Below are 135,506 nucleotides of genomic sequence, written 5' to 3' on the forward strand. Positions count from 1 at the left end.
TTTCACAGGCCATAAGATTATTAAACACCTGAACTTTTTAAAGAACATCCATACACATTAATCTGTTTGCATCTTGCAAATTATTTATTTATATAATATTCCATTTACTAGAGACTTCTTGCACTATTTCAATTGTATTTGTATATACTTCCACATCTCAAAACATTCTCTTGCACTATTTTATCTGTTTATTTGTTCTATGTCGTATTCATTGCACTGTTGGAGGAGTCGGACCAACAAAAAACTCCTGCACACAAGAATGTTTTGCATGCTCATGTCTTACTAGTGAGCACAGCACAGGAGAGCACCAGTTCTTTACAGACCGTTAAAATTATGTGTGGAAATGATAGTACAGGAATTTCTTCAGTTATATTTCACATTTGGACATATAAGTTATCTTTTAACTATTTGTTTTAGTTTAAATCTGCAACTGGTTTTCATGTATCACATTCTGGTGTCTTTTTTTTATTAGGAATTACACCTCCCTCATCTTGACTGGGAGGACAGTTGCCTGCCTGATGATCCACACCATGGGGTCACTGTTCCTGAGACAGGCCTCTTGTTGAGCCATCAACAAGAGGCAGCACTGGGGGCAGCCATAAATCCCCTGGCACAGTCCCAATCACATGGCTCAGACATTTATCTAGCTACTGTCCAGTATGTCCAACACCTTCTAGGCTTACAGTAAAAGCACAATACACTTGCAACAGACATGTTGAGTAAGGTAAACTTATCTGAACTTTATTTTGAAATCTTGTATAATAAACCTAGGCTGGAAATTTGCACAAAATTAACAGATTATTACTTCCATAACTAAGAGCAAAACAAGAACATTGAACAGTTGACTATAGCTTTAGGTACAAGCTGTGGTATAACAGTCACACATTTTGCTGCCAACATTTACACCAGCCCAAATCCAGTATCATTTTTGCTAAGACATCAACTCTTTCTTGAATGTTGGGTAGTCTTGGTAGTGGGCAGGAATACGGAGTGTTTCAAAGCATGTGGATGACTTTGGTAGGCCACCGTTAATCACCTCCACTGTGAGGGTACTGGAAGGAGCCTCCCATCCAACCCAGAACTTTACAAGTTCCTTCAACTCATCACTGGATGCTGCAGAAAAAAACAATATATAAATACATAAATGTTTGCAGTAAAGGAGAATGCTGCACTTGATACACATTTCGCACAAGAACAAAACCAACTAAAATTCTTGTGTCAGGTACTGGGAAGAAGGGTGGCTGAAATCTAATACATTTGGATTTGCATTAAATACACTGCACAAATCAATATTAAGGTGCTCTGACTCTTTAATCTGTTTGATAAGGCTAGAAAGATAAGACTCAGATCTGGTGTTGAACGTGAACCTTAAGTACTACATTGTAACTAATATGACACGTTTGTTCTTTGACTAGGATAGGGATAATGAGAACACATGTGAATGCATTACACTTAAAACATACAGTACATGCATCAATCATTGCATGAAGGAAATATACCATCTTGAATGAAGCGACTGTGACTTAAGTTTCATTGCCATACACTGTAGCTAATGTACACATGACAATAAAGCCTTGAATCTTGAATCAAACAGAAAACTTTCTCAAAACACAAACGACGTCTTTTAACATCTGTAGTAAGGTAGACAACGAGCTGCAACCTTATTTCTCTCAAAACTAGCAGATGCCCAGGGACCGTCTACAAATTGCAACTCCAACCTATTCCACAAAATACTTCGCAGTCATAAAGATCTACCAAAATCATTTCCCCTGTTGTGCAGTTCAGTGCTACCAAACTTCACACATTAATGTTCTCTCTTTGGTTAAAATACTCAAATAGGTCTAAAAAATATTAATTTGCTCAATTTGGTTAATATTTTAGGCAGAAAATAAATAACTTCTCCGTGATACAGTAACGTGCTACCAAAATCACTTTAAACATCAATGGTCTACTGCTATTCCATAACGCTTTTTTAAATTAATATTATATTCTTAGCTTTTTATCTTAAAGGTGGGGTAGGTAATTTTGAAGAAACCAGCTCGAGTGCGCTAGAATTTGAAAATACACAACCGGAAAAAATCTGACACTTCCTAATAAGCCCCTCCTCCAATACACACGAACCCGCACATGACCAATGAGGGCACGAGATAAATGTGTGCACAGATGGAAGGCTGACAGGCAGGTAGGCCATCCAGTTATTTTAGCCGGGCCGGTTAAAATGATTGGACGTGCTTTTTACAGTGCTACGGCTTCCACAGATGACTTTTTTAATGTATTTATTGTCCAAGTATTTAATATATTCATTGCTATCGGGATGTGAAGAGCATTCCATGGAATATAACAAAAAGTGTTTCTGAAATAAATTACATACCCCACTTTTAATGAATTGATTGTGGGGCGACAGGCAGGGAGGAGTCTCAGAAGTTAGTTCAAGAACTAATCTTTGGCAAACTTCACCAGATATCTCATGGAAATAACGAGGTTGCTTTTTATGGCGTTTACTATTTTTAGAAAATGTGCTCTTTCATATGTAGGCTACATTTGTTTTGCTGGTAGCCAGAGGTCAAAGCATTGGTTTTAAATGTGGAAGTTAAACACCCAAGGATAACATATTTTGTATTTGGCTATGCTCAAAGTAATTTTTTATTTGACCTTACATCTATGTAAAATCACTTGAAATATGCTTCATTAATGCTGTAGTTCATTTAGGCTCCTGTGCCCACAGTTTCCCACCAGTAATGCAATCACCATGCCATTCAGCGGAAGCGGTTTGACTTACCCCAATGGTTTACTTATAACAATGACCTAACGAAGATATAATGTTAAATTCAAAATGACTTTGAGCACTTTTAACAAAAGATGTTGAACCTCAGCCTCAGGCCCCCTCATGTATTTCCAAAGCTTGGACCTTGAGTCTAGGCCACTTCGAAGGTGAAATCCGAAACCATAGCTGTTGGATAAAACAACATAACGACATGTACTTTCAATTCTTCTGACAAGATACACGTCTACGTGTCTTTAACAATATCTATTAGTTGCTATAATATATTCTCTCTTTAAGAGGATCATCACATGCTAAATAAATATTTTAAAAGTTTACAACACTGGGAATTCCCAGCTGGTTCCCCATCCAATATATGACCTTTATATATACACTCTATGCAGGGGTGCCCAACCAGTCGATCGCGATCGACCGGTCGATCGCGGGGAGATTCCCAGTCGATCGCGAGATGTGTCAACAACAATATTCTGTTTTATCGTTAATGTCCTATAACATAATCTTCCCGTGCCAGAATAATGCACTTGAACGCATCAAAGCTTTGTGATTGGCCGGCGTGACCCCATGTGTCGGGGCGTGGCTGGTGGGCAGTTGGCACTATTTCGCTGACGTTGTCCGTGTCAACAGGAGTGCCAGTCCGCACCAAGCGGCAAACTCTGGGGAACAGCCGGGAAGCCAATACGGAAGTGCCACACACTGCAGTTCATACATGGGCCGCTAGGGACTGGCTGCAGAAAGGAGCAATTTCCATAGACCCCCATGTTAAAATGCCCAACTTTACAGCAGAAAAAAACATGTTTCTACCCATGCATGCAATACATATTATTATCGATATAGTTAGATTCCACCTTCATGATTATGAATCTGTGAGTGAATTGTTTTCTAACACGACCCTTTTATTTATATTAGGTCTTAAAGTGTTTGCATAAATTAGGGCGTGGTCACGTTGATGGACACGTACATGCCTCACTGTCAGCTAACAGCAACTTGTCCACTCTGGCTACAACCATAGAGGCTACAACGTTAGTTAGTCATAGTACTGTACTTGACTCTTTAGCCGTGTTCGTGGTGATTGTGCCTTTTAGGGAATATTGTTACAAATACCAGACAATTAAAATGTCGTGCTGTGCGCTTGAATGTACTAACAGAACTTCCAAGAAGTCTAAAATGATAATATTATACATGTTAACCCCGTTCGCAGGTGTTTGTGTGCTTGGTAGCTTAGCTTGTTACTTATTAGCAAGCTAAGGACGTAACCCTTTATGCATACATATACATTTTAGTTTATGATTCAGCCTTGGGTAAGACTTTTATAGTCTATGGCTATGACGCCCATAATGCTAAACGGGAGCAAATGTTAATAGGGGACCCAATTATCCCAGTGGTGGCCACCGGAGCTAACGGAGCCGCAGGGGGCTAGCTCCAGCCGGCGTCCCGGAGCTAGCCATTAGGTCCGGGCGGTGGAGTCCGTCTTTTCTCAACGTGTGAATGACAAGCATTAAGAATAACAAAATATAGCTAATTCTCTTGCAGATTGTCTCATTTGATTATGAATGTAACGTTTATATAGGGGAACTACACTGTTTGCAGTAACTTGGTATGCATGTATTTCATGTTAGCTTAGCTTCTTAGCCTGAGCTAGCTCTGTTTACTTCCAGTTCGGAGGCAGCAGGTCCCGCCTCGGCTCCGCCTCTTTGCCCTTATTTGGAGCAGGCGAGATTAGACTCTGACGTCACAGTCGAGCCGTTAGTGGCCGACTCCGCCTACACGGCAACTCTGCAGAATTCTATGGGTGACGTGACGACGTCACGGACACTACGTCCATTTATATATACAGTCTATGGTCTGTCTCATCTGCAATGCGAGCGTGACTTTATTGAAGAAGGGTAATTTAGGAGCGGCATTTCAAAACAGTGCACAAACGCTACGAGACGGAATTCCCTCCTAATTCTGCCCTACGCTCCAAAAGGGGAGGGGCCTGAAAGGACAGCTAAATGCACAGCAGTCCATTTTCACCAGGCCCAACAACAAGAGCAAGGCTGCTACCAGAGCATTTTATCGCGTCAGTCACGTTTTTGCGAAAACACATGAAGTCTTTCAAAGACGGCGAAGTTGTGAAAGAAGCATTCCTGGAGGCTGCCGACGCGCTTTTTGGGGACAGTAAAAATAACAGTAGCATTTCAACAGGTTTTTGATATAATAAAAACTCAAGTTAGATACCGTTATTAATCAGCTGTAAGTTTTAGTTTGTTTGAACGTATTCATTATAATTATTGTACAAAATGGTATAAGAATGCAAACTTAAATTGATTATAGTCTATTATCAATTCAGGTTAAGAAACCAGTGTTGCTTGCATCCTATTTTAAAGCCATTTCTTTTTATACTCTACTAAAATGCAACAAAAAAAGGGTTCTATTAATTTAGTCTTTTTTATTGCACTTCGGCAGCAGATTCCTGTGTAGCTTCAGATCTGAGTTGTCTTATTAGCAAGCCTCATTTATACTTTTGTAGCAACACTATTTTTATATAATGGCAAAGAAAGGGTTCAGAGTATTTTATTTTTTCCTGTGTCATATGTGGCAGCACTGTTCAATGTTTCTTGAAAACATTACCCACTGTAGTATGTGACGTGTGAATAAACTCCTGTATCAACAACACTGTTGTGGAACTTCAGTTAAATACTTGTATGTGTGTAGATTAGAAAGAGGTAAGATAAAGGATCTGCAGTATTTTATGAAGTATTAATTGTACAAAGGTCAGTTTTATACAAGTAGAAGTGTGTATTTTCCTGGTAGTAGGCTGTCAGTAATGGATACGCCTCTCTATTTGGACTGGTAGATCTCGGCAGACTGGCAACTTTAAAAGTAGCTCTCGGTTAAAAAAAGGTTGGGCACCCCTGCTCTATGGTAATGACCCAGCCCAATACTGCTTAGCTTCCAAAATCAGCTAAACTCAGGCTTTGACGCAAGGAGTAAATGAATGTCTACTAATCTGAAGGTCAGTGATTTGATTCCCAGTATGTGACAGTGTTCTTTTGGTCAGAGGCAAAATGTCACAAAGGCATGACAAGATGGAAATGCAAATGTCCACCTCCCAGCGCTCCCATCAGTGGAGCTTCCCTGCTGACCAGCCTTTTATTTATTTTTCTATTTCATTTTTCTATTTGTATTTGTATTCTATTATTTTCTAGTTTATTTATTGTTATTATTCACCCACCATGCCATGTGGTCGAGTAACTCCACATAAATGCCATAGACTGTATACAACCAAAGACTCCGTAGTAGTGTAAAACAGTATATCCCGTTTTTCCTGTGTAACTTTAATGCAGCAGAAAAACGCCCTCTCCCCTGTGAAAAACAGTTAAGTGGAAGCCTATTGGTCAGTGCATGTGTCAATCAAACGCCTGGTTCGCTCTATTCCAGTAATCGCAACCTTCTCTGGATCCATAGGGATTGGTCCAAATACACAGCACGGGGCAGGTTTTATTGAAGAAACTGGATTATTGGATTACTTAAACCGATACATATTACAACACCGAAAGTAATAGCGTTCTACATAAAAGGTAATTTTGGTGTTATTTCTAAATGTATAACAGTTTACTGGTACTGTAGATATCGTTGTTTTAACGAACATTAGTGGCCTCTTCTGCGTGTGGGTTGTGTTGTAATGTGTGCGGTGCTGGCGGCTAAATGGGTTCAAAATTACATTTAACTCAATTTATACACTGTGGCCCCTGGTAAAATGTTGTTATGAAATGATTGCTAACTAAATGTCTCAGTGTAATCACCGTCTGTTCGTTGTTTATGGTAGTAATTGCATGAGAAAGGTACCCATGTTGCTGCCCAGTTGCTAATGCTAATATTGTGCTGTGATGATGCAGTTCGGGATATACACTTTTTCGGGAGGAGCACAATCCAATCCCAAAATAGCTAATACACTTGAACACTTACTGTTTAAAAAGTTTAAAGTGCTTAAAGCATGCACCTAACTATAATATGTGTTTGTGTTTGGGACCCTAAAGGTTGGATATGACAGTACAGTAATGTGCAGTTCTCATCATGGTAGTTTTGTTCACAGATTAAAGCAAATCATACTATCTAACCATTTTCTCATGTATTGATAACAATCCAATTTGTAACAGTATGGATCATAGGCTATTTGTTCTCTCTCTTGGTTTTTAAATGATAAGAACCATAAAAGCCGCCCTGTTCGAGTGTTTCCTTTATTACCAGTAACTTTGTATTGTCTCTACTTAAAATAATATCAAAATAGTCTGTATACTTCTCTCAGGGTTGGACTGGCATACCTCTAGTGTGTGTCTTTCATTTCCTAAAAATAATTATCAAGAAATATATAAAAGCAATTAGTGTGTCTCTCAAGATACTTTTTTACTCCCTTCCTGTTGCTTCAGTGATTTACATTTACATTCATCAGAGTTTACAGGGAAACGGAAGGAAGGAAACAGTGTTTGGTTGACGTCCAAAAGCTACACACACAGGACTGAATGTTCTCCACTGAGGTCAGAGCACCGACATTTCACACACAGACACTCATCTGTTAAATCACTCTGGGTTTCACTTATTCTCTCACTTACATCTGGCTTCCTCTGGTCCCATTTGGAGGTCAAACATAATTTGCACCAACTTTAGCTCATGTTTCAAAATGTCCCCACACTTATATAATACACTACAGGCCCTGTGTGCTTAAGTCTTTGGTCCTGATGGTCATCATATGACAGCGTAATGACAGCGTGGCTCAGTGAAGGCCCAGTGAAGGCCCAGAATAGACACAGAGGTTTTTCCTGACTCCATTTCAGCCGCCTTCCCACACAATTGAGAAAAAGAAAGTAGTAGCATTTAGTTTTTCTTCATGCGCCTGCCAACCCACACAGCTTCTCACTCAAAGCAAACAAAGATCATTTTTCACATGCCTGAACATTTTCTTACTTGCAAAACAAATAATCATTGATAATACAGAAAACGAGGGGCGGTGTCCTGACTGAGTTTTTAAAGTATTTTACTGACATTTGATGTCAGCTACTGTGGAGACAAATAAGGCAACTTTCAGTGTAATGTGGGTTTCCAAGAAATGATTGCCTCACTGTTTGATCACTCCTGCGCTGTATATTTTGGGTGTGAGTATACTTGGACATTTTCCATGGCATACTCCGAAGTGGCTGCTTTGCCCTGCAAAAACAGAACAGTGGCAAAGTCCAGTGTGGATAAGGGCCATTTTCTCAAGGTGAATCTGTTCTTTCCTATAAAAGGAGTACTGCAGGCCAAGAGATTGTGGTTTTGTTTGTTTTTAAGTATCAGAAACATCCTTGTGGTTTTCGTAGATTGCGGCCATGTTTATAAGGGCTGCTAGGACAAGAGCCGCAGAGCCCAGCAGAGAGGTATTGATTTATGTGCATTTGTAGCTATCAGTTTTCTTGGTAAGATTTCCCAGAATCTGTTGCTGTTTTACCACTTACCATCAGTGCAAGTTTTTTTCCAGGTGTTAGATGGTGGTATATGTACATAGATACTTTTTCTGAAGGAACTGTGACCCTTTAAACATATAACTGCTCTTTTTCAAGCGCTGACCTTTGTGGTTCAGGCACAGAAGAGCACTGTGTGTAGTACACAGACTACACACAGCTGTATTTATGTTGAGCTATGCCTCTGAATTTCATCTGGAGGTGATGTTTTTAGAGCCAGGAACACACTGAAATACTTAAAAAAACTCCTGCCAAGAGTAGAAAACTCAAGAGTGATTGTGTTTAGTTTCTTTTTTGGCTGCAGAAGTAGTTGCTGCATTTGTGCGGCTCTACTTTATTCACGTCGTAAAACATTAGCAGCACCACGCCTCTACCCGATACATTTCTGTAAAAAATGCAAATTGGAACCAGTTATTATGTATTTAAAAAGAAAACTGAATGGACGGGACTTGAAAGTTCCTCCATGGTATAGGAGCCAGAATACAAAGAAAACACATCTCTTACTCCTGCTGCTGAAAAATCATCTTAAGGAACGCAAATGTAATCTCGTACCACATGAATTATTGTCAAGACATTTTTGGTGTATTTTTAGTATCCTCTTTTTATATCATTGCATTTATCAATTAATTGCATCGGTCACCAGGATCTAGATAAAAATGAAAATATACTTGATGATTTGGAATAAAACGTGGAGATGTTGAATAAGCAGGCTCAAACAGTCTTGCTTCTTTCTCATAATGTTAGTTATCTCTTCCCTGGAAGTGTTTGTGTAACCTCCTGCTGTAGAATTATTTAGCACCTGCAGCAGCTTGTTTCTCTCACTGCACCAAGAAAGGAAAACAACAGTATTTCATCCACCATGATTTCGAAAAAGAATTGGAAGAATGGAAGAAAGCAGTTTGTATTTTATTCTACCATCATTATTTGATACTACTTTTAGAAGGAATAAATAGCTGTTGGCATAGATGTCTTTCTTTTTTTTTTTTATCAATGTCAGATGCACTATATGACTTGCACACTACTTCGTGGTAGTTTTTCCTTTAAAACAAAAAGAAGATGCGGTATAAGGTTAGGGTTATACCATTTTGTTTAGTTATTCAAAATGCGCATTGCTTGTATGTTTTTATTTGGTGGTCAGCTCATGTTGTTGCAGTAATGGGCTTGGCAGTGCTTTAGGATTTATTTTTTATTAAGCTATCACACAGTTTGAGGCCTGTCCCAGCCTGTCTCAAGAGAAACCAAACCAACTGAACGGCAGCTTTTGGGTGACAGTTACACACACAATGACTGAGAATTACATACACCTCCCTGCAGGTTCAACAAGGCCAAGGCTCATAACAAAATGATTGCAACATCTCCTCCAATGCTTAAATCAGACGGGTTGATCCTGTCTTTCTATTTGAAGAGAGAGAACATTAATCACACGCATTGCAGGCTGGGCCTTGACCTTGCATTCCCAAACTAGTTAGTTCTGCAGATAACTTCTTTTTTTTGGTTTTCCAACTGTGTGGTCATATGAAATGCATTGTATCTTTTTGTAGTCCCTTTTGTATCCTCAAAAGCAGTGGCGAACCGTGGCTATCACAACTGGACCTTCTGTAGACACACCCAGCCCCCCCCCTCCGCGGCATTATAATGTCCGTCTTTTCACTGAATTGTCGTCTTGAAAAGGGTACTCACAACAATTCCGCAACAATTTAATCTTCAGCTGTTGCACTTGTCATTTCAACGTTAAAAACAATAAAACGGCATGAATTGCTTCGTCGCATTCGTTCTAGATCCTCTGTCTCGAGCCAGTTAACTAGCGGGCCTTCTAGAGCACCCTGGAACCGAGGGAAACTCTGAAAGAATACGCCCATTGGCTACAAATCAATATATGATTGGTTGATCAAACTGTACGCTCTCATTCAGTGCAACGGCCAGGGCCTTCGATCAAGGATGTAGAATACCTTGGTTGAAGGATATTCTACCCAGAGACCCAGAACAAGATCTGATTGGTTGCTTTCTTTTCTAACACAAAACCACTGAAATGCGTAGTGCATGGTCCGAGAAGGACAAACAAATCAACGTAACACTGTAATATTACAGATCATCAACACAGATACGATTCTCATTTATTCATTTTATATACATTTTATTTATATAATTAAATCGATTTTTTGTTTGTTTTATCTGAGTGTTCCAGGGTATTCTCTGAATACCTTGAAGGCCCTGACGGTTCGCCACTGCTCAAAAGTGAAAACACTTTAACCAGTGGATTTCTGCTTGAAAACAATTAAGTATGGGGATGGCAGTTGACAGATAGCTACAGCCTATCAACAGATTGTGGCAGTGCACCTATCTAGGAAGGTGGAAGGAGGCGGAACCAAGGTAGGAATCAATACATGAGGAGCTTCCATTGAAAATAAACCTTGTTATGCGGGTGGATGAATATTTCCCTGGAAAATAGTTGTAATGACTTCATGAGCAGTTTATGCATGTACAGGCAGGAACATACAGGAAGAAAGCACACAGATACACCTGCGAGCAGAGATGTGGATCATTCCAATTTACACGATAAATAGTTCATAGCATCACAATAATAAATAATCAAGTTAAAAAGCCTTTCAAGAATTTAAAAGTTTAAGTGCAGAGGGGATGAATGATTTTGAAGAGCAATTTGTCTTAAGAGCAGGTAGAGCATATCTATGCCCTGATGGCAACAGATGACATTAATCTGCAAGAACATGACCTGGAGAGTTCAGAATGCTCTCTGCTTTCCGCAGAATCTGTTGGTTGAAAAAGGAGTTTAAGTTTCACTCCGATGACCTTAGAGCAGGTTTTAACAATGTTGTTCAGGCTGTTCCTGTCTTTCAGTGTAAGGCTATGGAACCAGCAGATAAAAGAAAAACAAATAAGGCTCTCAATGAATGCTTGGTAAAAACGACAAAGAATGAAAGGCCTGACAGAGAAAGAGTTCAGTTTGCGAAGAAGGTGCATTCTCTGTTGACCCCGCTTCACAATACACTCAGTATTCACATCAAATTTGAGGTGGTCATCGAAAATGGTGCCCAAGTATTTATATGATGTGGCAATTTCAACCTTGTCATTGTGTATGATGCACTCCTTAGGAACATGCTTGTGACGTCTAAAGTCAATTATCAATTCCTGGGTTTTAGAGACATTTAAATCCAGAAAACTGTCATCATCACACCAGGAAATAAAGTCAGTAAGAGCACACTCGTGGCCTGATTCTGAACCGCTAAGGACAGACAAGAGGGCGGCATCATCAGAGAATTTAACCAAGTAGCTGTTGTCTTGCATGCTTGTTCCTCTTTAAAATAGCAGCCTTCAATAGTTGTGTGTAGGGTCAGTGACGTGACGCCTAGATATCTGTTTGCACAAGCAGTTGATTTTATATTGTTGTATACAAATGGTTAAATATTGTATGAAAGCATTAATCTCACATCACTTGATTGACCACTATTCGTAAATAGTGTAAATAATACTAAATTGGGTGATTTTTCTAGTATTAAAGTGGTAAGATGTAATTCGGTAAAACGGTTCTCACTTAAAGTCAATGAAGATAATTGTTTGTAAAATGATGAAAATAATTAAAAATCATGAACTATTCTATGCGGCATATTTGTTCAAGTCTCTTGATAAACATTTTAAAGTTTTGATAAGATGCACCTTTAAAAACATAAAGAAATATCTAAAAAACTTTGTTCCGCAAAGAAACATTTTCCTGAATGTCATTCGGTAAAACAAAGATCAGAGGCCATTTTGAACTATAGTCACATGACTTTAGTCAGGCCACATGTGATGACATCACTCAGAGGACCCCTGAAGACCGCCCAAGTTGAAAGTAAGTTTACATTTTGCTCCTAAATTTGAGATAATTACACCTTTCCATGTGTGGTACCATGTGTCACAGATTAGAGTGTCATTCGGTGAAACGTCAAAAAAGTGTTTATAACGTTTTTAATTTTAAAAACATTAAGTTATAGGTGAAATTTGAAGTTAACAAATTGAAGTCAAGGTCATTGTTGCTAATAGGCGACCAAGTAACTGCCTGTTAGGAATGAATTTCTATGAAATTTGTCATTCAGCAAAACAGAATTTGTCATTCAGCAAAACAGAATTTGTCATTCAGCAAAACAGAATTTGTCATTCAGTAAAACAGAATTTGTCATTCAGCAAAACAGAATTTGTCATTCAGTAAAACCGTTTGTCTGGATGACATCTCTTATACCGAATGACAGGGTGGATTTAACTGATTTCTTTCTTTCAAAATAAAACATTTTAACAGATGCCTGTGTCCAACAAGGAGAGGGGTGCATGCTTCCGTGCAAGGATAAGGACAGATCCTGCTGCTAGGGAGGAGAGACTAGCAAAGAGAAGGGACAGGTATAACTGTGAAGGTGTATGAGAGCAGTAATGGCAGTAAACAGTGTAGGATGGATGCATTGTCTATAAGTAGGGATGATCCAATCGATCGGTCACCGATCGAGATCGGCCGATACTCACTCTCTACCGATCGATCGGTGCTCTCTAAACATGCCGATCACGAGAGCCGATCGCATGACGTAAAAGGATGACGTAAAATGGCTTCAACAGTCTGGCAATATTTCAAGGTGTCCGAAACAGACATTAAAATAGCGGTATGCAACGTGTGTAAAGCAGAAATCCCCCGTGGTGGAACGCAACAACGACAATTTAATACCAGCTCTCCCGGATCTCCGCCCGCGGTGACTGACCGGTGACACACACTTCAAGTTAAACCTAACACACTTAGCTATTTTATCTGCCTCTGGAACAACCTAAACTAATTATAAATATATGTATTCTTCACTGTCGGGTCACTCATTACTGGATCAGTGAGCTGCATGAGATACTGACAGGCTGTCGGGAGAGAGGGAGAGAGAGAGCTTCCGCTAATTTCTCCCGTGTTCTCCCATGTTATTATTATATTTATATATACAGTCTATGGTTATTATTCAAAGTTAATGTAAACTTGAATAATGTACTTAATCTGAATGTAATAATTATGTTGGTTGTTGTTTGTGGAAGCGCCAGTGAATGAGCCCCATTAACTGAGATTTAAACATCACTTTAAATGGAAGATCCCATAGGCCCCGCCCTCGATCGGATCGGCTATCGGATCGGCCGATACTGATTCTGCCGATCGGCCCCAAAATTGGCGATCGGAGCATCACTATCTATAAGCCTGAATTTGTTTTCCATATCTACAGTACAGTACCACTACAAAGTGCATTTGGCAGTTAACTTGGCTTAAATCTTCATTAAAAAGAATAAACAAATGAATATCTAATAAATAAATACATGACTAAATAAATAAATTCATAAATACTTTGTAGGTATAAACAGAGGACGCAAGCTGGACAGCATGATCATCCGTCCGTCACAGAACTGACAGCATCTGCTGCTGAAAAGAAGAGGGAACAGTGGAGGCTCAATCAGAGGCGACGTAGGGAAAGAAAGAGGCAGGAAGCTGTGATGAACCTCACACCTCTGTCTGAGGACTCTTTTGATGAGCCTCCACAAGTTGCCCCTCCTGAATCATCTCAGCCATCCTCACCTTGGGAGGGACCACTCTCAGACCCCGGCCACACGAGGACGAAAACGGCTAAAACGCATAGGATTAACGCAAACGCAATCGCAAACAAGCTTCCGTCCACACGCAATAGTTATCTGGATAGTGTCTGCCCACACGAGACCGCTCCGTTTAGCTCCAACCGCTGGAGAAGCTGCAGTAGGCCTACATATGCAGGAGCCTGTACGTGGCGCTGTAACATCCTCCACAAAAGCAGCGAAGAAGCATGGTTGTCATGGTTGCCCTTCTGTTTATTCTCCGCGGTGGGGGCCGAGGGAACCGGGCAGAGTTTCTCGCCAGTCAACGTGTATTAAAGTTTTAAATCTTCCGACAAAATTATAAAAGTGCCGGTCAAAGGTCTTCTTTGTTATTTATTGAGCTTTAAAACAAATGAATAACGACTCTATATAGCCTAATATAATAATAAAATACACGGAGCCTCTCTTTTTCCTCCCTCTCTTCGGACAGCCCAGTGTCTGTTTCATGCAGCAGCTGATCCAGTAATGAGTGACCCGGCCGACAGTAAAAATAAACATATTTATAACTAGGTAGTTTGAGAGGTGTCTCCGTCCTGTCAGATTAGACTTCACTCGCGTTTATGTCCATATCGAGAGAAAGATAAATAATCTGAATTCAGTGTGCAGTTTACTTTGACGCGGGGGTGAGCAGCAGAGGTGGAGAGAGGCGGGGCTATTGCGCAATCATTATTAGAAAATGATCGTATAGGGCGCACACACGGAGCTGTTTGACCCCCCAGAGCGTTGCGTATGCCGTTCTATCCACCTTGGGACCCGTTATCGTTTCCTCAGTCGTTTAGTGCCGTATGCGGTCGTCCTCGTATGGCCGAATGGTCTATATGACACTAAACAGTAACGCAAACGGCCGTTTTTGTCCTCGTGTGGCTGCAGCCTCATCCTCAACACCTGATAAGGCTTCACGTGGAAGCAAGAAAAAAAACTGTGAAAACCGTACACGGAAACTGAGGGAGGAAATAGAAGAGTTAAGAAAGCAAATTTTAAGAGAAAATGTGAAGTACATCTCAAGCCTATGCCACCAATTCCGACTCCCTCCGACATGACGAACGGGCAGTATGGGGACATCTGAAACATGTTATGAGACTGAGTCTGTTTTTTTATGTCAATAAATGTAAAGTTAAATTATAAAGTCTTTGGTATCCTTTTTTAAATGTAGGACTACATCCAGTTATTCGATCTATGTGCAATGGCATATTGCAGTTGCAGTATGTCATTCAGTACAACGAAAGACGTCATACAGTAAAACAATGCATTTTACAACAAATATATAAAATAGTGTGTTACTTGACATAAACAATTAAATGAATGAAGGGAATTTAATTATAATAAGAGGTTTCATATGATTTGAAAGCATTTGTACCTGTACTGGAATAATGGATGAAAAGTTATTGCCTTAAAAGACAAAATATTTAATATTTGTAGTTTTGGTGTGAAAATGTTATACCTGGATATAGATTCCTTATAGATCAATAATTACATTTTTCACTATCTGTGACTGTGTCATTGTCATTGATTTTAATATCATATGGAAAATAGCCTTGTTTTGCCGAATGACATTTTCAAGGGGTGTATACACTGAAATGCATAAAAATGCCTTATAGTGTTACCCTTTTTCAGTGGGCACATGCAAAATGAAAAATACATATTTGAATTCACTCAGAAAATGTTGAAACAGACTTGCTGTTTCATTTTTATTTTTTTGCCATTTTGAAAATATAAAATGTCACTGACCCTGTGTATGGGTCTGTTATGCATGTGGAATAAATAAAGCTCCCGTGTACTTGCATGTACAGTAGCTGGTGATAGTTTAACTTGTAGAGTTGGTTGGGTGTATTATCTATTCCTGTAGAACATTTTCCCACACTCTAAGGTTCTGCAGCACTGTGTACTTTGACTGAAATACCACATAAATGTTACTGAAAGTGGAATGTGCTGGAATGTAAGTATGTAATATATATTACCTCTAAAATACAGAGGCATTTCCTTGTGCTTAAAATGTGGCATCACATAAGGGAACATAACAACTAGATGGTATCATTGTTAGTAGATAAACAGCGATAAAAGCCTTGTGTCTTTGGTCCTGTTGGTCATCGTATGACAGCGTAATGACAGCCTTGCTCAGTGTAGGCTGAGAGCAAACAGAGGTTTTTCCTGACTCCGGTTCAGCTGCCATCCCACACAATTAAGGAAGGGAAAATAGTAGCTCAGATTTTAAATTGTATTTTCTAAATGTCGTTGTGATCGTAAGATACTTTAAGGTTTGTCGTTGTGTATTCTGTTCAGATGGATAAATATAAAGAACTTAGAATATATCAAGTACTGCAGGGGGTTAAATACATTTGGAAAACAATGTATATAAGATAGTTTTCATCACAATTTCACAATACGACAAGCTTGTGGTGGTGATCTGGAGTAATTATGGCTGTGTGTATCCAATCCAGTTTTTATTTTTGTCCTTGGTTTGGCTCCAGCTGGGATAAAATTCCACTTTATACTCTAGGATATCTTTGAGACTATTCTGTAGGTTGACGTAAAGTCCAATGATGACGTTCCCAAAAAATGTCATTACAATTAATAATAATGAATCAGTAATTCCAATTTGCTAACACAATGTAGTTTTTACGCATAGGGAAAAAAGTGTGCCAGCTACCACACATACCTTCTCATTTAAAGCAAACACAGATCATTTTTCACATGTTATTCAGCTACTGTGGGGACAAGTAAGGCTTTTTTTTTTCTCTGGTCCCCTCCCCAATCTGATCAATGACGACATGAGCCTCATGTCATAATTTCAGCGCTGGTTGTCTTGGTGGTGCCCAGCAAACAATGTGGGCTTCGTAAATAATTGGACAGCCTTCTGGGGAAAACCTGGTCTGATTAAGAGAGACGGCATTCATCCTACTTTGGAAGGTGCAGATCTCATTTCGGCAAACGTTTCAGGGCTTTGTGGACTTAATCCATGACAAACTGGAGTTGAGACCAGGAGGAGGAGTCGCAGTCTTACACGCTTCTCTGCGCTCTCTCCAATACAATACCCAATATTAACGGTGTGTGCGTCTGCCCAAGGACAATTTAAAGTAAAACCTAATAGGTGTCATACATAATAAACTAATATAAGTAAATGTAACAACTACTACAGTGCAACAAAACAGGAAGATTAAATGTGGACTCTTAAACATAAGATCTCTAGCATCTAAAGCAATATTGGTAAATGATTTAATATCAGATTATAATATTGATATATGCTGTCTCACTGAAACTTGGTTGAGACATCAAGAATATGTCAGCATAAATGAGGTCACTCCACCCAGCCATATCAATACTCATATTGCCCGAGGCACGGGCCGAGGAGGTGGAGTTGCAGCAATCTTTGACTCAAGTTTACTTATTAATACTAAACCAAAATTAAATTATACCTCAAATAACAAATAGACTTGTTTTTAGTCTTACGCATCCGACCTGGAAAACTTTGCAGCCAATCTTATTTGTTACAGTGTACCGTGCACCAGGTCCTTATTCAGAATTGTTATCAAAATTCTCTGAGTTTTGATCAACTTTGGTACTTAAACAGATAAAGTAATTATCGTAGGTGACTTTAATATCATGTTGACGACGATAAAAATAGTCCTGAGTCCTGGATCCTTAGTCCTGAGTCCTAGATCCTGTGTCTTGGATTCTCTATCTGAGTTCTGGATCTGAGTCCTGGACTTCGAGTTGTGGCTGAACCTGTCTCTGCGGTCCTGCCTGACTCTCACCATAGTTTCACCTGATGGCTCCCACAGGATTGTTGACATCCTCGTGGATTCATCTTCTTATTATAGACACATGCATTTCCAAACATTTGGTCTACCTACCTACGCTGTAAAATGTATTATCTCTTCGATTTACACACGGCATCTATTGCACGTCTGTCCGTCCTGGGAGAGGGATCCCTCCTCTGTTGCTCTCCCTGAGGTTTCTCCCATTGTCCCCTTTAAACCGTGGGTTTTTCTCTGGAAGTGTTTCCTGTACGATGTGAGGGTCTAAGGACAGAGGGTGTCGTATTGTCATACTGATATTTGTGAAGTTCACTGAGACAAATGTAACATTTGTGATATTGGGCTATATAAACAAACATACATTGATTGATTGATTGATGACTGAGCAAATGTGGGTTTCCAAGAAATTATTGCAGAGGTTGATCCGTCCTGCACAGTATATTTTGTGTGCGAGTAATAGTATACTTGGACATTTTCCTCGGCATAACCCAAAATGGCTGCTTTGCCCTGCTGATTAGTCAAACAGAATAGTGGCAAAGTCCAGTGTGAGAGAGGCAGTGTTCTTTGGGTGAGATTATGTTTCTCAGTATCCTTGTTGTCATTGTAGTTTGTGGCTACATTTATAAGGAGTGTCAGAGCCCAGCAGAGAAATATTGATTTGTGTGCATTTGTAGCTATCCGTTTCTTGGTTAGATTTCCCAGAATCATAACAACATTTGATGTTTTTGCAGATAACCTCTTTTTAGTATGGAAATCTGAAACACATTTTCTATCTTGTTTTAGTCCCCTTTGTATCCTCAATATAAGTTAACTGTTGCAGTATAACAATGTGATAATACTTTAACACACGAAAAACTACACAACCAGAACCAGTGACGAGCATACTCACCTAACCTCTGAACCTTTCAAATAAAAACGACTTTGTGCCTCAGTCTGAATGTACACAGGGCATTTGGTTTGCATTTAAAAAAAACAGTTCACAGGTGTCCTCTTCTCAGCACCACCTTCACAGTATTAAACACCACTTGACTTGACTGTCTTCAGGAATTCAGTATTATTTAGACAAAATAGGTTTCCAAATGAGGGACGTTCTCATTTGAATATGTTGTTTTACCAGATCTGTATTATTTATTCATTGTACATTTGACCTTGTTATCTCTCTCTTCTGCTGTCTGCTCCCCCAGACCCACCTTGCCTCTCAGGATGTGTAGCATGGTGTTGCTGTAGTGGACCTCAGGATCAGCAGACAGTGACTCCGCTCGTTGGACACCATGCCTCACTTAAGTGTCAATCCCAGCTCAAAGCCTAACTGTAGCACGGTATGGCTCATCTCTGTCCTCCTAGGCCTATTGGCTGTGCACACTAATGCCAATGATGGTAAGAAGCAAACTCCACTCTGATTCTTATACATTAATCATCTACTAAGCTCAATGCACACAAAGTGAAAAGTCTTGAATATTGATGAAAGATTGCAGGTCCATATGGAAAGCTGTCCTCTTTGGTTCTATCTGGCTGATACTAAGAAACATTTTGCAGCTATTAACTTAATTTGATTGAATTTACTCATTGAAATCACTTAATCATGGTCTTTTTTCCAGTCCTTACTGTACCACAGCAGGTGAGCCTGTCAACCAACATGGACTCACAACAACTATCCATATCATGGCTGGCAGGAGCAGCCACGACCTTTGACCTCATGATCCTAAGAACTGAACTCAATGAAAGTGTCTTCTACGTAAGAGCATTTCTTTTTTAGTTATCATCTTCTCTTATTGTACAGTTATGCTACAAGTTGGGTACATCCTTATGCGAAAATAGGCATTAGGGATGTCCTGATCACCTTTTTTTGCTCCTGATCCGATTCATTTGATTTTGACAATCTGCCGATACCGATTTTTCCCGATTCGATCTTTATGCAATGCATTAAGGAAAAAAGCTGAACGTAGCCTCTCGTTAGCTTACTGCTACTATTAGACACTGCGCCCACGCTGTTGCCAGATTTAAGAGAAATAAGCAACCAGTTCTATGAAAACAAGCCCAAAAGAAGCAACACATACATGATGTTGTGTAATTTTAAACCAAAACTAAGGCCTCAGGATGACTTTAAGACGTGAACATGGTCATTTTTGTTTTGCAACATTAAATAAAATAATTAAAAAAATTAAAAAAATTCCCGATCCCCGATATTTTTCTCCCGATTCCGATCTTTTGAAAATCACGTGATCGGCTCCGATCACGTGATCGGATCGCGACATCTGTAATAGGCATAGCCCGACCTACAATTTACATCCGACGCATTTGTTGACAACTAAATATATTTTTGTCTTGGCAATACACTTTGCAATCATAGCTTATTTGATATAATCATTGAGTGTAATAATACAAGTGTATTTTCCTGTTTGATCGATGAGTGTCATCTAGCGCAGTGGTTCCCAACCTGGGGGGCTTTTTTTTTTTTTTTTTTACATATAATTGTAAAGCAATACATGATTGTCACTAAAAGCCTTGTCTCTACATTACAATAACAAATACAAAATAATTGATTCATTAATTTGAATAACAATTCAAGTTAGTATTAAAGGCATAAAAAGACAGAAATGTATAATTCTTTCTTTAATAGAAATGTTTCTTCTGCACATAAATTGTCCAAACCGGGCTTTTCTGGATAAGCGCATTTTTAAAACATAGTCATTGTCCATGCCGGTTTCAGTTGGATTATTTGTCACAGTTGCTCCGATCAGATCGGTCTCCTCCATTTTGTAGATTATTTACGACTTTTGAATCCACATAAACACATGGCACACACGGCTTACTTTGAGCATGTGTTTTAAACAGTTTAATCCCTTTGTGAATTGTTTCCATTTCCGCGCCGCCCTTTAATTTCTTCATACAGCGGGAATCCAAATGAATTAATCCTGAGTCCAATAACCATCAAAGTCACTCCAATAGTGCTCCTTCATTACGCTTTCATCCTCTTAACAAAATACTTCACATTCATCCAGTTTGTGACAGTAGTTGTAGCATTTGAGACTTTTAAACTTTAATTACCGCTGTTGCCCCCCCTTGTGTGTGTGTGTGGGGGGGGGCGGCGCAACTTCCAACAGGAGTTATTTGGGGGGGCTCTTGGGAAAAAAGGTTGGGAACCACTGATCTAGCATATTCATGTTCTTTCCCTCACTGGGTTTTCTGTGTGTTATCTGTAGGAGACGGTGTCTGTGATGGTGAGTCAGCTGAGCGGTCGGCATGAGTGGAACTGGACCTCAGTTGAACCGCTGCAGTGTACCTCACTGTCCATCAAAGTCCGCTCAAGAGAAGGACAGTCAACAAGTGAATGGAGCAACACTGAGATACTACAAGGTCAGAGGGGCCACAACTCACATAAACATAAATGCTGCTTTGCTTGACCTTCAATTTCTAGGGGCTATTTCTGATTAATGTTTTTCTCTGAAAGCTTCTACAAAAAATAGCTTTCCCTAATTATTAAAGATCACTATTTATATCTCTAGCTACCCTTTCGTCTGTCATTTCAACATTGTAAACACTACGTTATTTTCTTTCTCCTTATTTAGGTAGCGACCTCCCCAGTGAAGAGGAATGGCAGATGTTCCCCCTCGACAGAGTCGTACCCGTGGGGGCCAATACCACCTTCTGTTGTATTGTGAAAGAGGGGGAGCAGTTTGGTACCATCAACTACGGCAATACAGTCATGAACACAACCCGACTGAGTAGGCGAAGTTACGCCACTACAGTGGTTAATCAGGGTCTGTCCGGCTCATCGGGAACCAACGTCATCTGTTACAATAGCTTCAAAGAACTTAAAATTGGAGCGGTGGTGTTTGTTGGATGTAAGATAATAAAGAACTGAACTGTTAATCTTATTTTGTTATGTTTACATAGTCTTTATCATTACATGTACTGTATATCAGTGGTTCTCAACTGGTCAGGCCTCGGGACCCACTTTTTACTTGGTCAATACATCGCGACCCAACATTTTGAAGCACTCTATTCAACAAAAAAACGTGCTGTAATATATACGCTTCTCAGCATACAATATTAATAAAAGTGAAGTACAGTGCATATATCCCTTATATCCCTTCACAGAACTAAAGTATGCTTTTAAAAAAGGTTTAATGAGATGATGGAATCAAAGCTGAACTATATAAAAAGGCACACATGCTGAAAACCCAACCCCAGCAGGGGGGTCTGGGGGGATTCTCCCCCAGGAGATTTTTAGAAATACTAACAAACTATGCATTCTGGTACACTCTGAGAAGAAAATAAATAAATCTATTACTACCCGACATGTTAATAATATTTTATGCCATTGTTTGTTTTTCACTTTGTTCTGACATCTTGCAGAAGAGTAAAAAGAAGATAGTCTGTGTGACTTACTTTAAATTGTGGGTAAGGGTAGATAGCTCGCATTGTTCATCATCAAACCGGGGGTCATATTTCATTATGTGTTCATTTTATCTGAAGTTGTACCCATGGATGTATAAAGAAGAGTTCTACCGCAAAGTTATTCTCCGTGGGGACTTCCGGCAACAATCTTGATTCTGATTGGCCAGAAGACTCGAAAAAACATCAGCAAAGATATTTTATTGAGAAGATTATCACTACGTGACAGAAGTTTTCAAAACCGTTTATGGTCTCCGGTACTTCCAGTCCAACGCCGACTGCATGCACAGCGTTAGAAAATTGGGCCTTCAAAATAAAAGTTTGACTTCCCCCCCCCCCCCCAAAAAAAAGAAAAAAAGAATTCCAATTTTTTTTTTTTCTTCACTCACACATCCGCGACCCACTCGAAACGGGTCCGCGACCCACTTTTGGGTCGCGACCCACCAGTTGAGAACCACTGCTGTATATTATTAAACAAAAAAGTTACTTACTAATTATTCTCCTCTTCCCCAGATCCTCCACTGCTCAGTGATTTTGTGTGCGAGACTCATGACCTAACCTCGGCTGTGTGCTTGTGGAACGAAAGAGACACAAAATTGTACGGCCCGACACGAGGAACACGCTACACGATGAACAATAGGTAACACAGTCACTCGTATATGCAAAACGTTACCTTTAAAAACTGCTGAACCTCATCTGGGCTCACACATGTACCCGGCAAAATGGCTTTAACCCAACATTAAACCTTATGATACTGTAGGGCTCAGGTTGGGTAGCAGAACATCATCATTCTGTCATTCACAACAAGCTAATAGTTATTGTGTGAAAGCACCCAAAGCCTATTTAATTAAATAATACTATATGTAGCTGACTAAGATATTAAAATGCTTTTAATTCAATGGAAATTTGAAAGTCATAAAGGTTCGGGATAGCAGTGGCAATGATGGATATTTACCTGAGTCAGATTCTCAGCGATTTATGGACAAGACCGACTGGTACAACGCCACTTTCTGAGAAATGACCCCTGCATTATTTATAGTTGTTATGACTGCCTTCCGGAAAAAAAAAAACGTCAACCAACAGAAAGATAATAATAAGAAAAAAAAGGCACTTAGTCAAAGTAACCACTTGCTGCTTCTGTGTATCCATTAAAACATGTTGGTGTATATAGTGTAGGCTCTCTGCCAGGCCTTTTACAGGAATAGTCTGAAGGCTGGCTTGAAGAGAAGTTACATTATGAATGTGTTCAGGCCTTTGTCTGTAGGTCAGATTGACTGTCTAAAGTGATTATATTTGATGTCATTAGGTTGCTTTGATATTTGTGTTCTTAGAGTTCCCCGTTTATTTTACATCTATTATATTTTCTCTGTAGGACATTTACTTTGAACCTGAAGAAAGAGTGTCGTGTGGACCACTGGGAGGGTAACTGGACCCTGGTGGTTGTGAATCCTCTCGGCCAGTACAGCCTCACTGACTCCGCTGAGCTCGGTCACAGAGGTAGGTGTATCAACCTAACCCTATCAAAATCAACGGACAGTCTTTTTTTCAAAGTAAAGGTAATGTACACATAAAAAGCACAGCCCCACATCCCTCAGTTCACTGATTGTTTTCCCTCTTCAGTGACTGCAGTAGCACCAGAGAACCTGATCTCTGTTGCCCATGCCACGAATGCCACTGTGCTGTGGCAGTGGAAGTACGACGGCTACAGTTCCCTGGCTCTTGTCTGCCAGGTGGAGCTCACCTCCCAAGGGTACAAAACAAATGTGAGTTGTTTGCTTATTTGTGTGTATGTTGAAGATAAGGACCATTTTGTCAATTTGCGGGTGTTTTTTTTCTACTCTGCCTGTCTTAATGTACAGAACAATCTTTCTCTTCCTTTTTTTGGTCCATCTTAATTGGTTTGTGTATATTTAATATGTCAGTCACTTGGATAACTTCCATCGTTCACCTACATTTCCTTTACAACATTCTCTACATAATGGCCTTCCATTACTTTTTACAAATGCGAGCTTGTGTAAGCATACTCTCTCCGTTTGTGTGACCTTTAATAAACCACATAATAATGCTGTCTAATGTGTGTGTGTGCAGCATACCTTCTCTGGTGTGGGTCTACGGGCGGTAGTCCTACCCGACCTGTATCCTTACGAGGACTACAATGTTCAAGTCCGCTGCGGGGCCCAGCAGAATTTCTGGAAGTGGGGGAGCTGGAGCGAAACAATGTCCTTCAAAAGCAGCAGCATTGGTAAAAGTTTTATCTTTTGTAAAGTGTCTTTAGTTCATAAGAGATTTCAGTTTTTTCTATTAAATCATTTATTTCTATTAAAGGGTTAGAAACAGTGAAACTGCACATATTGTCAGAGCCCAAAGTGATTTCTCTCAGATTGCTTGTTTGATCTCCAACAGTCCAAAATACCAAATTGATTTAAACAGCTATTTCGTTTTCAGACACTCATTTCAATATTCTGGGCGTTACCAGGATGTATTGAGCCGTTTATGTGTAATGGTTTGTAACAAATAATTTTGGTTGCTACATGCTGACTCATCTAAAATGATAACAAATACTCTGAGGAACAGCTTTTTATATAATCAAAAGATTTTCCTTTTTTGCCTTTCCTGCGCTGTGTTTATAGTAGAAGTGTTTTTGCGATTACGAAGTAGAAGCTGTGATCATTTTTATTCAGTTGTATTTTTTGTGTTCTTTCAGTTCCAGAAGCTCCCGATATGTGGGTGTGGATGAACAAAGACTACACCGGGCAGGTCATTTGGAAGGTATTTCTTCCTTTTTGTGTCTTGCTATTTGTTACGTCCCCACTAAGGTCTAGGGCAGTGGTTCTCAAATGGGGGTACGTTGGAGTACTGCAGGGGGTACGTGAGATGTATTTTATGTTGATGGAAAAAACATAATTAATGCATTTAAACAAACTACTAATAGTAGATTAACTACTTTATTCAACTCAACGGTCCGTCACAGCGGGGGAGCTGTGATCATGCAGAGCTGATCTCTCTCTCTCGCATCCGGTTAGACTTCACTCCCGTTTATGTCCAAATCTATCAGATCTAGCTAGTTCTAGTTAATGATATGACTGCCTGCTTATCAAAGGACCTAAAACAATAAGCGTTGCTTGGCAATGGCATGTGGCCGCAAAGTATAGCATTATGCATAATGTTTTTATGAAGGGTCAAAATCCCATGCTCATATATCTTTTTCTCTTCATTCCCCACGCCCCAAAATAAATAAATATACACATTTTAGGAAAAGTAAGGAAGTTTGAGCAGTGTGGGTTTTGTATTAACAGAGTTACACATATTTCAAAACGCAAAGTGTAATAACTGTAGTTGCCTGCCTGTCAGAATGACAAAGATCCTCAGTGAAGCTCAAGCCCATGTTTCACTACATTGTAAGTACAACTTATTAAAAAGATCAGTTCAATGCAACTAATGTCGTCTTAGTGTTATTGCATGATCTTAAAATTGGTTTGCCATGAATTTAGTGATGGATTGTAAACATTTAAAATGTAGCATTTAAGTGTTTCTCAGTTTACAAGGTTGTTGTTTTAATAAATCCGACACTGATGGTGCAGTACTGTACCTCTTTATATAGGCATTTTTTCTTTTTGCGCTGATCAGGGGGTACTTGGCTCAATTTTTTTTTCAAAGGGGGTACATTATTGAAAAACCACTGGTCTAGGGGACCTGGAGACAATAACACACACCAACCAATAAAAATGAGGGAGTCAGCGTAAAGGTTGACAAAAGGTTTATTCCTTGTAAACCTAACTGAACAGAAATACTCTGTGTGAGGAGGAGACAAAGGAGATTGTGCCAAACAAAATAAATAAGCATAACAAAACCAGGCCTATCTCTACGTCCATCCTTTGAAACCAAAACTCAACAAAAACCCTCACTAACTAAACTACTCAGAACTGGATAAAACAGAATACAGGGGTTGCAACAATCCGCTAACGTAGTGTGTCTTAACATTAGTTATCTACGTGATGAAAAATGTACAGGGTACCCCAGACTTACCTAACTCCTCCACCTCTCAACACACACACATTTACAAAGGTCAGAACAAACAAAGTAGAATGACTTTCTTAACAAGGCAGTCAATTGCAGGCTCCTCAATCAGCAACAGGCCCAGGGTGAGAGAGAGCGAGAAGACTTCCTGGGGGCCTCCTTTATGGTCGGCCCTGGCTGCTGATAGGCCAGCTGAGGGTGAGAGGAACCAATCAGCCATCAGACTCAGGTGCACAGGCAGATACCAATCAGCTGCTGATTAGCTGTGCAGAAGACAGGAGAGGCTTCTCAATTCTTAAATGTTCCCTCCTCGACTCCCCTCCTCGACTCCCCTCCTCGAGACTTAGTCCCGCCCACAGGAGATGCGAGCAGAGGACTGAGGAGGGGAACCGAGGAGAGAGGAGGGGAAGCAGCAGACGTTTAAAGAAATGAGAACTCCTCTCCTCTGAGCGGTCATATTAAAGCGACGTCCGTTCATTATTACGTGGCAACAGCTGCATCAGCTGTCGAGTGTTTTGTCATAGCGCTGTATTTTATAATCTCTGTTAGATCAGCTGAACATTGTTCCCCCACATATTTACTTTGAATTCATTGAGAGTGCGGTATAATGAGATGCGGGGACACACACACAAATATATTTATATAAATATATACAATTTAAAGTATGAGAGCTCAGCACTCTCATAATAACGTAACACAATCAGAGACTGGATATATATCCCCCCCCCCCCTCTCTCTGGTCGCTGAAATGGGGAATTGAAATTATGGGCCAAAAGTTGTATTTACAAGTATTAAAAGTAAGCAGAGGACACCAAACCAACTGAGACCCGTCTGTCCGCCGCATCTACGCACAGTACTACACACACACCTACACACTGTACCACACACACCTAGGCCTACAGCTCCTAAAGCATATCAGGCTACAGCCGTTGTGTATTTTATTATGTGAAGCACTAAATGGTCTTAGAAAAATATCGACTCTTTGTTTGTAGATATCTACTAAACTAAAGCAAATAAAGAGAGTAGGCCTGTTAAACTCAGTGATATATATTATACACACTCAGGGTCGGCTCTAGAACAAATCGAATGGGGGGGCAATCATTTACCAAGGGGGGGCACACACTGCCGTCAACAACCAAAACACAAACACCAACGCAACTTCAATTTAAAAAAAACATGCTGTAAAGTCTATTGTCTTTCACACACATTGAGGGGTGTATGTGCTATTTCCTAGCGCACCTATGACTTGTGCATACATGCACGGTTGTGGCACAACCACCAAAACAGAAACATATGGACATCGGCCACCATATAAAAAGTGTGCAAATGTATTTTGTATCCTATCCATGTGAACATGTTTTAGGTGGGGGTGGACCTAACGTCCTCTAGGAGGGTCTGGGGGCATGCTCCCCCGGGAAGATTATTTTTAAAATATTGAAGTTAAATGCATCAATCTGGTGCACTTTGAGAGCAAAATGAAGAGATCTATGGATAGCCTACATCTCTCAGCATTCATATGAAACAGAACTGTACACAGATTTACTTTTTCTTTATGGATATTTTACTAATCACTCCCCTTTTAAACTGTATTCGTGTGTTACTGTCCTATAGTATTTCATACCCGTTTTTCATTTATTCTCTTTTAATAACTAGGCTATAGGCTAATGATCATATACATGTGTTCCTCGCAAATACTTGTTTACATAAATGGTGACCAACCCGTTTGAGACCCACTGAGATAACTTACACTAAAGTGAACTATCTAAACACTGAGAGTCCTTACCTCACTGAGCTGAGGTTATACGATCCTCTCAGTCTGACAGGAGAGGACTCTCCTCCACCTTGGTGTAGAAACAGCTCTTTATATCCGTTAGCATAGCTAGCTAACCAGATGCTAACAACAACATTCCACGTTACCGCTCGCGCACTCACAAAATGCGATCGTGCCACACACACACAGAGCCGAGCTTGAATGAAACACAGAGACCCAGAAGTAGGCTTCTTGTGCTGTACTGTATATCATATTATTTTCGATGGCTTTACTGTATAATCAGTGTAACAGATGAACAGATTGCCACCGGCTTTCATCTAAAACACACAGCCACGTAATGATAACAAAACAAAAGTCGGGGGTCATTGGTCAAGCAACACACCAATCAGAGAGCAGCAGTGAGCACACCTCAGGCTGTGTTTTATATTTGTATTCTTTATTTCTGATATATTTCACACAAAAAACCTTTAGTGGAAACGTTTTCACTTCTATGATTAAAAAAAAAAAAAAAAACGGCAAAGTGGCAAGGCTTGCCCACCCTGCGTTGGGGGGGCACAGGGACTCATTTGGGGGGGCATGGCCCTCGAATGACCCCCCATGACGCCGACCCTGTACACACTGCTCTGCTTTCTGCACAGACCTCACAGCTGTTCTCTCTGGAAACATCGCAACGCGATGAGAGCAGTTTCTAAAATAATATCCAGGGGATGCATGCAGAGCTGTCATTGGCTGAGATAAGTCCGGCCGTGCGTCACGCCTCCAGCGTTCCCGGAAATGCATCCGCGGAGGAACCATCAGTGTATCCTCGGTTATAGCTCCTCCAGAGAGCCTCCTCGATGCTCGGTCCTCGGTGTGCATTTAGAGAAATGAGATGTCCTTCAAAATGGCGCGCTGAAATTCATTTCCGGGTCACTACCGGAGGACCGAGGAGTCGAGGAGTCGAGGAGGGGAAATTTGAGTATTGAGAAGCCTCTACTGAGAAGAGAGAAACACAGGAGGGAAGGAAAAACACACAAGTACAGCCTGCCTGGCACGTAACACTATTGAACTAGTTTAGACTTTAATCATGGATTTACAAATGATAATTTGCTATTTTTACTGCAGTAAACACAGACTGATCGCAACATCACATAAGTGCATTGTTCTATTTCAATGTGTATATACCTCGTCTCTGTCTAGCGTCCTTCCTTCTTTTACTCTCTTTCTCTATTTTGACATGAATAAACTTTACATGAAGTGAATAAATAAATATCATGCATGCCTGAAATTTAAAAGGGGATTTAAAATGTCTCTGTCTTCTCTCCTCCCATCCTTCTCTTTGCTTGATTTCTTCTAGCCTCTGACTCGAAGACAGAGTCGTGGTCTGATGACAGGATATGAAGTTACTCTCTGGAGCCCGGGGGAAAGTTTACAGCACACAGACATCTTACCACCGGATACATTTGCTGTACCAGTCAACCTGACACAGATGGCTACCGCCAGCAGTGACAACATGGTTATGGCAACTGTAACAGCAAAGAACACTGAAGGGGTTTCTCTACCTGCAAGTGTACTTATACCTCTACGTTTGACAGGTATGTGGAAATGTGTTAACTATGTAAGAAGCAAGGCAGAAGGCAAAAGTGATTAGTTTAATTATTCTTAGAGGTTAAGTAAGTTATTATGACATACTGAGTTAAGTGTTTAGGTACTGAGAGCATCTGTGTAATTAATTTTGGTTCCACTGTCTGGAAACACTTGTCTGTATTTTCTGTCTTTCTAGACGCTGATCCCTGTGCTGTGTCCCAGGCAGTTTATACAGACAGCGGCTTCTCTCTGTTCTGGCAGAGCGATGTCAACACCACCTGTGCTTATGTGGTAGAATGGCATAATGCTTCCTGCAAGTGGAACTGCCCTGTGGACTGGATCAAGGTTGCTCCTGGAAACACTAATGTCTCCATTGAGTCAGGTATGCATGGCTTGATGTCTCCTTTAAAAAGATATTCCCTTTCAAAGTATTTAAAAATGTGTTTTCAAAACATTTTGAATGTACAGCACAGGCAGAAAAAACTCCACCATCATTGTCACCCCTGGTCATTCCTTACTTTGGACAGTTTTTAGTGATTTAAAAATAAAACATCTTTCTTTGCCATCAGCCAACTTCCAGCCGGGTGTGAGGTACAACTTCTCCCTGTACAGCAGCTCCTCTGAGGCCACAGAGCTACTGCAGCGCTGGCAGGGATACATGCAGGAGCTTGGTAAGGATAGCACTGCATGTGAAGTAACCTATACTTCCAGGAAGCAATTACTTCATAAATCGTACTTTTACATTGTAATTGCTGAGTCTTTGTTCTAATTTCCTTTGTTTTGCCTCTCACCCATCCCCTCTGTTTTCATTTTCCCTTCCACAGTCCCTTCCAGTCCTGTCCTGTCTCTGTTAACCACCCAGGAGGACTCTGATATTCTCCTGACCTGGGGACACATCCCGCTGATCAGCAGAAGAGGCTTCCTTCTGGGCTACAACATATACATTAGCAGTGGCTCACAGCTCACACTTCTAGGTAAATGTATACAAATGCATTAATTACAACAATCATCAAAATATGAATGTGCATTCTGTATCCTGTTAAACTTACACAATTTCCTTCTAATTTCTCCCTCCATTTTCCTTCTTCTTTTATTTGTATCCAATGCCACTTTCTTGCTTGCACATGTGCTTTACACAGCCAACCTGTCAGACCCAGGAAGCAGGAGCTACACAGTCAAAGGTCTTTCTGAAGGCTCCTATAAATTTACTGTCAAGGCCTACACCTCAGCAGGAGAGGACACGGGTGCCACTGCCTCCATAATGCTGGAGCCATTCAGTAAGTTCATGTATTAATTGAATAACTTTAACTGGTAATTTACATTTGTGTTTATTCCACAACTATTACAAAAGTTGCATGTACAAACAGATTTTGTACAAATAAATATTAACAAGTGAGATTAACACTGTGAGTTATATTCCAAAGTAGGAAGAATGTAATCTTGCTTTAGTTCTAATATCTCAAATAACTACTGTCTTGTCCTGACAGCTGATTGGCTGATTCTGGAAATCTTGGCTTCCTTGGGAGTCACAGCCTTATTCCTGGTTATTGTCACCTTTTTATGCTACAAGAAACGGAAATGGTGAGAATGTTAAGCTATATCCTGTGTCTCTTTCATGTGTGATTTATAAATATTGTTGCAAATATTCAGCAGCAATAACCTTTAGAACTGTTTTGAAAATTCTCTATGAGGAGGTACTATTTTAATTTGTAAAAATGTAATGAAAATGTTTTTTAAAGTGAAAATATTTGCTTGTCACCAGGGTGAAAAAGGCCTTCTATCCAGACATACCTGAGCCCAAGCTGCCTGGTGATTGGTCCAGGTCACAGGTACATTATCAGTCTAACTCATCTGACCCTTACCACTAAAATAATTCTATATATATAACTATTGACCATTTTTGTATGTTCCAGTTTTCTCCTGTGTAACTAATGAAGTGTTTAAAATAATGATTATTGTCTCACAGGCACCGTTGGATGTGAAGCCTCCTCACCACAGTTTGGTCCATATGGTAGAAAGGCCTGAGTGGGATTCTAGTAAAGAAGCGCTCGTCGTCATTCCTGAAGAAGATGAGGATGAAGATGGTCAGGGGATAGGAGACGAGCTAGTTGACACAGATGAGCCAACGTCATTACGCTACTACAACCAAGTAGTAGATGAGCGGCCCATAAGACCACGTTACCCAGACTCCTCTGATTCTTCCGCCTCCTCTTTAGATTCAGCACGCACCGATGTGACATACACGGGGATCCAGACATCAGGGTCTTCTTTTGTCTTCCAGCTAGATCCTCAGGGCTCTTCTGAGGGCCACCAACCCCAGGCTGACCCATCCTTCTGTGCAGGAGGAGGGGGAGGTTACCGGCCCCAGATGCAATCTAGAGTCCCTAGTGATGACACAGGCTCAGCGTCACCCAATTCTTTTCCAGAGCCCCAGGCTGCTAGTGGCTACAAACCCCAGAGCTCCTGGCAAATGGACTCCCCGGTGGACGATCGGGAAGGTCGCAGCCGTGCATCCTCTCTTGGTTCCCCCACCTCAATTGCTTCCACTCAGTTCCTCCTCCCTGATGGAGAGGATCATACAGAGGAGAAACGACAGCCCTCATCATCAGCAGCAACATGGTTAACCAACTTGCTGTCATCCACAAAACCATAAATCATCTCTCTCTCAATACTAGCCGCCAGGCCAGGGGGGTTACATAACACGTTTGAATTCAGTGCTTTTACCAGTGTCATTTATAAAACAAGCCTAATCCATATGGTCTACATCAGTCTACATGTCCCCTCTGATGTAGTACTACATTACAGTTGCACTTAAACAGCAAGTTTATAATGCCATTCAAGTGGTTTATTCCAAAGATACAGAAAAGTGTATATAGTTAATTTTATGTCAAGCAAATATCATAGATACAAATCTGTATATTTATATATCAAAACATTTCTATTCTAGCAAACCGCTTAAAAGAATATTTCTTTATGATTCTTTTAAACCATATTTATAGCACCCCCTGGCAACCTGGTGGTGCTAACGTCCCCTCAATGCCTTTCCAGTGACTCCCTCTGAAGGCCAGTTAGCAATGGCATATCCTGTTACAATTGAGTACATCCAGTTTATCTTCCGTTTCAGATATTTTTATTTGACTGTGATATGAACTTCACTACACTACAGAAGAACCATTAAAATATGAATGTTTTAAACCAAATGACACCACAAAAAAGGTAAAGGATATTTGTTGGACAACACTACAAAAGAACAGTTTCTATAGAAAGTATCCATGTCTTCTGCTGGTCTGCCATTGGGATAATCTCGCCTGTTTTGTGACAGTTAATGAGCTCCTGAAAGAAAAAGAGGCATTAAGCTGTAAATAAAAGTGATACCATTTTAAATGCATGTTAAGATGGCACTCTCCTGGATCAATAACAAGGTGGTTCCTCTCCTCATAGATGTGATCTATTTTTCACAAATTACTGTCTGAACGGTGGGATGTTGAAAGATGAACTTTTAAATAAGAAAAGTTAATATTTTACACAGATACACAAGTGGTGCTGTCAGTAATGGTCTGGAATTGTAAGGGTGATGAGTCCTGTGGATATATACACTGATATAAGCTAGAACATTAATACAAACAGATTAATTTACTAACACACTGATATGTTACTTTCTTTTTGCAGTATTTCTTTTGTTGAAAATGTATTTATTTTAGAGTAAGGTCGGTATCCTTTTTTATGTAGCTATGTGATTTGCTTTATCCTCAAGTTGATAATTGGTATTAGACAGGTAATGTTAATTAACTTGGATGGTTATTTGCAGTGTTTTAATTGCCTTGATAAATATAATGCTTCCAGTCTTGTGCATCAACTTAATGTTCACACAATGCCTTGCTCCTAAATGTTATGTATAAGGGAAAAAAAAGTTTTACAATAAAAGCTTTATTTTATTGGACAACCAGAATCCTCTGGCACTGTGCGTAACATCTACAAAGTAGTCCCTTTTAATCAACTTCAGTAAGCGCTGATTTAAAAAAAAACTTTGGTTAAAATAAAATTACCACATTGTTGTGAGTGAAAGCTTGTTTATTTTTTGGAAGATTTAAGTCTACAAAACATGTTTGTTTTCAAATGTAAAATGTTTTTATTCCCTTTATTTATCTCAACGCCTCTTGGAAAAAGGAATCTTGAAATGCTTCTATACAAAAATGTGTTGAAATGGCCTTATGAATATTCTTAAATTGAAAGCAATTCGTCATCTCCATTATGGGTCAAACAGCCCTAGGATTCCCAAAAGTATGATTTTTCAAATAATATTTTATATTCTAATCCAGCGGTAAACAGGTTGTTTATTTTACCATATCTCTCAGGCCCATGTGGCAGCCCTTGGTTACTGTTTCTTAGTGCCTCCAGCCAACAAGCTTTAAGTAAACCTACTGTGATATGAATGAGGACTTTGACTATAGTATGGAAGGATGGCTTCACTGATGATGAATTAATGACAGGCAGCGCAGGCAGTCCTCTTTGACTACTGAGAAAAATGTCTCCTTGTACTTTGTCTTGTAACACTGATGTTAATTTTAACTGGGGAAAATGGTTAAAAATAAAAGATAAAAGCTACAGCTTTCACTATCATATTGAATAAGGGGTAAAACAACCAGTTTGAGATCAGTGAACTCCAAGGCAGTGCTAAAGTGTGTTTTAAGTATTTAAACATGACTGCTTTCTCAGACAAACTCTGCATTGCAGACTAATATGAATGCTATGTGTTACATGCTTTTGGGTTGATTTGTATTAACAAAAATGGCATCTTTTTATTTTTTTCTCTAAATCTTTGTTTTTACACAACTAATTGTACATATTTGTGAATTTCTTTCATTTATTTTCTCTTACGAAAATCAAATTGATATTACCTATTCTACAAAAAGCAGAGTTAATGTTGACTTACCAGCTCTCTTGTGAGAAGAAGAGCAAATGTTTGTTTTGGCGACACCAGATATGTAAAGTCCTCTGATATATAAAAGCATCACACTTGTCTGTATATTTGTTGTGTACTTATATACATAGAAGCTTTTTGTCGATACAATCATGTAAACGGATGTAGAATTGTGATCCTGGCTGCTTATAAAATGTATTCTACTACCTTATCACAGCAGTATCACTTGCCAGACAAATTGTAATTATTGGTAACACTATGCAGACTCTTACATGCTGACATGCACATTTTCGTTTAGTCCGCTACCTGTTTTCTTTGGTCCGCCTACATTTTTTATTTGAACCGATGCTTACACTGTGGAAAGTTACACTTCTGTTCGGTTTACAGCAGGGTAAACTTGCTGCCTAACAAGTATTCATCTCTGGTCTTGGATGTTTTTTGTGAAATTATGCATGTTGTATAAACTATTACTACAAAAAAGTGGCTGGTAAATCCTTTAAACACCATGTTTATGTTACCTTATAGCTTAAAACAAATTGCATTGACTTATGTTGTGCACAACAACATGACTAAAAATAGGTGTTCCTGAGAAAGATTTTCATTTCATTTGAATTGTCATGATATGTTGCAGAACATTTAACTATGGATAAAAAACAATGTGCTTCTGAGTTAATAAATACATGTTAACACTTATAACACAAATCGAAATGCTGCTTGTTTAAATGCAATAAAGTCATTTGTCTGGCAACTTGTCAGTTTGTCAATATGTTTTATTTTCCACTTCTATACAGATATTAAAAGTCTGTTGCCATTTACCATAACCAATGGGTTATAGGTTTTAGTAGTACAATACACATACACTACACACAAGTGATTATTTTCTTCTCTAATTTGCAAAAGGATGGCTGCAGTGAAGTGCTGCTAAAAATACAAACGCCCCTGATGGCCCTCTTAAGTGTGGAGTTGTACAGGTTCTGGATCAGTTTGCAGTCATTGCATCCCACCATTATTTTAAGCGTAGAGAAGAAAACTGATTCAGGGCCAGCTTGATCCTCCCCCCGCGTGCTGGGCAACTCTGTTGACGCGTCACCATGGCAACAATGCCCCCTTGCCTTGGGATATCCTCGGCTGTTTTTCAACAGTTATTATCGAGCTCCTACGATTAACTTCAACCATGTCCAATGCAGTAGTATATAGTCTGGGTTTTAATTAAAAGACATAAGATGACGGATATTTTGTGCAGGTGGCTGAACGAGGAACTCAAGCTGTCAAAAGCGATTGGTAAGTGTAAACAAAGTTATCGCTATCTAGCTAGCTACCTGCGAGCCTAATTAACTCTAACTTTAAATTTGAAAACTCTGACAGCGCCATTTTGGAAGCTAAACGTCGAATTAGAAAGACAGTTGATGACTTATCAACACAGTCAAGTGATATTGATTGGTAGGCTATGATGTCATTAGCAACGATAACAAAGGACCAATAAAACATTTGGGGAAACCATGAAAACCCATAGTTACTTGCTAGGTAGTGAACATGTCATTTTAAACATTTTCGATAACTTAATGGTTTTTCAACATGTTTTCAGTTTGAAGCATAAAAGAATATCACATGTTGAAATTGTCACTGTTTGAGTCCATTAACGCAAGTTAACCTTCACAGAGCCAAAGACCTTTGCCAAGGATTTCTCCAGTGGCTACCTAATTGGGGAAGTTCTTCATAAATATCAGATGCAAAATGATTTCAGTATGTTTATGAAAAAAGAGTAAGTTGCCCTCTTTCTTCCTCTTGCTATCTATCATTTTATTTGTAATTGTTAATTCTCTATTCCACTTTTTAAGTATTTATATTTGAATGTCTGAACACACTGCTGCTTCTGTAATGAAAGAATTTACCAAATTGGGATCATTCAAGTATCTATCTATCTATCTATTGTTTTTTTGTTGAAAAACAAGCAGACGGTTACTTATTTTTCCAGCTCATTTAAAGTTTTCTCATAGTAATAATTAAATAATGAAAGTTATCTTATTTCATAGCACCCCCATCTCCAGAATGAATAATTTCACCCGCCTTGAGCCCACACTCAAGTTACTTGGGATCTCCTTCAACCTGAACACAGCTCAGGACCTGATGCAGGAGAAGCAGGGTGTTGCCACACGCCTCCTCTACCAGCTCTATGTCACCCTTGAAAAGAAGAAGAAAGGAGACATCAGTGGCACATTGATGGAAATCATGCAACCCGCAGCCAAAGCAGGCTTGCACAAAAAGGAGCATGAAATCTACTCTGATGTAAGGGGGACTGTCAAGCTGTAACTGTAGTTTGTGCATTTGGTTTCGGGCCTATTTCTTATGGCAACAGCACATTTTATTTCTGTAACACCATATTGAGATAAGTGGTACTACTCTGTGGTCTGTCCTTTATTCTTTCAATTATGTTTTAAAGTTTTTATTTACTTAATCTTATATCTACAAGAAGTAATCAATATCTACAAAAATATGTTACAATAAGCATATATTTTTCTTTTTCGACATAGCGACTGCATCAAGTGGTAAAGCGTGATGCAGATCAAAAGCTACAGAAAATTTCGCAGCACTATGAAGAGAAGTACCAGCCAATGGACGACAGGTTTGAGATGACCCGTCCCATCCAGCAACAGAGACCACTCAGAGTCCAGGATGAGAAGAGAATGAACAACAGTGAGAAGGTACTGGAAACCATTTAAAGTCAAATGCAGTATTGTAGTACATTTTTCCTGTATTCATTTTTGACCAGACTTCAAGGCCATCTTTAGTTATATCTTTATAAACTCTTCACATATTGTCCCGGCTGATACAACTAGAATTGAGCCACAGACGCTTGATGGATGCAAAGAAGGGTCATGCTAATGAGTGGAAACTGTTTATGTTGCAGTTGTTGGTGTCTCGTGAGAAGCAAAAACGCATCATTACTTGTAACCTGGCCGCTACTGTCCAGGTGCCCAAGCCACCTCCCTACACTTCACAGCTCAACCTTAAAAGAAGGCAACAACAGCATCAACGCCATGAACAAGAAGCGCAGGTGGGATTCAGATTAAAGAAGGTTTAACACAAAGAGGGAATTTCATTGATGGCTATAGAGAAGTATGCATAGAGTTTGTAGAAGCAGTTGCTTGCAATGGACATTCAAAAATATCCTTCACACAATTTTAGCAATCCAGGCCCAACAACTCTGTGTTCGTCTTGTTCGCCGTATGTTCCTAGTCACTGCTAATAGCTTGTTATTGCTTAACACTTGCTTTGTTTACAGAGGGGAGATTCATTTTAATTCAAATTCTCTGCCAAGTCTTTCTTTGGGATATTCCAGATTAAGAAGGAATTTCAACAGATGACCCTCTGTATACAATACTACCTCTAATGCAATTGTCATGCCATGAGTTCAACAAAAAATCCTTTAACTTTTCACAGCATACACAAACAGTAAAGGAGTGACATGGGTCTGTTTGTCCTTCTGGTTTTTGCAATTGTCGTTCATTTTTGTCTGCAGACTGTCAAGACTGAAATAGCCCAGTTCGAGACAAGGAAGAAATTGCTTACTTATGCTGTTCCTTCCTCTTCAAGGTGAGACAATAGGGAACATTCCCTTCATTTGTTTTGTTTTTATGTGGTATTCTTTATTGATATGTTTGTATTGCTTTGATTGTTTTGCAACCTGATACAATCTTACATTGGGACAATGATTACAAGTGTGTATTGAACTTTTTCATTTCTAGTGGTCAGCCTGTCCCTAGAGATGTTGTTCCTGGTGGCAGCAGCCAGGGCTGTGAGCTCCCTGAAAGTGGAACTAAGCTGACCTTACAATCTTATAGCAAGTATATACAGAATATCCGACAGAGGCTTGAGGAAAGTGCTGGAGCTCGGGAAAAGAGAGAGAAAAGACGGGACAGATTCCTGGTGGAGCAGCTCAAGGCCCATGAAGCTCAAGAGGTGAAACTTCAAGTTGAAAATGTTTCAGATACATCTGATACAGGCTATGCTCTCACAGTGTGTTATTTGACATTCCTTAATTGATCAGCCACCTCTCCCTCACACTGCAGGATGCCCGGCGAGATGAGCAGCTGGTGAAGCGTCTGACACGTCAGACCCAGCAGGAGCACCGTTTGGCAACTCAGCTTCTGCAGATACGCATGCAGAAGGATGTGATACGGGAGAACCGGCTGTTCAGAGAGCAGCAGTACCAGCAGCGGAGAGAGAAGGACTTCCTGGAAGCTCTGGAGAGGGAGGCGGTGAGATAGGATGAATAACGAAGAAGAATAATTCTCTCTATTGTCATTTTGTATTAGGCTGTAATTGATAGTATGGGTGGTGTAATAGGAAGAGAAGAAAGGATGTATTTAAGTAGTTATCAACCAGGCTTTTGGTATTCTGACGAGAGAGAAATACAGATAAATGGTAAAGTTAGACTATATAATTCATAAATAAAGGCAGATACCTGGATAAATGATTGGCAAAGGATGCAGCCATGGTCCAGCATGGTTTCAGTGTTAAATATTCAGTATGTTTTCGTAAAGTATGGTCCTGGTGTTATGTCTCAATTAGTCTCAGAGCAGATTGTCAAGCTCATTTTAGATGATTTAGGAAGAAATATATATAATTGAATGTACATAAATGTTAAAGCTTTAATGTGGTATTATTGATGCTGTGTTTATTGGCAAATTAGTAAACTGTATTAATCGTTACTTACAAAGATTTAAATTTCTCCCTTTTTTCTGCAACCTCTAATATCAGACATGTACTGATGTCTGTTGCTTTGTGTCTCTTTAAGGAAACACAGTAAAACGTGTTTTTTGCACAATAAATGACCTATGTGACATCTTTCACTTTCCTTCTTTACTTACTGACTAACGGTGGTAACCAGCAGAACCATTTACATCCTGCCTTCTCCACTTATTTCATTTCTCTGACTGGGGTCTGGTATAGGCTTTGGCTCAGCAGGCTAAATTGGACCGTGCCGAAGATATCCTAAAGGAGCGTGAATTCTGTAAGAGGAATGCTGCTGAGCGAGCTCAGAGCAGATACAAGAAGCACTTTAAGAGCTGCAAGGACATTTTGGAGCAGATAGTGGACTTGACCACCAAGGTTGGAGAATACCGACAGCTCACTGAGAAGTATGTCACACAATTATTGTTATCAACTTTCATCTGCAATGATTGTAAAAGTAATTTAAGCCATCACATTTTAAGAGTTGAAATTACTGTTGTTTTAAATACATTTTCACTTAGTCTACTTCATTATTTGAGGTATTTATCAATGCTTGAACACATTTAACAGTACAGCAGTGAATCATCTAATTTGTTTTAATTGATCAGAATACAATTTTCTCTATTTTTAAATGAGTATACAAGATGACACAGTTGGTACAATGAACTATACCAACATAATGAAACATGGGCTAATGACTCTACCACCCAAAAACCTGACACCAAATAAAACAATTTAACAGGAAAGTTCAGCTTGAATTAATTCAAGGCAGGAAATGGTCAAAAGAAAAATCACAAAAGAAATGGATGAAGGGCATCGATAAAGCAAAACACAACAGATACAAAAATAAACTATAGGGGCAAGGTTGTTTTTAACTAAATGTTTTGTGAGTCATAAACTTGTGAAAAGATCAACAACATGGGAACTGACCAGTGTAGTTAAATATAATCAGGAAGTGTTAACATCCTGTCTGAATCTTCTCACTATCAAATACATAATATCCAAATATATGCACTCCCTACACAACCATTCTTAACAATCACTTTGTATAGATTTGTGCATTCCACTAGATTTTACATATCTATCATATGAACTCTAAGAGGAAACATTGAAATATAGTTGGGTTAAATCATTATTATGGCTCAATTGACACAACATTTTGATTCAATGTAAATACATTTGGACATTAGTAGTTTAGCTTTGCCTTCTATAACTTGTTCTGCTGTCATGTCCAGTCAGATCCCAGAGAAGTCCATGAGAGAGTGGAAAGAACTGCTGTTCAATGGTCTGCCTCTCTATGAGCCGATACACTGCCAGCAGCCAGAGATTGAGTTCACTCCCCCACTAGATCCTGTAGAGCTTGAGAAGCAGGAGATACTGAACAACCAGGACTATGATGAATACACTGTGAGTTTATAAAGCAAGTGGAGTGAGTTTTCAGATCTTGCTTGTGTGTATTCCCACAAACGCTGAACTGAAGCGATTAACTGCTTCATCTGAGCGTGAAGATCCTCTTTGACTTGGCCACAATGTCACTTTTCCAGAACATGGTAGATGAGTGGGCATGGCCAGAGGAAGCAGGGGAAACCAAACCAACCCTGACCAACAACAACATTCTTGGACACGTTGTCCTACGACTGAGGAACATGGTTCATCAACCCATCACTAAACCCTCCTCACCCTCATTCCCTCACTTTACCTTTAAGGCCTGTGTCCTGGGAAAGCTTTGCTCTGGCAAGACCACCTGCCTGGCCAAGTTGGCTGAAGGTACACAGCATGCGATCAGAACAAAGATGCAAGCATTCGCACAAACACAATTTCACACCATTTAATTACGTATTTACTGGAGTGATAAACTGTAGTCAAAACATTTTTGCTATAAGAAAGTATGGTGTACTGAGCATGTGTGTTGTTTCCTGCTCTAGCCCATGGCATCAATATCCTATCTGCGGACACGCTCATTGAAGAGGCGCTGGATGCTAACCGAAATGGAGAACAGGTTTGTCAGATACAGTATAACAGGATGGTAACTAATTTTGTATTTATTCTTATCACATCATTAAGATTTAAAGGACTTTTCATAAGAATATCTGAATCAGAAAATCTCAGTAGCTGTTAATGCTGGTGCCAAAATGTATAAACCTGTTAAAACCTCAATGATCTTAAACATTTGAACTTGAAACATCAGGTTCGGGTCACAGAAGAGCAGGAAGAGAAAGGCAATGAGCACTTGCTCACATCCTGCACATCACTGGAGCCTGGTGGGTTACTGAAGCCAGCGTGATTTAATTGTATGCTACACTTTGATGTATATCATAGTGTTTTTTGCTTCCGATAAAAATGCACTGCATATGAAGCATTTCACTAATTTGTTTTTTTGATGTGATACTCATAATTTAATTGTTTTTCAGACCTTGAAACTGAAGAGACAAGTAGAAAGAGCACCTTAAGAGTGAGTGTTGTTTGTGATCTGCTGACAATAATGTAACCTGTATACAATTGATACCGCTAACCAACTTTCAACCGTTATCCTTGATGATACAAAATTATGAATTTGTATTGAATGTAATCATTTGAGAATATTGAGTAAAATACATCATTTTCTTCAGATTAAATGTGGACCTATCTGGATTGAAACTTATTTAACTAATTCCTGTTCACATATTTCTTGAACAGCTGTCTACCCGGGCCATGCAGGGAGCGGCTGCAGACAAAGAGCTGAGGGAAGGCAACCCCATCCCTTATGATCTGGTAGTGGACATCATAGTAGAGGCTATCAGGTAAACTCATTAACTGTATTGATGTTAAAAACAGAACATGTGATTTAGTCAACTGTATACTAATTTGACCATATTCAATTAATTTGACAGTCGATAGTCCAGAGAAATGTCAAGGATACAGTCCTACTTTTACAAACAGTTTGAATAAAATGTATAATAAACAAACCCCCATGGTCACTCTCCTGACAGTGACATATTGTTGGTGTCCTTAATAGGCAGGTTCCAGCTCAGTCAGGATGGATCCTGGATGGCTTTCCATTGGACATCACCCAGGCCTTCCTGCTAGAGAGAGCCCTGGGTGGGTGTGTAGATGAAGGGAATTGTGTTGTGAACAGCAGGACAGACCTTGCTGCTGATCCTAACCCACCCGAACCTCCAACACCCCCACCTCCTGTACTGGACCTGGCTCTGCTGCTGGACATCCCTGAGGAGTGTGTGATCAGACGAGCTTTCAGTCATACAGGTATGTTACACTGGTGGGAGTTTGATATATTTTATAGTATATATAGTGAGTCTGTGCTGTCCTGTTTTTCACTCTCAATCTGTGGCTGCTTTAACTCCTGAATTTCCCCACGGCGAATAATAAAAGTCTGGCTGTGTGCTCCCATAAAGTAACTGTTAGATGGTGCGTGTATGAATACATTCACGAATAACCAGTTAAATATAAATAATATGTTTTTGTGTTTCTCTTACCCCCCCCAACCTGGTGCAGATCAAGATAGTGCCTGTCTCAAAGACAAGACCTTGTATCTGGCACAGATTCCTCACAGGTAAAAACTGAAATGAATACAATACTGCCACTGATCTACTGTCTGTCTGTCTGTCTGTCTGTCTGTCTGTCTGTCTGTCTGTCTGTCTGTCTGTCTGTCTGTCTGTCTGTCTGTCTGTCTGTCTGTCTGTCTGTCTGTCTGTCTGTCTGTCTGTCTGTCTGTCTGTCTGTCTGTCTGTCTGTCTGTCTGTCTGTCTGTCTGTCTGTCTGTCTGTCTGTCTGTCTGTCTGTCTGTCTGTCTGTCTGTCTGTCTGTCTGTCTGTCTGTCTGTCTGTCTGTCTGTCTGTCTGTCTGTCTGTCTGTCTGTCTGTCTGTCTGTCTGTCTGTCTGTCTCTCTGTCCGTCTGTCTGTCCGTCTGTCTGTCTGTCCGTCCGTCTGTCTGTCCGTCTGTCTGTCTGTCTGTCTGTCTGTCTGTCCGTCCGTCTGTCCGTCCGTCTGTCTGTCTGTCTGTCTGTCTGTCTGTCTGTCTGTCTGTCTGTCTGTCTGTCCGTCCGTCCGTCCGTCCGTCCGTCTGTCTGTCTGTCTGTCTGTCTGTCTGTCTGTCTGTCTGTCTGTCTAATGTATAACATCTTCTCCTTCCCTTTAAGAATTGTAGGTTTTGAAGACACCTGGCCCAAACTAGAGGATTGGTTTGGTGAAAAGCAAAGCATTCTGGTTCGTATTGATGCAGATGTGGACGAAGATGAGCTTTACAAAAGGATGGAGTCTGTCCTGCAGCAAGTTTGGATGCAAACACAGGAAGGTAACTTGTTTTCATTTTAGTATTATTTTAAATGTATGTAGACTCAGAATACTTTTCTTCTTTCTTACATAACATAATGAAAAAATACAAGTATTGTGTTTTATCAGACACTGATGACGAAAGAAACACAATATTTACTCACAACCTTCCGATATATACCCTCACCATCTCTGGCTACTTCTCCCGTTGAAGATGTAATGTTGGACAGTGGGAAAGCTCCTGACTGCCCCTCTTCAGCTGAACTTCCACCTGTAGGCCAACCTCAGGACGTTTCACACGAAGCCCCCGATCCCACAGAGTCCAAAACCAACTTAAGTGAGGAAAAAGCACAAATGTCTAAAGTCCCTTTCCAAAACAAGCTTTAACTCTCCAAGATGTGATCAGTAGTCGTACATTGTGTCTTCTGACCATCGTAAAACAAGATTCTTCATCTTTATTATTGTGATGATTTAATGACTTTTCTTCTGACTTCTCAATAGGGCACTCTAGGAAGGCATTTATGTCCTCAGTGATCAATGAAGCCTCTCAGGGGGTCCCAGTAAACCCACCTGAGTCTCCCTGCCCAGGTTATTCCAGCTGGGAATATGTGGATGAACCCCTTCCTCCAGTAGGATACACTTTTATTAGTATTTGTTTGTTTGGCTTATCAGAGTTGGAGGAGAACTTCCTCTCTAAGAATCAGTTGTGGTACCCTACCTGTGTTGCCTTGCATAGTTTGTTTTAATTATTTGAAGATACAGTACATGTAACGTGTCCTCTTCTTCCGTCAAATCTGTTACATAACACTATATACTGTTTTGTTTGATTGCCCTCTATCCTCCCATGCCCCCTGCTATGTTCATCTTTTCCCTCCCCCTCTCTATTTTTAGGAAGTCCCAGGGTTCATGTGCCCCCATTGGGACACAGTGTGTGATTCCTATGTGAAAAACGTAAAGACAGTAATGCAGCAGATCCGCTCGCAAAGCAGTGTTATTAACCATCACCTATTCAACATCAGGTATACTGCCGGGCCTTTGTAGTAGTGTGGACAAGGTTTCTTTTAGAACAATCACTTCAAACAAACTCATAACAAAGCATTTTCACAATGCATGTCTTTTCTCCCTTTTTATATTTGATATCCATCGCTGAAGTTACATTATTGGCTTTTAAATGTCAGTACATTCTTACAACTGTGTATCTGATAACATGAAAAGCAACACATTGATGCCTTGTAAATAAAAAACAGTGTGGGTTGTTATACATCTTTGCTACAATGGTTATAATCCATTACAAAAATGCAGTATGTAAGTTCAGTATTTTGAAAACACTTATTTTTAGGTTAATTTTTGATGTGACCCAAATGTTCTAACCGTATGGTCCTTCATCAGAAATATTTTACAAATAAAAGAGGAAAATTATGTTAAAATATAAGACCTAAAAGAATTGTCTCTGATATATGTTTACATGTATTAATATGTAATTCCATGGTTCCCTGTAGAGAGGACTACAAACATTACCTTGGACGTCCTGACTTAAGGCAGGAGCTGGTGTCTCATTGGCAAAAGGACTTCAACAGCATACCTGACGATATGAGGAAAGACGAGGATACCAAAGCAGAGCTGCATCTGAGACTGGATGTGAGAACTATTTCTAATACATTACAGTTATTCTTGATTTGATCATGAACATGGTATAAAACCTGCTTAAAACTGAAAATATAAAACTTGTGTTCAGGAACTGCGTGAACGTCTTTGGGACATTAGTGACAAGTGTAAGGAGGAGGACGAGCAAGAGAAGGCCGCTCTCATGGGGGACGGCTGGTTGGAGGAACACACGGTCATCCTCATCAACTATCACTCTAAACTCATGCAGGTGCATCCTCATTTTCATCTTCTAACTATTTGACTTTTTTTAAATGTTATTGTTTATAAACTCATATAATGGATTATGTTTTTTGTTCTATACCTGTTGCACTGCTTGTTTTCAGTCCTTTTCTAATGATGTGTGCAGTAGGAATATTCAATGAATCTTTTGTGTGACCGTAACCTTGGATACACTGTGCTGTGTAGGTAGAGTCAGACCGTCTCCAGGATACACTCTGTATTCTAAGAGTCTACTATTTGAGCATGTGCAGAGAGGTGCTGCCTGAGCTACCCTCCAGGTTGGCTTGTATCCCCCTTCTTGACTTCCCAGAAGTGAAGGATCAGGACGAGAGGCAAGAAATACACCATTCATAACAACCTAAATATGTCAAAAACCTACAAAACTGTAAATAGTAAATGATTATAAATAACTGCAGTCAGTGAAAGATCTATTTGCTCAGTACTGAGCAACTGTGCAGTCAGATAGGATAAGAGTACAATTCAAATGTAAGGATGATGCACAATCGCACACAGCATTAACTTTACTGCAAACTGGTTTAGAAGACATTATGGATGTTATCATTTTCTCACAGTCCAAATCCTTCCCCGCGCAAACACATGCACACATAAGAAATGTCCTCCTCTTCTCCCATTTCTTTCCTACTCTGCAGTCCTGACTCCAAGGAGAAAATCCAGGATCAGACAGAACCTGTCAAGGTCAGGGCATCCCTCAGTCATCCTGAATATAACTTTCATCATTTTAGTCTTCCTCAAAATCACAAAGACTACAATATATATTATTTCAGTTATCTTTGTAATGTTTCAAGCTGTACCATATTTTAAGACAGTTTATGGTTGACATTTTAGTACATTACTTAAATACATTTGAAAGAAAATATTCTTCAAAATAATTAAAAACACTCAGTGATGATTAATTAATGATGATTAATGAATGATAAGAGAAACTGACTGTTTACATTGTTACCTCTAGCTTCCCCAAGATAAACTGACCTCTGACTACACGGAGGCACTCAGAGGCATCAGCAAATTGGTAATTCTTGTTTGTGACAGTTTGCATAAGTAAATAAGGGGGTATATATATATATATATACAGTCATATTTATTTTAATTCCTGACGTGTATGGGTCATACATGTGTGTAGGTATCAGCAGAAGCCCACCAGGGGGAGATGAAAGGGAAGAAGGGGAAACCACAAGAGAAGGAGAAGGCACAGCAGGCCTCTGCAGATGCAAACAAAAACGCAAAAGGGATGAAAGGTATGTCATTAAGGAAGCCGTGGAGAAGTGCCCTCTAACATGTTGTTTATGAAAAAGTAGGTATTTTTCACCCTTATTTTATCCAAGTTTTGTTCCTCCAGGTCCACCATCCCCCCACCTTGAACCCAGCCCTTCACCAGCTGATACTTATGAAGATGTCAAACTGAAAATACATAAAGAATATGCTGCCACACTGGCTCAAGAGGGTATGCGCTGCAGTTTCAGTAGTTTCTCTATTTATCACAATAACAATATATTTAATCTTCATATATGTCCTGAGACCAAGAAAGAAAAAGGTTTCAAATTTCCTTTTTTTTTATCACACAAGTCTTTAGGGTGGTATAAACATAATGACTAACAAAAACAAAAAATATATTTTTTTATTTTTGTTTTATTGTCTCCTTTGTAGAGGACATCAGGTGTTAGTTATGCGAAGCATAGTATACAAACAACATTAACATACAAGTACATTTAGACAACATTAGAGCACAACAACTCAATGCAACAAATACTGAGCCCTCATTTGTAGTACTCCATCCTTTTTTGAAATGCAGAGATACATCTGACACTTGAGGCACTTGGTGTATGTTTTCCCACTGCATCCGTCTGCCATGAACCCTACAGAAACCTACGTGTTAGTTTTGGCCCATAGTGAACTCCATTTGTGTTGTGTAAAACGAGGGAAATAAAAAGTTAGCAAATCCCCAATGTCCTCCTCAGAGGACATTCATAAAAACATTTAGTTTTAGGTCAAATAATTATTACACTGCTCTGAAACTCACTACACTTACTATCATTAATTAAAATCTTGAACTCACAACACTGGTAATTACAAAATTACAAATTTACCATTTCTCTTTCTATAAATAGTGCTTGCGTTGATGGACGCCATTTTGAAATACAATGAGATTATCTTTTTCAAAGCCACACCCCCACATATGTCACATGTCTGAAAAGCCCAGGATGTCCTCTGTGGAGTACAATTGGACTTAATGCTGTGGCATGTATAACCTCATAGTTATGGACCAAAACCAAATGTCCTCCATAGAAGACAAAAATGAATGGGTGGGTCTCAGGGGGATATACATGTTTTTAATGTTCTAAGTGGCTGTAAGAACTGTATACTATGATATATATATACATGCAGGTGAGTCTCTTGTGTATCCATGTGTGTACTTTTGTGCTTACTGTAAACATACATGTATGTGTGTAAAAAATCATTATACTTATGTAGTTGTGTTCCTCTGTTTGTCTTGCTGTATGCATGTTTGTGTTTTCTAGAGAATGCAGCAAAAATGCGCATTGCGCTGGTAAAAGGTCACGGTCTGAGGATAGTGAACTCCCTGCAGAGTAGAGCAGAGGAGACTTTAAGCAACATGGAGAAGTGGTTAGAAGCACACTATCTTCCAGCCATGAAAAGGTATGGTACAGTTCAGTGTGGGTCAATGTATGGTATTGTGTGGGCTACATGTGCATGAAGAGATATTTGAATGTGAATAAAGCAGCAATAATGTAACACTGCACTGCTCTCCCTGTATTATCTTTTTTTCTTTTTCTGATTAGTGTTATAAATGCTGTCTTTATTCTGTCTCCATGTCATAATGCTATAAAGTCAATGTGCTCGTATGTTAGACCCATAATTGAATTGTATGAGTAGTGAGTTACTGTCCTCGTTATTTTATCAAATAAATACAAAAATACATAATTCTTGTGAAACATTAGATTTCTGTCCCCAAACGTCCTGTTTGATGTTGGTGTCTCTTTTCTCTAGTATTGATCAACTCTCCGAAGTGATCCGCCATCATATTGAGGCTGGTGATAAGTTGAAATTTGAACTGGTGTTGGTATGTAATGAATTTTTAAAGGTTGTTTACTTTTTTGTAAGATATTTGAAAATTCTTCCCATATCTTAATTGTGGAGCTCACTGGTTGAAGGGAAGTTCGAGGATAACACTTCAATTGTTTTCCCAGCATGTGACATTTGACAGTGAACCACAATCTCCTCTAACTCTTCTATATTCTTTTTTCCAGGAATGTACTGACTTCTACCTGAATGGAGACTGCCTCATGGTGGCTAGCCCAGCCCCCCCTCCCCGCCCAGCTCCTCTGGAGAAACCCACAGGGTCCACCCCAACAATCACCCAGCTACAGTCCCTCCACCAACAGCTATGCAACGTTGCTCCATCAGGTTAATACAGAGCTGACAGGATGTAATGTTATGGGTCTATAAGTCCTGCCATTTGACACCCATCCTTTCCCTTCCTTTCTAACATTTAGGCCTCATATCCAGTTCTGAGTTCTACAGTTTGCTCAGGGATCTCATAGTTGTTACACTGGGCAAAAACACCTTGCCTGAGCCCTGGATTAAACAGAATGAAACACAGGTACTCTTCAATTATTCCAGACACTCAAAAACACAAGAGCACAAATTATTTATTATATTATATTTCTCACAGCATCAAATTCAAATTCTAATAATCCCTCTGCTGACTACAACCTAGTGTAGAGAAAGTAGAGCAAGACAAAATCACTCCTTCACCACACCGTCCTGTTACAATAAAAGAACCATCACATTGCTTACACGAGAGTTGTCCTTTTCCCTCCTCCCCTTAGATGATGGAGATTGTGTCTCTGCTAACAGATGAATATGAGCTGATAGACTGGCGTAAGTTTCTGCTCAGTGCTGCCCTCCCTTGGCCATTCCCCTCCCTGTCACAGCTGCTGACTGTGCTCCAACGCTTCAAGGCAGCAGATCGTGGAAACACAGGCTATATAAACGAGGAGCAGTACCTACAGGTCTCACACACACACACACACACACACACACACACACACACACACACACACACACACACACACACACACACACACACACACACACACACACACACACACACACACACACACACACACACACACACACACACACACACACACACACACACACACACACACACACACACACACACACACACACACACACAAATCAGACACAACACTATAAACTGTATACTTTATATATTTTGAAGTTACTCGTCCTTTCTCACCAGACCGAGCTGTGGTTTTCCAGTGAGAGTGTCCTGCCCGTCCCAGAAGACCCCTCAGAGCCTCTACCTTATGACCGTCTGGCTAACCTACGCAAGGTAACATCCTGCTAAGTCTGACAATTTCACTCCAAACCAATGTAAATATTCATGAAATGGGAAATTCAAGTGGTCATGGCACACAAAAAACGTAAAAGTAAAAGGACCATCTTCCTTCTTAGTTTTTTTTCCAGTTGTTTGCGGACCACTCTTTCTCTCCATCTCGACTGGATTATTTAACCATGCTGCAGTACTTTGCAGCCGACCCTAACCCCAGACAGGGCTTCATCAGAGCGCTCAGTGTCGTGCTAGGACAACATCTCAAGCACTCCTCCCAGGGACATCTTGTCAAGGTGAGATAACGAAAGCACAAACATGCTCGAATGAAAGGAAAAATCATTGCACATTGTTATTTCCTGTCACAGGTGTCTTCAGGTGATCCAATATTATATAAGAAACCCTTTATTATTATTTTCAGTTATGCCAACAAGATTGTTTTTTATACATGCATCAGATATTTTTGTGGTTGGTGATTTGTTTTGGAAAGAAACAAGTGAGTGTTTTCAGTACAGACTATTGCACTTGAATTCAACAGTGTTACTTCAGTATGCTTTATACACACAGTCGATGCCCAGTATAGAAGAGGCTACAGAGTTGGATGAAGACTACAGAGAAGCAGAGTGTGCGTTAGCATCAAGCAGTCTGCTGGGGGAACAGGAAGTGTCCATCCCTGCTCTCCTCGCTGTCATCTCCCATAAAGTCACCAAAATAAAAGACGTCATCCACCTTCCTCCAGACTGCCTGAGTCAAGAGGAGCACACTGAGGTATAACAGTTCAAACTGGGCTTTAAAGGAAATGCACAAATTAGTAGTTTAATTCAATAAGGAATACAATTGTCGACTTAATGTACTAAAATATGAAAGGCTTCATTTTCAATTCAGCAGAATGTATTTATCCCTCAGGAAGATTAAGTATTCTATTTTGCTTTCTACTGTTCACCACCAATGTTTCGAAACTATTTTAAAATATGAAGGGGACAGTCCACACCTTATATAACATAGTTCACTTAACATAAATGACACTAAACCTTTTTTCAATGCCGGGGATTAAATGAAAGCAATATACTTGAGCTGTTAATAGATGTAATTGAATGATTCTGGGTTATATGTACTCTTTTGAGGAATTGTTCTCTGATTAGAATTATTAACCATATTAGTAAAAGGAAACTCTTCCCTAATGGTTCTTCTCTTCTCTGCTTGCCCTTAGCAACTGGCACATATATTCAGAGCGCTGGGCTACATGCCTGAAGACTGTATCCCCTTCTCCGTTCTCTCTCTGCACCCTTTCATCCAGGATTTGATGGAGACCTCAACACACTTTCAGCTTGTAGTAAGTCTGGACACACATCTATTTGTGATTTGTTCCCCTAAAACAATGTTTGGTCATTTGGAATCCACAAATAGCACACTGCTTGCTGCTGTGACCACTGTCCTCACTGTCCTCCCTGTCCACCATCATGTGCATCAAACCTCCTTCCAATTCAGCTTTTGTTGTCATTTCTTCCTCACTTTTAACCTTTTTGTTTACCAAAACTATCTCTTAATCCCCTCTCTCTTCCTTTCTATTTGTCCCTCAGAACATTCATAGAGTGCTACTGGCTCATCGAGATGAAGGAGAGGCTAACAGCTCAACAGTTTCCTAAAGGATGACACACATATGTTCTGCTCCACATTGAAAATGCTTTGGCCAAGTGTGAAGTATTCTCGTTACAGTTACCTTTGACATCTTCGATTATATCTATGGCTTATTTCATTTTTGAATAAATATATTTACAACCGTAACTTGGGTCATCATGTAGAAATGTCTGTAACAAACGGTGGTTGAAATGACAACAATAACATCAATGATGTCAGGATTGACCCCTCTTACTCGTTTTTCCCCCCGATACACTCCAGCAGTTTTTCTGACTGACTTGTTTTTCTAATGACCCTTCTGACACAGAAAGGCATTGGTTGTGGCTACAATGAGTGCATTGTCCAAGATAACCTACATCTCAAGCCTGACTTACCAGCAACTGCCTGCCAGGGCACCCTCAGCCTGTCACTGCCCCGTCAGCAGTCATGTGTTCTGGTGGCTACTCTCTCTAGCAGTCAGTGCCGCCTGCCTATCAATCACAATTACGTTGTATGCTGTTTTCTTTTTTAATGAGCATGTAAATAAGGTAATCAGTTTTGAAAGCTGGCTGTTCTTGTGACTTGCCACTTATTAACACATTAATTTCAATTAGGTACAGGTGTCACAATCATATTATTATCATCATAAAATGCCTCTCTATTCTTATTGGTGGAGGGGGTCACATTCTTCAGCAACTTTGAGAGAATGTGACTCTTTCTTTTTGTCTGATTTGAAACAATATGGGGGATACCCCCCCCCCCCCCCCTCACACACACACACCCCTCTGACCCACCTCCCTTTCTCTCTTCTCCTCCCTTTCATTATCACTGCAGGACAGGTCCAAGGCTCTTGGACCTCTCAGTGACTTATAGAGAAAACAGTGCCGCTGACATGTATCATGGAGACAGTATCATACTTGCAGACTTGCATCCAAAACCTTCTGAATAAGGAATTCATCAAAGTCTTAATGTTGGACCTTTGACATCGACCACTGCAAACATATGAACCGTCTTTACTCCTGGCTAAACGGACCTGAGATCCAAGGGAAGACTTTCAGGACGTAACGTGGTGCATTGAACATTTGATTTTATCAAGAGTTTGAACACTTTTCCCTGAGTTTTTTATTGGCACTTCTGTGTCTTTTCCTGCTAATTTATCTTGGAAAATGTTTCATTGGTCTGGATCATAGCTCTGTTTTAGGACCTGTTTGCTTCAGATATTCCCTGGATCTAACTTTGTTGCTGCGATTACGGAGTTAAAGGGGCATCATTTATCATAAGGACTTCTTGTTGACAAAGCAAGGTTGTCCTTACAGTTACATTTGAATAGGAAGACTATTTCAAGAAGACTTTGGCTGCAGGTCAGTGTGTGGCACTCTAAAAACAACATGGGATTTGTATTGTATTGGATGTTTCCTCTTCTGGCTCTTCCAGTACTTCAGTCTGCCAAAATCCTGACTGTCTGTCTAATTGGTGAGTAATAGAGTGCCCTTCAATGGTAGTAATAAATGTATTCATTTTAAAAATGTGTTCAGAAATATAAAATAAATGAGCGTCTCCTTAACATTTTAATATTCAAATGTATGCTGTATGAGCCATTTTTCAGACAGCATAGTGATTTGTTATAATTCCTCTTCTCTCACTTTCTCTAGGAGGAAGCCACTACTTATTATTAGATGAAATTTCTCATAACTTACACGAGCATGGCCATCAGGTCCGTATGCTCTTGCAACAGGGCAACCCTGTTATCAAAGGTAAACTAGTACACACACACATGTACAGAAAGTATTCTTGCACAACTCATGGCATATTTTGTCACAGTTTCTTTCATATAAATTACTACACATCTCTGAACCTGTGAATTGCTGTTAGGTTTTTCCTATGCTGGCCGTGCAGACAGCTACCAGACGACCACTTGGTCCGTAGGAGAGGAATACATCAGAGAATACAATGGCTGGTTCCTGGAGCAACAGACACAGTTTTTACTGGGAAGGTATCCCCAGATTTCTTGGACACTTAGATACAATTGAATTATTTTAGAAGAAAGAGAGAACTCTTATAAACTACCTAATTTAGTTTTCAACTTTTGAGTCTGGCATTTTGTAGCTCTTGAATTTGTCTGATACTCATTTAGAATTCTGAACTTTCTTAGAGTTTAAGATATTTGTAACTTGCGTCATTGTATTATATCAGATTTAAATATTTTTATGATTTCGACTCCCCTCTGTCATTTTCTTGCTTTCTTTTTTCTCTCTCAGGGATAGCTTTAAGAACTTTCTAAACTTCATGGGGCACCTGTCCTATCAGTGTGACAGGCTGTTAGCGGACAAAGACATTATAAGTTTCCTCCAGAGGGAAAACTATGACATCGCCATCCTTGATGCTTTTAACCCCTGCTCCTTCATCCTGGCACACAAACTTGGTACATCTGCTCTTCCTATCACCTTGGTTATTTTCATAATTACTGTCTTCCTTTAAATCTTTCCCATTTCAACAGTTATGTATTATTTATCAATACCTTGCCACTTTTATTCATTGCAGATATACTAATTCAAATTAATTGTGAGGCCAGATTTATGGTGTTTTATTTATCTACCAACAACCATGAATACATTTACAACAGTTCTATGCTCTTTACTCTTGATTTACCCCAGGGGTCCGTTACATAGCTTTCTACCCCGGCACTCTGAACGGCCCGCTGTCTATCGCCCTCCCCAGCCCGGTGTCCCACGTGCCAGTCTTCAGCTCCCAGCTGTCCGACCACATGAGCCTCTGGGGTCGTGCAAAGAACCTCTTCTATTCTGTCTTGTCTCTTGTTGGTAAGAATGGTCTTACATTAGAGATCACACAGTGTCTTTGTTTGCCTTGCATAATAACACACATGTTTAGGGTAAGCCACATGACACTAGATTATATTTGTATAGATGTCATGGTTATTTTATATTATATTTCTTCTCACGTCTCATTCTTCTCTCAGTTCTCTCAGCTGCTTTTCAGGACATAATTGTTTTCTTTATCATCATTTCCCTTTCATTTTTTATTTCGACAAATTGTACATGTGGTGAGCATGTTTACATTTGTTTCCATCATATATAAATCTTTCTTCTTTGCTCCATTTTTAACATTGTTCCCATCTGCATTGGCCTACTATCCTGATTTAAAAATATGTACTTTCTATTTGTTCCTTAAAGAATGTTCTGTGTTTGCAACTAGTCAGCAAGTGGTTTAGCTTAAACTCATTAACAAGTAATAAGGAATCTGAATGACTTCTAAAATGTTGAGCATACATGTGAATGATGTGTGTATTGTGTCTAGGCCAGGAACTTGTATGGCGGACATTTAGGGAAGTAGCTGAGCGCCACCTTGAGTCAGGACCCCCCCCTGGAGGTCTGAAGGAGTTACATGGAGGAGCTGAACTCTGGGCCTTCAACACTGACTTTTCACTGGAGTTCCCCCAGCCCCTCATGCCTTACACGGTGCTGGTGGGAGGTCTGCTGAGTAAACCTGCCAAGCCTCTGGAGCAGGTCTCTTCTCTTCATTCTCATATCCAAATATCCAAATCCATTAGTGTGACTAAGATTTAAATGAACAAGCCTTCCTTCCCTCTCTTGACCTTTTTTACTCCCCCTTCACCTCTGCATCTACATCCTTCTCTCCCTCATCCTGCCTTAATCAACTATGTAAATGTACCTTCACACATTTCCTGTATTACCCATACCCAAACCCTTTGCAGGATCTTGAGTTGTGGATCTCCAGTTTTGGAGAGGCAGGTTTTATTGTCGTGACTTTGGGATCAATGGTGTCCTCAGTCTCTGTGGAGCGTCTGCTTGTGGAGCTGGTGGCCGGCTTCTCTAGGATCCCTCAGGGGGTTTTCTGGAGGTGAAAGCATTACACAATTCATACAGGCATAATAAATAACACTTTTAGCTTTCTTCCTCACAGATCTCACTTTTGACAAAGACATAAATGAGGGGAGGGAAAATACAAATATTTCCCCCGAATTATGGAAAGATGAATTTTTTTTTTTTTTTTTAAATCTATATGTAAGGATGTTGAGGGAAATGCCTACAAATGCAGTGTTTGGCTTGCAGGTATGACCCCATGCGCTGGCCATCTCATCTGGATAAACCTTCTAATCTCATGATAAGGGACTGGCTGCCTCTTAATGATCTGCTGGGTAAGAGCCTCTCTTATTCTAATCCTGTTAAAAACATTTTAAATTGCGGGCATTACGCACCACCTGAAGAACGATTAAAACAAACAGTTTCAAGATATAATCGTGAATGCATGCACCTTCAATTTCAAAGTAATACAAAACAACTCAACTACTTGCTTTAATGTTCAGTTAAACAATTTGATCTCATTTAGAGTAGGAGTAAGATTCAAATACAGCATGAATGATCATGGTCGCTGCTCTGTGGCGTAATTATCTTGCTGTGCCTCCCCATCCAATGAGTGTTGGCAGTGGTTTAGCCCTCAGTGTAATGAGCCTTAACCTATAAGATAGACCAGTGATGCTGAACCTTCAGCAAGATAGGTACCATGCAAGACTCCATTAAGAATAAATTATCAAAATAGACACAAAGAGCTTGATAATTTTCAAAAGGCTCGAGAGGAGGATCTTCTTGACAGATGTCCATGCTTCATTGCCTTAATTTCTCTTATTTTTCAAAAGCGGCCCCCGGACAAAGCAAGTTCAGTATCCCAGAGTAAGACTGTTGTATTATTCCAAACCACAACACTCTAACTTCCTCTAATCAGTGATGATGTTTTCCCTATTTTCTGTTTACCCCAGGCCACAATAAAGCTCGTCTCTTCATCACCCATGGTGGACAAAACAGCCTGCTCCAGGCGGTGTACCATGCTGTTCCTGTGCTGGGAATCCCTCTGTTTGGGGATCAGTTTGATAATGTGGTGAGGGCTGAAACAAAGGGACTTGGCCTCACCATCAACCCCACACACATCACCAGGGAGCTGCTCAGCTCCACAATTCAAAAACTCACACAGGACGTCAGGTACAGTATGTGGGCAACATTGGTGATGCCAGTACAGCACAGATATGTCTGTAATTACTCCTCATTTCTCTTTCTTCCGATTATATTCCTTTATAGGATCAAGTCTTCAGCTTTGTCCCTTAGCAGGATCCACAAATCTCATCCTGTCCCTCCAGCCCTTCGACTCATCCAGTGGGTTGAGCACATCCTGCATAGTGGAGGTGGAGCTCATCTAAGGCCTGCTTCACTGACACAAGCCTGGTACCAGAGATACCTGCTGGACCTGGCGCTTCTTCTCTTCCTGGGGCTTCTGGGACCTGTAGTTCTCTGCTGGACTTTCTGTAGGAAGAAGAATAGCAGGGACAAACACAAAAAAGTACAATAGCAGTGCTAAGGGACACTTTAGATGTTTAATTCAGTTCTGAGATTGAGTTTATGTTGGACTTGCACCAATGCCAATATGAGAATTTACTGCAAACCTAAAATACTGCCGAAGTACAACTAATAATCCAGTCTTGTTGTAATCTATTCATAACAATTCACCAGAAAATATTGGTATTTTAATTCAGAAAAAATTCCCTTTAATTATCAAAAGAAAAGTTGAAAATAATAAAAGAAAATATTATTGTTTTTAAGGATTTCACATAAATGTGCAAACAATGCATTAAAAACTGTTTTGATGGTAGGAATAACGTTGCATAACTTTGATTTGCTCGAATTTGCATACTGAATAGAGTTTCATATTCTGCATTTCCAGTTTCTCTTAAGCCAGTAACCTTTTAATGCCAAGTGTCCTGCCCTCTCCCCTCCCAGCGCCATCGTGACTACCAGACATCTCATTTGTTCTGCAGTGCCACATTGTCCAACACCTCTGTGCTGCTTTGACCTGACTGTGCTGCAAGCAAGGGTGGCTGATAGTAGACATGCAAACACACTCACCCCACCAAGCACTGCTTTTGTGCTTTTGTGTTGTTTCGTGTGGCAGCCAGCCTAAGAGTATATTGATGTTTGTTGAGACATTCTTTGTGCTGCAATGCTAGGCTAGGTGGGTACTTTTGTGTAGATGCAATATATTGATAGTCATAGAATATACCTGAACTCTCAAAAAGGTATGCTCTACCTGGAGAGTGTGTTTATGCACGTGTGTATCTGGATGTGTGTATTTGGGGCAGCGTAATGGTCTACTGGCTCTTCAATTATCAACCACCTGCAAGTCTCCCCTCTGACCCCCACACCCTCCTCTGCTGGTTTCCGCTGAGTCTCCTTCCCCTTTCTAAACAAGGCACAAAAGCGTACAGCAGCGTTCACGGTCAGCGCTCAAGCCATCCTTGAAAGCAGCCCAGGCCTTGGAGGACCCCCCTCTCTGTTCTGTCCTCCCTCCCACTCTTCACATCTGTGTTGGGGGTTAGCAGGGAGGAAAATATAGATTAGCAAGGAAATAATGACCAATTAGGACAGCTTGTTCTGTGTCCATTCAGCTGTCCATTCTTTCATTCCTTCCCTGCATTTCATTCGTCTGTTGGGCTGGCAGTTGAAGGTGCCAGTGAGTCTTCCTCTGTCTCGCACGCAATCCTAAACAGGCAGGGCAAAGCAGCCAAAGCATGAGACAACAGGACCACCGGTGGGGAAAAAAAGGAAAGAGGCAAACACAGAGGAAACTTTAATGATGAAGAAGAAGGACACAACAATGAAAAAGAAAACACAGACAATTATTGAAATCAGAAACAAAGCTTTGAGAGAAAGAAGCTAGAAATAGTCATCATTAATAATATAACTACAATAACATTTTGTTATTTTTTTGTTTTAAGCTAGAAATTAAATCATTTATTTTAACTTGACTAACAACCATGGCATTTAGGCAAAACAGGACTACTTCAGGTGACCTGCTGTCACAAGCAAGATACTATTAATTAAAAATAAAGTATAGTTGCATCACTATGTCACATTAGATGGGGCAAGAGGGAGGAAATAATTGATGTAAAGTTTCTTAAATCATGGATGTGTTATTTTTAACTCAGAGGGATGTGTAAAGGCTCTGATGTGTTTTTGTTAAGTGTGAAAAAAGAACGTTTGACATAATTGCATTAAAACTGGATCTACTCTAGTAGCCTGTTCCTGTCTGTCTTTTTTCTTATTTTTTTGTCATTTAAATTAGGCTTGAAAATAGTGACACAATTGAAACAAAATATCAATATATTTCTGTATTTATAATTTGTAGTATATTTATGAATATGTACTGTAATTATTGAATGTCAAAAGTAAAACCCTAAGTTCAAAGACAAAACGATAAATACATTTGATGGGCTTTAATGTTTACCTTGGCTATTGGCTCTGTGAGTTTCAGTGAGTAAGTAACAGGCAAATGGGAAGATAGAATCAGACAGTAGAGAAGGTGACCGTTGATGGATTTCATTTATCTGTACTGTTTGTGGATTATAGCTCCATCTAGTGACCTGGGAAGAAGACCTAATTGAGAAAGTGAATCTTGTGCCTAAAAAAACATGACTTATGAAACAATAGTTAAGCCCAATTCTAGGCCTACTTATAAGCAAGTACATATTATCAAATAGTGTTACTTAAGTTAAATGTTCTGAATCTGGTAGGTTAATACCAGGCATAGACTGTATATATAAAGGTTAATACCAATGCACTGTGACTATACCATTAAAATACTAATACACTGTTAAGATTGTGTGCAACTTTACATTGCTGCAACACTAGATTCACTGAAATCTTTTTTTTTTTGTCTGGCTGTACTTAAAAAGATTTAAAAAATATATAAAGACAGTTATACAATTGTATTGCATATCATTAGGTGTTTCCAATATTTAGCTTATCCTCATTATATTTGGATGGCCAAATATTGAAGGGACACATTACAACCTTCATGTTTGAACTGCCCCTTGTTCTTAATTTGAGTATTACTTTATGTGTATTCGTTTGCTCTGCAATTAACCATGTTTAAGAGGGAAGCCTTGCACTTTCCCACTACATTTAGCTAAAAATAACTCTATATTAAAGATGAGATTTGGTACACAAAAATATGATGAACTATACAATGAAGTAGTTATAGCCTATACATTAAGTAACCTAATTCAATGTATAGATTCATTGGAAATGAGCTTTCTTCTGAACCCCCTACAATGTTATAATGCTGTTCAGGGTCATGATCTCAGAGGAAATAAAACATGTTTTGCAGATTCATGTAATGTTATGTGTTTAACATTAAAACACAACATACAATGTCATATTTAAAAGTGTCTTTCCGCCGCTAGGGGAGCGCAATGCCATTTTTTAGAGGATGTTCCTCATAAAAGTCTGGTGACTCGCACGAACCTGATTGGTTAAAATGCTGTCGTTTAATTGGTCAGGGTCGACAACGTGGGCGTGGTTAGGCGTCAATGTTTATGTAGCTCTCTGGTCGGTGTATGTAACCGTTGCAAGGACTCTGTTATGTGATTTCCTGAAATTTATTTATTTTATAGCCTCTGTTTTGTACATTATGCACCAGCTGTTAATATGGGGAAACACTAACAGGTGAAACACGGAGGATACCGAGGAAAACTTCGGAATGGCAGGCGCCTTCAAAGGCTGCCAGAAAATTCGAGGTCCGCAGCTTAGGAACCTGCTGGAGGCGAAGGACTTCATCCTGCTGGACTGCGACGGAGTCCTGTGGCACGGAGAGAAGGCGGTGACGGGCGCGGCGACGGTGGTGAATTCGCTGATACGGAACGGTAAAAACGTATTGTTCGTCACCAACAACTGCACCAGGCCCCGGGAGAAATATGTGCACAAGTTCTCTCGGCTCGGCTTCACCGACGTGATGCTGGAGCAGATCTTCAGCTCGTCGTACTGCTCGGCTCTCTACCTGAGGGACGTGGTGAAGATCACCGGCCAGGTGTTCGTCATGGGCTGCGAGGCACTGCGCTCCGAGCTGCAGGAGGCGGGCGTCCCCTGCGTGGAGGACGCGGAGGACCCGGACGCCACCATCTACAACTGCCCCCTGGCCCCGGACGTCAAGGCAGTGCTGGTGGGACATGACGATAAAATGACTTTTCTCAAACTGGCCAAAGCGTCGTGCTACCTGAAGGACCCGGACTGTCTGTTCCTGGCGACCGACATCGACCCCTGGCACCCTCTGTCAGGGGGCCGGATACTGCCAGGTAGGTGGTGGTGATGCCTCCATTGTTAATGCTCGGCCTCTCCAGTGTTATGCACTGCACTGAACTTGTATTGGTGCCAAGTACCCTTTATAGATTATTGTAGGGCCTATTAGGCACAGGCCCCAGTATTCAGCTAGAGCTGGAACATCAGTTTGGTGTGACCATTATAAGAATTTCTCATTGATTGTAGTTCTTTTTTCATTAATTCACCCACTTTTCCTACAATAGCTTGAAGTTGCACACTTAAGCTTCACTAAATAATTATTACCAGTGGTAAAAGAAGTATTGAGATAAGTTGCTTTAGTAAGTAATAATACCACACAGTGAACAAATAACTCCAATACAAGTAAAAGTTCTACATGGTTTAATCCCATGATTTTTTTTCTTTCTGGTATACACTGTTTAAGGGTCATTCCAGAATTGGAGGACATTTCATGTCCCCCATATACAAAATCTAATAATCCATGCCCAACATGCTAAAACATGCACTTGTTGTGTTAAACATACTTGTATTGAGACAAAATGTATATAAAGTTGTAGAAAAAGTGGTTTCAAAATATTATTTAAATTATCAAATAGCTCTCGAACAGCTTCTTGGTGACCAACTTGCATGTCAAATATAACATTTAAAATAGGGATTTTATTTACTTTTGTTGGTATTATTCTATTGATATATGTCTCTTGTAATGGTAAAATCAATTTGTTAAATCATAAACATATTTTAAATAACAGTAATTTTGCACAGAAGGTGTGTCCCTCAACATGCGTTCAACCTTCAACCCTGTTACCCAAACCTTTTTAGATTGGCACAGGAAGTGAACAAACTGTAAATCAGATGACACACAGGAAGTGACATCAGCAAGCCATGTGCTAGTGCCATGGGTAGACCAAAACTAAGTCCTCTTTCATTTTTCATATTTTTACAATCTTAAAAGAGTGTGGCACTCCGACCCACTCAATGTTACTCATATTATCAGATTAAAGCATATTAATTTCAAAGTTATCTTTCTTGCATTAGATATCCAAGTTTATCCTTGCCTTGAAAGTAGCATTACATGCTACATCTAGCAATAATTCCTGAGGTTAAAGCTCAAATTAGCATTGATTTTCAACCCTGTTACTATAGAGTAACAGGGGTAATTCTTCATTGGAAAATATTAATTTGATGCCTAGCTGGGCAAATAACTTTTTTTGATGGTTTGTTATCTGTTTTTCCTAAATACATTAAAAAAAATTATAAAATAAAAGGTTCATTTTTCAAAAATGTTGGTGTCTAAATTGTCCTCCAATTCTGGAATGACCCTTAAACTGAAATACAAAAAACACTGGGTGAAAAGATGCTGGAAAATAAGAATAAACTAATATGAGCTTGTTTTTTGTGTGATAATTAGACTATATTGGTGTGTAAAGAATCGTTTTCACTTTCCAAAGGAAGTGCAGAACACCTGGTTAAAATGACATTGTTTCTTGAAAAAGTATTTAGCTGTACCTTTTCAGATTTTGTATTTTTAAGCTTCTTGCACCAGAATATAATTTAGCGCAGATACCATACCTCAAACATGGGCAGAAAGAACTCATCATAAGTGTGGCTATTTGATTTATGTTGAAATCTTTAATGGGGATTGATAGCCATTCTTCACACTCACTGTGCATTGTTTATGTACACCATCATCCTCAAGGGGTCTTCTATTTGAAGAGCAAGAAAGCCTGCACATGACAGTTTAATTGTATTATTTCTAGGGTAAATATACCATATATGTATACCATAAATGTACCCTACAATAATGCAGGACCTGTTGAATGCCTTTAGCTTTAGCCCTGCATATTGCAATATATGTTGCGTGTACCCATAATCGTTACTTATTATCTGACCAAATGTGAACTACAGCCTTCCAGGGCCGCAGTAATGTGAGGCTCCAAGGCGGTTTTCAGTTGTGTCTATTATGTAATCAAGTTTAAGTCTGAAGAACCTGCAAATGAATTTTTATGTTGCACTTAAAGGAAATGAAACAAGTGTCTCTCTGTAATGAAGCAATAATGTGTTAAGATAGCTGCTGGCAGTTTCCTTAGATTGGAAATGTTAGTTAAAAGCAATGAATGAACTGCATACCTAAGTTATATAGACTTTAAATCAGATAATGTAAATTAGGGCTGTGAGATACGGAAAAAGTATTGATATTGCAATTTAGCAGACAGGGATTTTAAATGCAGCTTGACTGGTTGAGGGAGTTTTACAGCAGTAAGTCATTCTAGTTAATCATAGAAAATCTTGGTTATTACTATGGGATTTGTAGTAGACTAGCACATGCAATACAATGGTCACAGAAGCACTAAAACCATAAATCAACATTGCAGAACTGTTTGTGATAGGTGGGTTGCCGTTGCTTTTTGGTACTTAGACAAAATACTTGAGGGAGTCGGGTTAGTGTGTGATTGTTGGAGGACATCTCTTAAGATTCACTTTAGTCTAACCTTTTTATCTTCACCCCCGGCAGGGTCTGGGTCCCTCACTGCGGCCCTGGAGGTGTCCTCAGGTCGTAAGGCCACAGTGATCGGGAAGCCCAGCCGCTTCATGTTCGAGTGCATCTCCAGTCAGTTCGAAGGGGTGGACCCCGCCAAGTGCCTGATGATCGGGGACCGTCTGGAGACCGACATGCTGTTCGGGGCCAACTGCAGGCTGGACACCATGCTCACTCTCACCGGGGTGTCTCAGACCAAGGATGCGGAGGAGTACAGGGATAGTGAGCTGACCACCAACCACAGCTTTGTGCCCGACTACATAGTGGACAGTATCGCTGATTTCTTACCTGCTTTTGAGGAACAGGACGAACAGAGCAATTGACGAGTCCTTTGGCCTCCAGTTCGAAGCAAAGATTGCTTCTGCTGTATTGCAATGTTTAGTGTGGCTTTTGCTCCTACCTTATCCACAACTAGAAATGTTTCTCAGTAACAAGAAGCTTTTAATGTTGTGACTGACGCGCGTAGAATAGAATATTCACCCCAAATAATCAGTAATTCAGTGTTTCTTCTAGTGTTGTGCCCATTTGTGACTTGACAGTTCCCCTGTTGCTGTAAGCGTTTATATTAATATATGAAAATACAGCACTTTCTTCTTCATAAACTTCATAGGTCGTGTTTGAAATTGGTTTTGAACCTCCAGTTATTTTTGTAAAGCCATGGATTGTTGTCTAATGGAATTCATGCGTCTAGGAGTTGGTTGTTATTTTATTTTTTGCACAAAGGCAGACATGTACTTACTAACAGAGTGGTGTTATGTGTTTGCCAGAGTGTGACTTCTCCTAATACTTGGCAAAAAGAGATAATTTAAAACTACATCTGACAGCCTTTCTGCACTCTGGTGGAGACTAAGAAGACAATCTGCTAGTCAGATAGGTGAAGTGTATATTCACCTTTCTATCATGTCTGTATTAATGTGCCAGTATTCATAAGAACTAAACCGCTTACAGAATCTGATACTTAGACAACCATTTACACATTAATGGTGGCCAATCATACTGCACTGTTGTGAAATGTCAATGTTGTTAATGTTTACCATAGAGCATGCTAGCAACGGTAACAATAAATGCCTACAATTAATATGAAGTTGTTCATCTTTTTATGAGTCCTTATATTCTGCTTGTTTTGTGTCAACGCATCAACATCAAGCATGATAAGAACACCACATATAAAATACAATATTCTTTTAATAGTTTGAATCCAGCAGTAGTTCACATGAACACCATTTCACTCTTTCCTTTTGCAACTTGAGATCCAGCATATTCTGCCTTATGTATTCTAACACACAGATCGGTCAATGTATTGCAGTGAAAGACATGAAAAGCAAACTAACCTTATCATTTTCTTGTATGTACCAGAGCCTCATGCTACAATTAAGGTGAGGTGGTATTGCAGGGGAAGCGCAAGATAATCTGAAAATCTTTAGATGAGCTGCTATAATGTAAAAACCAAGGTTTTAAAAGAAGCCTGTGGGTAATATGTGCTGTCCCTATACAGGATATAAGGAAACCTGCTATTGTTAAAGCTCTGCTGTGTGTAATACAATGAAGATATCCCTCAAGTATGAACTTAAATACAAACGCATCTAAAATAATCATATGTACATTTTAACAGGCTTTATGCAATACTTTATTCTACATCATGTCTCATGTGGCAATAGGTTATCTTGTGCTCAATAACATAGTTAAAGACAAGTAATAATCTCTAACAAATAAGGACTTTGGTTGCAGTGAATAAGTTGCTTCATGTCACTCTGGTCCCCCACGCTGTGAAGAAAAAAAAGCATAAAACACGTTTATTAAGCTTTACTGTTTCAGATTTTGCCTCCTGTTGTAATATGTCTATAAATGGGTTACATTTTTATTTTAGAGTGCACTGAAACATCAACTTATGTATAACTACAGTACTAATGCAGACAACCGTTAAAACCTATAGGAGTCTTAGGGCCAAAGGTTACTATGCTGCAGGTTTATTTTAACTCGAGGACAAAGGTCATGTGGTTCTCTGAGTGTTTGTGGCTCTATGCCAGGGGGTCCCTGAAAAATGTAAATAATGAAACCTATTCTAACTTATCTATAACTCCATATCTGCAAACATGTTTAATATGTGTTTCATACATTTCTCTTGTGTGGTTCTTTACAAAACTCAAGACCTCGGAAGTGTAAAGAAAACTAACCTTATCAAATTATTCCAAAGGACAAATGGGGAGTTCCTGGTAGATTCTATGTTTTGTAAAGGGTCCTTGGTTGATTAAAAACACATAGAACCTCTGTTCTAACTGAGACCAAATGCTTAAGGCCAAATTGTTGTGTGTATAGTCTAAAGTCGGGTGTTCAGTGTGGCCCCTCACCTGGATGTAGTCCATTTCCTCCACTGTCATGGGTCTCCTGCGGTACCTCGCAGGGAGAAGCTGAATGGAGGCCAGGGTGTCCGCCGTGCCAGAGATCGGGGTCAAAGGTACATGAGGTCTTGGTATTGGAGGCGGCGCTGGAGCCTTGTGTGGAGAAGTGTTAACCACTAACGTTTTCAATACCTCTACAACTAAAAAAAGGTTAGAAACAAAATCACCATGAATAAAAGAAGCACTAAGAAGAGTATACATCTTATTGAGTATTTTATTATTCTATTGTAAACATTTATCAAAATGATTGCAGTTTTACTGTAAATGCAACCAGAGAAAAATACACCTTGAAACAATAAAATAGGCCCAGAACAACTTAATACTAGTTTATATTATGCATTAAGGTCATCATGGACACTATCCGTCCATTATTCACCTTCTTTATACTCACCATTGGGCCTTGGGAATTCTTGTCTGTTGGGGAACTTGATGAGAGGTGCGTGAGGCCGAATAGCCTGCTAACACATAAACATTAAAACAGCGGTGTGAATAATAACTTGTCTATGAATTGACAGGTCCAATAACCCTGAATTAAAAACATATTTAACATTTTATTATGAGGTATTCACATAGTTTAGCTTTTTATTTGCTGTTTTTTGCAGTATCCCTGCTGAGAACTTTAATAACACTGTTGCAGTACGGTTGCAGGTCCTTAGACAGTCCTAATCCACACAAACAATGTTTACCTGTTTGCTGGGATACTGACAGTGATGGAAGCTGTGCTTTAACTCCTTTATGCTGTTGGGCAGTTTAATGTACAGCAATTCAACTTTTGATTAGAAACACAGCTCTGATTTCAGCATTGAGACAATGCATTGTTTAGCTGATACAAGAGGGTTTTAAAAATAGCCTAGCTTGACATGAAAAATATAAAACATGTATCTGAAAAGTAATGTAAACTGTAATATAAATATTTTGGAGTAATAAGTACAATATTTTCCTCAGAAGTAAGAAGTTGCAAAAAAAGGAAATACTCCAAACCAAGTACCTCAAATGTATTACTTGGGTAAATGTACCTGAATAAAAGTACTACGTAGACTAGTGTTTCAAAGTCTGTGAGCCGTCTGAGAAAGTTTGGTTCAAAAAGCCTTGTTTCTTTTCAATAGCTCTCGTGTTATATGACCCATTGATTCCCAATCCATACTAGACCTTATTAATACACTAAGTCGAAAACATCTATTTTCTATTGAATGGAAGTCTTCTATCTTATATTTTATGGAAAAAAAACTCTGACAACAAATCAAAGCAGCATTGATTACTACACTGGACTAGTAGGACGCACCGGTTTTTATTGGATTTTTGTGATTATTCTATTTTAAACAAATGTTTTACAAAACTCAGCTGCTTCTTTAAATTGTAAACATTTCTGATTGTTTCAATGACTATTTTAAATGTAAGAAGAAAGCCATTCAATAAATACACTGCTGAATTATCATTTTATAGAAAAAGAGAGTGGACTACAATTTAACAAAAAGAGGTGTGTCTTCTGGTATTTTATTGCCTAGGTGTAACCCTGTGTTGAGAGCGTGGGCTCGTTACCATCCATTGCACACGTTTAACGTTTTCTAGACACGGGTATATAATCCTTACTAAAAAAAATAAACATTACGTTGCCAACATCTGTATGTCAATATTAAATGTATATATTTGCTTGCGAAGTTTACCATTACATGTTTGCATGGAACTGTTTGTAACAGCGTGTTTCATGACGGACACAAACAGCGTTGGGTCGGCCAGGTGGAGCAACAGGTGAAGTCAGGACTGATGCAGCCTCTGGGTGTTTCTCAATGTCGAGGACGCTTCCTTGGTAGGACATGTCTTCCGAGTCACTTCCTTCAGAAGCTAGGCAAGAATCCTTCCTGGCATTCGGAAAACGAAGAGTAGAACAGGCGAGCAAGTGTGCAGGTGTGCGTCATATGAGAGGCCCCGCCTTACATTTTCTGCCACAGATTTGGGGAAATTGGTCCGTGCGCAAAGCATTGTGGGGATTTTAAGACCGTGGAGGATACACATGTGCAGCCTCTAAATATCTCGCTACGAAGGATGCCGGGCTCGGTAGAATTCCAAGGAGCCTGGACATTGGAACAGTCCTTCGGCGGGACTCGATGACGTAGCATCCTTAAAATAGTGGCTCTGGAGCATCCTTCCTTGACATTGAGAAACACCCTCTCTGAGAGCTTTATCACCCACTCCCCACGAGTTGGTTCGGAACAGGATGCAATGTGGCGGACCCTCCACGCGACCGCTAAAACAGAGTGTAAAGTGTGTTGGGGTCGAATTGGAATTGGGCCTAAGAAACTGAGGAAGAAGACGACTCTGGGGCCCTTTCTCATCTCACTAATTACCCCTCCTCAACTCCTCGAATTCTCGGTCCTCCGGTAGTGACCCGGAAATGAATTTCAGCGCGCCATGTTGAAGGACATCTAATTTCTCTAAATGCACTTCGAGGACCGAGGATCGAGCGTCGAGGAGGCTCTCTGGACGAGCTATAATCGAGGATACACTGATGGTTCCTCCACGGCTCCTCCGCGGATGCATGTCCGGCAACAGTAATGTTTCAAAGAGTCGTGACGCACGGTCGGACTTTTCTCAGCCAATGACAGCTCTGCATGCATCCCCTGGATATTATTTTATTAAGATATGATCCAGTCTCTGATAGTGTTACGTTATTATGAGAGTGCTCTCATACTTGTTTGATTCTGAAATTGTATATATTTATATAATTATTATATATACATGTGTGTGTGTGTATATATGTCTGCATCTGTAGCCTTTTATCGTCTCATTATACCGCACTGTCAATGAATTAAAAGTAAATATATAAGTCATCATGAACACAGTTCTGTCCATCAGACAGAGGGCTGCTGTGCCTCCTGTCATCATTAATGGACGTCTCTTTAAAATGACCGCTCAGAGAGGATTTCTAATTTCTCTAACCGCCTGCTGCTTCCCCTCCTCTCTCCTCGGCTCCTCCGCTCGCATCTCCTGTGGGTGGGACTAAGACACGAGGATAGGAGTCGAGGAGGGGAATTAGTGAAATGAGAAAGGGCCTGGGTCCAGAGTGAATGTCTGCCGAATATCCAACCTGAATCTAACTTCACCACTGCTTTACATTTCACCACTGGCTACTGGGTAAAGTAGGTAAAACAACCTCTCAAAAATAAAATATATTTGTCATTGAGCGAGAGAATTAAACATAAGTAAAGAAGTCATAAATAATAATATATAAATTAACTGCCAACAACAACAACAACAACTACTCACAGCAATGTGTTTTCTCTGGGAAAATAAATATAGGCAGTGGTGTAATCAAGTACATTTCTGTACTTAAATACAATTCTGAGGTACTAATACTTTACTAGTATTTCAGTGTTATGCTACGACTTTGTAATTCTACTCCACAACAATTCAGAGGTAAATATGGTGTTATTCCACTACATGTAAGCTGGTTTACATCTTGAACTAATCGGAATCAGTCGTGAAAAATGTAATATTGATTTAACAAGTAAAACCTTTTTCCGGTTACTGTCCAAACACTGTGAGTTTTGCGCTATAACAAGGACATCAACAAGGGTACGATGGTTTTGTCACCCTAAAAAAGGCCTCACTTTTAAAAATAATTCAATGTTAACACATACAGAAAAGCAACATTTTGAGTTTACAAAGTTAATGTAAGCTTTACTCAGTGATCAGTATATTATCAAAAAACCAGGAGCTACGTTACCTGGATAACTCGAGCGGCCGGAGCTGCCATTTTGGAGCTGACTTTGCTCCCCATGACGACCTCACAGTTATACTTCCGGTATACAAATAAAGCTCCCTGCAGTTGCTGAAACACACCACAAGATGGCGATACTGTCATTATAAACAGCGAGGTCTATACCATAACGCACATAGTGGTCCAGATGATGCAGTTTATTATGGTGAGGGGTTAAGATGCTGATAACAGTTCACACATCAATGGCATCAATAGAAGATTCATTTTTAGACTATACAGCAATAACATAGATCTTCTCAAACCGGGTGATTAAGACTAGATTCAATAGTAAACCTTAAATGTGAGTATTTTATTAGGCTTGCCTTAAATATCTTTACCACGATTATTACACACAGACGACCGACGTGTAGACCCAGAGGTTGTCATGCGAGGTCAAATCCTCAGGACATACTGCAGCAGTCCCATCCCAGGTAGTGAGTTAGCCTCCTGTCAAAAAGGACATACAAAAATAGACCAATAAAATACCTTAATCCAATACAAAGCTAAACCAGTCGAGGTTTAATGATGCTCCATGTCCCTTTATACCTCATAAAGCAATTAAAAGGCAATTATATTTTCCGTGTGATATCACAAAATGTCAAAACAAGTCTACTGTGCTAGGTCAAAGACAAATATCATACCCTGTATTTTATTTCACTCCGCATTGGGGGAGAAAAACCCGGATAAGAAGGTCATCTGCTCAAAGACTGTCCAATCAACGACGAGGGAAGCAGCAGAGAGCGTTTATAGAAGAAGATGTGTCACCAACAGGAAATACACAAGGCATGCACTAGGAAATCAAAGCACGAATGTCTCATGCTCTAGAGTCTAGACTAGTAATAACATATTATAATTGATATGTAAACTTAAAATCATCCCATACAATTACAACATAAATTAAATATAGTCTAATAAAATTAGCTTTTTAAATATTGCCAGTCCATAATGTTTAAGATGTATAAGGGACATACAAATAACATTTAGGCCTAACTATCAATGTAGATAAACATCAAAGCAGCAAAGGCTGGATATCCTGAATTTGTGTCCCTATAAAGAGTAAGATGCTGTATCTAAAATCAAAACAACGTAAATAGCTTACTTCATTAGGCACTCCCTGACTGGCTATGTGAATTGTTTTTAAACTAGTTTTCCTTTTATGTATGTTTAACTGTCCAACTAAAGGAAGAGATACCTTGATCATTTGGGCCATACAACACTTAGCCTACTTCCCCATCTTTTCTGAATAGTTTCTATGAATAGTAAAACCAATGGAATGGCCTTTCCACAGAAAATACTGTAAATAAATAAATAAATATTGGTAGATTGGCCCGTTGAGTCTAAAATGTACATACCAGAATAAAGGACAGCGTTTTTTAATAAGAAACACAATGCCAATTTCTTACCACCACTGCTAGCTGGTGGAACATCTTTCCTTTAAGGCTCTTTGTAAGTGCAGTCAGAAATATGGGCCATAAAATCCCAACACCGCCATCTACTGGATCCATCATTTATTGCATGACACACTTAAGCCTTGCAATGTGTGGTGCCTTCAATCCTATGCAATTCAATAACAAATATAAACACTAACGCCCATTTCCCTTAAACCCCAGTGGGAGATCAGAACATTTCCTAACGTTATGCCATGTTTATTATCTGACATGATTCTGCAAACTGCAGAGAAACACATAACAGTATGTTGTTCTATGTGACCTACCTATTATTGATCTAATCATTAAATTATACTTGTCATTGAATTGAAACGTTGCTCTTTTTTGACATGTTTAAGTCTATGTTGTATGTTCGTGCACAGCTTTTTCCAAGATACATATGTGTGTGTGCATGTTCATGATTGTCACATACTGTATCTACCGATGATAGCACTGATAAACACCCACCCACCACCCACCAATCCACTGAAAGAAACCACACCTGAAGCATCAAATGGCCAATTCACACTTTATTAGATTATATTCTATTAAACAAACTGGTCCAGAATTATGGGGGAAAAAAAGGTCCCGATCTTACAATCAACACATTGCACAGAACAGTGATGGTCTCAAGTGAAGATGTGACCCCTGACATTAAGCTTGTTAGGTGCAGCACTGTTAGAGATAATGCACACCACAGTGTAGCTGCACGGCTGTTTAACCCAGGCCTGCTGCCAACTGACTGAGACAGACTCATTGGCTCTTTGACCTGTCGAACAGCTGTTTGAGTTGGTCCTTAGAGGTGGCCTCTGTTTGCTGCATGAGCTCAGAGTGGCCCTTGGTAACACCCCAGCCATCGGGGGAAGACATGGAGGGACACAGAGGACGACCAGAGGCTGGCTTCAGGTTCTCCCAGTAGTCGCGACGGGCTCTATAGGACACAAAAAATCATACCCGTTAGAACCCACTGACACTTAATATTTTTCACAATTGAATGAGTTTAGGTGATATTGAGTGAAGGATTAAAAGTTGCTTCTGACCTGGCTCTGACCCAGGGCTTGGTGTGCATTTCCAGACCAGCACCCCAGTTGCCATGTTTCTCTGACGCTTCTGGGAGGAAACCTCTCTCAGGGGCCAGCTCCTCTGCAACAGCCCTGATGTGGTAAGGCTCAAACCCACAGCAGCCTCCAATGAAGCGGATGCCAGTATTATAGGCCTCTCTGGCGTATGCGTGCATGTCCCAGCGGGACAGGATCCTGGGCTCCAGACCTGACAGAGGATGTATACACATTTTATTCCTGAGCGGTTGCTTTTGGGTAATTTCTTTATTTCTACATCAAATAATTGACCTTGCTGGATTAAGTAAAAATACACTAGCAGTGGTTATACTCTATGTGCATGCACACTGAGAAAACTTGCTTTTGAAGGGACAGTTAGCCCCAAAACAAAAAATACACATTATCCTCTGACGTGTAGTGCTATGTATTAATAAATACACCAGCGTATCACAAGTGTATCACTGCACAGAAAGAAGTGTGCATCTATTTGTGGACGAGAAGCTTTCCTGAGCAATCTAACATTACAGCCCAGCAAAGGAGGCACTATTAATGTTAACATCTCCAGCTGTTACGAGCCTCTCGTCCACGGGTAGATGCTCACTCCATTCGGTGCGAGTATACGATCGGCAGATTTGGTTATGTAAAACAAAAAAAGTTCCTACAGGAACCTACTCCCAACAGGGTCTGTATCATCTTGAATACTGGGTCACAATTAGGCTACTGGAAAGACATTGCTGTTAAGTTTTACAAATGTATTTTTTGGCACTTTGAGCACCACAAGCTGGGTGTGGTCTAACTTCTTTATATTCAAAAGATAGCAGGAATTTGTATAGCTGATATCTTCGACACAAGGCAAATCACTGCAAAACAATTAAGATTGATAAACATATTACAGGTCAGAGGAAAAATATATAGGTTTAAACTGCCTATGCTATATTGTCATGTGTGGTATGGTCAAATTTAAATGCAGCACAGTATATTATTACCGAAGGGGAATTCTGGCAGATCGATGAATCCCTGACAGCTGCAGTCTGGGGTGTGGTATGCCAGAGGCTGCACCATGTAGTGAGCCTTCAGACCGGCCTTCTCCACTCCCTCCTTCATCATCTTGACAGCTTTTACGCAGGTCATGGGGTCAAAGTGACAGTTGATTCCCACAATCTGAGCTCCTATAAAAGAATGTGAATTTATGTCAGCTGACTCTTACAGATGAGCAAAAAAAGAACACATGACGAAGAGACAGCGACAACTGTGGTTGAAGATTTTGGTTATATCTATAACACATTTTGCATTTGGCTGGTTTCTTTTAATGGTAATCATGTTGGTGCAGCCTACGTGCCAAAAAGGTTTTGGCACGTAGGTTTGGGCCAGTTGTTAATTAATGATACCAAGAGTCTACAAACAGATGTGTCTTATCTTGTGACTACCAGTTAGAAATCGGACCCTGCCAGGTCACACTGCAGAGAGGTCATGAGATGATAAGATATGTTTATATGAACAAGTTTAAACCTGAATCTCTAATATTTCGCTATAACTACTTTTTGTATCCATTAACTAGTTCTGTTTGAATTAAAGAACACTGAACTCACCAGCTTTAACCAGCCTGACGGCACACTCTCCTGGTGAGACACCGTGCATGTCTCCATCTGGTCCGATACACAGACAGGCAGCGACGGGCTTTCCTGTCTCCTTCAGCACCTCCACGGCCCACACAGCCTCTTCCACATGCTCAAAGTACTGCAGGACAATGACATCAGCATTTTCTTAATATCCAGGAAAAAATCAAAAGAAATCTGGAATGAATATGGTTATTCTAACGTTTTTATCCTTACCTCAGCAATCAGGAAGTCGACATCTTTCTTGACAAACACATCCAGCTGTTTCTTTAAGATGGCTTTAACCTCTGTCTCACTCTTGCAGCTCAGGTAGGATGGAGTCTGACAAACTCCCCCGGCAACCAGAGCGTCGCCCTCGTTGGCAACCTCACGGGCCAGATCGCAGGCGGCCTCGTTGATCTGAGCTCCCTGCAGAACAGAGCAATAAAGGTGAGAATCAAGAAGACAACCCTGATACACATAAATACATATTTAAATAGAAAGTTTGTATTGAGATTAACAGTTTAATAAAACTGCTAATGGGCATTTCATCCGAATGTTTTATTTTGTTTGTTGTGTCACTGTTTTCAATGCGCCACATGCAGGATATTCTGCTTATTCCTATGGCAGTGAGTGGTGTGATGCCCCGTTAACTTACAGTGAAGGAGAGCTTGTTGCCCCTGTTCTTCAGTTTGTCATCGCTGGCGTAGAAGGTGAAGGTCTGCATGACATTGGACCCGGACCTCAGGAACTCCCTGTGCAGCTGTCGCACTGAAATCATTAAACAAATAGGATTGCATATGGCAAACATCCATCTTAACTGTAACATACAGTAAAATGCATAAGGAAAAGGCATTTGCAGGTAACACATGCAAAGGATTATTTTTATTTTAGGTTGAAATAGAGAAAAAGCTGGTAAAATAGTTGGTTCTCACCTGCTTCAGGGTGCTCTACGGCGGCCTCAGGTGTCCAGGGACCGGCCTTTACGTAGCCTCTCTTCTCCAGAGCAAACACAAAACCTCCATCGCCGATCACAACCTCTCCAGCGTCAAGACGCTCCAAGATTCCCTGTCATGACAGGACAATGTCAACTTAGAATCATGCAGAATAAATATGAATATTATGCTGGTGATGAGCCTCTAGAATAACTCTTGTAGATCACAATGGCTCACTCGGATCAGACTGATTCTGTTTGATTAGGCCGGAGGAATAAAGACACTGGAAAAAATATGGATTATGCTTAGTGGTTTCCCAAATTCAATGTTCCATCCCCCTTCTCTCAATGACCCTGGTTCGTGAAGACAGCAGCACATGTCTGACAACAGCTGCACAGCTCCTCATGACTGAAAACTAAAGTCACTATAAATGAGGGATAATCGTCATCGCTATATTTGTCCAAAAGGAAAAACAGGTTTATTTAATCATTATTGTATAGCGAGGGGTCGAGAAGAGTTTTTGTCTGGTCTTTTTTCAGGACACATTATAACTACATGTCTACATGAACTGCTTGAAGGTTAATTGGTCAGTGACATCTGACCAGATATGCCAGTTGTGCAGAAGATGCCTTAGATATACTATATCCCTCTGCCCAGAATAAGCACCACATATATGGTCATGGTCTAAGACACAAATATCTCAAAACCTAGGCAAAAAAAGCCAAACATAAACCATTCTTTAGTTTGCAGCTCAATATAATAAGACATAACAGACATTATAAATCCACAGAACTAATTCCCTGTGTTGCTCTTCTGCAGGATGGTCTCAATAACATACTCTTCCTTCAAACAAAAGTTCACTCATACCTTCTTTGCTGGTGCCATAATCCTGCAGTAGTGTGGACCCCTGACTGGATTAGAAGGGAGCAGGATGCCACTTTAAATCTCTCTGGAGGAGGGGAGGGGTCAAAGAAAGGGCTGCTCTGATTGGCAAGAGGCAATTTACACAACTGCAATATTGACTCACTCCCCTCCCTTCTTTAGCTGAATGAGAGTATTGTGGGTGTCCCTGTTAATTATAGATTTTGGGGTGTTTGTCTGTCCTGTTGATTTATGTGGGTCTATGTTTTTTGGACCCTGACTAGACAGATTCATAACTTGATATTTTGGAACCACTTTTAACAAGCCAGGCAAAAATCTGTGCATATGTGAAATGTATGACATACAAACCCCAATTCCCATGAAGTTGGGATGTTGTGTATAACGTCAATAAAAACAGAATACAACGATTTGCTAATCCTTTTCGACCTATATTCAATTGAATACACTACAAAGAAAAGATATATAATGTTCAATCTGATAAACTTTATTGTTTTTTTGTAAATATTCAATCACTTTCAATTTGACGCCTGCAACACGTTCCAAAAAAGCTGAGTCAGGGGCAACAAAAGACTGGGAAAGTTGAAGAATGCTCAAAAAACACCTGTTTGGAACATTCCTCAGGTTAATTGGAAACAGGGAAGTGTCTGGAATGTGTTGCAGGCATCAAATTCAAAATGAGTGAATATATAAAGTTGATCAGATTAAACATTACATATTGATCAGGTCGAAAGGGATTTGCAAATCATTGTATTCTGTTTTTGTTTACGTTTTACACAACATCCCAACTTCATGGGAATTGGGGTTTTATATCTTTCTTAAAATGGAACAGTCTAAAAGTGCTTATTCCCCAATGACAACACATAAACATAGGTGACAAACTCAGGTTTATTTTTGGGGGTTTACATAGTAAGACTCTCGCTGTTTCAAGTGCTTTTGACATCCAAACTGAACCCGGAAAGACTTCCCTCCTTCCCCCGTCGCTCTCTTGTTGACAAACTGCAGGTATGGGTGCCTCGGTTTCCTCGTCTTGCTCATGCAGATGACTTGGCCTTCTTCTGCATCTCCATCAGATGCTTTATCTCCTGACTGCTGGTGGCCTCTTTCTGCTGCATGAGCTCAGTATGGCCCTTGGTCACACCCCAGCCTTCCGGTGTGGACAAGGACGGGCACTTGGGACGTCCGGATGCGGGAGCGATGTGCTCCCAGTAATCACGACGAGCCCTGGGGGACAAAAATACACATGTTACACATAGATACCTTTTTTAAATGATCTATACAAAAATGTGTGCATTCAAGTATAATCAATATTTGGGCTGGTGTACCTGGCTCTGACCCAGGGTTTGGTATGCATTTCTAGACCAGAACCCCACATTCCATGTTTCTCTGAGGCTGGGGGAAGGATCCTTCTCTCAGTGGTCAGCTCCTCAGCTATAGCCCTGATGTGGTAAGGCTCAAACCCACAGCAGCCTCCAATGAAGCGGATGCCAGCCTTGTAGGCCTCTCTGGCATACGCATGCATGTCCCAGCGGGTCAGGATCCTGGGCTCCAAGGCTGAGAAAAAGGAGGAGACAACTGTGAAAAGATGCCATATACACAACTGTCCCCTACATTTGTTTCCAAGACAAAAATATTACCAAAGGGGAATTCTCGCAGATCGATGAATCCCTGGCAGCTGCAGTCTGGGGTGTGGAATGCCAGAGGCTGCACCATGTAGTGAGCCTTCAGCTGCGCCTTCTCCACTCCCTCCTTCATCAACTTCACAGTCTTCACGCAGGTTTCAGGGTCAAAGTGGCAGTTGATTCCCACAATCTGGGCACCTGGAGAAAATAGGAAATGCTTTATGAAATATCAGATAACACAGCTGACTTTAAATAGGGAAACTAAATTGTACATTGAAAACGTACCAGCCTTCACCAGCCTGACGGCACACTCTCCTGGTGAGACACCGTGCATGTCTCCATCTGGTCCGATGCACATACAAGCAGCCACAGGCTTTCCACTGGCCTTGAGCACCTGCACAGCCCACTCTGCTTCCTCAACATGCTCAAAGTACTGCAAGGACAAAAACAACACCAAGGTATTATTTGCTCTACTGATTATACTTCACATTAATTGAAGTATCTATGATATGACATGAATCCACCTCAGCAATCAGGAAATCCACATTCTTCTTCAAGAACACCTCCAGCTGTTTCTTGAAGATGGCCTTTACTTCTATCTCACTCTTGCAGCTCAGATAGGAAGGAGTCTGACACACTCCACCAGCTACCATTGCATCTCCTTCACTGGCGACTTCTCGTGCCAGGTCACAGGCTGCCTCGTTAATTTGTGTCCCCTGAAAGATTAAGGCATTCTGTTGATGACCATTGATCACACTCTTTGCAAATCACATCATGTTTATTCATAAATTAGCGTGGAGTAAACTAGAATTTGTAAGACTTGCACAGTGGTGCATTGGCTCGGTACTCACAGCGATTTTTAAGCTCTGACCCCTGTTCTCCAGTTTGTCATCGCTGGCGTAGAAGGTGAATGTCTGCATGACATTAGATCCTGCTCTCAGGAACTCCCTGTGCAGCTGCCGCACTGAAGTAAACACACAAATGTGTCATTTATGAGGCAAAACGTTGTTCTTTTAGGTCTGTGCACCTTCCCTCCATGTAGTTTTGGATACAATATGTGTATGTACTGCTTGACTAACCAGCCTCAGGGTGTGTGACAGTAGCCTCAGGAGTCCATGGCCCGGCCATCACATAGCCTCTCTTCTCGAGAGCAAACACAAAGCCTCCGTCGCCAATCACCACCTCCCCAGCATTCAGACGCTCAATGATACCCTGTGAGGGCAGAGGGACACATGCATATCACACTTTTTACACTGAATGGTTTAAAAAAAGAATCCTGATGTTTTTGTCGTCTTCATTTCTCAACAAGGACAACAAGGAATATATACAACTTCCAACAAACCAAACAGACAAAAGAATGCATGTCATTTTAAGTAATATAAAATACAATTTGATGTCATACAGTTCTGCAGTACATTTTGCATTTTACAATAGATACATGTTTATGTGAGAGAAGCTGCAGTTCAAAGGTGCAAAGATAAAAGCAGTGTTTTGCCCGAGACTCTCCAGCAGTGACCGCTTTAGTCTGGCTATTACACAAACCTCGTGCAAGTTCACCAAATGCACACACACCAAAAACCTGCACTGACAAGGTTTCTGTAACAACAGCACAGTCAATAGATCAATGGGAAAACTATGACCTGCAGTACATAGATGTTGCATACACAAAATATATACATGTATGTTGCCTCAAAACTAGGGGTGTAACGGTATCCGTATTCGTCCCGTACCGTCACGGTTCAGACGTCACGGTTCGGCAAACGCAGTCACACGACGAATACGCCTTTTTTTTATGAGTGGGAAAAAAGTCTGTCATTCAGGGCAGTATCCACTACACTATATATAATCCAGGGGGCGGTATTGTGCATAAAAGCTGTTTGCCAGCCGCCCTTAAACAACACATGAAGAACAAGAAGAAACACAACAACAAAACGAACAAAATACAAGAAGAAGAAAAGTTAGTATGGCGATTTCAGATAACACACAGGAGCTAGAACCCACCTGCTTCTTTTAAATCAGCTGTGTGGGAACATTTCGGGTTCCCTGTGGACTACAATAACGATGGAGTGTGCGAGTGGTGGATCGGACGAGGACGGTGTGTCGGCGTTGTTAGACAGCGGTGCGGTATGCTCATGGAAACACACGCCAAACATGCTAAATCATATCAGAAGGCATCACCCAGATTTGCCAATCACCAGAGCCCGGCTAAAGACAGCAGCAGTTCAACAGCTGATCCCCGCTGTTTTTAAGAAGCCAATAGACATGAGAGCCGAGAGACCCAAATAAATAACGGAAGCTTTTGGCATATGTTTTTCAACGACTTTGCGCTCTTGAAACACTTTCTTATTATTTATGATGTCATATTTTCAAGACATTCTTTTTAGTTTTACAGCTAGATGAAACCTTTTTGTTTGACATCAGCCATTATAGATAATATGGCCATCTGAGTGTACTGTGTATGGTTTGTTTTTAACTGTTTAATACAGTTAATTATTCAAAATGTCAGAGTTCTTTATTTTTAAACTGAAACTTGCACTACTGTTCAATCATAAATAACAACAAACCTGGAATTATGCATTTGGGACTTTTTTTTGCTTTTTCTTGTTGTACCGAACCGTACCGAACCGTGACCTCCAAACCGAGGTACAAACCGAACCGTGACTTCTGTGAACCGTTACACCCCTACTCAAAACACAACATAGAAGTAATGCACATTCAGGTTAGTTTACCCTCCTGCTGTGTCCAAAGAAAGAGTTGATACAGTACGTGTGTGGGGGAATGAACGTTATAACTTTGAACCAGATCTTTGGGAAATATATTCCCTCCACCTTCCAAGGAGACAAGAAAACTGGTGTTCGTGTTTTACTCACCTTCTTACCAGATGCCATCTCTTCTTCCCAGTTTGAGTTAGATCACTTATCACTTGGTAACAGCAAACCCCTGTTCTAGCCTGAAGAGTGCACACTGAGTTGCTGCTCACCACATTTATAAAGACTTCATAACATTTAGGACAAAGGCAATTGAAAAGCAATACAAGGCATATAAAAATAAGTTGACAGTTATAATGAGACAAGCAAAAAGAGAATATTATAATAATATGTTAAAATAAAATAAAAATGATATCAAGGGCACATGGAAAATCTTAAATAATGTTATTGGAAATAAATCTGTATCCACTGGCCTGCCCAGTCACTTCATTGATGACAAAAATAAGGTTGTAAAAAACATGAATGAAGTGGTACATGAATTCAACTCTTTTTTTGTAAATGTCGGTCCTAATCTTACAAAGACTATTCCAAAACAACACGATGGGCAAAAAGAGGATGGCGGAATTGGGGGAAGTAAAGTGTTGCAGTCAATGTTTCTGGGAGAGATAAACTAAATTGAAATTAGATCCATTGTAGACAAATGCAAAAATAAGACTTCGACAGATAGTGATGGGATCGACATGACAATAGTGAAAACGACTATTGACTGCATAATTAAACCGCTAAGCTACATTTTTAATCTTTCATTTCAGACAGGTATTTTCCCAGATAGCATGAAAATAGCTAAAGTTATCCCACTTTTTAAAACAAGGGACAAAAGCCAATTTACCAACTACAGACCAGTGTCCTTGCTTTCACAATTTTCAAAGGTCCTTGAGAAATTGTTTGTCCAAAAATTTGATAGTTTTATTGGAAAAAATGAGTTATTGAGTGAGAGTCAGTATGGATTTAGGAAAAATCGATCTACAGCTTTAGCTTTAATGAAAATAACAGAAGAAATTACAACAGCTATAGAAATAAATAAATACACAATAGGTGTATTTATTGACTTAAAAATGGCATTTGACACCATAGACCATTACCTATTAATTTCGAAATTACATAGATACGGAGTGAGAGGAGTAGTTCTAGATTGGTTAAAAAGTTATTTAGATAACAGACAACAATATGTAGAATTTGCTGGTAGTACATCGGAGTGTATGAACATAGAATGTGGTGTCCCGCAGGGCTCGGTTTTAGGGCCTAAACTTTTTATTTTGTACATCAATGACATGTGTGAAACGTCAACATTATTGCAATTTGTGTTGTTTGCAGACGACACAAATTTATTTTGTTCTGGAGATGACTTAAACATTTTAGCAAAGTGTATTGGACATGAAATGGTCAAACTTAAAAGATGGTTTGATGAAAATAAGTTAACCCTAAATTTGAATAAAACGAAGTTTATGGTTTTTGCTAATAGAAAAAAACATTTCACTGTCCATTGATGGAGTTTTTATTGAAAGGGTTTCTGAATTTCGATTCTTAGGTGTGACGCTGGATGAAAACCTGACATGGAAATCACACATAGCACATGTTAAAACCAAAGTGTCTAGGAATATTTCTGTTCTAAACAAGGCAAAGTATTTGCTAGATTACAAGGCATTGAGGATGTTGTACTGTTCACTCATTTTGCCATTTTTCATTTATTGTATAGAAGTGTGGGGCAACACGTATATGAGCAACATAAAGCCATTGTCAATATTACAGAAAAGGGCAGTAAGAATAATTCATAAAGCTGACTCAAGAGAACACACCAACAGACTGTTTTTTAAGTCAGGACTCTTGAAACTCAGAGACATAGCTGAGCTGCAGACATTATCAGTAATGCACAGGGCAAAAAGCAGAATGTTACTAGCATGTTTACAACAGTTGTTTGTTTTTGGATCAGACAAGGAAGACCACAGAAGGAAATTAAATTTTAAGCATCCATATGCAAGGACTACTCTTAAACAAATGTGTATTTCGGTAGTTGGTGTACAATTGTGGAATTCTCAACACAAGGATCTAAAGAATTGTATATGTATTTTTCAGTTAAAGAAGTTGTATAAATTAAGAAAGATGGGACTATATGAAGCAGAATGTGAATAAGTCTATGTACTCCGGTCCTTCATGTTTTTGATGTCTTTGATGTGATGTCTCCTCTGTATTTGCGGGTCCCATTGCCATTGTTATTGTTGTTATTGTTATTATCATTGTTACGTTCCCTTCTAAATCTAGGGGGTACAAAGGGAAGTAACAACACACCAGGATGACCAAGCACGACAAAAAACCGATCTCTGAGTAACGATCCAGTCGTTTAATGAACAAACATGAACACGGCTCACCAGCCAACTTGCAAAACAACTCTAGCTACAAAACTATATGCTGGAGACATGGACACCACGCTGCACACATCCAGCCCGGGGAGAAGGGGAGAGAGAGAGACAGCAACCTTCCTCCTGTTCTATATGGAGGCCCTGATTGGGGATTGGGAGCACCTGGGGAGAGGCTGCACCTGAGGACAATCAGGCTGCACCTGGGGAGTCAGAGGGAGAGAGAGAAAAACACACACACGACCACACAAACACTACGGCACGTAACACTTCCCCCCATAAAACCAAACAAGTGTTTGGTCATAGTTACCAACAACACCCACCACCCAGTTCACCAGCATACCATTGGATGCTTGGAAGCTGCCACCTGCTGCTTCCAAGCATCACACTCCGCCGCCAAATGACCAGGGTCAAGACAAAAGAAACACAATCTCCTAGTGTCGGGACCTGGGAGAGAAACAGACTGAGCACGTGTGACACGTCTGTTACGAGCCCTACAGTGAGGATAACTGCCCTGAGGATACACTTTACCCCCGGCTATATCGTTACCCATTATGACATCCACACCGTCGACAGGAAACCTGGGGAGCACAGCAACTGGAAAGAAACCAGTAGCCAGTTCAGACTGGACATGGACATTGTGAAGAGGTGCGGGCACAGAACCCATCCCAATACCTCTCACCACCATATCCGCATCACAGGCAGACTCAGCACTCAGGGGCAGGGCACCGGCAAGGATGAATGACTGTGAGCCACCACTGTCTCTCAACACCGTGACCTGCCGCTGGTCCTCCACCTTTCCTGACAGAGAGACAAAGGCAGTAGAGATGAACGGTTTCAAACACTCATCAGGCCCTTTGTTAACAGTGGCCCGTCCACTAGGACACACTGCTGTAACCAAACCCACCCCTTCTGGGCGCTTGCCATCCACTGTCTGCTTTCTCTTCCAGGCTGCACAGTCTGCTATCATATGACCTGGGTCCAGACAAAAATAACAAGCTCTGTTTATCCTGGGACCTAACAATGGAACACTGGCACCGGGAACGTAATTATCAGGAGCTCTTCGATAAGTGTCCCGCTGAGGAGGATCACGCTGAAAAAAAACGCTCTTGTGTATCAGCGCAAACTCGTCTGCCATAATGGCAGCCTGCTGAAGGGTAGTCACTTTCTGCTCATTCAAATAGACTACCGTACGCTCCGGTACACAGTGTTTAAACTCCTCTAACATCATTAGCTCGCACACTGAAGCAATGTCATCAGCTTTACACGCTCTACACCACCTGTCAAAGAGGGCTTTCTTCTCCCTCGCGAAGTCCACATACGTTTGGCCAGAAGTTTTCTTCAGGCCGCGAAAACGCTGCCTGTAGGCCTCAGGCACCAGCTCATATGCCCTGAGAATAGCACCTTTCACCTTGTCATACACCAAATTATCCTCGACAGAAAGAGAAGAGCAAGCCTCTTGAGCCTTGCCGACTAGCTTGCACTAACAGAATAGCCCACACGTCTTCTGGCCAGTGCAGGGCAGCAGCAATGCGCTCAAATGCACCAAAATAGACATCGACCTCTGATTCACGAAACACAGGGACCAAAGAAATATGCCTGCTCACGTCAAAGGAGGCAGCAGGACCAGAAGGTGTAACTGCAGAATCACCCACCACAGCTGCTTGGAGCTCTAGCTGACGCATCCGGACAGCAGTGTCTGCCTCCAGCTCCTGCTTCCTGATCTCCAGCTCCAGCTCCTGCTTCCTGATCTCCAGCTCCAGCTCCTGCTTCCTGATCTCCAGCTCTTGCTCCTGCTTCCTGATCTCCAGCTCCCTCCTGAGCTGAAACTCTCGCTCACGCTCCTCCCTCTCACACTGGAGAATAGCCATACGCACTTTTACCCTGGCATCTAATTTAGACCCCGTAGGTGAGGATCCTGCCGAAACCGAGTCAAACTGAGGTGTGGTGAAAATGTTTGCCTGTTCCGTAGCACTCTGAACCATCGTGCCAGGAGATTCCACTAAAGTAGGCCGCCTCAAAACCCCCTGTTCAACTAGTCCAGTTATCAAAGTAGCCTTGAGTTCACTTTTTACCAGAGCAGAGGAGACAGAAACGTGATAATGGTCAGCAACTAACCGCAAATCAACCTTCCTACAGCAGTCTAGCTGCCCCACAGTAGGACTGGCCACAAACTGCTCCAAAACAAAAGCCATCCTTAGCAACGGCTACTTACAATATTATTATTTATTTATTTACAAACTTCCCCAGATCCTGCCTACCAAACTTACCTAACTATCTTCTGGGGCGTGCCGGGCTCGAGGCGACTTTAAAGGCAAACATCAGCGGCCGAAACCCTGAATCGCCTGCCCCCAACAGGGAATAAATCCCCACCCAGGATTACCCCGAAAATAAAAAAGGCAAAATAAAAAATGAGTGCCTGAAGGAAGGACTGATTCAGCCCAGCTAGACACTCCCCTGTCTAAACTGAGGAAGTCAATGCTACCAAACACACTAAACCACAAACAAATACTCACTCTTTTTCTGAAAGATTGGACGAGCCCCCATGTTACGTTCCCTTCTAAATCTAGGGGGTACAAAGGGAAGTAACAACACACCAGGATGACCAAGCACGACAAAAAACCGATCTCTGAGTAACGATCCAGTCGTTTAATGAACAAACATGAACACGGCTCACCAGCCAACTTGCAAAACAACTCTAGCTACAAAACTATATGCTGGAGACATGGACACCACGCTGCACACATCCAGCCCGGGGAGAATGGGAGAGAGAGAGACAGCAACCTTCCTCCTGTTCTATTTGGAGGCCCTGATTGGGGATTGGGAGCACCTGGGGAGAGGCTGCACCTGAGGACAATCAGGCTGCACCTGGGGAGTCAGAGGGAGAGAGAGAAAAACACACACACGACCACACAAACACTACAGCACGTAACAATCATCATGTGTCGCTTTCCACCTTCTTCTCCAGTAGGACTCAGATGAGGGTGTTGCACTTTTCTTTTCCTTATACATGTGATGTTTTGGTGGTGTTTTGTGTTTTTTCTTCTCCCTGCTCCTTTTCGCTAAATGGTAGAGTCATGTTTTGTGGCAATTATTGTACATTTGGTTTTGCGTACCATGAGCGGGACAAATAAAAAAAAAATGAAAAAATGAAAAATGAAATATGGGTGGATTTAAATTTGATGCCAAATTCATGGATAATTAGCCCATGTCTGTTTGGACATTGCGCAACACAGTCGAGCTCACAGATCAAGGCATGGGCAACAGTCCAGTGTTGCCAACTTGGCGATTTTCTCATTAAATTTGGCGGATTTCCAAACCCTCCGGCGACTTATTTGTGTCAAAAGCGACTAACGACTAATCTAGCGATTTATAATGGTGTTATTAGCGACTTTTCTGGTGTTTGGAGACTCACATTGTTCTGCAGTTAACGAGCCGCGGGTGCTGCCGTGAGCCCCGCCTCCCTCCCATAGTACTCACAGGCGCTCAGACTGACAGTTGCCTGGCCGCAGCAGAGCTGCTGCTGCAGTCAGAGCAGAGAGGAGACAACCACACTCCCCCGCGTCGAGACTGCAAATGAATTGCGCAATGCGCATGCGCCAACGCCAAGCCGTCCTGGTTTTGAGCGGGATTTAAATGTTGAATGTAAATGTTTCTTCACTCACTTTCACACTATAATAAATAACTGCCTTTGCTTTTCTTTGCCTCACACAGCCTCAGTCACTCAATCACCTCGTCCACTGTGTGTGTGCCTCTCTGTGACAAGCTAAACATCATGGCACAGTCTAAATTGTATTCTCAAAAATACAGAAAGGAGTGGGAATCAAACCCTGAGTATAAAGGATGGTTGAAGCCATTTATTGGAGATGACACACGGGCATACTGCCTTTATTGTAAGGGGGATTTCTATGCCAAACTGTCATGTTAAAACCCCAAAACATACTCAAAAGGCAAAGACATTTCTGATCTACTGTCGTCTGGATTTAACTCCGGTGGTTTCAAGTTTTGATCCTTGAAGGGTTGGGAACGTTTTTTGCCTACAGCCGCCATTACATGATATGCAAATTAGGCGATGACGTCATTTAGCGACTTCTGGCGACTTTCGGACAGCCAATAGCTACTTTCCTTACTATGGAGTTGGCAACACTGCAACAGTCGGTTCAAGTGGGGCAGAGTCATGTGGTCTGATATAGAAAGAGAGATATGCCAGTTTAATGATTTTATGAATATCTCTAGTTTAAGAAGTAAATGATGGACCATTTTTGATGTTTTCTCTGGATTAATAAAAAAGTGCTGCATGTGATCATTGCATTAGTTAAGGCTAACCAGTAGCTCGTCTGCCCACAGTCTTCATTGCTTAATTGCTGTCAGACACAGATACGTGGATATTGACCTTCAGTAGAGTACGGCCTAGTTCTGTCAGCTCTGGGTCTATCCAGTTTCAGGGGGAATGTTTCGGATCGCCCTCCTCGAGCTGTTTATCAACAGAGACAAAGTTCAGAATACGCCTCTAACTATGGTTCACTGCTTGCATTGGGGAAACACAGTTACTCTCTGATCATCTAAGACTGTTTATTGCATTGCATAACATTGTTAGATCCAGACATTTATCTGGCAATAGTTTGTAGATACGCTGTTTTTTCTACAGAAAAGTATTTTCTGTCATTTAAAATCATGCTCTGCAGCCAAGCATTGTACAAACTCATCGGACTAGACTTGATGTTGGACTGGAAATAGCAATAGGATGTGTTAAATCTTTGATGCATAAATAAATAATAATAATAATAAATAGACTAGAGGGATGCGATAGCGTTTATGCTACGTTCACACCGGACGCGATGCGAATATTCGCTTCGCTCTAGTCGTTCGAGTTTCACCGCGGCTGCCAGCTGTGTTTACTCGAATCATTCAAACAAGACGCGCTGGCTCGGGAGCTACAACTACAACAAAATGAACATATTTTACCGTGATTAAATTGTAATACACGTTTCTAAATGATGCCGACGTAACAACATACTGATACCGGTTATTAAAAACCATGAATTAATGCTCTGACAAGTCTGCAGACAGACGGCAGGCGAAAAACCTTTTTAAATGCTTGTTTTCTGAATGGAGATTGGGTCGACCAGGCTAAGCTAACGTTGTACTGTATGCTCACTCCACACTCATAACAACGGCCTACATACATAAATAAACCAGCGACTGTATTCGCCATGACACAGACAGTCTGTGGTTTGTTCTTGTTTAACTTTTGTACAGTTTCTGAACAGATATGAGGAGCTGTGATCTCTGTGTGCTAACTGCTAATAGCTAATGGCTGATGTTTTCTGGTTGAACGTCAGTGACGGCAGGCTGAGATCCTCACCGCTGATTGGCTTCTGCGAGAACGCGTCACGGGAATTTGACGCCCGAGTTGAAAAAATTGAACTCTCGCGTTTGACGCGGCCCCCTTCAATCGCCTCAATCGGGTGATTCGCACCGCGTCCACCGCTTCATGCCCGCCGTCGGAGCGAATTTGCGTCTGATCGCGTCTCTGCATTGACTTTACATGTAATCGCGCCGCCCCCAAACATCGCATTGCGTCCGGTGTGAACGTAGCATTTATGGTGCGTTCACACCGGACGCGATGCGAATATTCGCTTCGCTCTAAACGCTCCTATCGCATCGCTCTAGTCGCTGGAGTTTCACCGCGGCTGCCAGCTGTGTTTACTCGAATCATTCAAACAAGACGCGCTGGCTCGGGAGCTACAACTACAACAAAATGAACATATTTTACCGTGATTAAATTGTAATACACGTTTCTAAATGATGCCGACGTAACAACATACTGATACCGGTTATTAAAAACCATGAATTAATGCTCTGACAAGTCTGCAGACAGACGGCAGGCGAAAAACCTTTTTAAATGCTTGTTTTCTGAATGGAGATTGGGTCGACCAGGCTAAGCTAACGTTGTACTGTATGCTCACTCCACACTCATAACAACGGCCTACATACATAAATAAACCAGCGACTGTATTCGCCATGACACAGACAGTCTGTGGTTTGTTCTTGTTTAACTTTTGTACAGTTTCTGAACAGATAGGAGGAGCTGTGATCTCTGTGTGCTAACTGCTAATAGCTAATGGCTGATGTTTTCTGGTTGAACGTCAGTGACGGCAGGCTGAGATCCTCACCGCTGATTGGCTTCTGCGAGAACGCGTCACGGGAATTTGACGCCCGAGTTGAAAAAATTGAACTCTCGCGTTTGACGCGGCCCCCTTCAATCGCCTCAATCGGGTGATTCGCACCGCGTCCACCGCTTCATGCCCGCCGTCGGAGCGAATTTGCGTCTGATCGCGTCTCTGCATTGACTTTACATGTAATCGTGCCGCCCCCAAACATCGCATCGCGTCCGGTGTGAACGTAGCATTTATGGTGCGTTCACACCGGACGCGATGCGAATATTCGCTTCGCTCTAAACGCTCCTATCGCATCGCTCTAGTCGCTCGAGTTTCACCGCGGCTGCCAGCTGTGTTTACTCGCATCATTCAAACAAGACGCGCTGGCTCGGGAGCTACAACAAAATGAACATATTTTACCGTGATTAAATTGTAGTACACGTTTCTAAATGATGCCGACGTAACAACATACTGATACCGGTTAGTAAAAACCATGAATTAATGCTTGACAAGTCTGCAGACAAGACGGCAGGCGAAACATCTTTTAAAATGTTTGTTTTCTGAATGGAGATTGGGTCGACCAGGCTAAGCTAACGTTGTACTGTATGCTCACTCCACACTCATAACAACGGCCTACATACATAAATAAACCAGCGACTGTATTCGCCATGACACAGACAGTCTGTGGTTTGTTTTTGTTTAACTTTTGTACAGTTTCTGAACAGATATGAGGAGCTGTGATCTCTGTGTGCTAACTGCTAATAGCTAATGGCTGATGTTTTCTGGTTGAACGTCAGTGACGGCAGGCTGAGATCCTCACCGCTGATTGGCTTCTGCGAGAACGCGTCACGGGAATTTGACGCCCGAGTTGAAAAAATTGAACTCTCGCGTTTGACGCGGCCCCCTTCAATCGCCTCAATCGGGTGATTCGCACCGCGTCCACCGCTTCATGCCCGCCGTCGGAGCGAATTTGCGTCTGATCGCGTCTCTGCATTGACTTTACATGTAATCGCGCCGCCCCCAAACATTGCATCGCGTCCGGTGTGAACGTAGCATTTATGGTGCGTTCACACCGGACGCGATGCGAATATTCGCTTCGCTCTAAACGCTCCTATCGCATCGCTCTAGTCGCTGAGTTTCACCACGGCTGCCAGCTGTGTTTACTCGCATCATTCAAACAAGACGCGCTGGCTCGGGAGCTACAACAAAATGAACATATTTTACCGTGATTAAATTGTATTACACGTTTCTAAATGATGCCGACGTAACAACATACTGATACCGGTTATTAAAAACCATGAATTAATGCTCTGACAAGTCTGCAGACAGACGGCAGGCGAAAAAACCTTTTTAAATGCTTGTTTTCTGAATGGAGATTGGGTCGACCAGGCTAAGCTAACGTTGTACTGTATGCTCACTCCACACTCATAACAACGGCCTACATACATAAATAAACCAGCGACTGTATTCGCCATGACACAGACAGTCTGTGGTTTGTTCTTGTTTAACTTTTGTACAGTTTCTGAACAGATAGGAGGAGCTGTGATCTCTGTGTGCTAACTGCTAATAGCTAATGGCTGATGTTTTCTGGTTGAACGTCAGTGACGGCAGGCTGAGATCTTCACCGCTGATTGGCTTCTGCGAGAACGCGTCACGGGAATTTGACGCCCGAGTTGAAAAAATTGAACTCTCGCGTTTGACGCGGCCCCCTTCAATCGCCTCAATCGGGTGATTCGCACCGCGTCCACCGCTTCATGCCCGCCGTCGGAGCGAATTTGCGTCTGATCGCGTCTCTGCATTGACTTTACATGTAATCGCGCCGCCCCCAAACATTGCATCGCGTCCGGTGTGAACGTAGCATTTATGGTGCGTTCACACCGGACGCGATGCGAATATTCGCTTCGCTCTAAACGCTCCTATCGCATCGCTCTAGTCGCTCGAGTTTCACCGCGGCTGCCAGCTGTGTTTACTCGCACCATTCAAACAAGACGCGCTGGCTCGGGAGCTACAACAAAATGAACATATTTTACCGTGATTAAATTGTATTACACGTTTCTAAATGATGCCGACGTAACAACATACTGATACCGGTTTTTTAAAAACCATGAATTAATGCTCGACAAGTCTGCAGACAAGACGGCAGGCGAAACATCTTTTAAAATGTTTGTTTTCTGAATGGAGATTGGGTCGACCAGGCTAAGCTAACGTTGTATATGCTCACTCCACACTCATAACAACGGCCTACAGACATAAATAAACCAGCGACTGTATTCGCCATCAAATCAAATCAAGTTTAATTTATTAAGCACATTTATAAACGATTTTTGGTCGAGCCAAAGTGCTGTAGCCTACATATCATAAAAATAGCCTACAGTAGAGACACTTTACAGCAAATACAACAGCACAGATTGTTCAGAATATCAGTATGAGAAAAACGACACCCTCTATCCTTAGACCCTCACATCGTACAAGGAAAAACTTCCAGAGAAAACCCACAGTTTAAGGGGAAAACAAAATGGGAGAAACCTCAGGGAGAGCAACAGAGGAGGGATCCCTCTCCCAGGACGGACATACGTGCAATAGATGCGGTGTGTAAATCGAACAGATAATACATTTTACAGCATATAGACCGAATGTTAGGAAATGCATGTGTCTGTAATAAGAAGATGAATCCACGAGGATGTCAGCTACAATCCTGTGGAAGCCATCAGGGAAGCAGCATGACGAGACCCAAGGCAGGACCGCAGAGACAGGTCCAGCCACGACCCGAAGTCGACGACTTAATCCAGAACTCAGGATAGAGGATCCAAGACACAGGACTACAGCAAGAGGATCAGCCTTGACTCCGGATCCCGGCGTAGATATAGATACAAAACAAGAAAAAAAAAATGTGGCTGGGTTAATCGGAACAAGAGAATACACAGACACAGACAGAGAGGGAAAAGGTCATTGGATAAAAGTTATTCTTGATAACCCTCTAGAAAGATCTCATGAACTTCCCCACTCAATCTATCAAGACCCGAGCAGTTCTATTAGATATAGGATAAGAAACAGAAACAGAGAGAGCGAGCACAACAACCTATCTCGCCATGACACAGACAGTCTGTGGTTTGTACTTGTTTAACTTCTGTACAGTTTCTGAACAGATATGAGGAGCTGTGATCTCTGTGTGCTAACTGCTAACAGCTAATGACTGATGTTTTCTAGTTGAATGTCAGTAACGGCAGGCTGAGATCCTCACCGCTGATTGGCTTCCGCGAGAACGCGTCACGTGAATTTGACGCTCGAGTTGAAAAAATTGAACTCTCGCGTTTGACGCGGTACAGTTCAATCGCGTGATTCGCGCCGAGTCCACCGCTTCATGCTCGCCGTCGGAGCGAATTCGCGTCTGTCCGCGTCTCTGCATTGACTTTACATGTAATCACGCCGCCCCCAAACATTGCATCGCGTCCGGTGGGAACGTAGCATTAGACTTAATATTTCCATTTCATGAACATATCAACCCTATTTGGATATGTTACTCAATAAAATCATCACATATCTAAATGAAAAGCCCGGAACAAATGTATTTAAGGGGAAATAAAAGGGGAAATTAGACAGATTCTTGTTTACAGGTTGCAAACTGAGGTATCTTTCTTCTGGCTTTAGCTTTTATTAAGTGGTATCAATCTAACTCTCAGTAAGAAAATAAATAGTTAGTGTAATTCGGACAATGTCCAAGTTTCTTAGCCAAGCCATTCTGAAGTTATGACATAAAAGCAGGCTCTCAGACAGACAAGAGAAATGTGACGATAAGAAACAGAGGAGACTGTGACCTTTAGCCTGCAAACAGTGACGAAACAGAGTAGCCAGGAGAAAAAAGTTAAAAAGTCACTAAAAGCAGTTTCTCAACCTGGTGGGAAGGTAATGGCTGTTTACATACTACCCAGCATTCATCAAACAGAGAAGTCGTTTCTCCTCACAGGCAGCTGAGTTGTTTTGCACTGAGTGGTCTGTTTACCATAAGGTGCAATGCTACAGTAGCTGTACTTGCAGAGGAATCACAGCCGCACAACAAGAACTCTCTGAACCCTTTCCTCAGGCACAACTGTTTAAGTGTGTTGTGCACATGCTTTCTTCAAGTCAACATGTTTGCTAGCGTGTGGTATTTATGTGTAGAGCAGACATAGCTAAACATATGTGTCAAGTGTCACTTAAGTGCAGAGTTGCAGAAAATCTTCATGGGAGAAGAAACCCTCAAATTCCAAGTGCAGACTGACCCACAAGCCTGGTCTGAAAAGAGCTCAAAAAATGCACCAAAGTGAACTCCGCTCCGCATGCCCCTTATTAACTCATGTTGACTGACCTAATGTTATCCATTACACAACGAAGGGACCCAAGGAGCTCGAAATTACACAGGGGTTACTCTCCCCAAGTGATCAGTTTCTTTTGGGAAATGTACTGTAACTTCATTGACCTTCTCTTTCTCAGAGTTATAATACGATACAATACGATGCGATAAGAAGACTTTAATTGTCAGATCAAGTCTGGTATTTGACTTGCATCACAGCAGCTCTTTCTGTAACATCAACATGGACAAACATCAAGACATAATACATGGAAAAAAACCTAACATTTAACATCACAACCACTGAGAAAAACCCTTTAGCGTGCATTTGATCTGGGATTTATTTAACATATGGGTCCATATGATTTTCATTCAGTTCTATGAAATCTATTTATATGGTATGTGTCTACCATATATAATTTCTTCTGAGTTATTCCAGCTATTCCAGTCAGAGTATCATGCGTTGACCAGCAGCTGTACTCAGTGACATTTTCTCTTTGCAGCCACAACTAGTTCTCGCAGGCTGAGGCTGGAACTGAGGCCGTCCATGCAGTTGCAAAGAGACCAAAGGCTGAAGCTCCAATAGTTGAAGGGGTGAGCATCGTGAGTGAAACTGGCGTAAAAAAAAAAAGCGTACACAAAATTGCATGCTTGGTTCTTTCTGTGAGGAAACACATATGTGAATGACCTGGGCTGACACTGATAAAGTTGAGGTTAACTTTTAACTCCTGATTGATCAGATGTTGGGCTTGTCACATGGTTTTTTGGTCAGGTGGTACACAAGTTAAAAAGATAGGTGGTCCAACATTTGAAATTGTATGTTTTTATATTGCAAACTTTATTGCAATGAAGGTAATGTTGCTGAACGTTAACTTTAATTACGTTTTCACAATTTCTTCAGTTTATATGTATATCATTGGAAATTCACAAGTTTAAGTGTGTGTGAAAGTTCCCCATGTGCTGAGTACCCTAAGCAATATCCCACATGTTGTGTTTCCTGTGTTGCCTGACTCTCTACTCTCCCTGTTATAGAGGGACTCCCTGTTTACCTCCACCCCTTCCTCTGGTCCAATCACAGCTCAAGCTGAAGAAGACATTCTGCTGAAACCGTCCATTCTTTGTGGATTTGAAGGCCGCAGAAAGACAGATAGGGAGAGAGACTGAGTGCGAAATGAGCCAGAGAAAGAGAGGGAGCACTCTGTGACCTTTTAAACTTAATTTAGTTTTCATCGGCTTTTTTCTAAAGTCTCTTATGATTCCACCACACTCTAGGGAATAACACTATGGCATAGGTTCTTGAAATGTTTAAAATGTACTGGATAAAAAGAATGCAGTAAAATGATACACTGCAATACTTCTTTCAGACACCAGAGGGCACAATAGTGCACTTTCTTCAGTATCTGCTTGTGTATGGACAAGATACTTGATTTAATGGGTAAAGAAACATGAATCAGATGTTTTATACAAGAGATCACAGAATGGTGTGTTTGTAGGAAATATGGGAATGACATGTTGTTGTGGGTCATCAAAACTCAATTTATTTAAAGTTGAGGTGACGTGTTGAGGCGTGTGTGCTATCCAACTCCATCAAAAAACACCAAATGAGTGAAAATCTTCTGAAAAACTGTTCGTGCCTTTGAGTTCTCAATCTGTACTGGAGGCTTTTGGCTAACACCTCACTAAAACAAATGATGGTCTTAAATTGTCAGGAATTAACACAAAACTGATTTTGTACGAATTTGACTTTTAAATGAGTCACCAAAACCAATAAGGAGCAGTGGCGGATCAATTTGACTGGGGGGGCCACTGGGGGGCCAGTTATTTTCTGAGGGGGGCACAATAAATGCAGGACGAAAAAGAGAACTAGACTAGTTATCGTATACTTTTTGCACTAACACCATATCATATTTATATAAAAATAAAGGCAATGAACAGTTACATCTCTACTTTACATCTACAATTACACGGATAGAATAGTTTAAATCACCTTCAATTATCGTGGTAGTCTCTCGAAACGTAGGTTTCAATCAGTCTTTCTTGGATGCAACAGCCTCTGATGATCCGAGATGAAAAGTGTTTGTTTTTCGCGCGCTTCAGCCGGATAGTGAAAGTGAGTGCACCTCTCTAATGGGTCCTGAGTGCACCGCTCTAATGGGTCCGACTAGAATAACGAATAACGTTAGTTCCGCCTATTCCGTCATTCAATAAATCGTGTAATAAATCATACATTTTTCATTTTTTTCACTTTTCATTTTTAGGGGGGCCACAGGGGGGTCAGAGGTCAGTGTTAGGGGGCACTGCCCCCCCCCCCTAGAACCGCCCCTGATAAGGAGTTCTATATACAGAAATTATACATGTATATTTCTTAATATAAGTTTGTGCACAAGTATTAAAAGACAACATAAACCCAAAAGACCTGGACATACAGCTTCGCAGGGTTGCTATGGTGTCCATTTATGTTGTCTCTTAAGTGTCAGCATTTCGCACTCTGTTGACACTTCTCCGCATTTTAATGTAAATTCTTGTTTCAAAGTTTAAGTTTTTCAGCACACCAGCTACAGCTCAGTCACAGCAGCTGCATCGCAACAGGTGAACACACATTTTAGATACCCATAAAGTTAAAAGAGGTTTGATCAAACAACTTGTAGTTCACTGTAATAAAGCAGCTGCACAGCTTTTCATTACATCTTGTTAAGAAGACATGTAGAACTCTATAGAAGGTGTACATCAACGTTTCACCTTCTTCTTATAATCACACAGCTTGACTCCAAAGAAAACCTCTTGAATGTGCATAGAAAGATAATCACAGGAAACATAAAATAATACTCTCTTTACATCCTTGTGTACATGTTCTATATTCAAAATCACTATTATAGGATTGTGAAGAGCACTATTGAGGAATGAACCTTTAAAACTGAGTTAGCTGGTGTTATCCAAACACAATTCATTAATCACCATCACCAAAGCGTTGTGTTGCTTCTGGCTAAACAAACTGCAGTGTAATGCTGTTGATGTTAGGTTGATGTGCTTGATCTGATTTTATGCATGTTGCTGCCTTTCAGGTTGTTACTTGTGTCTTCAAGTTGATTAATATGTTGAGATAAGTAGAAGAGGATTTGTCGGATAAACAAAATTCGATAAGCAAGACTCAAAATATTTGTAAAGCATGTGGTGAGCCAAAAGTAAAAAGTCCACAAAATCACCATATATGATGATCCCTTTGGGTGTTTATGTCTACACATGTGAGTCACACACAGACTGCTTTTGTTTATGCATTAAATTAAACACAGTAATTATCCATCATGATGAAAATATGTTTTTCCTGAAAGGAGATATACAAGTTTTTTCTGTGTCTATTTCTGAAGCCTTAAATCATGCACAGCTTGTCCCAGCAAGGTCTGTTTGAGTTACTAACCCGGCTCGTGTCACCTTTATGTCATACTTTATTTGTGTTTCATGTGAGTTGGCTGTGACCTCATTTCCAACATCAAACTCTATAATAGAAACGCAATACTGCTGTGAAAACCCCCCAAAAACTAAAATAGAAATAATGGATTATCCTCTTTTATTTTTTTAATTCCTGTGACCACACTGCTGCCTGCTGTATGTTCACGTTTACCTCACTGGACTGAAGTATATACATTATATATATAGTAGTTAGTTCAACCAAAGTCAATACATGGTCAAAGTTGAAAGAGACAAAACGACTTACACTGAACAATAATAACTCCATCTACAAAACATTTACATTTTCATGTTTAAGATGTTTTTTTAACTACTTTGTTTTCCCAAACAATCATTATACAAAATGGATTGTTCACAACATTTCCACAAATAAACACCACAACTCAGACTTAAGTTTTAGAAACAGTGCATATATATTTAAAGCCCTACTGCAATTAACACAATTATACCAGCAATTATACCAGCCCTTATTTTCAGAGTCAAATACATATCTGTGCACGCACCAGGAATGGCATCATGGCATTATTTATAGAGTGTAACTTCCTCCCCACAGCCACTAACCATCAAAACCAATCCTCTCTCAGTGTCTATTGGGTCCTGTCTGTGTTTCCCATGGAGTTGCCCTGCAGCTCAGAGCATCTTCCTTCTGAGACCGGAGCGCTGTGGTCACCACACACTCATCTATTTACATACTCCTCTGCCTCCCACAGTGTTCTCACCAGGAGGACACACACAGACAGATCTGGTGTGCAAAGAGGAAGCCCTGAAGGCAGGGCCGACCAAATGACACAGTGGCTGGGCCGCGGTGGAGGAGCAAGGTCCCGCGTGAGCGAAGAGACAAACTGTAGGGTACGAAGTCTCAGGCTGTGAAGAATGTCAGGAGGGCAGCGTGAAGAGCTGCACTCAACAAACTCCCACTGCAGCATCCCACAGAGGAAATTAGAGCTGGTGTTAACAGGCTGGGGAGAGGAGTTGCTGTTTAAGGGTGTTGTATATGGTCTAGAAAATAACAGAAACAGCATGCAGTGAGAACGCAGTAAACCAATGTGGTCAAACTCATAATGATGGACTTGCTCAGTCACACACACAGTACAAATATGGGTTGGCAAGCCTATAACAAACTTGATGATGCATGTCAAACACATGAAATAATCACAATTAGAACCTCATCAATGTGACACTTTGTGGGGTCTTTGCTTATACCATCATTATTTATAGTCTCAACAAACAATGTACAGCTTGATCTTCACCAAATTGTGAATTACTGCAGGGATATTATACTACTATGAAATATAACATAACAAGCTAACTGAACTGATATTGTAGTGCTAACAAAGAATAAAAACGACATTGATGACCGTGCGAAAATATGTCTGGCACAAGCTGTATTTACTCATAGTATACCGTGTGTTAGATTAAAGTTAAGTTAAAAACTGTAAGAACCCAAAAAGACAAGAACGGAGAATCTCTACACCAGATTACTACGTTATATTTGTAAATCAGAACAAAAGTCACTAAATAGAGCAGGTAAAAAGATATGCAGTCTTCTCGGGTCTAACTTTAAGGGTGTATTTGATATGAAGGTAAGACTAGTTACAGGACATTTCATTCAAATGGGTAGCTTACAGAGCTTGCCATAAGGCTTAAATAACAATAAATAAGAAACACCAGCATGGGTAATTTAGGGCATTCATTCTTTTTTTTGAAGGCTAAAAAAGGTTTAAGAGGAAGAGAAACAAATAGAGGAGCGAGAAGGATAAAGAAGTACGTTTTTAAGATTGTATTTTTAGTAGAAGAGTTTACCATTAAGTTGATTCAGATTTAAAGCAAGTCCTCTTCAGCTGCAGTATTTGAATTACATTTTGTGATTTTGCTGCTTCATGTTTTTAGTTTGGACTCTAGGATCTGTAAGCCGACTGCTTTATGATTTAAACCAGACTTATCAAGGAGGAATATTTTAAACATTATTCCAAAACACACCAGAGGCCAATGCAGAGAGCTGAAAAGACCATTGATTCCATTCTGCACAAAATAAAAGCATGAACATGTTTAACAAACCTGTCTGTAAGGATATTCTGATATTCCAAGTGACTCTAAACAGATTCTATATGGACTTCCTCCAGAAATGTATCACTGTCAACATTTTACCATTGCTTACAAGCCACACACATCCTTCAAAACATACAGTTAGGGCCCAGTGACATTCACTGTGTGGTTAATGTCTGTAGCTCAAGAAGAAATAACACAGTTTATGTTCTACAGGAGACACAGTTTAGGATTTTAAAATGTTTCTGGAGCCTCACATGAAGAAAATAATGAAGTGTGTTCTCTTGTTACTTAGTGCTGCCTAATGAAGCTAAACAAAGCTACAGTAGAGACACTACTGTTTTAGTTCCAAAGCCATCAAAACACATGGACATGAAAAATAATAATAATGAAATACAAATTCAAGACCCTATACCTGGCATTGTTCAAAGAGTTAATCAGGTCAAATCATTCATATTTAAAGGATGTTGCTTTGAAGTTTTTCAGTATCTTACTTTTGCCTTTGACCTGTGAGAAAATGCATTGTCAGCTTACTTATAAGTAAAAAAAAGGAGAACTTGAAACTGAGAAAAAGCTGAAAAAAAGCGTGACTAAATTAGCCTGGACAAGTTTCATGGAGTTTTTGGGAAGTCGCGTTTCAGGAAGTCGTCATCATCTTTGACATCATCTTCGCAACTTTTCTTCTTCTTTCTCTCTGACAAACGGAGTGGGGGAAGGGAGAATTGCGAGGGAGGAGAGAAGGGGAGAATTGCGAGGGAGGAGAGAAGGGGAGAAAGGGCGACGTCAGACGGTGGTGGGATGGCTCTAAGTGAGGTGAGAAGGAAAGAGAAAACGTCCTGAAGAAAGGAGCCTGGAGTGAGTGAGCGCTGGGCTGCACCGGGAACACAGCAGCGGTTCAACACAAAGGACGGCTTCTTCACGTCGGCTGCAACATCACACCACGTCGGCTCTGTGAGTAGAAGACAATGCGACGAGCAAACACAATGTAGCTCTTTTACGATAAGATTTCACACATCTCCTTTTTGGCTGGTAGATTCAACTCGTGTTTCTGAAAGTGTCATTTACGAAATGGTCTTTTTTCTGATTGACATACTCAATGCAAGAAGTCTAGCTGACGTTAAAGTTATTCTAACTGTCAGAAAACCTACTTTAAACTTTTTTCTCAGTCAAGCTCCTCTTTGCATATCTAGTATTCCCAACTGCTATGGAGAAAGTGTGCATGCTTCATTGATTCACATACTGAAGCAGCCACCTACATACAATTTGAATGGAGGTACAGTAGTTGATGAATGTGGATTTGGAGAAAGTGACAATTCTACAACTTCGTGTTCAGGGACACCATCTTGCAGCATTTGACACCACAGCACAGTAGCAATTAGAGAAATCTCCTCCACTAGAACCCTAACTATAGCATTTTTTGTTATTATTACTTAATCCATCTTTCACCCTTTTGATCTAAGTTTCTCTTTCCACCACACAAGGCCATGCCCTTGAGGTGCAGGGAGGAGGTCAATCTGTGTGAGAGCCACCATGGAGCTCTCTGCCTGACACACACTGCACTGAGAGGGGAAGTGGTGCTACATCATAAACCAAACAAAACCAGGAAAAGGTTCAGTGTTTATACTAGCTGAGTTCAAGGACAAACTAAAGTGACACGATGAGAGGAGGGAATTATCACCACCCATTCAGTGTGCTATTACACTTCTATACTGTTACAAATCAGAGTTTTTGTATTAAATATAATAAATTCCAGGACTGATTTTATGATGAAATTGTGCTGTATATTATGTAAGTGGGATTGCTCTCACCTGCCTTCTTTTCCTAGAATTAGTTTTGACAAGTGCAAACTTGTCAATGCTAAATGGATGGAGGGAGGTTTTATTCAAAAGTCAAAAGAAAAATGTTGATGCTTTAAAAACTGTCTTGTGGCTATATGTCAACTGGATTTATAGAGATTTTTACCAGATAGAAGAACAAATTGATTACTATGCCTCTACTGTGATTTATGATTACAACTACCAGAGAATTAAAGACTCCTTGTATGTTATAATATGTATTACTCATTGGCAGTTCTTCACATTGTTGCTTAGTTTCTTACTAGTTATTTTAAGTTTTAGGTTACTTGATGCATTTCCTATCTTCTAGGACACTACTGTCCCTCTCCATCTTGCAATTTTGAAATGATCTGTCATGGATCCTGAAGTTCAGTTTTCTCAGACTGAAGTACTTTTCATTAGAAGTACACTGATCTTCTGCATGTTTTCATATTGTATGGAAACCAGCAGCTACCAGTATAAGCAACTTTAAGTTCGTAATTATTCAACGTTAACCAAAACACCTGTGAGGTCCTTCAAACATCACTGTAAAAGGAACAGTATAGAGTTCTTAAGAAAATAAGTGAAAAGTTGGCATCCATCATCTTAAAAACAAGCAAAAAAAGGCGATGGGCTATAGCAAGGCCATGTCATTCCTGTCTTTGTGTCAGTGAAATGTGAGGGTCACTCAGGGGCTTTGTGCGTCAGAAACGGTGGGACCACTGCAGAGTCAGCGTGGGGAGTGAGGGGCCGGGGTGTTGCGCAGATTGAATAGGTTAGGGGCCACATCGACATGCCTTTGAGAATGAGGGAGTGCATTCTGGGCCAACGGTGGCATGTCTTTGAGAGCTGAAGAGTGCGTGAGGGGGCCGGTGTCGGCATGTCTTTGTGCAGCCTTTGTTTAAGTTGAGTGGCACCAGATGAAGTGGGCCGATTTTATTCAGGCTTTTTGGCACAAACACATGCACACAAACGGGCTTGGCTGATACTTTCCTCAGGGAAGTCGTGCGTTTTGATGCGATTATAGCTTGGACAAGTGAGCACAGGATGGCAGCTTTCACAGTTTATGGCTGTATATTTATTTATATGTTTGTGCGTCAGTAAAGTGGGTTGTATTGTTTCAGCACACTGGTGGAGGGCTCATCACTTGTTGTGTACATTTCTACAGACCCCTTTTGTCATCGAAGACCTCAAGCCTCCTCGTTGTATTTGAAAGCTGAAACTTCTGGCATGTCTTTAATCTTAATACACAGTCAAAGAATAACAACTAATGGCTTAAACATCTTGAATTGTTTTATAGTGTTTAATCTGGGTCTGTTAAATACATCTAAACAAACTCCAGAGCAAACAAATATGCTTTTGATGGCTGCAATCACTCACAGAAGTTATGAGACACACAACTTGTGGTAAGTGTTTATCCATGGGAAGCATTTTCCCTCTTACAACTCTTTTATTCACTGTTTGTGGAGGGCTACCAAAGCAGTGGCTCACATGGTTATGCTTAGCAAGAACGAGCTCTTTAGGATAGCAGCTTGAGTTGTCTCACATTATCTGGGGAAATTGAGAGAGCTAAACGTATCTCTGTCTGTTTGTTGTGTTTTGCAAGACTCTTTTGTCTTCTCTCCTCTGTGTGTAGCACACTGTGAGAGCAGGTGGATGTTTGCCTCCCTAAGGCTTCGGTGTGACAATCAAAGGGATGTACAACTCATTAGTTCCTCGTGCAAGTTCCATCCTTTTGTTCGAAAGGCTTTGTTCTCTCTACTTCTGATGGTTCGGGTTTCTTAAGTTCACAGATCTACTTTCACACTGCTAAGGGCAACTGAAGCACATTGTTGATCTGTTGTTGTTCAGCAGATATAAATGAGAGTTCATGAGGCATTTCTGCAGGGTATGGGCGTCTCTATTCAGACTGGTGTTATGGCTTGCCTGTTCTTACATCATCCACTCTGCCATGCCAGCACAGATACTTTATAAGGAATGGGAAGCCTTCCCTTTCCAATGACTATGACATTTATTGAGATATTGAGAGTTGAGTGTGTAATGGGTGTGTGGGAGGTTCAGTATTCAAGCTACATTGCTTCATTCTCCCTCACCTCACCTGGAGCTCAACGGCATTCTTTTATGAAAGAGGGATATGTTTGGTCCTGCCCAACTCTGACTGTTTCATATCTCTTAGGTTTTTGGATTCTTGGAGATACTGATGGAAATGAAACCCTCATCAGTGGCCTGTGATTTCCTCACCATACACATTTTGTTTGTGTAGCTGTGTGTAGCCTGAAGATGGTGAAGCAGCGTCTTATGTGGTTTTGGTTTGAGGGCCTTCCTCCTGGCTGGTCCAGATGCATGACCAGAGCAGACCAGCTTAGGGAACAGATTGCCTTGGTTTGAGGTCTCTGGTACAGGATCTGTGCGTCAAGAGAAAATGAGCTAATCGAGTCCTCCCAGCCCAGATCAACTGGGGGGTCATCGGATCTGGGCGGTGGATCTAACAGCTTGAATACATTTTCCTAAACAGGGACACGCTCTTGCCATTATAGAGAAACAAAAGAATTTCCATCATCTCTCAGAATTGTTTTATTTTTGTAAATCAATGGAGTTGTTTATCTCAAACTCTGTGTCCCACCTCTTTGAAGAACAATCTGGGTCAACTGAGCTTCAGATCTCTGCTCCACCCACTTTCAGTCCTCATTCACTTTCACTCTCAAGAGCACACTTCAGCGGCCGGCCCTCATTACCTCAGCACATTGGCATGCTACCAGAGCCTTTGCTGATATCTCGGACCAATTACTCTAGATTTACTACTCAGTGGGCTCCTTTAACTAACGGCCAACCGACTGACCCTCATATGCTTTGAGGCTTTGAAAGGGCTCCACTCAAACTGACGCTTCATTAGTAGACATGTTATTGAGCATATACTGTAGGGCTGCCTGGCCAAAACGTTTTCACAGCCAAACCTGTAGTCCACATGGCTGGCTGCTGGCCCGTGGTTTGTATTTTTTGTAAATTCCAAAAGAGGAAGTTTGTCTCATAGCAGCAAGGACACTGTTCATGTTGGCCGGCTCAATGAAGGTTTGGAGAACTGTGTGTAAGTTGGCTCCAGGCCTTCACTACATGCATATAATCCTGTGTGGCAGCACTTGGGTTTTTGTCAGGACATGAAAACAGTGTGGGAATCTTTATATATACAGTCTATGGTGGGAATGAGCCGGTCCAGATCAGATGCAGAACCACATTACTCCTTTCATCTTGTATAGTATCTACTGTATCATCAGTTAACTAAGCATCGTGGAGGATTCATGAAAGAAGCACAAGACCCATGACCTGTCAGTGTTAGACAATGCATATCTATGTCGGTGTCTCCACAGGCACATGGAGACCTGCAGTAAAAAAGATCTGACAGTTATTTAAGATACATATCTATCAAAAGCAACTTGGAGGCCGAGACCTCTCACCCACAGCACCTTGATCGCGGGGTTATGAATAAGTCATAATTCTGATGTGCTATGAAGTGTAAAACACTCCTCCCTCAGCGCTCACTTAAACACACAAAAAGTCTTGACCTTAAGGAAATGCTGTTGAAGCACTTTCCCAGAAGTCTGTTTAACAACCAGCAAACAAGCGGAAAGTATTCATCACTTTCAGGATGTAGTGACCTTTCTGCTCGCTTAATGACAAAGCAGCATGCACCCTAACAAGCACATACACACATGCAAGCATGCAAAAACACACACACAAGCAAATCACCAGATTTCTCAAACTCAAATGATTTTAACACCAAAAAGTGCTAAAGATGTATTCATATTTAGATGATCAGCTAATATGTAGCATTTAAACACAACTGATCCTTTAAATAGAAAATACATATGTTAATTGGGTTATGAAGGTGTTAGAATCATAATGTTCATCTTCGAAGGCAACATACTTCGTCTAAATTCTCTACTCTTTACCCCACTAATACAAATAAAAAGTCCCTTCATGTTTCCCCCTTCCTCTGAGTGCAGTCCTCTGTGAGACTACAGAGAGCCGTGATGAGGTATGAGTGAAGATATTTCCTGTAAGTACTGGGGGAGATCACACACTGTGCCTTCTGACTACCTTGACAAGGCATGTTTAGGCTCCATCCCGGTAGTTTAAAGAGGCAGAACTGCTAATTTGAGGGCATTGTAGTCTCAACCGAGAGCACCATGCCCGGCCTGGAGGGGCTATAATCTGCTGTAAACAGAAGACTCAACGTTCACTGAGAATCCAAAACTGTTGACAGGGTGGCTAAACAACTAAAACCCATTCAAACAAACATAGGCATTTACACACATATGTTTCTTCAGGATGCGCACACACCACATCAGTAATTGCTGTAATGCTAAGGTTTGCTTTAAATAGTGCTAAAAGACGGTCAGGCAAAAAACATTGAAACTTCTGCAGAATGGAAACTTTGATGACAATAAGGACAGCTATGATTTTGAGAGGAGGCCTGGAATGGACTAGAATAGAATAGGGCACACCCCAAACACAGTTCAAATATCAACATCTGATTATATTTCTTGTTGTCATTCCTGGAAGTAGAAACACAAACGCAAACATGTTTCTTCAGACATTTTTTCTATAAGTTTGGTGGACACTTGCTAGAAAATTCTGATTGAAAGACTTTTTAGCAGTTTATCCTGACATACACCAATGCTTCCTGTTTGCTTCCTGCTTGTTACGGCCGTTTCCTTTGTTGGCCGATAATAATGTCGTTGTAGTGTCTTTATCCATGTCTGCTATAACATTCAGCTCAGTTGAAACTGAAATGTACCTCAGTTGAGGGTTCTTGAAATCTCGAATTAGGATGCAAAATTGTAGAATGAGAATAAAGCAATGTTAAGCAGAGACGTTCCTGTGAAATTCTGCTAGAGCAAAGTAGATGGTAAGATACAAACTTGACGGTGAATGTTAGATGGGCATCAATATCAAATTCAAGACAAAGCAAACTGGAAGCACAACAAACCTGTCACAACTACAGCAGAACTCCTTAAAACACAACCGTGAAGTGCAGACATGAGTAAATCCCCCTGAACTGAGTTATGCCCGCATCTTAAGTGTTTCACATCTCATACCTTAGCTCTTTAGATGTTGTCATGCCTGTGACTCTGTTTTTCTGGTTTCTACTCGACCCCGGCCTCAGATGAATCAGTCAACCTTTTAGCTGCATGAGATAATGCTCCTAGTTTGTGGCCGGGGAATTGTGACTCAGATCATATCAGACAACATGCAGGATAGTGTTCATTCCCTGCAGATGTAGTGGGATGATTTACCATCCTGACTGGAGGCGTGCACGTTATGGATAACCTAATACCACATTCATTCCCCTCAGGTCATCAGGCTGACTTTTAATTAAGGTTTTTGGACAGAAGTTTTCATCACCGACAAAATGACACATTCAGTTAGAATGAGAGCATTAACATGATAACAGTCAACTCATCTGTTTAGCTGCCCTTCCCTTTTAATGTGAAAGCTTTGAAGAATTGCTTTCATTTTATAGTTAACAGCAACTTCTCTTTCTAGAAAAAATATCCTGTTACAAACCTCACTGTCAGCAGTTGAAAGGGACCTTTACTTCAGTAGGAAGAGCTGTTTCCCCCCATGGGACAATCGATTGACAAAACAGAGCTTTGTTGGTGGAATTGAGAATATGGACAACATCATCTAGTTACAGAGCAGGAAAGATATAGCTAAATCCATGCGGAGCAGAATAAATCAGTACATCATCACAGATATTTTTTTAAGTTGCTTTATCAAAGTTATAGCTGGGAAGATGACCTCTACTGCATCCTCTGTTACAAAAGAATTATGCTCATGCTGATGGGAACGACACAAGACAAAGTAATCCTCACCTAAAAACAGGAACAATCCTCAAATGAGATTAAACAAATAGGCATTTTGCTGTGATAATCTTTGAATTAGATTCTATAGACTACTAGAGCTATAACAGCAGAGTCAACCTTGCTCCCACACATTTTCCTGTGTGTATGATAATTCTGGTTGATGACATCAGAGGGTTTCTTAGAAAGCCTCGGTGCTCCCATGAGACCATTGCTGTGTCGAGGCCAGTTTGGTCACGGCAACTGTATCATAACATAGCAACAGTATCACAATCACTCTGATTGGGACTCATTTACGCTCACTCAAATACACAGACTTCCACTCTGAATCAAATTCAGACACACATGCAGCATTGAGCACTCAAGTCATCTGTTACAAGTTATACTTTTTTTTGTAATCAAGTATTGATTGCTGTTGAAGAAAGAACAAAGACATTTGATTTTGATGCAGACTGTAATTTGAATAGTGAACTCCAGTTGGTGTGACGTGTGTGCTTGCCCCTGCAGTTAGGATCTGGCATGTTACCCTGTGTGTTACTGTGAAATGTGACATGCTGTAACAGAGCTCTGCGCTGATCTGTGCTGACAGCTGCTCAGTTGCAAAACACACAAGGCTCCTGTCATTTCACAGATACAATCAATGACTAAAAGGCCAGTACTCTCAAGTAAAATGAAGACAGTATAAACTTGCAGTTTTGTGTGTGATTCATCGTCCAACAGACATCTGAAAGTGTTGCTCATGCTACACTCACAGCTGGCTGAATATGAAGTAGCTTACCATGGGAAGATGTTGGGTCCTAATTGATGACAATGGTACACATTAAACATCCTGTAGGACAAACACGAGGGAGTTTGATGATTCATGGTGGATGGGAAATCATTTGCTGTTCAGCCTTCTTATCCTGTTTCAGGCATTTCTCCCCCTTATCTCCCCTTTCCCCCCTCTTCCCCCCTTTTCCTGTCAGTTACTCCTACTTCATACTGTATGTTTACAGATTCTGCTTGTCTCTGACCCTCTTGTGTCTCTGTGTCTATAGGTGTGCTTTCTCAAACGTTGTCATGGCTGAGGGAAGCTGCTTCGGTGCGTTATAGCTGTTTGGGATGACCAGAGCCAGACCTTGCCTCATTAAAGAAGAAGAAGAGGCGAGAGCAAAGAATACCGACTGAGAGGAGGAAAAACATCTGCTCAGAGAGGATACGATCAGAACAGGGAACCTACTGGAACCTCTCTTTGTAGTAAAGGAATTTAAACTCCCCAGTATCAGTCAGTTGAAGGGTTCAAGAATTATATATTTTTTTACTTTGTGACCATCTCAGAAAGAGTGAGCATCATGTGCCATGTTATTGTAACCTGCCGCTCTATGCTCTGGACACTACTCAGCATTGTGGTGGCCTTTGCTGAGCTTATTGCCTTCATGAGCCCTGATTGGCTGCTGGGATCCCCCCGCTCGGACTCCAGTGCGAGCGGGGCGGGCGTGGACTCGGGGGAGTACCGGCCGTCTCTCGGCCTGTACAGCCGCTGCCTTCGTGTCGGGGCCCGGGGAATTGGGGTGAGCTGCGGGCCCTACGCTCGGACATTTGGAGAAGTGGCCAGCGGCTTCTGGCAGGCGGCCATGTTGTTTCTGGCAGCAGGGATCTTAGTTCTAGCAGGAGTCGCCTGTATCTCCATCTTCAGCCTGTGCTTCCAGAGCATCCTGAAGAAGAGCATATTCAACATCTGTGGACTGCTCCAGGCTATCGGAGGTGAGATGTCCGTTCGAGTTTATGTTTTTCATCAACTTCTTCAAGTGTTCATTCGGAGTAGACATGAACGATTTGAATGAGATAAAGAGATATCCGACCACAGGGCCAACAGGATACCTACAGTAATATACATTATTTGTATATACTGCAAACAACAAAGAAACTCAAGAACTTGAATTTTCAAATGTGCAAAATTACATTTTCCTTTCCTTTTAGTTAGCTCTTATTTTGCAATATATCTTCATTTCAGACATTTCATTATTGTGTCCTTCTTAAAAAAGGCTGGTGGACTATGTGAACACAAAATACAATGGAAATATGTCTGATATCATGTATTTTTATAACTTTATAATAATGTTGTCACCAAACTGAATGAAAACTATTTCCAGACAAAACAAGATGAGCATCTCAGATCAGACTTCTGCAATATAAAGATGTGATGTCAAACAAAAATCTGGATCAAAATTATCAAATATTTTGTGTTAAGTAAATTAGAAGTTAAAAAAGAAATAGATTGGAAGTACAATAATCCTACCTGTATTTTTCAGTGACTGAGTTCAGGAAATGTAGGGAAGAGCCATCGAGAAACTCAAAATGCTGAGCAGCTGGATTGCATTTATCGTTGCTAATGCTAATAATCTAGAATCCCGGACACAGAGTTTATAGTGGTTACATGTCTATACAAGCCTATGAGTGTTGTATTATCATGCCTAGCCTTCAGGGAATGCTTGTGTTGTTATTACGTTTACAAGTTGAAACATCTACGTTTATAAATTGGCATCATCTAGTGGCGTTCCTTCAAAATGTTCCTAGTTGTAGGTTGGATATTCCAACCAAACCTCTCCAAGTCTCCTTCATATTTCTACAACAATGGCCACAGGTGTGTTTGATTGCTCATGTCTGTCAAGTAGGTAATCTATCATTATGTGACATGTGGTCAAATGGGCTCTTTCCTGTCAACACAAAATCAAATGCTTGTCAGCTGAAAAATACATGTATTCTTTCCCAGAGTTGAGTCACCATGTTCCCAGCTGCACTGTGATCTGTTTGTGCTTTCTTCCCCGGTGTTTATGCGTACGTGACTAAACCACTGGTCTCATCCTCTGCTATGCTTCCAGGCCTGTTGCTGATGGTGGGCCTCATGCTGTACCCTGCTGGTTGGGGATCAGAGAAGGTGATCAACTACTGTGGCGCTGAGGCCTTGCCCTTTAGGCCGGCCCTCTGTTCCCTCGGCTGGGCCTTCTACGCCGCGATAGGAGGAACGCTGGGGTCCTTCCTGTGTGCCGTTTTGTCTTCACAGGCTGAGATTGCCACCTCCAGCGACAAGGTCCAGGAGGAGATTGAAGAAGGGAAGAGTCTAATCTGCCTGCTCTGAGCCTTCAAAAAACCTGGGGAAACCATCCTTGGTGTCTTTTCTCTTTTACACACATTTTTAGATCTCAGTGGAGGAGAACAGACATTTATTAATGCAATTTTCTTTATGATGATATCGCTGGTTGTTGAAAATATCGAAGCCCTGAAAACAAAATATTAAAATGCAGATCACGCTACCAATATCCTATACCTAATGATAAACATGGACAAAGTCAAACGTATATTTCCCTTCTACAGCTGCAGGTTGAACGGCCAACAATGCTCTTGTACAGCAGCAGGCTAAAGAACATTACCTGCAGACGTATCCAATGTTTTTGAACAAGATAGTGTTTATTTTTCTAATTATCTTTGCCATAAACAAACCACTGTACTGGAGAAGCAGGAGATTAGTTAAAGAAATCGGTAGTCGATTAGCCATTAGCATTTTTGTGGACAGGTTAATGACTGCAAGTCAGTGCGTATGTTTATAACGTCATTATAATGTTCATTCACACGGTTCACCTGCAAAACGTAACAAACCACTGAATACTAGCAGATGTGTCCATTTAGACTCCCAACAAGGGCTTGGGAGTGTGTATGTCTGGGAGTGTGTGTGTGTGTGTGTGTGTGTGTGTGTGTGTGTGTGTGTGTGTGTGTGTGTGTGTGTGTGTGTGTGTGTGTGTGTGTGTGTGTGTGTGTGTGTGTGTGTGTGTGTGTGTGTGTGTGTGTGTGTGTGTGTGTGTGTGTGTGTGTGTGTGTGTGTGTGACAGACATTTACTGTTGTGTTTTCTAAACTTCTTTATGATCTGATTGTGTGGCACAGCAGGACTCTCTAACTTTCCATATGCCACTTAAGGGATCATTCACTTTAAAGGTGGTTTCCCTGTTAAATGGATTGTTTGTGGGTCTCTTGCAGCTTATTAACTGGCAGAGTGTGTGAACAGAACCGAGACTCGCCATGTGTTTCTCTATGGTGGACTTTCATGAGGAGATGTTTGCTCAAAGCGAGATAAAGCAGGCTGCACCAGAGATTATCACGGGTTACCTTACTACACAGCACACAGACGAGATCTGGTTTGTAAAGATGCCCAAAGAACCGGTTACATTTTAAAAAGGCTTTGTTGAGCTTTTGCTAAATGAATGGGTTTTCAGTGATGCTTTGATTAGGGCAGACCTGTTTTGTTTGGTACTTTTGGAGATCAGAGTATTGTATTTTGCACTTGGTTCTCAATTCATTTCAAATTGCTTCATAACTTCCTAAACCTGCTTCATCAAGTTGCTGTAAATGTAACATCATGTGATCACTTTTATTATTTGTAGATAAGATGTGCAATAATTCAACTATATAGTGTCTGCTGTGAGAGAGAGTGGACGGAGAGGATGAGACGTTTCTAGTCTGTCTGTGCTCAAATGTATATCTTGACTGTACTCTGTTTTGTTACATTAACAAAAGGGTAACAGCATCCGTGGCACATTGTATAATGCTGCATGTATGAGAGGTTGATATGTGTGAGAGATCTGTCTGTACTTTCTACTCAAATAAACCAGGCCTTCTTTAAATATATCTGTGATGAGTTTTAAAACATGTATTTTTCTCTCAGTTCCTTTTTTCATGTTGCTTCCCTTTTTAAACCAAACTAAGGAAACACTGACACCTAGAGACGAAGAGTAGACGGAACAGAACATTTGCTTCCCCCCCCCCCCCGAGATTCACAAACAGAGATGCAAGATACATGGAACGTTTTATTACATTTACTTTGGCAATCCTCTTAAAACCTTACCTTAATGTAAGACGTTTCGGTTGAATTACTGTCGACTTCTGTACGTTCAAACAGACAAGAGGGATGTTTCATTTTAATGGATTACTTAACTGATCTGAAGCAAATATTTCGGACAATCTTTTACACAGAACAAAAGTTCTGTAACTTTCAGGAAATAAGTCAATCAATATTTCTTTCACATTTTATTCCATGTTAATACCATAAATATACAAAACTCAAACTATTTCACATGCAACAAAGGCCAGACAAGAGTGCATTAAGTTCTTTTTACATGTGATTGATAATGGGGATCAAATTTTCAACTTTACAAAATATACAAGTGTCCCTTTTTGAATAGGTTTCTTCTCTGATTCAGTGAAATAACATGGTCACGGGTAAAAAACACAGTGATGTGTCAGCAAACTTCAAATACATCGGTTATACTGCGGACCAACTTGCCCAAATACATCAAGAAATGATTCTGTGGCATGATTCTTGACAACTTTCCAAAACTTTAGACACATGGGAATCATGTGGGTGTTTGTAGCAAAATAAAAGTAATATCTTAAAGTAAAACATGGCAAGGGAACACATCACTAACCAAGATTTAAAAACAAATCTATATGGACATTTGGTAGATTTCTCACAGCTTTTCTGCACAGAATAACACTTTAGGGCCTTTCATACGAATCCTACACATTCTCATCCATTCCAGCACATCTTGCAGGGTCAAGTTGCAAAGTCATTAAACACTCTTAAATCTAGCTGATGTTATGATCATGTCATTACAAAACCACACAAACATAACACATCATGTAAAATCAAACCAAACAAATTGGAAAATGCAAACAACTTAAATTACACCATAAATAACAACGCTTGTCTTTTGCACTAAGTTCAACGTAAAACAAGAAAGTGCAATGAACTTAAAACAAAAATATTAACAAACAAAAACAATAGTCGAGGCGTTGGCTGATTTCCTAACAAATCATTGATCGTCAACTTGGTTCTATTCACAGGATTATTTCATCTACTATAATGTTCGGTCCATACATTTGTAAAACCGGCATCACCAGTCATCGTGCACAGCTTCAGACGTTCACCACCGCGACAAATAACACATGTCCATATTTCACTTCACTGACAGTAGTCTGTACAACTTAGTTCTGAATAACACTGTTATTATTGTATATAAATTAATTCATTTAGTCATATCACTGAATCCTCTCTTACTAAATGTTCAATTTAGATATGAAACTTCTTATGCCAGAGGAAAAACAACTGGACTGACTGCTTTTGTCTTTAGAAAAGCAAATGGAGTGTTAGCTATGTTGTGGAGGTAAACACAGTATCAGTTTCACTTTTTTATGTATACAGGTTAATCTCTAGAAAAATCAAAACCAATGTCATCGTCAAAGAAAGGCTGTTCACTTCTCTCCGTCCTCTCTATGAATGTGTCTTTTTCCAAAAGAATAATAACAGCACAAGATTCAGCGTTAGTTTTAAACAGAGTGCTACAAAAACAACTGAGATGAAGCCACCCAGTAGTCTGTTAATGCCACACCTAAAGTACATAAAGAAAAGTGGATATTTCTCATGTTTGTCCCTTTTTAGTTGCACCTGGCCATGAAAGCATCTGACTGACCCTCTTTTGGGTTTGTGGTGAGAACTGGTGACCCTGCTGACCTGGGGGTTCAGTGTGTCTTCACAAATAGATCCAAACATCATCAATCAGTCAACCAGGGACATGCACTGACTTCACAGCTCACTTCACACATAATCCAACTAGGGAAAAATAGGTAGGCTGACATTCCTCCCCCTAAACCAGTTCCCACCTGTAACCAGAGAAAAGGCTAATAGTGGACATTGGCTTTGAAAAACAGCTACGTTGAGTGTGCTGAACATGCATGTCTTTATCATGCTGTCAAATCTTATGAAGCTATCCCACTTTGGTGTTTGAAGTATAGCTCACAAACAGGGAATATTTCAGAAATAAGTCACTGCTAAGGGCTGCAGGAAGGTCCTAGATAAAATAATACTGAAATACTTTTACTAATATGAATGACCAGGAGTGTATTCATCTCAGAATAGAAGTACAGATGTAGGACAAGGATGATTAACCTTTCAGATCTAAATGAAAGAGTTCTCGTTAAGTGAAGTACACATTCACGCGCAGGCCCAGCCATACAAACACCCTCTGTACTTTCATTTTGTGACCAAGAAAACAGAACTATGTGCAAAACACCATGATCATATTATCACTTTTCATTAATCTATACTGAATTTACCTGGCAGGAAGCTGTCTGGAGGTCATCACCATGACAAAAATACTGCAACCTCTGCCTGACTTAGAAACACCTCAACGGGACAGGAGGACGGGGAAAGAGGAGCGAGTTATGAAATCCCACACACTCAGAGCACATCTTGAGTATCTTTGTGGATGATTCAACTACTTGAGAGTTTTTTACTAAAACTGGATCTTAAGTGAAGGTGGACAACTCTGGTTACTATTTTTTAGCAACGTGTGTAGGCCAATCTTAGAATAACAACATTCATAAATAGAATTCATTTGATCTGAGAACCTGCAAGGCCAGAGTTGTACACCTCCAACATTTGTGTGTGTGAGTGTATGCTTCTATTTATGAGCATGTGTGCATGTATGTGGGCGCGTCTGTTTATGGCTGAGGTTTGAAGGCCCCACGAGCAGCATTGGTTGCAGCATTAGCTGCGGCGTTGGCGGCCGCGGTCTGGACGGTCTTGTTAGACATGACCCCAGTTGCAAACTCCTGCTGAGCCTTCTCAAAACTGGCCCCGGTGGTACGATACAGTGCGTGCACCTGGAAAGAGCAGACAAATATAAATAAGTTACGTTATACAAGTCAGGTAATATTAAATCTCCCGGCATGCCTTTGGAAGAATTACACAATACAGTTAGGCAGAGGTTTAACTTCCTGGCTCATCACAACACTGACATTTGGCTCAACATTAGTAGTGACGCACAGTATTCTGTTTATTCTTGTCACTTTTGCCTGCTTGCACTCACATTTCATAATGCAGTCAGCTTGTTAGTCAGAGTGCATCTCCCCACTCTCTATTCAAACATTTACTTATAGTGTAGATAGCAATGGTGTTTAACTTATTTGCATATATTTTAACTTTATTATCATGGGCAGTCTCCAATAATGAGATGCTAGCTATTCAGGTAGAAACGCAGCCGGCACTGATATGTTTTGTGTGTGATTGTGTTACCCTTTTAAACATGATGAGTGATCCCACGGACAGCGCAGTGAACAGAGCTGAGATCAGCACCATGATGATGCCCACTGGGATGTTGATATTCAGACCAGTTAAAGCTGCGATCCAACCACTACCAAAACAATAACAATGTAAGTAATCTTTAGCACTTACTCATAGAGTTACAGAATCAGTAAAGGCACAATTACTAACCATGTACCCCAGCCAGCGATGCCAATACTTTGTAAAACGTGAACGCCAAACTGACAGATATAGATGAAGAAGAAGACAAAGAAGCGGAATGAACTGTCACTCCTGTAGAGGACACAGAGAACAAGGTAGTAAGAGTGGGCTATTAAATAAAAAGAGGCATTATTCATTAAACAGGAATTGATGTCTGAAGGTCTGGCTTTATTCATAAAGGTAAAGGTAGGGTAGGTAAGAATGGAGAAACCAGCTTGAGTAAGCTAGAATTTGAAAGTACACAAGAGATGGAAGGCTGGCAGGCAGGTAGACCATCCAATTGGCCTACCTGCCTGCCAATTGGTCGTGCTTTTTACAGCGCCACCGCTTCCACAGATGAAATATTTGTATATATTTATTCTCAAAGCATGTAATTTATTCATTGCTATCGGGATGTTAAGAGCATTTCATGGAATATAACAAAAAGTGTTTCTGAAGTGAATTACCTACCCTACCTTTAACTTGGTACTTCATTATAGGGTTGGAAAAAAAGAAGAGGATAAAGAATGAGCATCAATAACCTCAATAAGTAAGAGCATATTAAGGTCAAATGGCCACTGCTTTTTTGTTTGTATTCATACTTGGATCACATACTGCTAAGCTTCATTTGCACACATCATGGCTGTGCACAGTGAACTGTTCTCTAATAATAATAATCTCAATGTTATTTTCCATGTATCTGCTTACCTAAAAGCCCCGTAAAGCGGTCTGTACCAGCAGACAAAGGAACAGGGAGTGAACAGCAGGAACCATAGCATGGCCAAGCCAAAATCTACACCGCGAGATGTATCCACACAGAACCATGCCAGGCAGCCGAACATGTTCACAAAGAGCGTGCATGCATGGACTGGGAGAAAAACAACAAAATAAAAGACACAGTTAATCATAATTTATGCTCAGCATAAGTACACATATTTTTGTTTTCTAATGTCCTTGTTGTTGATGTGCTCGTGTGTTTAATGTCCAAATTCAATGCAGTCTCACAATCCCATATATTGCATTGAAGAGAAGCCAAGTGTGATCACAGGTCACAGGTATAGGAGGCAATACAGCTCATTAGGGGTGTGTTGGATGTTCCACTTACACATCCAAAGGTTGTACATGATCTTCACGGTCTTTTGGAACTCTACAGGAATGTCCACTGCAATGTCGTGGTAGAAACATGGACCAACGGGGAACTTCTCTGGCAGTGGAGGCCAGTTGTTCTTACGCCCTGTGTGGACAAAGGCAACAGTGTTTTAATGATAAGCAATGTAAAGAATAAGAGTTAGATTTTATACTATGAAGTATTATACTTTGAAGCAACATGTGTGTGTACAACGATAGAAACAAAATGTACAGTGTATAGTACAATCTGCAAATGAAAAAAATACATAGAAAACCTGTATTTTGGAATTTTTTGGTTAAATCTAAAGCATTGTGATTACGGCATATAACCTGTAATATGCAAACAAATATTAAGGCATGAGTGTGAGTAAAATCTTTGTCACTTTTTTTATTCGAAATCGCCTGTGTATTTTGATGCCTTAATTAGGTTAGCAACCCTTCGTAGAAAACAGGGGGTTACGTATTGTAACCCTAGTTCTATAAGCAGAGGCGGAGCCCTCTACTGGACTCTATGGGTACTACTCTCATCAATGATATGCGAGCGTTCACACACTGAAGTTGTATAAACGTAGCCGGCCAATCAGGGCAAGCCTACCTGAATGCGCGTGCAGGCCCACAGTATATAAGGCGGCTACGCCAGCATACGTTCTATCCTCATTGATAAAAATAAAAAAAGCCACTTTGTATGGACCCTCAGTCTAAAGAAACACAGTTTGATGTTTGTATTGAATGTAATGACTCAGAGATATGCTGTTAATCACAAATAGAAACAAATGATGTTGCTGCTATGGTAACACATCCACTTTCTGAGTCAAAACATTGTCATTAACCAAGCTTTTATTGGGATGAGCCTTCAGACTGAGGTTGATGAGTTAGTAGTAGATAAACTGACTGACCTCCTCCGTGGGACTGGAGTTCTCTCTCCCGACGATCGAGTTCTGCCGCTTTCTTCTCCAGCTCCTCCTGCCTTCTCAACAACTCCGCCTGAACACGTGCTTGGTCCTGACACAGAAATACTTGTTAAAGTGACTGTCCAACATCTGACAGGAGGTATGATATCCAATCAGATAAGTAGTTAAGGTATTTTTCCACTTAGGTAAGCTCAGGGGTCTGCTAGTTTGAGAAGGAGGAAAAAAGGGGTTATAATTGGAAAGGCAAGGTGTTATTGTGGTTTACGCTTTTTCTCTTTAGGTTTAACTATGGGTTTAACCTATCTCTACATTTAAACAGCATGAGCAAAGCTGGGGAATGTTCTGAATTCACACTAGTCAAGACAAAGACACAATTCTTAAGATGGTAGACAGTACCTCATTGCGCCGCTGTTGGGCCATCAGAGAACAGATGAAAGAATGACGGAACATAAGAAATGTGAACCAGAAACAAAAAGATAAAGAGTGACTGTAAATATGCTATAAAACTGCAGGCGATTCAATATATAAACAAGTACCTGACTCTGTTGCTGTGAGTAGGCTGGCGGCTCCTCTGTGGGTTTCATGATGGCAGGTTGTGTGTTCTGCTGGGAAGGTACAGGAGTCGCTTTGGGAGCATTCCCAGGGGCCGCCTGTAAACCAGCATGGACTATTTTAATATATGTGCAACCTTAAGACAGACAGCAAATGTAAAGTGTAATTAGGCCACAGTCATTTTTTGTCACTTTGTAGCTGAAGGGAGAAGTAGGGTAGTGGATGAAATCAGGTTAATAAGCACAGAAACAACTGGTAATCATTTAGTAAAGCTGACCGTTTTGGCATCTGTGAAGGGATTATACTCCTCCAGACCACCAGGAGGGGCAGACCGGGTCACCTGAGTCACTGAGGGATCCTACAGGACAGAAAAGGGACCATGATGGGTACTACTACAACCAAAAAGCTTATATATTGTTGTTGTTAGATGACCGCATAATCACTTGGTCCAGTAATTCACTTGTTCTTGTCAGTTATTAATGTTGTGTTGACAGCAGGTAAGGTGGAACCAGAGACTAAGGTTTAAATGCAACACAATACAAATAATAACCTAACAATAAACAATGTAAATTGGTCTTGATATTGCGGCCATTTAAGACTTTAGGAATGGGATCAGGAGGGGAACTGGGAAACACCAGGGACATGTTTGCCAGGGAGGACAGTGGTAGTGTCAGGTTGTGGTAATGTAAGGTTATGGTAGTGTAAGGTTATGGTAGTGTAAGGTTATGGTGGTGTAAGGTTATGTTAGTGTAAGGTTATGGCAGTGTAAGGTTATGGCAGTGTAAGCTTATGGTGGTGTAAGGTTATGTTAGTGTAAGGTTATGGCAGTGTAAGGTTATGGTAGTGTAAGGTTATGGTAGTGTAAGGTGGCGCACCATGTGACATGAAGAGCCAACAGTTGACTTATTGTAAGTCGCTTTGGATAAAAGCGTCAGCTAAATGCAATGTAATGTAATTGACTGGTTTTCATTCCAACCAAGACTCCACCCACTGGTTACCACACCTGCAGGGGAGGGACTTAACATTTAAATCACCCACTCAGGTGAGCTGTTAGGATGAAGAGCAGCTGACTGTCTTGGTTGAAGGTAAGATCAACTCAACTATAGCCCAAAGAAACAGCTTGTTGCCTCCATCTAGCCTACAATACAAAACAAACCAGCCTTTTCTGTACGATCAGATATGTAAGATGTAGAGAAATTACCCTTTTATATTATGCCACAATAAGATGAGTAGGAGGAAGTCAATGTTTTAGTCAATGTTGTGTGCGACGTTTATGTTTGAATTGGAGCACTGATGTGTTTGATATAGAACTCCAATAACACGTTTAAATGTCCAAGACCTGCGTGCCAGTGAGATTTGGATATAATGCTAAGCATACAATGCCCATAAGAGAGGTAACCATTCAGTTATCAAACTTATTTACCAAGCTAGCAGGTGACAGCAAGTGTTTACTGACGGTGGGCATCTAGCTAGCTAACATCATGTGTCTTTGTTCTTAGTTGCTATATACATTTATCGCAACGTTGATAACAAACATCCTCAGCAACAGATTGTTAGCTGAGCCTTTACTGCCTCGTTTACTAAGTGAGCTGCCATATACCGTGTCAGTGATGAGATGAATATTATGAATGAGGATTAGCTTGTTCTGCTTCCCAGGAAACGCTCTAGCTAACTAGCTTGGACAGATAGCAGGGATGCTAACCTAAGACTGGCCTCATTGGGCTATGAAGCGTGTAGGCTAGATGGCTCAGTTGGCTACCTGAAAGGGATTGCTGAAGTCCGGGTCTGCGAACGGGTTGCTGTCAAAATCGGACATTGTACAGCCTTTCTAATAACTGTTTCCTGTGTGGAAGAGCCCCCCGGTTCTCCAGGTAAGGTTCAGTCTCTTGATTCGACTGCTCTCTCTGTTTGCCCGCAGTCTTTCTCCGCCTCCTGCTGATGGAGACCCCTTGCTAAGCAAGCTAGCCAGTAGCACAAAAATGGCAGGAGCGGATGCGTGAAGAGCGTCAACTTCCTACGTCACTGCTTCAGCACCGCGGACAGCATGACGTCTGGACAGGTACTGAACATCCATAAACTGTGTATGAAAAGTACATCGCAGTGTATTGTGTATGAGAATAATATGCCCTTTTGTCTCGCTGTCTCGCATATAAAAATCATATGTATTATTAATACTGAGGATTAGATTGGAATATTGACTTGTCGGATACACACTTTCTCATTCAATCATGATTGTAATTTGAGACACATGGCAATGTAATGTCATTTTTTTTTTATTCTTCTTTAATGTTGGACCCGTATTGACGTCCTCCACTACCATCTCCCACCATCTGTGAGTGTTGCAGGCCCACCTACCCTGCCTCCAAGTTTACAAGTACAGTGCACAAATCATTACATGGCATTTTCTTTATTCCCTCAGACACAAAAATCAATCAGGCCTCATTAGCTGGATTACTGTCTGGTCCCACAATTTGTTTGTTTGTTTGTGGTCATTTAAATAAACATGTCTTTGTTTAAGGTTAGGTTTAAAACACATGGCCCACAACCCATGGCCCACTTATGAAAGAACAACCTGATTATTTGGATCTGCTTTAGATCACATCGTGATTACATTCCGATCGCATTACTGTATACTTTAGTGGTTTACATTCTCTGGCTTCTGTAGACCTGACCCTCTGGCAGTTGCCTACTTTCCCCAGTTTAATCCGGCCTTAATACAATATTTAAAAAATGTTTACCTTAAGTCACGGGTGTCCAAACTTTTTTCACTGAGGGCAACATATAGAAAAATATATGAAGCGCTGGGCCACTTACTAGAGCAGTGTTTCTCAAACTTTTTCATACCAAGGACCACTTAACCAATAAAACAACACTCACGGACCATCTAACTCCACAAATATCCAAAAACAAAAGGCCTGCTTACCCCTCCAATAGTTTATAACAAATTACACCCTAATAATGACAGCTTAACTTCTCTATATCGCATATAAGCATTCCGTTCAAATGCGATTTAAAATGCTCACAGGTTTTACACCTCTTATGAAATGTAGACTACTTTATTACGGAGTTTATGTCCGAGCCAACAGACTCACAGATCGTTGGCTACTGAGAGATATGCAAAATACACCGCATGTAGTACGACACAAACTACAAAATACAGTAAAACTATGGTCGCAGGCCCAAGTTTAACTCTCTGAGGTCTAAGCCATATTTTCACATGTTAGGCTCGCCTGGGCTTTTTTTGTAAAAATGCTATTAAAACATGAACCTTGGTGACCATTGGGCTGGCCTGCATGGTCTGCCTACAAAACCAAAATTAAAAAACGTTTATGCAGCCCCAACAACAGCCTCTGATTCATCAACAGACTTCATGCAATGCTTAATTGGATGCATATATTAGATAATAATCTCTATCTCACTCCTAAAACATCTAAATCTACTTCCAGCAAGGATAAATGTTCATAAAATACATCCATTGTTTGTTCTATATGCTTCTTAAAATCCTAAAAACACATCGTTTTTCTAGAACAGATTACAAATCGCCTGAAAATGGTACAAACAAGTGGCAACATGTGTGACGAAGGTGTTGCACTGGGCTATATCATGCAATCGAAAGTGAAACTCAAGTTATAAGTTACCAACTCAATCAAATGTAGATCAATTATGCTTGATACTTGAATATGCTTTAAGAAAGGAAAAAAAACAGCCTCCATCACAGCTGTCACTAGGGTTTTATTTATTTTGTTGGCAGCTCATTCCTTAATATAGAAACCTCAGATTGCTTACAATAAAGGGACATATGAAGGGTCTATTTCAAGCTTGTTATGCAAATAAGTTATTTGGCTTTTTTATGAAGTAAGATTTGTTAGAAAATGTTTTGAACTTTGACTAAATGTATTTGAAAAGTGGGCTTCTTAACACATGAATACTACGGTGTGATTGAGTTTACATATATATTTAAGATCACACATTTTTACGGGCCGCAGTTGGCCCCCGGGCCATAGTTTGGACACCACTGCATTAATCCACTATTGTGTTACTGCATGTTTTCAGTCAAGCCCCAAATAAATAAAAATATATTTCATTCCCTGCACACACTGTATAGATTGAATGTCAGATCTCGCCCACATGGTATTTGAAGTTTCGAAAATAAAACAAGGTACATTTATAAATGTATATGGTTGGTATTCTTTTTATTACTTTCCATGCTTACTTTGTCACACAGTATTTGAGCTCCTGTAGGTCAAACTCCTCAGCAATCTCCTCCACCTGATGATTAAGTTAATGATGATGATGATGATGATGATGATGATGATGATGATGATGATGATGATGATGACGACGAGGATGATATATGGAAGTGTCTGCTGCCCAGTTGATCTCTTGCCTGTGAGAAAGAGCTGGAAAGGCGAACCCAGTGGTCTCATTTGATGATATGTAACACTGACCTCTTTCTCAGCAGCAATCCCAGACAATTTACTGAAAATCATTTTATTTAACTTGTCTCTATAAGAAGAATCGGACCACATTGGCTTTGGGCTTCTGTTAGTTGCCCAAAATGGCCACTTGGGGGAGCTATGATTCAATATGTCTGCTCAACCAGTTCTGCTAAATCCTTTCTCATTTGCCATCAATTTATTTTCATTCAAACAAAGGGTGACCATGTGAAGAACATCACATCAGTTGACAGCCTGTAAATGTGATTTAAACATTTAAGCACCATTTACCCAGATTAAGTTTCAATTGAAGAACAAATGCTATTAGGTGGAAATCGTACAGTATGTGGTAAATGAAGGAGGTTAAATATTCCCTTTTATTGTTTGATTCCTATTGCTCATTTTCAAACAAAGGCACTGTGTTACTTTGGTGTTATAGTAGATAACATGTTATACCTTATAAACTGTGTTATGATAATAAGTTACTAATCACCTAATAACCCTAATGTGCATCTTATGTACTGTATCTATAATGTTTTGCAGTGATAAACTCTAGATAAACACAAACTGGATTCATTACAATTCAACTCCTGTCCACAAACACACACAAAATGAGCATCAGTTCCTTCCCTAATCTTGTATTAATGGACCCAATCACAGACTCTATGAATAATCAATGGTCAGTGGTCTGCAACCACAGTGCTGAGACCTTGAGTGAAACTGAATTGTTCTAATAAGACTCACACACACACAGACATATACACTCACACACACCTAGAGGCCCTAATAAGCACTAATGCACTGTGGGCTGAGAATGCGTCACATGGTTTGTTTGCTGCAGAATGTGAAAGATAAACATGCTGTGCAACGTTTGTGTCTGTGTGTACTGTAGATGTGTGTGTGGAGAAGAATAGTGTGAAAGCAGGGCGATGTCTGTCCTTGCCCACTCTCTCCTGCCTTTCTATGCTGCTTTCCACAGATGACTGTGAGGAAACAACCGCTTTGGCTAATAGCTGCAACATTAGTCTCTTAACCAGCTGGTCATGGCCATTTAGAAATGTTCATTAGGTCGCGGACCAGAGTGGATAGGTGTGATGGTTCACTCCCAGATGTTGACTGTAAGAGACAGAGAGAGGAGAGAGAGTCAGGCAGAAGGACAGACGGAGAGGAAGAGAGGCAATTTACTGGCCAACATGACACCCAAGTGTTAAAAGCCACAGATGCAATTATCATCATATTGCCCTGAATAAGAACCTTGTGCATAATTAGATCTCATTAAGGTCTATGAGTGTTATTTTAGGGCCCTGAAAAGGTTGGATAAGCAGGACTTGATATTATGGGTTATTAATGCTGCGACATCTGCTGCCATTCTGGCAATAGGCTGATAGTTGTCTAAATGGGCAGGGAAGTCAGAATTGAAATTATGTTACAACCATATAGTAAAATATAATATAGAATGCAATATTTTTCTATAAATATTTATATGGCACGGTATAGATATAGTTTAAAAAATATGGCTTTATATATTTTGTGTGTGTATGCTTGTGAATTTGTTTGTGCCTTCGACCAGTCGGAGCACATTTCACACCGCAGAGAGAAACTGCACGCTGTCGCCGGAAAAGCGATTGATTCTCCATTTCCATATTAATGAGCAGATTTGTTAAGAGCCTGCAGGAGTGGGAGAAAATAACAGGGTCTTCATAGGGCACGACATTTATAAATAAAGCTGATGCAGAGAAAAATGGAAATTAAACCTTTTAGTTTAATACATTTGAGGCGTCCGCAGCAAAGCGAGCGATTTGCATTTCCATTTGTGGCCAAATAATGAGAGTGCGGGTCCATGATGAGCTCGCTGGTGCTGCTTTTGGGTCTCAAACAGTCAGACAATCACTCCAGCGTGCAGCCCTCCACATCAATGTCATTAGCTCAGGCCTGTTAACTTCCACTTGGCTTTCTAAGATGACTTGGTGAACTGCAGATTCCTTTTGTCAGTGTGAACGAGGAATAGCAATATGCTCAAAGTAAAATGTATCTTCTTATGCATTTCCTGTATTTCCCAGCCTGGATGTGTCATTATCTTTTTTTTTTCTTGAATATTCAACATTCTATATATTTTCAGATGTCATTTTAAAATGATCTTTTGTTGTTCTAAAACAACTCTGTCGGAAACAGTCTCTGTCTTTCGCTTTGCCGTAAACACTTGCACTTAGACACACACAACGCGCAACTCTTACACACACTCGCACACACAAAGCTTCACTGATTGAATTTATTGGGGAATGGATGTTGACTAGACCACTCCAAGTAGGCTAGATTGTTGTTGTTCCCAGATTGACAGACAGACCCAGAGCGGCTGATTGAAAGTGCCTTTTAGCTTGCTCTCACTGTATATTTGATTTAGCAAAATGGAAGGGGAGTCCAGTCTTCTCCCGGGATGCAAACAGTCCCTGTGTTTGTGTGGGTGTGTTTGTGTGTGGTATACGACTGGTGGATGCTTTAGTAAATGCTGCATAAAACATACGCCTTTCAGGTATTAATTGAATAATGCAAGCACTCCTCTTGTCAGCCATCAAGTGGGCCACTTTCTCAGTGGCCTGTGCTGCTCTCATGCCTGTGAATTGACTAGATTTATCCGTGTTGTTCCAGCCAATGGAGGCCATTTGTTCCAAATGTTTGACATAAACATGTAAAGAGCAGAGGCGTGCACTCATAAAACAAGCTTCTCCAGAGTTGTTTTACAGCCCAAAGGGACCGATGGGGGGGCCTCTCAGCCTATCGAATCATGTGGAGCTCTTGCTGAGCCAACGGCGTGTTAAAGTTCTCTTTCAACCAATGATGTGATGAAAAGGAACAATTGCCACCATAAAGAAAGAAAGGGGGGCAAGAGGAGAGGGGGACGAAAGGAAAAGGAGCATGGAGGAGAGAGACAAAGTACTTTGGGAGGATGGAGAGTGCAGTTGGAGGAGAGATGTGCAGCGTTCTGCTAAATATGCATACTTATTTTCCATGCTTTTAATGGGACACATCTCATTGGGCGCCTTATGTCTGCTTCCAAACTATAAAAGATATTTTACAGCTGCAGGAAATTCCCCATAATAAAGACAATATTGGCGTATGGAGTCCGCTGAATCTGCGCTATGCTTTCTAGTGCTGTCAAGACACCTATGGTATTAATGCTGTTTGAACTTAATACAACTCTTAACTTTTATTTTTGCACAGAAATGATATCAGGATATACTTTAATGTTGGTACTAGACATCTTGTAGAGGTAGACATTTTGCTCAGATGTTGTCTTTATTACTTGTATGGATTAGACTCAGGTGTGTGTGCATGGGTTTGTGTAAGTGTGTGTATTGTGCACACTAAGGTTCGATTTGCTGATTTAGCACCTCTCTAATTTTCCACAGGGTAATATTTGCCATCTGTTTTTATTATCTGGGTGAATATGTTTGTCTAAGGGATATCAATAATCAAAAACAAAGCCATGACTCTTTCACCTATCCCTCTGCTTCCCCCTCTCCATATCTCCAGCTGTCTCTCACACAAGAGTGCACACAGTCTGCATATTTCAACGTGCAATTTGTGAAAAGCAAACATTATCAACCCTTGTTTCAGTCAAACTATTGGCGCACACAGAAGTACATAACCACACACACACACATCAATTCACACACACTGTGCCGTGGCTCATGCCTTGACTGAGTGTGTGCTCTCCTATTACAGACAGTAATTACCGTCAGTCACCCTGTGTGTCCATAACAAGCCAGCATAATGCCCTAATCAGGCCTGGATTAATCCAACCCTCTCTCTAATCACTCTAAAAGTGATTTATATTGTTTTTCCTGTTCGGAACAAATGAAATCTGTAGCCTAAATTAATCCTGGCTTTTCATCACTGGGAAGTTAAAAAGCCAGTAACCATCACATACTTGTCATTAAGGCTGCATCTGAGGAGACACACACACACACACACACACATACATACACACACACACACACACACACACACACACACACACACACACACACACACACACACACACACACACACACACACACACACACATTATGAAAAGGAACAAATATATAAAGTAATATTCAATTAACTTGGCAAACTAATGGCATCTATCTTCGGCTGAGAAAGGCTTTCAGACCACGCATATAGGGTCATCAGAGTAATAAATACAATATTATTGCTACTATTTCATATTACATATCCTGCTTTCATTTAAAAATTACAATCACAAGATGGTTTCTGTGAATTACTTTTACATTGTACAATTGTATGTCACTTTTTTAAGCTCTACATTAAGTGCACTATGAGTTTATTGCTCACGTCTTTCAGGGAACCAATATTTTTACTGTTATAGACATGAAATCAGTTTTTTTTTGTCCATCTACCAATTATTGTGATGAAAAATGCTCTATATCATTCTGTACAAGTCATTTGTCAAATTGTATCAGCCACAATCTTGCAATTTCTTGGTCCCGAGCTTCAATTTAAGAAGGCATGCCTCCTACTTTGTTCGTTTTCCATTGTTAAACAAATCAATTCCAACCCTGACTCACTTCCCATTGTTTTTCATTATGAAGAACGAAGACCGGACACGAATCATAACAGAACCCTGAAATGTCCTGCTCACTACTCAGTTTGTGCTCGGAATACAAACCAACTCACAAGACACACATTTAACAAATGCAAATTGTGTGCCAATCTGGTGGAGCTATCTGGGGCTCTCAGTTCCATATTCATTTCCTCCTCCCCACTGTTCACAAACTCCAAAAACAATCCTGGGGTTAACCTGAGAGGGAAAGGAAATGGAGGTCTGACAGTGTCCACTATCTCGCTCCCTTCTCTTCACCTTCTATCTCTTCCTCTTCCACACCGTCTCTCACCTTTGCTCCCCTCGCCTTCCTCCCCTCTCCCTTCAGTCCCCTCTCCCCTGTTCTCTTCATGCTGTGTAATTCTCATCTTACACACTCTGTTGCTCTGGACGATGAATAATGCATGGTGTGTGAGAAATCCTCAATCTCATGCTTGGCTCCCAGCGAGCATTACGGAGCTTGCATCTCTATTACGGAGATGAATAGGAGAGAGGGGAATATCGCATAGGATACGCTCTAACTTCATTGTTTGTTTTTTAGAATTGAAGTACACATGAATTATGTATTCAAAAATACAAGGAGAGGCATGCTGATGAAAAATAATACAATCAAAACTTTTCTTATCCACTGTATCGTCACCATTTATCTCCAGTGTTACAATACAAATAGATATGAACAACAAGAGCAAACAATTTACAGCTCCAGAATAGATTCAGAATTCATGCACTCGGATTCTGCCAGCCCTTGAAAAATAATATATTTTCAGTTAATCAATTATTTATAGAGAACTACTTTATATTCAATCAAATAATGCTATAAAATGCAGTTTCAGCATATTTTCGCCGCAATATGTTGCCCTCCGGTTTTCATTGTTACCTTCTCTGATTTAGATTCTTCTGAAATGATAAGATGGCAGCTGCTGGGATCAAATTAACAAACAAATGCTGGAGTCTGGTTGGATACATGTTTAGATGCATCTCTGTATCAGTCCCACCATTGGAAATTAGTTTATTGCTGAAATGCAAAAATCAAAGCAGAGTCAGAGTGCTGCTCACACCAGTGAAAAAACAAAAACACTTTTAGAAAAGGTCAAGTAAAAGTCCATTATATTCAATCCGAACACAAGACTGCCTGGACCTTTCTGCAGACATAGTGGATGGTGTAAACCTCAGGATGTGACTCTGCTCTGTTGCTGGTGATGTGAACACTAAGCAGTTCACACATGTCTCAACAGTTTATTTGGCAATCTTTTCCAGTCTGTTGTCAACCTCTTCTTATTCACTATTGACCAGGGGACACTCACAATAACACATTTGTCATTAAACATTGTTTCTTAGAAAGATTCTGGATTCTTCTGACAACCATGCTGCCTTCGTAGCGTTGTGTGTGTGTGTGTGTGTGTGTGTGTGTGTGTGTGTGTGTGTGTGTGTGTGTGTGTGTGTGTGTGTGTGTGTGTGTGTGTGTGTGTGTGTGTGTGTGTGTGTGTGTGTGTGTGTGTGTGTGTGTGTGTGTGTGTGTGTGTGTGTGTGTGTGTGTGTGTGTGTGTGTGTGTGTGTGTGTGTGTGTGTGTGTGTGTGTGTGTGTGTGTGTGTGTGTGTGTGTTACTCTACTGTGTGAGCCATGCGACATAGATCCATGTTTTATGGAGTGTGTACATGCGATAAAAGCACTGAAGAGTTAAAGTGCTTTTCTACCATGCTCAAAGCCATGTGTCAGCACTAGACCACTAAATCCACACAATTCCCTTGAACAGTTTCCCTTCCTCTGATAGTCTATCATTCCTCTGTTTCAGGTGGCTGGCCACTGTGGCTGACAGGGCCAAGTCCTTGAGGAGATCATGTGTCTGTGGAAAGTACAGGACAAACACTGATGTTTGAGCTTTCAAACCAGTGTCCCTTCTGTTGCCTTTTCCCCTTGTCTCTGCTGTGTTTCATGCAATGCTTGTATGGCAGAGGTCCATGGCTTAACACTGATTGTGTACTGTTGGAGTGCTCAAAAGTAGCATTTACAGTGTGATTATATACAATCATTAACATGTTATCCATTATTTGATCATGAGTATAAACCTCCTCATTCTTGAATATGTTTTTTATATTTCACCAATCTTTTTGTTTTCCATATTGATGTTCTGCTTTACCCAGTATCGCACATCATTTGTGATATAAAGCAGGGATGTTATGGATAAAAACCTCCCCATTATTCCGTGCAGCTGGAACCTTAGAGAAATATGCCTCCTATTTTGGTGGACATGGCTTACTCTTTGTCTTTTTTATGCCCATTCTGGATTACGCCCAGATGAATCACACTAACGACCTGGGCCCTGTGCTGCAGCACTGCTCCGAAATTAATATCTAAGGAATGGAGATATAGGGCGAATAGATGAGAATAGGAACCCGATATTCACTCTTGGGTACTACGTGCTCAGGCACAGACACACACACATACATGCAATTGCGTATACTGCACACAGAGCCTGACAGGCAGGCTATTATCCCCCAGCCCGGGCTGCCGTAATTGGCTATCGCTTTTTACAAATGTGGCTCCGTCTGACTCGCATATCAGCTCCCGTCTCATCAACCGTGTAGGGGTCACAATGTCCGTTCTTGTGTGTGTGTGTGTGTGTGTGTGTGTGTGCTTGTGTGTGCTTGTGTGTGCGTGTGTGTGTGTGTGTGTGTGTGTGTGTGTGTGGTATGTGTCTGTATGTGTGCATGTATATATGTAGGGGTCACTGGTGTGCCCATCCCTCTCATGTCTCCATTTCAAATTCTCATTTATGTCCATGCTAAACGAGCCCACGGTTGCTAAGTGTGTCAGTGGCTGCCTCCTCCTAGCAGTGCCGGAGTATTTAGCCATTAGACTGCTAATAGCATCAAGATCATTCCAACACTGGATAGCTTATGATGAAATATTAGCTTAGCTCAGGCCATCATTAGTTAGTCTGGGCTTGCCTTGGAGGTCAGGTCCATCTTATTACCCACACACAGGAATCAAACCCAGTTATTAACTGAATGTATAGATTCAATTCTTGATTATCTCAGTTTAAATAAGTTGGTTTAATATTAAAGTCTTGTTTAAGTCATTGCTACTTTTCTCTTTCATCTGCTTGGAGTGTCTTGATGTGCTTTTTGTAGCATTTTTTGCTTTTGTTTGACAGTTAACGGAGTTGGGACAGAAGCAAGTTTAAAAACAGGGGGCTTGACAAGCAACAAACTGAGGACATTGCGTTATGTTAGCACGCGGTCCTGTTGTACATTTTTATTAACTTAAAGCTTTAACATGTATTACCTTAATGTATTTGCTATTCCAGCATATTTTGTGCATTCGTGTTTATCTTCAAAATAATGTTCAGGGAGGCAAACATACATTTCTACAAGTTAATTATGCCACTGTTTCATCTGCTGGAGTATTCTAAACACTGTTAGCTGTATTTACCAGACATACAGGGTTTGATACGAATATATAAAACTGGTTATTTGATATATTACATTACCCTGAGTGACCATTTGCATTCAGCTTATCCCACAGGAAAACACTTGATGAATAATAATACATCCTCTACGGTGTGAAAAATGCATCTGAGTTATTCAACACTTCTATAGATTATTTAAATAAAAGGCCTCTGTCTTTCTTTAAAAAACAAAGCACTTGTTCTTTAAACCTTAATTCTAGATTATCATTACTGAGCCATAGCCTCTAAGGAACCTGCATGCCAACCTGGATCGTTTAAACCCTGCTGTGCCCAGTCAAGCTGATATGCCCAGAGTTGGGCATTTCAAATTGGTCGATCCATCTAATTCTTTCTGAATACTTCATAGGGTTAAACAGCTTTCACACTGATGTGATTGCACAATGGGAGATGTTGCATGACTTATAAAAGATTGTGTGAAAATGACTGGCTGAATGAACCACCTCTCATTTGTGTCGGTGTGACTCAGGTTGGTAGTTTTACTTTAAGGAGAGTCCCTGAAGTCATGGCACAATTACTTTCCCACTAGGCGGGGCTCTGCAGCTGAAATTACATCCCACATAATGGGGTTGATTTAAACTTATATTCGAGAAGGCAACTGCTTGCCTATCATACTCTTGCACCTTGTTAATCCTTAACCAATGAATTAACCCTCATTACCAGTGTTTGAATATAGATGAGCGCTCTCTCTCTCCTGCTCGACTCTCAATCTTTTCCCCTCTATCCCTTTCTTACCTCCATCTAGCTTTCTGTGATGGGGGACGTCTGGGGTCAGTGATTCTGTCCTGTGTCGCCCCTGATAGTTCCTCCTGCATTCAGATTATTCTGACCTTAGATCAGCCCTATCAGCTGACCACTAAAGCACTTTAAACCCCAACATATCCAACAGCCAGCTGCTCCCCACAGAGTAAAGATTGCCTCATGCCTCTCAGCTTGTTTGTCTATCTGTCTCTGTCTCGTATGAACTGAGGGACCAGTGCGCCTAAAAAGGAAACCATGAGCGAATGTTCTTCAGCAACGCTTCAATTTCAAATGACAAAGTAGACAGAGGGCTGAGCGCTGGTGTGAGATGAGCTTTATCCTCAGGTGTCATTTAAACCTGGCCACCTCTAGTCCGTAAATAACATGCCTCAGCTCCTCTTTGCACACAAGAGTCAAGTGCTCTCAGCCAGGATTTGGGTAGTGTGATTGTGTGAGAAATCTTTATAAAGCGCGTGAATCAATTCAGCTCTTAGAATTCCCTCCTGCCGTGACTGCGTGAGTTTTTTTTTTCCTTGTTTCAAAATCCAATATGTTTTTGAAGTAAATTCATTACATCACAGCTCTGTGCCCCTGGTGTAACAAAGGTGTTTTTCTAATGATTGTATTTGATTGACACCTGGCACTCAGTTACGCTTTGATGCAGCCAATCCTTCAGACCCCTGACAACAACCTAAACATTAGAAAATGTGTGGGCAGAAAATGTGTTTCACGCATTAACACGATACATAAAAACAAGAAAAAATCATTTGATTAACATGTTCTATACAAATGCTTCATCGCAACACTTTTTTGGTCTTTTTTACTTTTTACTTTTTTTTGTCTCTGCTTTTGCATCCAGATGAACGTTCAGTCTTATTGTGTGTGACCTCCGTCTCGCTGGCTGTTTGCTGTCTTGGATAACATTTTGACATTCCAGTCTCCTCTCTCAGACACTGCGATGCCTCGGACCCAGGGTGGATGGGGGGCCCAATGATAAGGCTTCACTCACAATTAGCAGGCAGGAGCAGGGAGGCGAGAGGGGGAAATTGAACTGTCAGAGAGAGAAGAGAAGAGAGGAGGAGAGAGGAGGGTGTGACCCCATCCGGCAAAATGGAGCCCGTCATAATTTGTTCATTTGGTGCTCATCAGGCTCTACCTTCCCTTTCTAACAGCGCTCTGCTGACCTCCCTCCCTCACTTTCACCCTCTCCCATCCCTCCTCACTCTTCCACCTCTCATCCTCCATTTCACCTTCCTGCTTACCTTCACTCATCTCAGCATCCCCTCCTTATTTTATACTATTTTCATTCACTGTACTTGTCATATGAATGTGCTCTTTCCCTTTGCCACACTCACACTGTAGCTATTAACAATATTATTCCTATTAATGCATGAATTGGTTATTTATGTAAAGAATTACCCTGAGGTTTAAGAGCTGGGAGTCAGGAGAAAAGGAGCTAAAGGATGAAGGCCCATGCCTGCTCTTCCTCTCCGTTGGATGTGATGAATGGTAATGTTAATATTAAAAAAGCAGAGAGGCTTTTAGCAGCTCTGTATTTGAATGCCAAATGCTGATGGGCCCTAATGAGATAATACTGCTCAGAGCAATTAGCCTGCTGCACACAGAATACTATTCACACCAACAAATGTAAAATCACACAAATACAGAAGTGTAATCATGTACTTATATAAATACTGTACAATTCTGAGAAAAGGAAACAACTGCCTCTAAAGGGGACATTTACATATAAATCACAGCTGATTGTTTATGTTCTGAAAGTGTTAAAATAATGCTAACTAAAATGTTAACTCTTCTATTATGTAACCAGGTGTCACCACCAACAACCTACATTTCAGCTACGATTCTTATTAATCATCATACATTCACATACTGTACATGAAATAGTATGTGTCTACGACTTTCCTCATAAGGTTTGCTCTGGCACAACAATCCCTTTTTTTGAAATATGTAAAATAAAAATGGCTTCCTTTTTATTATGGGCATGTTTCCCTATGTCACTGGAATGAATGCTCTAAAACATGTGTGCTAATGGATTCCTTAGATTGTATTGTTTATGTTTATATATTTTCTCTGTGTCTGTCTGTTTTTACAAGAGCAGGAAAGAAAATGGTTTACATTACCAAATAATGACATGCACATTGTCGTATTACCATATTCATGCCATCAAATTAGCTAAAAACTGTGGACTTTAAAGTTGTGTTGTAAACACGGTAACGGCAGCCACAGGTTAAACTGAGTCACTGCTGATAAGACGGTATAGATTTTCATATTTCTAAATCTCTGTCTCACACACACACACACACACACACACACACACACACACACACACACACACACACACACACACACACACACACACACACACACACACACACACACACACACACACACACACACACACACACACACACACACACACACACACACACACACACAGAGGATACAGGTGTTGTTAGTAAGCTCTGAAGGTGACTACTGGTCTCATCCATCAAACAGGCTTTCCTCAGGCTGATCTCTAATGGATCCCCTCAATCAGAGCCGCTCACTGTCAGTCGCACTGCAACAAAATGAGAAATCAGGCAACTGGTCGCGCAGCCAAGGTTGTGAGTCATATAAAGGGGACAAAGTGATAAAGACCAGCTCGTGTCCAGCCTGTTGATAAGTATTGAGTGATCCCAACCTTTCAGCCGCTCATGACCAAAGCAGGACATCAATCTGTACAAAGCTAAATCTTCAACTACTAATTCAGCTGAATATTCTGTAATCTATATCAAGACCTGCAACGTTTGGCTGTGATTTTAAGTAATGTACGTGCCTTTTAATTGCACTTGCTGTATTAAATTAACAATTTTTAATAATTCAATATAATCTGATAAGAGACAATGGGCTGATTGTTCCAGATGTTTTTATTTCATTCTGTTCAGTTGACAGCATTAACGGTAATTGTAAATGGGGTAAACCCTCTCTGTGCCTTAAAAAAAATAGTCCTGGGCCTAATGTTAATGCTCTTCACTTTATTATAGGACATTAAAATCTATGAAGGGAGGACAGATTCAAACAGAGCATTCACTTTATCCCTCTGTGTCCAGGCCTCTTCACTATGTGAACTGCTGGTTCTGTCTTCCCTTCATGGTGATTTGATTTGAGAAGCTAATATACTGAAAGCCTCTTCTTGCTGTTTGTCTCCAGCTACTCATTCTTTCAGCTTTAAAAGCCTAAAGCCTTTATTATTGAAAAGGCCTCTATTTGGTTTTAGGGTCTTACAATATGGGTACCACTTTTTTCTTGGTGAACAAAGAATGAAAAGGGGTTAATTGCCATTGGTGCCTAAAAAAAGATTCATTATAGTACGTGTGTTTGGCTTCTAAAATGAGAGGAAAGCCTGAGGGGATTAATAGAGATATAGAGGTACAGTAAAGTATTAACACTGAAAGCTCTCAAATATTATATTTCCATAGCCTTTGTAAGTTTGAGTGGTATCGTTTAATATGATCTACTTTCCTAAAGCCAGAAACAAGAGAAGAAAAGTCTCGGACTTGTGATCATCAAGTTTAAAGTCAAGAACTGATTCATTAACACTATATGAGAGACTGATTTAGTGGACCCATGAAACTTGTTTTTTATACCCAATTGAGCGGTATACTATCGTCCTGTTGTTCAGTTGGGAAAACTGAAAACATCCAAATACACTCACATAACATTCCCCTGGGTGCTCTCTGTAACATAACATCCTTACTGGTTGTTAGTACTGGTTTTTAACCAGCTCTCTCTATGAAATATAATGTTGTCATGTTCAGTCCCCAAATTAACTTACATATTTTGTCAGAGAGAGCAGAAGGCTCATAGGCTTTGGCATACAGGGCCAAAAAGCATTTCCCCCCAGGACCCCATCGTGGTTAAGCCTGGCTCTGCGGCAGCTGTAAGTGTCCAAGACACCCTCATACCTACAGTAAATAAACACAGTTTTGTCTTCCATAACGGCTCTTAGACTGCTTCTCAATGTTCTTATGAGTTTTTTTGTATCTGCCATCTCAAGATGTATGTAGGTTAAGGCCACTAAAACTAGGTTACGGTTAAGAAAAGATCGTTCTCATGGTTAGAAACTAAGATATTTACATCTTCAAGAGACAGCTTATCAAGTAAGTCTCTGATGTCAGAGTCAAATACTTTGTAAGTCAAACGTAACCACGATTTAGGAATTTCTTTGCTAATTATATCCACAATTTGTTGAACTGTATTCACATATACAAGTTGGTTGTCAGGAAAACAAAACTTGGCATTTGTAAGCATTCAAACAAATAAAAACGTATGTAATGTTCCTGGTGAGACCACAGGAGAGAACAATAATGGTTACTAATATTTTTGGTTCTAGCCTTGTTGTGAATTAAGACAAATTATAGTGTAAGTAAGTCTTATCCATTATATTCGTTCTTTGTCCTTGTTGCAGCCTGTTGACACACAGTATGTGCGGTGATATTAATATTGCTGGCAATATTGATTTGGAGGCCTGCACGCAGTCATACTGTACATACAGCTGTCTGGTGGTGGGCCCACCAATCACCATACAGTAAGTCAGTGTCTGGCTGGGAACACCAGGGGTGGTGTGAGCAGCCGTCATGAATGAATCAGGGAGAATAAAATCAGCGTTCCTATCAACTACTGTTCTTCAGAAGTTCATACTGTTCTCACGTTATTCATACAATGTCATATTGTTAGCTGGTGTGTGACTGCAGTTTAAGAGAAACTCAGCAAATGGAAGTATGATGATCAGCTTTGGTTTGAAGCTACTGTTTTATAAATATAATTTACCTTGATTCTGGAGCTTAGATAATGCTGCTGATTTTGGATTTACAAACATTTTTAAAATATCGCCACAAGCAATGTCATATATGCAATTTAATAAGAGGACATCTGTCTTTACATCTGTTTGAAGTCTGGCCGCTCTGTGGCTCTTTGTTTCACCCTCCACATTCTCTTCTCTCTCAGAAGCTAATGAAGGCTCCTTGGTTACAGTCCATGATTATCATACAGATAGGATCATATACCATTGATTTTATGCAGATGATCACCTTTCTGTGTACGCAGGGTTGATGGTGGTAGTAATTTACAGAAGAAAATCAATTACCCTTCTCGTCTGCAGGAGTAATTGTTTATTATTTTCCTATTAGACAAACTGTGTTGATCAATGTTATGGATAGATTGCCCATGAATACTATCAACAGAAATAGATTTACCTTTGACATTAGTACCAGTTTTCCTTTTAATGACCTGTACAATGTCAGACCAATGGCACAGGCTGAGATTTAACCACTGTGTGTGTGTGTGTGTGTGTGTGTGTGTGTGTGTGTGTGTGTGTGTGTGTGTGTGTGTGTGTTGTGTGTGTGTGTGTGTGTGTGTGTGTGTGTGTGTGTGTGGTGTGTGTGGTGTGTGTGTGTGTGTGTGTGTGTGTGTGTGTGTGTGTGTGTGTGTGTGTGTGTGTGTGTGTGTGTGTGTGTGTGTGTGTGTGTGTGTGTGTGTGTGTGTGTGTGTGTGTGTGTGTGTGTGTGTGTGTGTGTGTGTGTGTTTATAATGGTCTAACAATGGATGCAGTGTTTCTTTGTGGAGGAAATTCAGAATTGTAACTTTTTGCAAGCCTCTGGACCGTCTCTAGGTCTTCACTTTACCTCCACGTCCACAGATATGTACTCCGTGGAGGTTTGGCACGATGAAACAATTACATTGAAGATACTTAGCACAGGATCCTGCTACGACACTGTTGTTGTTTCACAAATGTGCTGCTGATGTGAATAGTCAGTGGTTCCCCTGGCCCCATCCACAGCCTCTCTGCAGGTATCAGTGTGGATTGATCTAGACACAAACTAATCACTATTACTCACTGAAGTAATTGGCCCGGCCCAGATCACAGAGTAGCAACCGATCGACTGGTTGGGGATCGATACTCTGATCAGAAGAGGTGGAGGCAGAAAGAGA

At 40.6% G+C, this 135,506-nt stretch overlaps 9 protein-coding genes across 19 annotated transcripts; 5 read left to right on the plus strand and 4 right to left on the minus strand.

Moving 5' to 3' along the window:
• Window positions 1-5,653: 5,653 nt before the first annotated feature.
• On the plus strand, window positions 5,654-35,073 carry lifra (LIF receptor subunit alpha a). 2 transcript variants are annotated; one of them, XM_034237525.1, is made up of 18 exons: window positions 5,654-5,777; window positions 18,833-19,025; window positions 19,247-19,383; window positions 20,852-21,005; window positions 21,218-21,493; window positions 22,560-22,686; window positions 23,419-23,543; window positions 23,667-23,809; window positions 24,135-24,288; window positions 24,751-24,815; window positions 29,171-29,408; window positions 29,597-29,782; window positions 29,970-30,071; window positions 30,225-30,374; window positions 30,540-30,677; window positions 30,888-30,981; window positions 31,163-31,229; window positions 31,367-32,053. In XM_034237525.1, the coding sequence occupies exons 2-18, from the start codon at window positions 18,920-18,922 to the stop codon at window positions 32,051-32,053; spliced, it is 2,949 nt and encodes a 982-aa protein (XP_034093416.1). In that variant the 5' UTR covers window positions 5,654-5,777; window positions 18,833-18,919. The 2 variants fall into 2 exon arrangements, with proteins under 2 accessions (XP_034093416.1, XP_034093408.1); XM_034237517.1 differs by lacking the exon at window positions 5,654-5,777 and adding an exon at window positions 6,198-6,342 and having other exon boundaries at window positions 31,367-35,073.
• Window positions 35,074-35,403: 330 nt separating this feature from the next.
• On the plus strand, window positions 35,404-52,025 carry spef2 (sperm flagellar 2). 2 transcript variants are annotated; one of them, XM_034238515.1, is made up of 38 exons: window positions 35,404-35,602; window positions 35,981-36,083; window positions 36,355-36,607; window positions 36,853-37,023; window positions 37,230-37,376; window positions 37,842-37,915; window positions 38,068-38,281; window positions 38,392-38,580; window positions 39,275-39,462; window positions 40,291-40,462; window positions 40,600-40,822; window positions 40,981-41,054; window positions 41,244-41,316; window positions 41,467-41,507; window positions 41,732-41,835; window positions 42,051-42,298; window positions 42,548-42,605; window positions 43,192-43,346; window positions 43,539-43,661; window positions 43,826-43,953; window positions 44,216-44,343; window positions 44,824-44,962; window positions 45,060-45,197; window positions 45,395-45,540; window positions 45,859-45,904; window positions 46,179-46,238; window positions 46,350-46,464; window positions 46,566-46,670; window positions 47,746-47,884; window positions 48,236-48,308; window positions 48,496-48,652; window positions 48,742-48,848; window positions 49,078-49,260; window positions 49,515-49,607; window positions 49,730-49,900; window positions 50,172-50,372; window positions 50,815-50,937; window positions 51,185-52,025. In XM_034238515.1, exons 1-38 carry the CDS (start codon window positions 35,545-35,547, stop codon window positions 51,248-51,250), a joined length of 4,986 nt encoding a protein of 1,661 aa, XP_034094406.1. In that variant the 5' UTR covers window positions 35,404-35,544; the 3' UTR covers window positions 51,251-52,025. The 2 variants fall into 2 exon arrangements, with proteins under 2 accessions (XP_034094406.1, XP_034094411.1); XM_034238520.1 differs by lacking the exons at window positions 41,244-41,316; window positions 41,467-41,507.
• Window positions 52,026-52,044: 19 nt separating this feature from the next.
• Window positions 52,045-58,322, plus strand: LOC117561234 (UDP-glucuronosyltransferase 3A1-like). 2 transcript variants are annotated; one of them, XM_034238536.1, is made up of 10 exons: window positions 52,045-52,694; window positions 52,874-52,975; window positions 53,094-53,214; window positions 53,480-53,643; window positions 53,876-54,040; window positions 54,537-54,745; window positions 54,955-55,100; window positions 55,313-55,398; window positions 56,017-56,236; window positions 56,333-58,322. In XM_034238536.1, the coding sequence occupies exons 1-10, from the start codon at window positions 52,610-52,612 to the stop codon at window positions 56,598-56,600; spliced, it is 1,566 nt and encodes a 521-aa protein (XP_034094427.1). In that variant the 5' UTR covers window positions 52,045-52,609; the 3' UTR covers window positions 56,601-58,322. The 2 variants fall into 2 exon arrangements, with proteins under 2 accessions (XP_034094427.1, XP_034094419.1); XM_034238528.1 differs by having other exon boundaries at window positions 56,017-58,322.
• A 1,273-nt stretch (window positions 58,323-59,595) lies between these two features.
• Window positions 59,596-63,981, plus strand: pdxp (pyridoxal (pyridoxine, vitamin B6) phosphatase). Its single transcript, XM_034237545.1, has 2 exons — window positions 59,596-60,378; window positions 62,874-63,981. The coding sequence occupies exons 1-2, from the start codon at window positions 59,787-59,789 to the stop codon at window positions 63,218-63,220; spliced, it is 939 nt and encodes a 312-aa protein (XP_034093436.1). The 5' UTR covers window positions 59,596-59,786; the 3' UTR covers window positions 63,221-63,981.
• Window positions 63,982-64,064: 83 nt separating this feature from the next.
• mrps36 (mitochondrial ribosomal protein S36) lies at window positions 64,065-69,698 on the minus strand. Of its 6 annotated transcripts, none has more exons than XM_034237577.1 (5): window positions 69,377-69,698; window positions 69,021-69,125; window positions 65,688-65,751; window positions 65,246-65,389; window positions 64,065-64,661 (listed from the first exon to the last, which is right to left on the minus strand). In XM_034237577.1, exons 2-5 carry the CDS (start codon window positions 69,072-69,074, stop codon window positions 64,639-64,641), a joined length of 285 nt encoding a protein of 94 aa, XP_034093468.1. In that variant the 5' UTR covers window positions 69,075-69,125; window positions 69,377-69,698; the 3' UTR covers window positions 64,065-64,638. The 6 variants fall into 6 exon arrangements, with proteins under 6 accessions (XP_034093468.1, XP_034093463.1, XP_034093457.1 ...); XM_034237572.1 differs by having other exon boundaries at window positions 65,688-65,754; XM_034237566.1 differs by having other exon boundaries at window positions 65,246-65,436; window positions 69,377-69,680.
• A 1,295-nt stretch (window positions 69,699-70,993) lies between these two features.
• Window positions 70,994-75,086, minus strand: LOC117560604 (betaine--homocysteine S-methyltransferase 1-like). The gene is made up of 8 exons (XM_034237537.1): window positions 74,936-75,086; window positions 74,069-74,201; window positions 73,792-73,904; window positions 73,371-73,562; window positions 73,128-73,275; window positions 72,525-72,707; window positions 71,521-71,749; window positions 70,994-71,411 (listed from the first exon to the last, which is right to left on the minus strand). The coding sequence occupies exons 1-8, from the start codon at window positions 74,951-74,953 to the stop codon at window positions 71,234-71,236; spliced, it is 1,194 nt and encodes a 397-aa protein (XP_034093428.1). The 5' UTR covers window positions 74,954-75,086; the 3' UTR covers window positions 70,994-71,233.
• An 820-nt stretch (window positions 75,087-75,906) lies between these two features.
• Window positions 75,907-84,297, minus strand: LOC117560599 (betaine--homocysteine S-methyltransferase 1-like). Its single transcript, XM_034237533.1, has 8 exons — window positions 83,299-84,297; window positions 77,649-77,781; window positions 77,421-77,533; window positions 77,094-77,285; window positions 76,855-77,002; window positions 76,585-76,767; window positions 76,273-76,501; window positions 75,907-76,171 (listed from the first exon to the last, which is right to left on the minus strand). The coding sequence occupies exons 1-8, from the start codon at window positions 83,884-83,886 to the stop codon at window positions 75,982-75,984; spliced, it is 1,776 nt and encodes a 591-aa protein (XP_034093424.1). The 5' UTR covers window positions 83,887-84,297; the 3' UTR covers window positions 75,907-75,981.
• A 14,170-nt stretch (window positions 84,298-98,467) lies between these two features.
• On the plus strand, window positions 98,468-110,025 carry LOC117559820 (LHFPL tetraspan subfamily member 2a protein-like). Of its 2 annotated transcripts, XM_034236520.1 has the most exons (4): window positions 98,468-98,641; window positions 99,172-99,299; window positions 106,403-107,108; window positions 108,227-110,025. In XM_034236520.1, the coding sequence occupies exons 3-4, from the start codon at window positions 106,697-106,699 to the stop codon at window positions 108,481-108,483; spliced, it is 669 nt and encodes a 222-aa protein (XP_034092411.1). In that variant the 5' UTR covers window positions 98,468-98,641; window positions 99,172-99,299; window positions 106,403-106,696; the 3' UTR covers window positions 108,484-110,025. The 2 variants fall into 2 exon arrangements, with proteins under 2 accessions (XP_034092411.1, XP_034092405.1); XM_034236514.1 differs by lacking the exon at window positions 99,172-99,299.
• Window positions 110,026-110,407: 382 nt separating this feature from the next.
• LOC117561292 (secretory carrier-associated membrane protein 1-like) lies at window positions 110,408-118,259 on the minus strand. 2 transcript variants are annotated; one of them, XM_034238590.1, is made up of 10 exons: window positions 118,028-118,259; window positions 116,546-116,626; window positions 116,253-116,366; window positions 116,113-116,124; window positions 115,702-115,807; window positions 114,783-114,911; window positions 114,386-114,545; window positions 113,669-113,770; window positions 113,471-113,588; window positions 110,408-113,058 (listed from the first exon to the last, which is right to left on the minus strand). In XM_034238590.1, exons 1-10 carry the CDS (start codon window positions 118,082-118,084, stop codon window positions 112,897-112,899), a joined length of 1,041 nt encoding a protein of 346 aa, XP_034094481.1. In that variant the 5' UTR covers window positions 118,085-118,259; the 3' UTR covers window positions 110,408-112,896. The 2 variants fall into 2 exon arrangements, with proteins under 2 accessions (XP_034094481.1, XP_034094482.1); XM_034238591.1 differs by lacking the exon at window positions 116,113-116,124 and having other exon boundaries at window positions 118,028-118,257.
• Window positions 118,260-135,506: the final 17,247 nt, after the last annotated feature.

The sequence above is a fragment of the Gymnodraco acuticeps genome, unplaced genomic scaffold, assembly GCF_902827175.1.
Source record: "Gymnodraco acuticeps unplaced genomic scaffold, fGymAcu1.1, whole genome shotgun sequence".
Classification (NCBI taxonomy): Eukaryota; Metazoa; Chordata; class Actinopteri; order Perciformes; family Bathydraconidae; genus Gymnodraco; species Gymnodraco acuticeps.

Bases quoted from the DNA above. Each gene is read 5' to 3' on its own strand.
- lifra (XM_034237525.1), top strand. From the start codon at position 18,920: ATGCCTCACTTAAGTGTCAATCCCAGCTCAAAGCCTAACTGTAGCACG. The intron at 23,544-23,666 runs GTAGGTGTATCA...TTCCCTCTTCAG, and splicing joins CGCTGAGCTCGGTCACAGAG to TGACTGCAGTAGCACCAGAG. The intron at 29,783-29,969 runs GTATGCATGGCT...CTTTGCCATCAG, and splicing joins TAATGTCTCCATTGAGTCAG to CCAACTTCCAGCCGGGTGTG.
- spef2 (XM_034238515.1), top strand. From the start codon at position 35,545: ATGACGGATATTTTGTGCAGGTGGCTGAACGAGGAACTCAAGCTGTCA. The intron at 36,608-36,852 runs GTAAGGGGGACT...TTTTCGACATAG, and splicing joins AGCATGAAATCTACTCTGAT to CGACTGCATCAAGTGGTAAA. The intron at 41,317-41,466 runs GTGGGTTACTGA...ATTGTTTTTCAG, and splicing joins CTGCACATCACTGGAGCCTG to ACCTTGAAACTGAAGAGACA.
- LOC117561234 (XM_034238528.1), top strand. From the start codon at position 52,610: ATGGGATTTGTATTGTATTGGATGTTTCCTCTTCTGGCTCTTCCAGTA. The intron at 52,976-53,093 runs GTAAACTAGTAC...AATTGCTGTTAG, and splicing joins GGGCAACCCTGTTATCAAAG to GTTTTTCCTATGCTGGCCGT. The intron at 55,101-55,312 runs GTGAAAGCATTA...TTTGGCTTGCAG, and splicing joins CCTCAGGGGGTTTTCTGGAG to GTATGACCCCATGCGCTGGC.
- pdxp (XM_034237545.1), top strand. From the start codon at position 59,787: ATGGCAGGCGCCTTCAAAGGCTGCCAGAAAATTCGAGGTCCGCAGCTT. The intron at 60,379-62,873 runs GTAGGTGGTGGT...CACCCCCGGCAG, and splicing joins AGGGGGCCGGATACTGCCAG to GGTCTGGGTCCCTCACTGCG.
- mrps36 (XM_034237553.1), bottom strand. From the start codon at position 69,074: ATGGGGAGCAAAGTCAGCTCCAAAATGGCAGCTCCGGCCGCTCGAGTT. The intron at 65,755-69,020 runs GTAACGTAGCTC...TTTATGTGTTAG, and splicing joins CGGCCGCTCGAGTTATCCAG to CAGGCTATTCGGCCTCACGC. The intron at 65,437-65,687 runs GTGAGTATAAAG...ACCTTTTTTTAG, and splicing joins AGAATTCCCAAGGCCCAATG to TTGTAGAGGTATTGAAAACG.
- LOC117560604 (XM_034237537.1), bottom strand. The intron at 73,276-73,370 runs GTAAGGATAAAA...ATTGTCCTGCAG, and splicing joins TCGACTTCCTGATTGCTGAG to TACTTTGAGCATGTGGAAGA. The intron at 72,708-73,127 runs GTGAGTTCAGTG...ATTCTTTTATAG, and splicing joins CGTCAGGCTGGTTAAAGCTG to GAGCTCAGATTGTGGGAATC.
- LOC117560599 (XM_034237533.1), bottom strand. From the start codon at position 83,886: ATGGCTTTTGTTTTGGAGCAGTTTGTGGCCAGTCCTACTGTGGGGCAG. The intron at 76,768-76,854 runs GTACGTTTTCAA...TATTTTCTCCAG, and splicing joins CGTCAGGCTGGTGAAGGCTG to GTGCCCAGATTGTGGGAATC. The intron at 76,502-76,584 runs GTAATATTTTTG...CCTTTTTCTCAG, and splicing joins TCTGCGAGAATTCCCCTTTG to CCTTGGAGCCCAGGATCCTG.
- LOC117559820 (XM_034236520.1), top strand. From the start codon at position 106,697: ATGTGCCATGTTATTGTAACCTGCCGCTCTATGCTCTGGACACTACTC. The intron at 107,109-108,226 runs GTGAGATGTCCG...CTATGCTTCCAG, and splicing joins ACTGCTCCAGGCTATCGGAG to GCCTGTTGCTGATGGTGGGC.
- LOC117561292 (XM_034238590.1), bottom strand. From the start codon at position 118,084: ATGTCCGATTTTGACAGCAACCCGTTCGCAGACCCGGACTTCAGCAAT. The intron at 114,912-115,701 runs GTCAGTCAGTTT...TTGTCCACACAG, and splicing joins ACTCCAGTCCCACGGAGGAG to GGCGTAAGAACAACTGGCCT. The intron at 113,059-113,470 runs GTAACACAATCA...TGCTCTTTCCAG, and splicing joins CACTCATCATGTTTAAAAGG to GTGCACGCACTGTATCGTAC.